Below are 144179 nucleotides of genomic sequence, written 5' to 3'. Positions count from 1 at the left end.
TGACAACAGCAGAGCAAACACGGATGGCAGGAATAAATGACGATGAGGAATGTAACCAAATACTGTCCTTACTGAACCGCTGCAGATGGAGGGGTAGACGACAGGGAAACCACACTGGAGAGAAGAAGTATACGCTGGGGTGGAGAGTTGGTAGACACACACTGGAGAGGGAACACACTGGTACGGGATGGAGTGGAGCACACGCTGGAATGGAAGTTATGGTGAAGAGGTAATCTGTCGACGACGGTAATAGTTTTGTGAGAGTAGTCCTTCTTGGCATGAACGAGACCGGACAACTGACTGGGGTGAGTGGTGAGCTTTTATCCTGGTGTGATTGGGTGCTGATGGGGAGCAGGTGTGTGTAATTAGTACTCTGGTGAGGGACCTCACACTCACACATAGACCTTATTAGTGTATTAAGCTAATTCAACAGTAATTCGTAGGGCAAACCAAACCAAAGAAAATTGCGTACAGATTCGAATGTCCAAACAAATAGGTTTGCGATGAATACACGTACACTTACACTCCTGGTACACCACCATAGAGAGTTTTATTATATCAAGATACCCATGTTTGTATCTAATAGCTCTCCCATTGAGGTCTGCACAGGTATAAAATTTTGTAACGGACCCAAAAAGAATCCATGACTATCTTTCCAGAACCTGAGCTGAAACAATTCAACATTCAAGACCTCAGCTTGAACAAATCCAACATCTACAGTGGTGTGCAAAAGTGTTTGCACCTGTTTGCAAAGTCCTGACCTGAATCCTATTGAGATGCTGTGGCATGACCTTAAAAAGGCAGTTCATGCTCGAAAACCCTCCAATGTGGGTGAATTACAACAATTCTGCAAAGATGAGTTTGCCAAAAGTCCTCCACAGCGCTGTAAAAGATTCATTGCAAGTTATCGCAAATGCTTGATTGCAGTTGTTGCTGCTAAGGGTGGCCCAACCAGTTATTAGGTTTAGGGGGCAATCACTTTTTCACACAGGCCATGTAGGTTTTGGATTTTGTTTTCCCTTAATAATAACAACCTTCATTTAAAAACTGCAAACTTGTGTTATCTTTGACTAATATTTAAATTTGTTTGATGATCTGAAACATTTAAGTGTGACAAACATGCAAAAAAAATAAGAAATCAGGAAAGGGACAAACACTTTTGCACACCACTATATAAGAACTGAACCTGAATGGACCTGAGCATGAAATGGCATTTGTTTCTTTATTTATTCATTAATTTCTTTCTTTGGCAACAATGACACAAGCACAAAAATATATATATAAAGGTCTACAGTCAGATTCAGCGTGGTTAGTTGTCTTGGGGAAAAACTCAAGAACCCAGAATGGATGCCTAAAAGAATCGTCACAATCGTAAACATTTAAGCTGCATTCAAGTCCATATTTTATTGTGAAATGCTCCCGTCAATAGAGCATTCAGACTATACATCAACATGATGGGAATTTGGCTCTCATAGCAAACTTTGGGACAGATTTTATCATGTGCCAAAGACTGATTACCCTGTCCTCGGTCTATTGAGTGTAATTTCCTTTTAAAATGAGAAACAATGTTTTTTTTCTTCCAAGCAATGACTTACTAGTTTACAAATGTAATCCGAGGTCTGGTTTTCCCTCAGTGGATTCTATCTTGGATTCTACAGACCATTTAACATCCATTAACTGTAGTTTCTGACTAAACCAACAACTGACAACCAACAGTGTGTCATGGCACTGACTGCTGCCTTTCCCCATATCACCAGCAAACTGATGCAGATGCTCTTTACTCCACTGTCTGAAACAGCTTTCCCATCTTGATGTGTGTGCATAGACAGTTTTGTAACTGCTGAGCAGAATGCTTCAAATACTGGTGAGAAATTGATCGATGCCACTGTTTCATTTCTAAGACCACAAAATCGGGTGACTTTATTAGACCAGAAACTGCTCTACCACTAACCTTTCTGTAACTCCTCTTCATGTCTCTGACCACTTCTTCATATTCTACTTTCTCCCCCTCTCTCAAACTCTTAAACCTCTCTCTTCTTCACATACTATCCCTATCCACCGCAACCTTCGCTCCCTGTCTCCCTCCTCTCTTGCCTCATCTGTCCTATCAGCTCTCCCCTCACCTGACTCCTTCTCACTCATGCCTCCCGACCCTGCCACGGACACTCTCCTCTCTATTTTGTTCTTGTTCCTGGACTCTCTCTGTCCTCTCACTTTGACATGTTCAGTTTTAGGGGTCATGATTTTAATTTACAGTAATTATGGAGGCTGTAGACTGGTAAAGCTGAAGAGGTGTTCCTAATATTTAATCCAGCCCAATAAACTGAGTACTGAGTGTATGCTACTTTGACAAAAATAAATTTAGACTTGATTACGCAACCCATGCAAGTTTCAAGAGCCTGCTAATTGATTTGCTTGTACAGTATTTAACTCTGAAAAAATAGTGTTGTCAAACTTTTCCTGACCTCCTGGGATCTACTAAAAGATACCTAATGTCCCTGCATCCAAAACTCAGTCTAACTAACTCAAGTTGTACTTGTCTTTGGCACACTAGGTGTCTGTCTAACATCAGATCTGCTTTTTGTCTAATGTCAGATCTGCTCTTTATTCCAATATCAGGGGCAAGGTTTGGGAGCTGGGAATGGGGTGAAATCTCATGCACTGTCCTCTGTTTCAGCCAGCCCCTCAGGGCTTCTCCCATCACCCTTAGACAGCTCAAGATCTGGAATGTAGGCTTCAGGACCCTGCTCACCACAATGAGATTGCTTCACTGGGGAAACATCCAGCAGTTAAATAGAGGTCTTAAGATTCCTCATGTTATGCCCCAGCTAAGAACGGGATTTTTAGGCCTTGAGTAATGATTTTGTATAGTTCATCTAATGGCTGCTCTCAGCAGGAGGTCCTTTGTGCAGTCACAATAACATCCTGACTCTTTTAAGGACAAATCTCTTGCTGTGACCGAGAAACATTTATAATTGCAGCTGAATTATTCAAAGTAAATAGCGGAAAACGTTCCACAGAGTGCCCCATGCATTGTCATTATTCCTTCATATTAAATAGACCAGCCTTCTTTTGATTTAATTGAAAATAATCAAGGCATTCAGCATTGCTAGTGCTGAGTCTACAAACTTGTGTAATCCAGGAATGCAATCAATAAATAACACTAGTTAGGGCAAGACTAAATATCTTAAGCCATGCTAATGTCTCCTGGAGGCTTCGAAGTTCATTACACACCACAACATGAAAGTGTTGGACAGACCACAACAACATAATGATGACATACCAATAGTTAGGCTACAAGTGTAAACCTGTCCAAGGGGATCCACAGGCAGGTCATGTGGTAATTAAAATCAAGGATATATCCCTTTGTGAGTATGTATGTACTCATCAAATTGTGACATTATGAGACATCTTGTGTGCAAGTGTATATTTTGATCTGATATCGGTCTAGGGCTCACCTTGGACATTAGAGTTCATCTCCTGGTAACCATGAATGTCCAAATTTAATGGAAAACTGGCCATTAGGTTTCAAGGGTAAATGGTGACCTGACCACAGAGCTAGAGGAAAGGTCAGGGGGTCAACAAAATAGGTAGGAGTCATTCTCTGGGTACCATGTTATAAACAGTTGTTGAGATATTTTGCTCTGGACTAAAGTGTTACATAGATGGATAGACTTGGCTTGCTGTTGAAACACATCTGGTAGAGAGCAGAAAGCTACACACCATCTGACTCCAAGAAATAGCATATATTGGAATTGTTTACCCATCATCTAAAAAATGTCTTAAGTGATGTCCTTGAATTTCTATTTCCTTGTTCCTTGTAGGACACTTAGGCCTTAGACAAAGTAATTATTTATGTGATTTTAGTGGTGATCTGGATCTTGGATGTCCACCACTAGATAATTTGTATTATACAGTATAACTATGAAAGTAAAAGAAAAACTAATTTCAATTCAATTAAATTTTATTTATATAGTGGCAATTCATAACAGAAGTTATCTCATTGCACTTTTCCTATAGAGCAGGTCTAGACCGTACTCTTTATAATATTGTTTACAAAGACAACAAATCATAGTCAGAAAAGTCATAGACTGTTGATTCCACATTCAGTATCTAAGTTTGTAGGGTCAGGACATCAGTACGATTTGCAAAGCTCAGTCTCTTTCTCATTAGCAAAGAGTAGCAGTGTACCAAACATCAGCTTGCAGCTTCTCATTGTTAGCTGGCGCTGACCATTTCTTTCACCGGTTAAAATGACAAACATCACCAGCGGCAGGTAATTTCAGCTGTCGCTAAATTAACGTTAATTCCATGAGTAACTTGATGAGAGGCCAAAATAGTTTTGAACCCGGACTTTGGATCAAGTAGCATGTGAAAAAAGGGTGTGCCAGTAGTCAGTAAGCTACACCTGTTATTTCAGTGTGCCGAATACTTATTTAATCAACATTGCATATCTTCTGTAAGTTATGTAGCTATGTAAATAAATATTTGATTGGACTAGGTTCCAGCAGATACCCAATATCAAAGGACTCTGATCGGGATTGAGGTAAAAAAAACGGGACATCCCTAGTCTTGACACCTAAATCTTCTAATGTGGATCACCCTCTGGAGTTTATTATGGCAGTGCCATAATCACTGTATCACTTGGGTGATGCAATACACATTCCTGCTGACTGCATATGGGGTTAATGCAAATACATAGTGCATGAAAGCTAGAAGACACAAAGAAGAACACAAATATCCAATGTGATGGTACATGAAACTGGTATTTACCTCAAAGACAGGCATTACCATGCCAAGATGTGTAGCAATGTGCCAGGAAAAGGTGGAAAATAATGAATAATAATGAATGCTAGCTGATGTAAATATGGATGTGAACTATGCAGGTCTCAAAACATAAAAAAAAAATCAGCTTTGCAAATGTTTTCTGAGGAAGTATTATTGTTATATTCTTCTGTGTGTAAATAAACAGTTTTTGGTGGAGAGTGAGAGCTCCTCTTTTTCTCCGAAGATCTGTGTCATCGACAGATGCCGGTTCCAGAGCGGACTGTGTGACCTCTGGTGACGTTACCACTGATGTTTGGCTGATTCCAGGAGCCGGCCTATTTAGCTTCCCGGTTCTGCACCGGGAGGGAGAGAGACTGTTGTTGACAGCGAAACTGCGGTCGCTCGTTCCCTCCAAATTGATGTACTTTGTGAGATTCTGTGAAAATCGTGTGCTTAGTCCTGTGAGTTTAGTCCGTTATTTTGGTGATAACTTTTTGTTAATAGTTCAAGCACTGGAACTTGGCATCACAAAGCCATGAGGGTGAACTGCCATTTTTGTTAACATTGGTTTTATCCTGTTTTGTTTATCTCAGGGAGTTAGGTTTAGCAAATGTCTTTTGTTTATTCTTTTGTTTGGTTAGGGTTTAGTTAGAGTTTAACCGAGCAGATAGGGAGTTTTCTGTTTATTATTTTGGCCTCGGTTCACCCTGATCTCCTTGCCTCACCATTGTAAATAGCATCACTGTGTATATATCTTGTCAAGTATGAAGCAATAAATTACTCATTTAACTATTCGCATTCATCTTGTCTCGTTTTTATGTTGCGCTCTGACATCCCTAGACTGCGGCATAACAGGAAGGAATGCATTCAACATTAGAAACTCCACAGGACACCTTTGAGTATTTTTGAGGGCGTTTGCTTAATTGACAAGTGTTTTAGCCTATCACAGTCAGCTGTGGAGGTTGCCTACCTCAGCTCCTCTGAAGCTCCACCCTCTTCACCCACACTCATGTTTCCTGGCTCTAGTACCTGACAAAATGGCAGCAAGTAGTAATCCCAAAATTCAAGGATCAGAGCATTCCTTCAGAAACCCAGGTGTGACATCATAACACTAAATGTTTTGCTAAAGTCTATGAGCTCAAAATTGAATTACTGTACCAGTGGCAGTTAGAGTTGCAGCAAATGTATGGACTCATGATACTGTAGATAGCTTTGGACAGCACCTGCACAAGCATCTGTTAGGTATGTTATACAGAAATCTGTGGCATACAATGAACATTTCCATGCTATTTAAAACATTAAGATGCCACTTGAGTGTTATGGATAGCAACAATAGTCACCACAAAGGACACAGCTATCATAAAGATTGAATTACACCCAGAGAATTATAAAGTTAATGTAAATGTTGCAATTAGAATGAATGTTTCCATAAGAAAGACTGGGACAGTCCCATGCCATGAAATGCACCCCATATTACCCTAAATGGACCCTATACAGGTGTATTATTGGTGTCTTTTGTCAGTGACAGAATGTGTGCATGCCCACATGAATTCACATTGACTCCAGCTGTCTATGCATTGATGCAGACAGCTAAGTTAACCACTGCTGCCTTAGTCTGGCCACAAATGGGATATGGCAGACATTACAATTACACCAGATGTTTTCAGCTAATATTCCACAATTTATGACATTCTTTTGAACCCTATTGTTTGTCTAATAGGGTTGGGAGTAAATATTATACTTTTAATGTTATATGAGGGGTAATCAATTCTAAATAAAGCTCCCTTGTAGTTAAGTCTTAAATGAGTGTGTTAGACGTAATTTATTTGCTTTAGAGCTTATTGACTCTTCTCGTGCATGATTAATCACTGTGTACTGTAATTTGCTCAGAGACACCCACTAGACAAGGCTGGACTGTTAATTACATATTTTATCAGCATCTTCTCAAATTGGCATGAATGTTTCTCTCCATATCAAATGCATTGTTATGCTATATTTTAATCTAGATGGTGTCTAATAGAATATTTTTATGCTCTAGTTTTTACTCAAATGATTGTTTTATTTTATGTATATTTCCCTGTTGGAATTGTGTTTTTACTGACAGAAACAAGGCAACAGTCTAACCTGACATAGAGGTAATAAATAATAAATGGACTGCACTTAGTACAGTTGTATAGCGCCTTGTTTCTGAATTCCATTCACACACCGAAGGTACAACCCTCAGGAGCAATTTGGGGTTCAGTGTCTTGCCCAAGGACACTTCACCATGTGGGAAGCTGGGATCAAACTGCCGTGTTTACATTCCACCGCAGGCCAATGTGCAGGACGCACAGCGCATGCTCGCCAACCAGATACTGTGCGTGGAGCAGAAAAACCCAGACTCCTTCGTTATTGTCCTCTGTGACTTTAACAAGGGAAATCTCAGTCATGAATTCCCCAAATACAGTTTATTAAATGCCTGACCAGAGAGGAAAATATTCTGAATCACTGTTACACTACAGTAAGCTGTGCCTATCACGCCGTTCCCTGTGCTACAGTGGGACACGTCATGGTCCACCTGATTCCTGCATCCAGGCAGATATTAAAGCTCATCGTCATCATCAAAGCAGTGGACCAGTGAAGCTATGGAGTACCTTCGGCGTGCTTGCACTGTGCTGACTGCTACCAACAGTCTGGATGAGTTCACAGAGGCTGTGACATCATACATCAGCTTCTGTGAGGACTGCTGTGTACCATCACACACCAGGGTGAGTTTCTACAACGACAAACCCTGGTTCACAGCTAAACTCAGACATCTAAGGTTGGAAAAGTTAGAGGCATTCAGGAGTGGAGACAGGGACAGGTTTAGGGAGTCAAAGTACAGGTTTAGCAAGGTGGTGAGAGAAGCTAAACGACTGTACTCAGAGAGACTACAACACCAGTTCTTAGCCAACGACTCTGCGTCTGTCTGGAGGGGGCTCAGACAGATCACCAACTACAAACCTAACCTCATTGCACTTTTCCTATAGAGCAGGTCTAGACTGTACTCTTTATTATATTATTTACAGAGACCCAACAAATCTTACCATGATCAGCTGTCTCCGGTGGTCATGGACATCTTTAACACCTCACTGGAGACATGCCATGCGCCAGCCTGCTTCAAATCCTCCACCATCATCCCCAGACCTGTCACCCTCACCTCTGTAGTAATGAAATCTTTTGAGCGCCTTGTGTTGTCCCACCTCAAAGCCATCACAGACCCACTTCTGGACCCCCTGCAGTTCTGTAGACGATGCAGTAAACATGGCCCTCCACTTCATCCTCCAGCACCTGGACTCCTCAGGAATCTATGTCAGGATCCTGTTCGTGGTTTTCAGCCTTGCCTTCAACACCATCATCTAGGCCCTGCTACAGGACAAGCTCTCCCTGCTAAGTGTGTCTGACTCCACCTGGATCACAGACTTCCTGTCTGACAGGAGGCAACATGTGAGGCTGGGGAAACATGTCTCTGTCTCCCGGATCATCAGCACCAAGGCTGCGTTCTTTCCCCTCTGCTCTTCTCCCTGTACACCAACAGCTGCACCTCCAGTCACCAGTCTGTCAAGCTCCTGAAGTTTGCTGACGACACCACCCTCATTGGGATCATCTCTGATGGGGACTAGTCTGCCTACAAGTGGGAGATTGACCATCTGGTGACCTGGTGCAGCCAGAACAACCTGGAGCTCAATGCTCTTAAGACAGTGGAAATGGTTGAGGATTTCAGGAAGAGCCCAGCCCCACACGCCCCCATCACCCTTCGTTACTCCCCAGTCGACACTGTGGAGTCCTTCCACTTCTTGGACACCACCAAGAAAGCCCAGCAGAGGATGTACTTCTTGCAGCAGCTGAAGAAATTCAACCTGCCAAAGACAATGATGGTGCACTTCTACACCACCATCACTGAGTCGTGCACCATCATTGAGTCCATCCTCACCTCCCCCATTACCATTTGGTATGCTGCTGCCACTGCTAAGGACAAGGGCAGACTGCATCATTTGCTCTGCTAAGAAGGTGATTGCAATCTACCTTCCCTCCAGGACCTGTACGCCTCCAGGACCCCGTGGCCAGCAGGAAAGATTGTGGCTGATCCCTCCCACCCTGGACACAAACAGAAAGAGAGAACCAGACCCATTATTGTGCGTTTTCTGCGTTTGCAACAGAAAGAGCAACTCCTCGCAATTGCAAGGAAAAAAGGACAGCTCATGTATAAGGAACATTTTCATCTTTCCAGATCTGAGCAACGCACTCGCTAAAAAGCGAGCCATATTCAACTTGGTCGAGCCCAAACTACACCAAAAGGTCACTAAGTTCTCTCTCCGCTACCCCGCTGTGCTTTGTGTCACTCATCAACAAATGGAATATAAATTCAACAATGCAGAGGACACAGAGCGATTTTCAATCAACACCTAACCAGCGACATTTAGCTACAGCTGTCAAATTCCTGGATGGAAATAAATGGTAACCTCACAAACCATGAAGCTCGGAAATATTGAAAAGATCACGTGCACGGATAATTGGAAAGAACTGTACAACGTGATTTGACACGTTTTCCTGGACCTGAAAACATATGTAAGGACTTATCATTTGACATTGAAAATTACAAAGATACTGCCTTAAAAAGGACATATTTATATTCAATTCTAATCCTGTTCTGAATTTATTCTTTTTAAAAATATGTTTTTTAAAAAGCAATTATTTAGTAATCAAAAAGTAAAATCATAAAGAACCGAACCGATAAGAGCATCGATAAGAATAGTATTATCAAAAAAATCCTAATGATACCCATCCCTAAACTTTCTTTACGGCGGGTAAAGAAAAAGTTTATTTAGATAATTTATCATGCACTCACAGTTAAGAAGTCCATTTCTAGGGAGAAGGAGGGGGGATTGATACCATTTTCAATATGCAATAATGTTTGTTGTTTTGCATCTGTGACACACTGTGTCCTTGTTCTGATTCTTTCACTTTATTTATAAAGATTAAACATGACAATTAAAACTTTTTTTAGACGCCCATAAAAGTTAAAATATTCCTAACTTTTAAGCAAGGCTTGTCAAACTTGGCCCAGACAGCCAATCAAATCAAGCAAGAGGCAGGCTTTACTACTTTACCACTTTCTTCCTGTTGCTTGAGCAGCCAGGTGAATCTCTCTGGTGAGTATAATGCCGTTTACTATAGGCAGGAGCAGGGGCACATGCAGACCTGCTTCACAGGTGCACCAGCTGTTTTGGCGTTTTTGAAGCAGCTGCGCCTGTAGCAGTGCATCTCTGTGTGATCGCCCCTTAACTTTAGTTTGTTGTTATTTGATAACCACTAATAAATAAAAACAATTTGAATAGGGGCAAGTAAAAATTGACTTTGGGCAAGTAGATTTCTGACCCACTTTGAAAAAAAACTTAACGTTGAACCCTGGATGGTGAATCAAAAAACAAATCAAATCCAAAATGGCAATGGTCAATCTAATATGCTTGGGTTTAATCTATTATTTTTCTCAGTATAAAACTGTGTTGATGTTGTGATGGGGTTGCAGAGTAGTTCGATCAGCTGCAGCATCCAATCATTAACACATTTCTAATAAAGGGGTGTGTCAGTCTGATAAAGGACTTCCGTGAAGGTTGGCCTCGTGTATTGTAGCCCATGTCTCCTCCGGAATCTCTCCTCACTCCTTGATCTTCAGAGCAGAAATCGTCAGAAATAAGGTAATTGGAACGTCCTTCATGAGGGCGGAGCAGAAGAATTTGTACATCAAGCAAGGACTATCCTCTCTATCAAATATAGGATTCGGGATGTACCCTAAAAATTGTTACTAGAACCCCTCAATCCCCCCTCTCAGCCTGGCTTCAAGGGCTAAGTGGTAGACTTCAGGCGGATGGCCCGGGGGCTGGACAGGTGCGGAGCTGATCTCATGAGGTCTGCGACGAAGATCAAAACCATCTGGAGGCCTGGCGGAATGCCGGTGGCACAGGCGGAAGGTCACGGGGGGCTGGCGGCGAAGGCGGAACCCCTCTGGAGGCCGGCAGCAAAGGCGGAACCCTTCAGGAGGCCGGAGAACCAGATCAGGGCCCAGCAACCGGACAACAGGACAGGAAGCCTGCGATAGAGAGACTGGTAGAGGAGCTGGCAGAACCAGTGATGTCCGGGAACCCAGAGCCTGCCACTCCGGCAGAGAAGGAGGGTACTGCTGCGACCCAGCAGAGAATTCAGTGGAGTGCTGCGACCTAGCAGAGATTTCAGCGGTGTGCTGTGACCCGGCAGACGGTCCAGCAGTGTGCTGCGACCCGGCAGACGGTTCTGCGGCGTGCTGCAGTCCATCCGGGGCATGAGGTGGCTGCAATCCAACGGCGACTAGGGATGGCTGCAGCTGCGTCCAACCGGGGCAGGAGGCGGCTGACTGCAGGCTGATGGTTGGCAGGCCGGGGTGCAGTCCGATGGCTGGCAGGCCGGGGGGCAGTCCGATAACTGCAAGGACCACTGAGAGCCAGGCGGGTGCCTAGGTATGGGTTCGGGACTGGGGCCAGTTCGGGACAGGCAGATTTCATGTTCAGATAACCAAGCCTGACTGATAAAGAGCTAGCAGGCAGGGAGTCTGGCTGGTAAACCAGCTGAGTAGCAGGCAGGGTTGCAGGCTGAGGTGTCTGGGTATGAAGGTAGTCCGTGAGCCACACAGGGATGGCCTCCCTCAGCCCAGGCAATGTCGAAGGTTTTGTTTCTACCCGACATCTGATTGCCTCTCTGCGGGACTCGTTGCGTATTTCCCCCCATGTGTCCTTATGGCACATCAGATCATGGACCTCCTGGGTCCATGATTGGTCGGATTATTCATTCTGATCATTCGGATCATTGTGGACCCAAATGCAGATGACCAGGAAGCGGTATGAGGGTGAAGTAGCTGGATGACTACAGTGTTTATTGATTGAAGTGGTTTACAGGCAGACAGACAACAAACAGTTAATAGGCAGATACAGGTCCAAGTCAAAGATAATGGTTTACCAGCTGGCAGTAGTGGAAACTGGGAAATGAGTCCAATGAGGCTATTTGCAATTTGCATACAATGCAAATTACACATATTCAGCTTTAATTGTCAAATGTGACTTACTAGCAGTATGGCATTATTACTAAAAAAGTGGAAAACTACATAGTAGTCATTACTAAATATACCACTTTTAACAGTAAGGATTTAGAATAATGAAACTGTAATTTAGGCATCCCAGTAATGTAGTTATCACTAAATGTGACACCCAAGTTACGGATGAATTTCCAAGTTCTTTGAAGTTGACTTCTAGTAAAATACTGAAAGTATTTGTCAGTGGCAAAGGTAAGTTCTGATGAAAGGGGAGTACACCCTATTTTTTATCCATATGATTCTATAAATTCTTAACAAATCAAATTTCTTTGATTTCTTTGTGTATTCAAAAACTAAATTAAGTATATCTCTAATTTAAATTCTTGTATTATTTTAATATCATTTTGTAGCCCATTTGACCACCTCCCAGACAGTCCTGGCCCAAACACTTATGATCACCCATTTTTTGATTATTTGTTTTTTGTGGTATACCATTTTTAAAAATGCTAGCATCTGAACCTTAATAAATCTTTTTGCGACATTATGATAAATACTGTAAAACAAATAGGCTCTTTTATTGATACTGGCCAGTCTTGCTCTTATGTGTTAAACTTGGATATTGATTAGTGTTCTGTTGTCATAGAGATCTGAAAAACTAAATGAAAGTGATGTGATGGGCACAAATTGCCAGAGTCCCAGCAGTATGACAAGTGAATCAGTAGAAAACACTTTGTACAAATTTAATGTGCATGGTAATCATTTTAGCAATGTCTGTCTTTTCTGAAAGAGTGACTTACTCTTTAAAGCCACAGGGTTCAATATGTCCTCAACAGAACACAAAGCTGCCATTCATTTTCCAACTCTTTGTATTTCTGTTTTCCCAAAAGGGAAATCTTGTTCCTTTATCCCCAGGAACTTCATTTATTTTCCATTATTGTGCAAGATGGCTATTTGTTCGCCAAATATAAGTCAGGTGTCCTTGGAGACAAGTGCACAAAGGATCCCTCTTGGGGGCTGGGAGTTAATTCATTGCTCTATAGCCTCCTTCCACCACATCCCATCAAGGTTTCACATAGCTCACATGCGTCTCAGTGAAATTACACAGTAGAACAGTATTGCACCTTCAGTACCTTGTGAAAAAAACCCAGTAGGACACTTAAAATTGAATGGAAAAGATTGACTCAGCTAAATACACTGCATTGTCCCTTGGCCTCACTGCAGTCAGGTTGGGATGGCAACAACACAAGGTGAAGCACACTCCCAATCCAAGCATTATCTCACAATGACCTTGACCATACTTTAAGTCTAATACTGAGTATGATGCCAATAGGATTTTGATAGAAACTGATAGAGACAGAGCTCCTCGCAGGAGCCAGAAATCATCTCTGAGCTGGAGTAAGGAACCCAAAAAAAGTATTAGCTGAACTTTTTCTTATTTTAGGTTAGATTTATTTTGTAGGTACTAGCAAGGTTCAGGGTTTCATAATATTAACTAGCCTAGCCTAATTAGACTAGACAGCAATGATCTACTGCTACTAGCAAATATCTGTCCCACTAACATAATTTTCAGTTCACAAGCTGTTGTGATGGTTGCTAGGAGCAGTTAAAGGTAGCATTTGGAGTTTTCTGTTAAACAAACGAAAGTTCTATTTACATCCATTGTTTCTTTTCAGTTCAATTTTATTTATATAGCGCCAGTTCATAATAGAAGTTATCTCATTGCACTTTTCCTATAGAACAGGTCTAGACCGTACTCTTTATAATATTATTTACAGAGACCCAACAAATTCTTATGTGTATCCTTGAAGCCTAACGTGTCAATGTATATCCTTCCTCATAAAACATTTGCAACACTGACTTTTTAAAATGTTTTACGTCACGCCATGTTTACATGCATGTTTGCTAGCTTGCAGTCTTCTTCCTTGCTTTTGCGGATGCATTGCTACACAACTGTCGATCAGTGGAATAGTGAGAAATTGGACTGTGTAATGCGTCGACAAACAGGTTACAAATGTTAATTAGTGAGCTTTAGAGAGGAAGGGACACCCCACCAGTTTTCTACATGAAGTTCAGTTGACTCTTCATGAGGAGTACGACTCAGTCTGTGAAATCTGTTGTTTAATGTCTCCTGTGGCTCTGGAAGAGCTTTTCAAAATTTAAAAAAATAACAGGGTTATTATATCTACAATTAATCTAACTGACATTACTTTAATTCCTCTTTCCTCACACCTCTTTCTTGCATCTCGTCATGTGGGAGGGACTAAGATGCAAGGAACAGACCTAGCTGATCCCATGATCTTGCATTCAAAAGCAAACATGATGGTCACTGACGAGCCATGACTGGCAAGACAAAAGACAAAATCCTTTTTTATAGATATTTGTAATGAATTGTTGCACTTAACTGTCATCTACTGACATCAGGTCTTTTATTGACATTTATTTTCTTCATTTTATATCATGAAAATGCCTATCACACTATTTATTACAAGATGATAAATTGTCTCCTCCTGCTCAGTTTAATGGTTACTGAGCTTTACTCATTAGCTCATTACCATAGAACAGTCTTATGACAGCAAATTGAGCATGTGTTTAGGCCAGAGATCTTCTCCTCTCCTCATAGTTTTGAAGGTTATGGAGTGTAAGGTCTGGAGAAGAAATCCTAAACCATGAATTCTGCTGTCTACCAAAAACACCTGAAGGAGAATGTCTGGCCATCTGTTCGTGACCTCAAGCTGAAGCGAACTTGGGTTCTGAAGCAGGACAATGATCCAAAACACACCAGCAAGTCCACCTCTGAATAACTGAAGAAGAACAAAATGAAGACTTTGGAGTGGCCTAGTCAAAGTCCTCACCTGAATCCTATTAAGATGCTGTGGCATGACCTTAAAAAGGCAGTTCATGCTCGAAAACCCTCTAATGTTGCTGAATTACAACAATTCTGCAAAGATGAGTGGGCCAAAATTCCTCCACAGCCCTGTAAAAGACTCATTGCAAGTTATCGCAAACGCTTGATTGCAGTTGTTGCTGCTAAGGGTGGCCCAACCAGTTATTAGGTTTAGGGGGCAATCATTATTTCACACAGGGCCATGTAGGTTTGGATTTTGTTTTCCCTTAATAATAACAACCTTCATTTAAGGTCACTGTGTTGCTGCTGCTGTCTTGTGTTATCTTTGACTAATATTTAAATGTGTTTGATGATCTGAAACATTTAAGTGTGAAAAACAGACACTTTTACACACCACTGTATTTCAATGTATTTCAAGTGAAGCCTTTGACCTGCTGATGATGCTAGAGGATAAGTCATAGGCTCACCAGACTCATCCTCTGGGGACCAAGTACATCATACCTTTGGCGCATGCTTGGAGGTGGTACAGTTAGTTATAGACCTCAGTGCTGTTAATTTCTGTTGTTAAGAATATTCTTTGCTTTTGTCTCTCACTTACAGTGATGCCTTACAGCTGCTCCATCTTTCAGAGATGCAGCAGGCTTGTGGAGGTCCCAGAGCTGTACAAGGCTGAAATCACTGTTATTTTAACCCAGCAGCACGAGGAAATACTACATTATTAACGTGACCGTACAAGACCGAATAAGCTGGAGACAAACAGAGCATGTCACTGATGCCCAGATCCCAGAATTATTCATCGGTCAGTTTCTGAGAAGTGTGGTCTGATCTTAGTAGTCCTGTCTGATTCGGTGTTGATTCATATCAGCTGTGTCTTGATCCCTGGATTCCTATTTGAGGCCCCAGTGCCAGGGTTGCATTACCCTGGGATAGCCTTAAACACACCATAAAATCATGCAGCACTGCAGGGATTTTGAATCTGTCTATGAACCCTGCTTGGAGCTACAGAAGACAGCCTGGTACCCCCTTTTTAATCGAAAAACAAACTTAATTCATGGCATGCCAGTGATTATAAGTCTGATGGAGTTGTAGCTGTACTCTCAACTCAACCAGCAGCGGCAGATGGCCGCCCATCCTAAGTCTGTTTCTGCTCTAGGTTTCTGCCTCTTAAAAGGGACGTTTTTCCTCGCCACTGTTGCCAAGTGCTTGCTCTTGGTGGGAATTGTTGGAGTACGGTCTAGACCTGCTCTATAGGAAAAGTGCAATGAGATAACTTTTGTTATGAATTGTTATATATTATATATATATATATATATATATATATATATATATATATATATATATATAAAAAACTGAACTGAACTCAAAACATTCTATTCTATCAAAGAAACTGTAATGTTCTTATTGTTAATGCATGTGTATTTCTTCCAAGTATTGATTGGTTGTTCAGTGTTGTTGAAAACCAGTGATGTTGCTACATATGCGTCCTCCATATTTGACACATTCAAATCCAAAAGTACACAGTAAACTCGCTATTCCAGTGGACGCACCCTATTTTTTCCCTGATAATGCTACATTGTGAACAACAAATCAGTGTTGAAATCACAGAAATAAACAAAAAAAAACCTCCCTGTCATGAAAATTGGTGTAATTTATTATCACCCTGCAGCTTCTCACCTGCTCTCTGTGTTGGGGCTGAGCACACACACACATACACAAACAATATTTGGACCCCACGAATATAGTAAAACAAGCCCACTCACACATGGAGCGAAGTCAGCGAACAGGAGAGCAGAGAGGCGGTGGAGATTACTCGAGTTGACGACAACTATGCTCATTGTAAGTGCAATAAAATCTTTGCAAGTAAAAAGCCAATACTTTATCAATACACCCGTTGAACACGCAAAAACATGTAAACATGTAGAAAGCTATATTTTAATATACTCTCATTCACCGCTATCTGTTTTACACTAGCACACTACACACTAGCATGGCTAATAGCGAATTGTTACAAACAAGCAAAAACAAAAAAACACACATTTTATTGGGGGCCCACTCAATTTCCTTGGGACCCACTCAAATGGCCACCTGTGGGTCCCTGGTTCATATCTAGAGATAATCCTTGGAATTTGTTCAGTAAATTGGCTGAAATGCAGACTTGTTTCACCCCGTTACTAGGCCACAGAAAACAGGACATGACGGTAAAATGTCGACATGGTGGTTAAGATAGTTAACAAGTTGGGGGACTCGCAAGAGAGATATTTTAAAAAGAATGGTCAAAATCGAAGCAAAGGCTGAGAAATCCTGACTTTTAGTCCCTAGTATTGATCATGCTCAAGAAACACTGGAACATTATAATGCAACTTTAATGCAACTTGTGAACAGTCTTCTGGTGAAACCTGCACTATTAAAAAACAGGAGGCTGAGACTGTCTCAGATCCTTTCACTGCAAGGGAATCGTGCATTTTCACTGAACATACTACACAGTGAACGTGAGCCCTGAGTGATAGAGAGTTGCTGAATCCTCAAGCCCGCACCTCTCCCTCCCTATTATGTCTTGAAGTCTGAAAGTCGGAAGTAGGACCAAATATTTTATTTAATAATTAGGTGTCGCGAAAATATATGTGCTGTACATAATAGTTTGCAAACTGTATCTTTATCCAACTCAATTCTCAGCTCACTGGCTTATCCTTCACGAATGACCGAAAAATAAACAGTTGCTTATTTTTACACATTGGCTAGGCTAAAAACAAGGCTTACCTAGTCTGTTGCAGGCCACATTTTGGCCTTTGTCGTGGCTCAAAAACTGTCATCCATGGAAACGTTTGATCTCATCTTGAACCGGATACCAGATGAATAAATCCCCATTTTTGTTATCTTTGCCGCCATCTTGACTGTAAGGGAGAAATTGAGTGAGATTCAACTCTTCTTTGTTTGGAAGCTGGGAGAGGGAGGTAGGGAGGGGTTTTATTTTGTGTAGTGTGTTACAACAAAGTATTCTAAATAATTAATAATATTTAAATTCAAAAGTTTGGACTTATCATCCCGTTTATTGTTTCCTTATTAAGTTTATAATGTTAGGCGAACCCAGAATGCTCGGTTACAATACCATTACACTATTCTATGCATCTTAAAGAAAACTGAGACTATATTAGAAACACATTAAAAACTTATACTATACAAAAACACTTTATTAAAACGTAGCTTTCATCTATATAAGAGAACTTACACTATACTATACAAAAAAACATGCCCCCAGACACACCTGGTGGAGATCTGCACTCTCCCAGTTTTAGCTCTGTTTTGGTCTCCACCGACTCCTGAGAGAAATATGTGGCTGTTAAATGCTCCTCTATGTTCACCAGCTAGTTGATAACTTTAGCTTGGTGCTGGGCAGGTAGTGTAGCCTACAGTGGGTTTATCAGACCTTTTTTTTCTGAACCAAGGTGGAAGAGAGTGGAGAGAGTGAATCAAAACAGTAAAGTTGTGGGCAATTAAACGAAAACAATGAGCACTGCTGAGTTGATGATAATGAGTTACTTATGACGAGCAACATCTTTCACATTGTCATTTGATCAACTACTATTGTAAAAATATTAATCAGAACAGCATTAAGTCGGACATGTTTCGAGATCTCAAATATTTTCAGCATTGCATTGCATTTTGAGCAAGCACAGCAGTAGTAGGAGCAGCTTGTCTATTCAGCTATCAGCTGACTAGGCCACACATCCTCCCTCTCTTGAAACGATCCTCATTAAAGTTGCATTAGTGAGGATTCAGCTCCGTCGTACCTCCTGAGTGAAGGGATTTATCTTCAGACTTTTTCTACCCCCATGTTCAGCAAATTCACATACAATGGATGTCGAAAGACCAAAATGCTTGGCTGAGATCAGTTTGACATTTGAATGGCCAGGGAAGGTAAAGCAGAATGGGAAGTTGGGAGTCTGTGAAGGGCCACTTCCCCCTTAACTTTCTGATTTAAAACAAATCTGTTACTCACTACACTATTTTGTAAGAAAAGAGAGTCTGGCAGAGAAAAGGTTTTTAGGCCAGACATTTAGAAGTACATAATTTTAAGAATATTTTCAGTTTTGAAATTCCTTGGATGAGGGATTTTTTTCCCCCCACAGTTTTGTTTATTGAAATTGTCAGGACATTCATGGATCAATAGTTCATGGGCAAGTTTCAATGCCCATTTCCGGACAGGTAAATGTACATAGGTAAATACCTTTATTCATGGAGAGATAGAGAGATAGTAATAGTGATAATACAATTTAAGTAAAAAAGACTTAATTCATAATAATAATAATAATAATAATAATAATACAAAAAACAAAAACTAGACTAACTAAACTAGACTAACTAAATACATTTTAAAAAATTAAAAATAGAGAGATAATACTAAAAATCTAAATAAAAGTACAGTTACAGTATAAAAATAACAATAAAGGATAAGAGAGAAGATTAACAATACCATTCTTTTTCTAAAAGGAAAGGTATAATAACAAAAGAAAGAATGACTCACACAGTCTGGTCACCCATCAGAGACAATGTATGAATACATATTTATGTAGAAACCCCACTTACACAAGAGAAAACAAGAGAAATGTTAGTTATGTATTGTAACTTCAGATTATGAGTATAGGCACAGCCCTCTAAGGCTATCACTAGTGGGTTTATCCCTCACGCGCACGCACAGCACTGACAAAACTTTAGTCCACGCCCACCTGTTGTGCGGGCCTCACCTTGGTCTTACCTTAGGGCTGTGCCTATACTCATAGAATCTAGAGTTACAATACATAACTAACATTCTATTTCTTATAGGCTTTGCCCTCTAAGGTTATCGCTAGTGGGTTAAGGGGCGAAGCAGGATATGGTCCGCGCCTCACTGGGTCCGTCCAGTACCACAAGCACAAACACATCCTACTTCACAAGATGAAAACAATAGGCATTTCACGCCCAGCCATTGCGTCATGCGTAATTGCTCATCACAGAACCCCATAGGCGCCCCAATGGCACAGCATCGTAGAATATCCAATATACTCCAAGAGGAGATGGGGAGCTGGGAATAAATAAAGCCTACTGCTGTGAAAAAGCGGAGACGAACAGTAACAGTCCAGCGAGGAGCAGAGTAGGAACAGAAAGGAAGCTCTCCATGCACAGGCAGGCAGGAGGAAGAGTGCATAACCGAAATCCCTTAAAACAATCACTCTGACAAAACACTCAGAGTGAGTCATAGAAAAGTGGGAGACATTCCGCAGATAGAAGCGAATGAAAGAACAGGGGGAAGACCATGAAGCTGCAGTGCAAATCTCTTCCACTGTCATTCCTCCGTGCAAAGCTGTGGAAGATGAAATTCCTCTGGCAGAGTGCGCTCTGATGCTCTCCGGAGGATCCATCTCAGAGGAGCGACACGCCTGCGAAACCACTTCACACAGCCAGTGTGACGGGTGCTGTGCGGACAGAGGCAGCCTCTGAGATTGCTCTCTGTAGTGCACAAACAGACGCAAGGCGACCGTGCACGCAACGTAGCGAGACAGCGCGTGCACCGTACAGAGGAGATGAGACGCAGTATTCTCCGATCTGTGAGGAGGAGGGAAGAAACCATCCAAGGTTATCACTCTCGATCTGAAAGAGCTAGTGATGCTTTTAGGTGTAAAAGCCGGATTAGAGGGCATTACAGCCGAGCTGCCATCTCTTTGGATCCTGAGACATGATGAAGCCACAGAGAGGGCAGATAAATCAAACTTTTTTTGCAGACGTCAGAGCCAAAAGCAAAGGTGTCTTGGCTGACAGAAACTTAAGTGGAACCTGATCCAGAGGTTCATAGGGGGCTTTAATCAACGTGTGTAAAACCAACGCTAAATCCCACTGAGGACCTAGGGAGCATGACACTGGTCTGTGTCTCTGAAAGTCCATCAGGAGGCGTTTCATCAGAGGGTGGCTAAACACTGATCTGTCGCCGAAACCCTCGTGGCAGGATGAAACGGCAGCAGCATAAGTTTAAACCATGTTGAAAGCCAAATTCCTATCCACTAGTAGTTGAAGGAATGAGAGCAAGTGAGACAGGGGACACGCAGTGGGATCCAGGCCCTTTTCCACACACCAACACTGGAAAGCTGTCCATTTGGCTGTGTAAGACGCTCTGGTAGACGCGGCTCTTAGTGCCCTAGATAGTGCGCACAACGTCGCACTACAGCCAAACCTGCAGGTGCTGGCCTATCACTGGTTGATTCCTGATCGCTCCCCCCACCTGAGAGAGAGTGTCCGCATGCCACGAGAGGTCCCACGGCTGGCCTGACAGCAGCCACCGCAGGCACGGAAACCATGACGCACCTATCAGGATCGCTGATAGCCGCTCTTCCTGCACTCAGTCTAGGAACCGAGGGATCAGCGGGGCTGGTGGGAAGGCATACAGGAGCATCCTGGGCCATGGTCGATGCGCAAATGTGTCCACTCCCAGTGGAAGATTGTCTCGCACGCTCAGGCAGCAAAGAGAGCTACCTTGCTCGAAATCTGGGTGACCAGGTCGGGATGGAGGCACCAGTCTCCCTGACGAGGGCCCCCCCTCGACATGATATCCGCTCCTTTGTTCAAAGTTCCAGCAAGTTTATGTGGAGAGACATGTGCAGGCTGAAGTGGGTAACCACTGCTGATCAGCCTGCTCAACCAGCTGTCCATGAAGCATTCGCTCTGCCACTTGCCATTCTGTGGTTGCCATGGAGACGAGCCAAGCCAGAGCCCTCGCTGTCATTGTCGGAACGCTCTCCATTGCAACCCATGGGGGGCTCTGACCGAAAGGGCTGAGAGGAAGCCTTCAGAAACTGCATTACGCACAAGCTTGCAGCTAAACGTGGCTGGGAAGGAGGTGCATAATGCGCTGGGGCAACAGTGTCAGGATGTCACCATTTGGGAGGAGGACCGAGCTGGTCAAAGCTCATGAACTGTTCTGTCCGGCAGTCCGGACACATGCAGATAACACCTTTGGAAGACATTCTTGGCTATAGAAGTAGATTTCCTCAAGTGCTTGCAGTGGTGGCTGAATAAAAATGGGAGCCGATTGTCCAGTCTCAGTCCAATTTATATTCAAGGTGAGACCAAGGGGAGGTCCACACAACAGGTGGGCGTGGACTAAAGTTTTTTCAGTGCTGTGCGTGAGCGCGAGGGATAAACCCACTAGCGATAGCCTTAGAGGGCGAAGCCTGTATGAAATAGAACAGTATAATAGACATATCAAACAGGCCCAACGCATTTCAGAGTACCAAAACTAGCCCGTGCCTTGCACAGATAGAGGAGGCATGAACAAGGTGTAAGATTTTGCTCCACATCTCATCTGGGATTTCCTCTCCTAAATCTGACTGACTTTTAATATTATGCATGGAGATGGAACGTACAGAGTGAATAACACTATAAATATGACGTGACAGAAATCATACCCTTTGTGGATGACAGTGGGGTCAAAAAAGAGTCAATGGGTGCAGCCTCTGGAAGGTTGGGAAATGTAGGATTTACTTTACGGACAAAGCTATGGATTAATGAGTATCTGAAGAAATGCTGATTGGGGAGAGAGTATTTCTCACAGAGCTGAAAGAATGCAAAGGTGTTGTTTATGTATAGATCCTTTAGGGTACTAATACAGAGGAAAGACCATGAGGAGAATGTTCCATGTATCAAAGAAGGATGAAAGATTGGATTAGCAGCTATTGGGGTCAGGAAGGAGAGAGTTTGCAAACCGAAGTGGCATCTGAACTAAGGTTGTCACGATACCAGAATTTTAAACTTCGATACAATACAGCGGTGTTGCCCGGCCATTTTACCAGGGCTTAAGCCCCAAACGTTTTGAAAGTAACCCTGTATGTAATTTTAACCCTACAAAAAACATACGACTCGACAAAAAACATAATGTGTGTGAATGTGCACGGCGATGCAGCGCTGAATTCACACACACACACACACTAGTCAGCAGGCGCTGAGTTAGTGTTTGACGTGAGCGGGTGCTGAGTGGTCAGCAGCATAGAGCGAGCGCTTAATGAAGCAGGAAGAGTTGACAGGAGAAATGGGTTGAGAAGAGTACAGGTCCAGATAGAAAAAACAACTAAATCTTTTAGGATTTTTCCAAAAGAGAAGGAAGGGTAAGAAGTTAGCCTATGTAGTAAATTTTCAATAATTAGGTAATTAAATACCTGTTGAAGTACATTTCTCCTCATCTTGATTGTAGGTGCCAACGCTATTATGAGCTTCATTTAAGTTGATTTCATGGTTTTGCAGAGGGAGAGGGTAGCAGCAGCAGCAAAGATGAGCTACAGACTGAGCCAACAGCAGCAGCTGAGTCAGAAGAATCAGGCGTGGAAATTGGTAACAGCTATTTGGTGTTGTTTGTGTTTGTGCAATTTTGATTAGCTAAAATCCTAATGCTACTCATGCCTGTACACTGGAATGGATCCAAAGTCCCACCCCCCTTAATTACTGTTGCTAGGTTGACAAGCTTGACAAAAAGAAACACAGCGACAAATTAGCAGTCTGTTGCTAAAAAGCTGCTCTGTTTCAACATTGTTAGTCTAATAAAAATGTGTGTGCAGGCTGAAATTCAACTTTACTAACCCTACATGTAATAATACATGTAAATTTGTTAAGCTATGAGTAGAGGGAAAAGTCTGCTATAATTTATGTAATGTAAAATGCCATAGGCTTAAGCTAATAACATTAGCCTATTGGACATGTGGGGAAAAGTGACTAGCAAGAGACAATTGTCTTGTCTGTGAACCTTGTGAGTTATTATTGAGCCGAATTTTGTACTTTTGTTAAATGTTGTTGCTCTTAAGCCATGTTTTATGTGTGTTAGTGGAGTCAGTTTAAAGTAAACTTTACTGCACTTTACGGGTTAGCTATCTCTCAGGTGTTTTGCCTGCCTGCTAACTGGGTTTTCCTCAAAGTAGCAGCAAATCCCAATAGAGACAGATAACATTTTTAGACGTATGTAAAAACACATAGTATGTATGAGTGTATTGCATGATTATTTTGGTACAAACATTTACTCGCCAGTGTGGCGGATAGCCTTTCGAGATTTACTCGCCAAATGGAAAATCTACCCGCATTTGGCGCCTGGTGGGTGTTAATTTCGGACCCTGCTTTTGCACATAGACTAATGTTATTAACAAGCTAACAGGAAAGGAGAAAGTTAACAGAGGTTCTGCCGGGTACCAAGCTTGGTCAACTGTATCACAGGGCTCGACATGAACTTTTTGAGGCACTTGTCCTTCGGATAAGTACATTTACCGTAAAAGTTACTATAATGTACTTTTTTCATTTTGTTTGCGAATGCAGAATTCAGATGAACAAACAGCTGAAAGCATCCAAACAGTGTGAACATATAAATGATTCAATTTATGAACTTTATTATAGCTATATGCTTCGTTTACACCTCAACAAAACATTTTCATATTTATTTAGATTGTATATAACAATAGACAATGCAGATTGATAATGAATGTTCAGATAAGTCCCTAGATGACCTGGTTCCACTATTTTATTTTTCTCATAATGGACTGGTATTCGAAATGCCATTTGGCTATTATAGTTTTTATTTGAGCCATTTTATTGTTCTTAAGAGCTGCCTTATATTTAGAGCTGCTCCACTACATCTCAAGCGGAAATATTTTATTTTTTACCCCACTGCATTTGTCTGACAGCTTTAGCTACTTTTCAGATTACAATTTTTCATCCCCTTCCTGTCCAATGAAAACCATATATCTCCAGATGTGGGGATTTTGAATGATTCTGATAAACTGAAGGATGATATGTTCCTTTATTTGTGAAGTCTCCCACTCTTCAAGCTAAATAAACTATTTAAACCCCCTTGGATTAGCTCGAAAATGCATCATCACAAAGCTGATAACAGACAGTGAGGCTACAAACATATGATGATCTTATAGAATGATGCATTGCTGTAGATTAAACTACCCAACAGTATATAAAGTAGTTCAAATTTGCACAACCATAAACATCTACAGCAGTAAAACACAACATATACATTACTGCAGCAGTAATATATTAATCCAGAAACATCATATTCAAAAGTAAAACACTGACAGGGACCATTTTAATGCACAATGAGTACTTTAAGTACATTTTGTTATAATATACTTAGGTACATACTTTTACCTTGTAAGGTTTAGAATGCAGTACTATTTTCAAAATGGGGTATTAGTACTTTTGCTTAAGTAATGGACCTGAATACTTCTTTTACTGTACCTCTGGTTAGCACACTCATAGCCTAACTGCACTGGTAATTGTGTGTTACCGGCCAAGCCTTTAAGGAAGGTGGCCTTGTGGGTAACCTGTGTGTGTGTCGGAGTCTAGCGGGTTTGTTGAGGGAAGTACTGTCATGTTTGCTGCAGCCACAGAAAAGTGTATGCTATTAGGGGTAGTTACGTTACTTAAGTCAGCCATAAAGTGTGTAGCTAAGCTCAAGTTGCAGTAAAATAGTTACTGAAAGGCTGTGTGTTGTGTTTGCTGCTGTAGAAAAGAAATAAAAAGTCCCCATTTATGTAATGTTACTACCACTTCTTCTTGTACTCCATTTTGCTGTATTTGTGTTTATTATCATTGTACAATTCCCCTACATAATATTAATAACTAACATTCTAATATTTTTAACATCAGAATTCATAATTAATCTGAAAACTAAACAGGTTTTTTAGGTACACATTTAAATTTTTCAATGATTAAGATGTACTTTGAATGTAAACAAGGTGCCAAAGTGCATAAAGAATGCATCAAAATAGAGCTTGTTTATGAAAAGATTTTCTTAATTCCCCCAAACCTCCCTACAGAGGTATGGGCTAAGCCCCGAATGTCCTCAAATCCTGGAAACGCCCTTCATACAATACTAGTATATAAAAAGTCCTGGTCACACAAAATATATATATTTTTAATTATTATTATTAACAACATGCACACAGTGCTTTGTACAGAAAAGGTCACTGGCCTCCACAATCATTCACATAGGATGTGAAGGTGAATTCTCCAACTGCACCCAAAATTGCATTATTCTGAGATTGGCAGCCCAATAGTAAAACATAAAATTAGGCAACCTAAGGGACTTTCTTATTCCAAACAAATTCTGACACTAAACTATCAATTTTATGAAAGAAAGAGTAGAGGAGAAAGATGAGTAGACACTGGAAGAGATAGGAACATTTTGGGAGAGAGTTCATGTTATTGCAGTTGATTTGCGCTGCAAGAGATACAGGCAATTGTGACTAATTGGAATGCCGAGGTATGTGAAACCATGTGGGGCAATCTTGAGTGGGGAGTTATTTAGGGGATAGTTATGTGCTGCTACATTTAAAGGAAACAGTTCTCTTTTATCCAGATTAATTTTATAACCTGATATACTGCCAAATTAAGTGAAAATGTCCAATGCGGCTGGGGTAGATATAGAGAGGTCAGATATGTACAGAAGTAAATCGTCTGCAGAAAGCTTAATCTTCTGTTCTGAGCTGCTCCTAATTACACCTGTTTCGTGAGGGTCTGATCGAAGCATAATGGCCAGCGGCTCAATAGCAATGTCAAACAAGAGCGGACTATTGACTGGATAGCCATCCAATCCTGGGCACTTCCCTGCTTGCATTGATTAAACAGCACATTTGAGCTCATCTATAGTCATTGGTTCCTCAGCTTCTTGGCTGCTTCAGGGTTTATCTTTGGTATTTCTAGTGTTTCAAAGAAATTATCAAGAGAAAAGGAGTCAGGGTTTTGTTCAGATGTATATAAAGAGGTATAGAACTGCTTAAAATGTTTGTTCATTTGTGTGGGATCTGTTGTCAGGCCACAGTGGGTCCGAATTTGAGGAATCTGATGGTTGGTTGATGCTTGTCGTAATTTATGGGCAAGCAATTTACTTGCTTTATCCCTGTATTCATAATAGGCACATTTGGAAATTCTACTTTTAGTGCAGAAAGTTTTATTTTGGTAGGTAAATCTGAGTGCTTGATAACTACCATTCCTGTGATAGTAGCAGTATGTTTTCTAACTTAGCCAGCTAACCATGAAGTTGAAACTTCTTAAGGGAAGTTTTTTCCATGAATTGAGTCAGGTCATATTTACTGCCAGGCCGTGTAGCGCTCCCAACAAGCTCCATAAATCACATGATCACATTTTGGTGTTGGGTAAAAGATCAGTAAGTTAAGTTTAAGTATAAGGATAGATGATTTTGTTGAGGGGTTTTAGTCATGCTAGCAGCATGCTCTATGAATGGCAAGATTTGTCTGTCTGTTGGTTGTTTGGTCCACCACTTTTGTCCAGACTGAAATATCTCCAAAATCCTTATATGGATTGCTATAACATTTTGTATAGATATTCATGATCCCCAGAGGATGAATCCTACTGACTTTGGTGATCCCTAACTTTTCCTCTAGCACCACTATGAGGTTGACATTTATGGTTCAGAGTAAAATATCTTTCACAATGCAAAGTCAATATCTGTAACTCAGTCTTCCACCCAGTATACTCATTGATGGACTCAGGGTAACTGACAATACAGACATTTTAATCTGGTTTCTTGTTTATCTGAAAACTGAACATTTCCCTAGAGTATCTCCAATTAATCACAGGGCCACTGGCAAGGTTCAGGTTTTTAACGTCACCTCCTTTACCACAACAGAGGTCATTAGAGGTCTAAAATAACTTAATCCTAGAAAACCAGCTGGTCCAGATAATTTAGAACTCTCTTTTTAAAATTGGCATCATATATAGCTGAACCACTGTGTCACATTTTTAATCTTACCTTGTCAACAAATAAAATCCCTAAAGACTGGAAAACGGAAAGACTATTCCCCTCTTGAAAGGAGGCAACCCAACTATCTTAAATAATTATAGACCTATTTCTAAACTCTCTGTTTTGGCTAAGGTGCTTGAATCCCTGGTCAGTGAACAAGTAAAAGAACACTTAGCTACCAACTCTATATTGTCTACATTTCAGTCAGGATTCCACAAAAAAACAGTACTATTACTGCTGCCATGAATATCATAAACAATATAACTGAAGCCCTAGATAACAAGCAGTGCTGTCTTTCTCTTTTCATGGATTTTTCTAAAATAAAAGGAAACATATGTTCTTTACTACTCCAACAGTAAGATCAGTATTAGAAACTTGTGATCATCAATTAAAAACCCTAGGGATTTAAGTAGATGCCAGCTCAATTTGTTGGCCATTTCTGTTAACTTATCTTTTAAGACACATATGCCATAAGAACAGCATGTTTCAAAAAAGCTGAAGCTTTTACTAGGATTTTACTATAGAAACAAGTCTCGCTTTTCTTTTTGTGGGAATCAGACACTGGTGGAGTCTACCTTTTCACCTGTTATTGATTATGGTGATGTGCTGTACATGAATGCCTCTGCTCATTGTCTTCACATGCTGGATAGTGTGTATCATGGGACTCTGAGATTGAATACAAAGTGTGGTTCTCTTACTTACCATTGTATGTTATATTCAACAGTGAATTGTGAATTATGTGTACGCCGCCTTAGTGATTGATATGTTTACAAAGCCATTCTTTGCAAAATTCCTACTTAATTATCTTCTCTTTTAAACTTGAATAATGGAAATTACAATCTTTGTTCTCTGGACATTTTGAGATTTGTTGTTCCCAAAGTCCCAACTGATCTGGGAAAGCAAGCTTTTGGGCTTTCAGCACCTATTGGAATAATCTACAGCTTGAACTTGAACTTAAACTCCAAAACATAGTAACCCTGAATGATTTTAAAGCTATGGTGAAATCTACTGAGTCCAAGTTGTCTGTGGGCATTTGTTTTATCTGATCATATTAATGCTATTCAAATCTATGTTTTTCCTGTTAATTTACTGTTGAATTGTAATAACTTTGGAGATCTCCTGACTTTTTATCTAACATTGGATGATGACAAGCAAATGTTAGTATTATAATAGGATAAACTAAGATACCACCACCACACCACCGCTGCGTGTTAAGTTAACCGGTGCCAGTGAGAGCATGGATGTGGGTGAGAGACATACATCCATGGTGAGAGAGCAATGCGCGTCAAGATGGCTAGAGTTAGAGGAAACATCGGAGAGATTCAGCCATACATGTTTGAGTCTCAGTCAGACCCAGACTAGGAGTCTATTGTGCACCAAACTCGGCTACTAGCAGATGTATGAAGGTATTATTGGAGCAAAACAACTGAGAACCTGTGACAGTAGAATCTGTAGTTGTAGAAAATAGTTACACATGTGTATCAGTAAATTTGAAGTTACAGATAAAAATACTTTAGGAGAATTTTTTTTCTCTCCTACAAATAGAACAGTTACACCTTCTCAAATTCTTCATTGCAGGTGCACATACATTATGCTACGAATCACTAATTAAGAAACTTTTACGCTCACATTTTTGCTACAGTTGCTGCAGTGAATATGGTGCACATTCACACACCTGTATCAAAAAATGTCATGGACAAAATTTTCACATCCACAAATCAGTTGTACACCTGTAGAATATTTTCTCACAAACATTTTTTTCTAGCACAAACACAAGTCAATAACTACAACTGCTTGAATCTGCTGCTACGAGTCTCAAATGCTGTTTTTTCGCTCACAAATGACAACTTCTGCGTGCTCTCACTTTTGCATCACATATCTCAGTGAAATGTGGAGCAAAACTGATTTGTGAGCCTGTAAAGCCAGGGACAGGCACTGTTCAGAGATCACAGAACCCTTTTGGCCAACCAAAGGAGCTCATTTGGGCGCCTGTCCATCTTTTGTTTTTCCAACCAAGTTTACATGAAACCACGCCCACTTCCATATAGCTTGGAAAATAGCGACATGGGGCACTGAATTAGATGAATTTACTGGTTATCAGAGTGTTGTGTGATGGGAAACGTATAGAGGCTGTATTATGTGTAGCTCTGGTTGTGTCTGTGAAACAACATATGAAACATTAATGTGCTGCAATTAATTTCTGCATATCTGCCAATATATACATTATGCTGATACAACACTATCTATGATAAACCAATTCCATCAAATAATGAGGGGATTATTTGTATTTCTTCTTGATATCATAACATCTCAGATTCCTGTTTCTGTTATGAAATAACTATACCTAACTGTACTGTGTGTACTGTACAGTACTAACTGTACTGTAAATAGTGATAAGCAAACATTATCTCTGAGCTAAAACTGCAGGCGCTGTTTCTGTTATGAAATAACTATACCTAACTGTACTGTGTGTACTGTACAGTACTAACTGTACTGTAAATAGTGATAAGCAAACATTATCTCTGAGCTAAAACTGTAAGCAGCCATTCTGAGAATTTCACAGATTCTTGGATGAAAGCAAAACAAACCAGATGACATAATCACAGTGTAGAAACAGTGTAGACAACAAAACAATATTCTGAGGTCATAACTCCAACCTGGTTAGCGCGGGAAGAAATTGCAAGTGTAACCACAGTCAAAGAATGTGTGTGTTGATTGCTATCTCACATGTCCCATATACATTATGAGGGGAGAGATGCCAGTGGTTTTTCCAGCTAAATGGTAACAGCTGTTTGTGAGCGATGTGTTTGATGGAGGTTGAGAGAGCGGCCTGCTTTTATTTACTTTGGCCACAACCTTGGAAGGGGAATACTTCAAACGGATGCAGTCTGCCGTCAGACGCCAGGCCCAGCGGTCAAACATTCTTTGGTTTCCTGCAGCAAAACATGGCATGTTACCCTGTACGTTCAGTTTCAATGGGAAAGACCCAGTTTGTGTAGGGCACCACAGGGCCCACAGCTGGGATTTTACAGGTCAGCACATTTCAGTTGGATGCTTTACGTCCGATTATGGGAGGGAAAAGGAAACAAAATAGATTTACCTCATCCTGGGAATGTGTTTACAGGCTGCTGGTTATTCTCACACTTCACAGATAGCTTAGTTGTTTTTAATAGTCACTCAGTGAGTTTACATCATAGATGGTATAAAACATGGACATAATAATAATAATAATAATAATAATAAAACTTTATTATAGAGCACAAAGTACAAAGTGCTTCACAACAAGAGAAATAAAATACCACAGTGAATGACGAAATATAAAGAAATAAAATACATAAAATACACAAAAGCAATAAAATAAACAATAAAATAAACAGCCAGTTCAGGTAAAATCAGGATATGCTTTCATATAAAAATGTGTTTTGAGAAGAGACTTAAATGAAAGACACTGACTCAGACAACCTAATTTCTTCAGGCAAGTTGTACCAGAGCCTCGGGGCCCTGATAGCAAAAGCTCTGTCCCCCTTAGTTTTCATCCTGGACTCAGGAACAGACAGGAGACCCCTGCCTGAAGATCTCAAACTACGTGAAGGTTCATAAGGGATTACAAGGTCTAAAATATAGCCTGGACCCAGGCCATGAAGAGCCTTAAAAGTAATCAACAAGATCTTAAAATCAATCCTAAAACAAACAGGGAGCCAATGTAAAGAGGCTAAAACAGGTGTTATGTGGTCGTACTTCTTGGTCCTGGTCAACAGCCTAGCAGCTGAGTTTTGTACAGTCTACAGTCGTGTCAAAGTTTTTTGATTAAGACAAGTGAACAGGCTGTTACAATAATCAAGGTGTGAGGAGATAAAAGCATGTACAACAGTTTCTGCATCACTAAGATTTAAAATAGCTCAGATTTTTGTAATGTTTCTGAGGTGATAAAAACATGATTGGACAAGCTTAGTGATATGTTGCTCAAAACATAAATTTCTATCAAACAGGACACCAAGATTTCTTGCAACAGGCTTGATATGTTGTGACAGGTTACCATTAGATGGCAGTATTTGTTTAGTGATGTGTTGGGGCCCAATAACAAGTATTTCAGTTTTATTTGAGTTGAGCTGAAGAAAATTTATCCTGCAAGGAACTCAGCATACTAAGGTCAGTGGGCTTGACAGGGAGGTACAACTGCGTGTCATCCGCATAACAATGAAAATAAATACCATGTCTTTGGATTACATCACCCAAAGGAAGCATGTATAAGGAGAACAGTATTGGTCCCAGAATTGAACCTTGAGGCACACCGTTCCTGATATGGGAAAAGGATGACATGAAGTTATTAATGCTAACACAAAATTTCCTATTGGACAGATAAGATGAGAACCAGTCTAGTGCAGTGCCAGATATGTCCACCCAGTGCCTCAGTCTATCTAAAAGAATGGCATGATCAATTGTGTCAAAGGCAGCACTAAAGTCCAACAGCACAAGAACTGAACACATGCCTGTGTCTGCATTCATTAAATGGTCATTGGTGAGTTTGAGAAGGGCTGTCTCAGTGCTGTGGTGTTGATGAAAGCCAGATTTTCAAAAGGTTTTATTGTTTTCCACAGCAGCAAGAAGCTGCTTAGATACAAGTTTTTCGAGAATATTCAAAATAAAAGGCAATTTGGAGATTGGGTGATAGTTATCCAGGAGGGTGGGATCAAGCAAAGGATTTTTTAGAACTGGCTGGACACAAGCTGTTTTAAAGTAATCAGGGACGCAGCCAGTAGACAGCGAGCTGTTAAAAATAATTTGTAAAAGGGGCGCAATACAATCCATAATTTCCAATAAAAACCTAGTTGGGATTTTGTCCAGAGGGCTGGTGGATACTCTCATAAGTGACATGATGCCTGCGAGTTCAGGCAGCGTAACAGCAGAAAAATTGCTCAAAGAATCCCTGAGCGGGTGATCCACATCTAAAAAGGCAGGACTGGGGGTGATATCAGATCTTATTAACTCCACCTTTGTGCAAAAGAAACTTTTCACAATCGGCATCACAATCAGCAGGGGCATAAGGAGAGGCAGGGTTAACTAACTGATCCACAGTCTTAAATAGGAATCTGGGGTTGTGCTGATGGGCAGAAATAAGTGCAGAGAAATGACATGTTCTTGCATCCTTCACCATCCTATTATAAAGGCGTAATAACTCTTTCATGGCCACAAAGTGGACCTGGAGACCAGATTTCTTCCATCTGCGCTCTGCTCTCTGCATTTCTTTTTACAGCTTCAAATACTGTCATTTAAACATGGCTGGTTTCTAGTCTTTGAGTTTGGTCTATTTTTCAGAGGAGCTATGGGATCTAAGGTTGAAGAACACAGGTAGTTAAAATAATTAACCAAATCGTTGGTGTTGAAGGAATCAGGAAACACACTGCCAGGAGAATTGAACAGTGTACAGAATTTTGAGGCACTATGCTCATTAAGGACACGTGTGTACTTAGAGCAAGATAAGACAGTACTAGCAGCCTCTAATTCACAGTTAAAAACAATGCATAGGTGATCAGATACAAACATGTCCCTGATTTCCACAGATGGGGTTTTCAGGCCCAGACTGAAGATTAGGTCTAAGGTGTGGCCACGGGAATGAGTTTGGACAGACACAAGTTGTTGAAAGTTAAAAGAGTTAGTGATATTTAGAAAATCAGCAGCAAGGGCATTAGAGGAGTCATCAACATGAATATTAAAATCACCACAAAGAAGAATCATAATTTAACACAAGACTGGATAAAAACTCAGGGAGTTCCAACAAGAAGGAGCCAGCTGGTTTAGGGGAGTGATAAATAATAGCAAATATGACTGGGAGGGGGCCACCAAGTTTAAACATGAGCACTTCAAAGAAGGAAAAATCATTGCAAGCTATGAGGTTACACTTTAAATGCTTCCTATAGACAGTAACAAGGCCCCCACCTCGACCACAATCCCTAGGGTGGCTAAAGCAGTTGTAATCAGGAGGGCACAATTCAGCCAGCTGACTGTGATCACCAGGACATAACCAGGATTCAGTTAAAAACATAAAGTCTAAATCAGTAGAAGAGATAAAATCATTTAAAATAAACGTTTTGTTAGAGAGGGATCTTACATTGAGAAGAGCCATCTTAAAAAGTCTGTGCTGCTTCAGATTTGAGGTTGAGACTGGAGGTAAGGTTCTGGCCCGGATCTTTGTTATATTATTATTATTGCTGTGTCAGCTGTACCTGTTTCGCATTAAAGACCTAACCGAAATTACCACAGGAATGTTAAAAGTGGCACTAGAGGGATTTGGGCTCCAGATAGCAGCACTATGATCTGTCCACAAGGGGGAGGTAGTGACAGCAGATGGTGCGTGGCTGTTTTTGGTGGGCAGAGAAGAGGAAGAAGAAGAGCGAGGGGAAATAGGTGATGTAAATAGTCAACTACGTGAGGAGGACAGCACAGCATGCTGCAGGTTAGCCGCCAGCATGCGACTACCGGACTTGTTTGGGTGAAGACCATCACGTGCAAACAAGGAAGAACAATCCCAGAATAAGTTAAAGTTGTGAATAAAACCAACGTCATGGGTGCTGCAGACAGACTGAAGCCAGGTGTAAAGGCTGAGGATCCTGCTAAAACGGCCAATTCCCCGACCCAGTGTAGGAATTGGACCCGAAATGAAAGCATGCTTTCCGGTGCTGTTGAGCAGGTCAAAGAGGCAGATGAAGTCTGCTTTCATCAGCTCCAAATGCTGACGGGTGGTGTCATTGGTGCCGACATGGACTATGATTTTTGTGATAGTCGTCGGGAGTGCAGCCAAAAGTCCGGGGAGCTTTTCGAGGATGTCGGGGGTCGTAGCTCCGGGAACGCAGCATGAGATGATGATCTCCTGATCTCCTTAGCAGAGGTGTTATCTGCCATCTCAGGACGAATGAGATCCCCAGAGCTTCTCCTGATCACGGCCTCTTTCTGTAACTTCTCCAGTGGAGGAAAGCCCTGCGTATCCAGGATGTCAAACCTGTTGGCCAGCGGGAGGTCCCGATGTGAAGGTGGAGGAGGCAGGCACTTTGCACCATGTCTGTCCTTATAGGCTACAGTCCAGTGCTCCGGTTGGCGTGGAGTCCAACTCACCGGAGCCTTCTCACCACCCCCGCCGACGAGTGACTGTGCATCCACTGGGGCTCGGCACGGAGTAGAAATGTCCATTGCTTTGGGCTTTGCACCCATGAGGAGCCATGGATCTTTAGGTTTAGCTGAAACAGCTTCATGCTCCAGGGCGCCAGTGATGATGGAGCCAAGCCACGGAAGAGTGGGATCATTGTCCAGTGCTGGAGTGGAGCAGTCAGGGGAGTGAGAAGGGATGGTCGCATTCCGGCTTGCACAGCCAGAGGACTGCAAGGTGTTTTTCCTGGGTCGAGGCGACAGTGGAGAACTCCAGTATGAGCTTGTCTTTTGCTCTGAGCTCGGCTTCCAGACAGGCGATACGTTTCTTCAGCTTTGAGACAGCAAGGTGACAAAATCCACACTCAGCCATCAGGCTGATCATTTAGTCCGTGAGAGTGCTTCAAAGCTTAAAGTCCACAGTAAAGTCCATAAAAGTGCTCCAAGCTTAAAATCCTTGGTAAAAGCAACCGGCTAGCCTAGCCGCCGGGCTAGAAACAAACCTAGCTAAGCTAGCAGCAGTGGAGGTACTCCGGTAAACCCCATCAAGTTGCAGCCAGCTTAAAATCACTTAAGATCCACACGTCCAATGACCGAAAACTTTTACCAAGTTAAAACATATAGGTAAAGCAATGGCCAGGAAAACAGTGTAGCGTAGAAAACTTGGCTTAAAAACTCGATAAAATGTCAATTTATGAAAGTTTTATGAAGGACATAGTGTCCTTGACCTCACCCATTGGCTTGTGAATGGCCATCGCCATCTTGGCAGCACCTGACTCGGGCCAGTTCAAAAATGGGCAAAGAGGTGGAACTGAGGCAGGCCAAATGAAACCTGGTTGATGAACCACCTAGTGGCAAGCTACCTGAGAGGGACCCCAGCTGTCACTCAAAGCGGCTACGTCCTTAATTATGTAAAATTTTAAGTCTTAATATGATTTAAACAGGTGAGTTGTATAAACATTCACCCCCTTACAGTTGTCATGAATGGGGAAATTAGCTATAGAGACCAAAACCATTTTTAATACCAGGCTGTAAACATGTTTATTTCTGCTGTAAAGTTTGGAATTTTAAAGCTAGATTGCGGGACCTTTACATATAAATGAACGTCTGTTACAGTCAAGCCCTTGCCAAACGAGTTCACACAATGCTGATTATGCCTATGACCGCCAAGCTAAATGCTCTCTCAGCCACACAGATCATACAGTGGTGGAACTGATCAGGGATCAAACAGACCTTACAATAGCATGTTACGTCTCCTGTATGACCGAAAGTTTTGAAATTGCTGGAGCTGCCTTCTTCCTGTAACTTGAATGAGAAAGGGATGATGACTCATGGTTTCAAAATAAGGTCAGGGTTAAGGAAGGAAGCTTACCTTCAGCACAAAAACACTGATATTACAGTAACAAGGTTACTACAATGCATTTGAATTCCTGCATATCAGATGTCTCCTAATAAACTGGTTTATTGGGTGTATGTCTCTCAGAGTAGGTGTCCCTATCAACTACATCAATCTCTAATTCAGAATCTTTTTTAATCTCTTCCAACATGTTTTTCTCTAGACACACAGCACACTTCATCTTTGAGGTTGTTAACTAATACACACTACAAGCTCTAGAGCTGCGAGTCATGCACAGGGGACATGTCCTGAAGTAACAACATTAATCATGTTTTCAGTGCATCATTATTAATGTTATATTATAAGAGGCTCTCTGTTTTTTGGGAGCATTGTTGGTGTACAGTAGGACCTCTTGTCAGAAACAGAGTGACCTTCATTTAAAAACTTGTCAGATTTTTAACATAACTGTGGTGCCGATGGTTGTCCACTATGTGTGGTATTCTCAGAGAGATATTTTTGTTAGTGACAGGATATCCACTCAGCACAGGTTGGAATTAATGACTGGATTTCCATGAAATGTGTGGTGGATATTCCGCCGCCATCCACTTTCGGAGTAGCCCAGCCTCCCATTAGTTTCTATTCTCATTTTGAGTAGCTGTTTATCCAGAAATCCACCCTGCATTGTTACAAAAACATGGTAGTTGATATAATTTGCAACACTGGAAAACTTGCCAACTCTCCCTGTTCTTTCACTTGAAATCAAATCAGATAATGTTTATTTGTCACATACACAATCATACAGTGCGTGTAGTGACATTTGTTTGTGCCTAGCTCCAGAAAGCAACTAAAAAATAGTAAAAAAAAAATAGAATAGAATACTATAGAATAAAATAAAATATTTTACAAAAGAAACAATAAAACAGTATATCCATACGTTTCAGAGAAATGAAACATGGAAAGGCAAGGTAAGTTTATTTGTATAGCACATTTCAACAACAAGGCAGTTCAAAGTGCTTTACATAAAACATAAAAGCAACAAGGGGCAAAATAAAAAGACATTTAAATACACTTAAAGAGTTAAATAAAAAATAAAAACAAGATAAAACAGAGTAAAAGTTAACACAGTGCAGTGTAACAAATGAATCATTATTTGATTTAATAAAAGGCAGCTGCAAACAGATAAGTCTTCAGACTTCAGATTTCAAAGAATTGAGAGTTTCAGCAGACCTGCAGTTTTCTGGAAGTTTGTTCCAGATATGTGGTAAAAGCTGAAAGCTGCTTATCCATGTTTAGTTTTGACTTTGGGGACAGAAAGCAGACCTGTCCCAGACGACCTGAGAGGTCTGGATGGTTCATAACATAGCAGAAGATCGGGTATTTTGAAACGAGTTCTTTTACAAACAGGAAGCCAGTGTAAAGACCTCAGAACTGGAGTGATCCACTTTCTTGATCTTAGTGAGGACTTGAGCAGCTGATCGATTTTTTTAGAGAGACCTGTAAAGACATTGTTACAGTAGTTGAATCAACTGAAGATAAATGCATGGACAAGTTTTTCCAAATCCTGCTGAAGCAAAGGATGAAGTCCTTTAATTCTGGATATACTGTATTCTTAAGGTGGTAGTAGGCTGACTTTGCAATTGTCTTAATAGCAGCTATAGTAGCTATTGAACTTCAGGTCTGAGTCTATGACTACACCAAGATTTCTGGCTTGGTTTGTGGTTTTTAACATTACCAACTGAAGCTGAGCGCTGACTTTTAATCGTTTCTCCTTGGCTCCAAAAACAATGACTTCAGTTTTATCTTTGTTTAATTGAAGAAGATTCTGGCACATCCAATCACTGATTTGTTCAGTGCACTTACTCTGCGCTTGTATGGGATTATAGTCCCCTGTTGATATGATTATGTAAATCTGTGTATCATCTGCATAATTATGGTCATTTATTTTGTTTTCCATAATCTGAGCCAGTGGGAGCATATAGATGTTAAACAGAAGAGGCCCCAGAATGGAGCCTTGGGGAACTCTGCATGTAATTTTTGTCCACTCATATGTGTAATTACCTATAGACACAAAGTAGTCCCTGTCCATTAAATAGGGTTTAAACCTGTTTAATACTGTGCCAGAAAGTCCCACCCAGTTTTCCAGTCGGCCTTGTAATGTGTTGTTTTCGAATGCAGCTCTGAGATCCAATAATACCAAGACTGAAATTTTGCCACTGTCTGTTTGTCAAGTGGATGTCATTGAAGACTTTAACAAGAGCAGTCTCAGTGCCGTGGTGGGCTTGAAACCTGACTGGAAGACATCAGAACAGTTGTTTAATGCCAAGAAGTTGTTCAGCTGTTGAAAAAAGCTTTTTCAATGATTTTACTTAAAAACGTGAGGTTTGATATGGGCCTATAATTGTTCATTAGTGAAGTGTCTAGATTGTTCTTTTTCAAGAGTGGCTTGATGACTGCAGTTTTCAGGGCCTGTGGGAAGACACCTGAGAGAAGACACGTGTTGACAATTAGTAGAAGATCTGAGGCCATGCAATTAGAAACATTTTTGAAAAGGCCTGTTGGCAGACTATCAAGGCAGCAGGAGGAGGATTTCAGATGTTCTATAATAAGGTTGATAGGATCAAATTGTGTCATGCTATTGATTTTAAGCAGACACAGGGACAACACATATCCTGTACCTGGTATGGAGGCACTGACTGCCTGTCTAATTTTCTGAATTTTGTCAGCAAAGAAGGAGGCAAATTAATTGCAGGCCCTGGTAGATAGAAGTTCAGAGGCTACTGACACAGCAAGAATATCAGTAAAAGAAAGCAAGCAGATGCAAGAGCAAGCAGAAAAGCGTACTGAAAGAATCAAACAGTATGACCATGGATGGAGTTTCAGAAAATTTAAACAATATAACCGGGACATATATCATATTAATTTCATTGGTGTAAAGCCACCTTGGCTTCCCTGCACAATTTCTATTTCCCCACAGTCCTGACTTCAACCACCTACCAGTCTGCCCCTGGTGCCAAATGTGATGAATCCCATGATCTTGTCATGGCATTTGACAACTTTAAAAATTATCAGAATTTGTTTTTGAAGATTTTCATTGTCAATGTGAGCATATTATCATGCTTATATTAGCTTTTAGCTCAAAGCACCACTGTACCAAAGTACAGCTAGCATGGCTTTAGACTCTTAGTCTTGTTTTACACATTTGAAAAGTTTTGTCTGACTAAAGGACAAGTAGTTTCCGCATCCACGTAGCAGCAAGGGTAGGCATGACGTAAATTTCACTTGGTGCTCATCACTGCTCAGGCATCCGCATGACGCCCCAAATCTGTCCACGCACACAGATACCAAGTTATGCACGTTCACTATCCATGCTGCTGTCTGTGCGTCCTGAGTATATCAGGGTTTTAATGCATAATAACACAATACAGTTAATTGCTTTCAACATCAGTTCATTTTTTTATATCTCTGATTTTGCATACATTTACTATATGGTGATACATATACTGTAGATATTGGATCCTTTGTAATATCATGATAATGATTTAAAACAAATCACCTAACCATACCTAAGGACAAACTTTACACTTTTAATCCCACATTTCTAAGGTTCTAAGAATAGTAAAACCATTAGTATGTTGTATTTGTGTTGTGGGGTGTAATTAACTTCAGAGTTTAATTATTTTTCACTGGTCCACATGTTGTCACACCAATTTCTTAGAGACATTCTCTAAAGTTGCCATTTTATCTCAGGTGTTTTCAGTTTACCAGTTCATTCTCCAAAATTAATTAAAGATACAATGGGACTGCTGTAATCTTTTTATGCATGGGAAGGTGAAGTTGAACTTAGTCAACTCTGGCAGTAATCTTTTCTTCCCAAACTGTCTTCACCTCCCTCCCTGCCCTCCTCCTCCCTCTGAGACACAGAGAAGACAAGTGGGTTCTGAGGAATGCACTTTAGCACTGGCACAATGGAAGCCTTTTGTGGAAGATGAAAAGAATATTAGTCACCACTAATGAGATTTGATGTAGGACTGCCATTGTCAGTTCAGGCCAGATGGGTAGGGTACATGGTGGAGCAGCCAGTCTCCATACATCAAAGACAAGGGGATCGCTGTATTGTGTACTCTTCTGGCATTTAATGCAGTGACAGAAATGAAGAGATTAATTAAAAGCATGGCTTTGTCAGCCGCAATGCTAATGAGGAAGCTGCTCTGTGCGCTGCCTTAAGCAGCAGCTACCCACAATCCATTACTGGGGTCTCTGCTTTGAACTTAACAACAAAACATCCTCTTGGGCTGTATTCTTTTCATCTTTGATACTTCACCCTTTGCGTCCCTCTGATTCTTATCTCACCTTGGGTCACTCTTCCTCCCCCTGCTGTTTGCTCGCTGAGATACTGTATAATGACACCTCAAAGTTTTTCTAAATCATCTTCGTCATCTGCAATAAATTAATTTAAATGTATCTGCATGGATGCAATCTCAGATTAGTCTTAATTTCAATATACTAAAATTGAATTTACACTGCATTATCCCTATGAACATAAAGTATACAACTCTGTCTGTGTTAGAGAGCACAAGTTATCTTCCCTTAAAGTTATAATCAGAGAACCTTTACTAATCAAATTTCCTCAAATTCTGCTTACTAACTTAATTCCTGATACACAGACTTAGACAAGAACATTTCCATAATAAATATAAATCTGGTACATACTTGGTGAATCAAAAAACACCATTATTCTCTGGCAAATCAGCTTCAATATATATACAAGTGGATCCACCCCAATCAATCAGATAACACATGGTTAGGTATAGAACAGTTTGCAAACACATTCACATTTTGGATCTACCATTTCTCAGCTAGTATATCAAACGCCATCCTTGTTTCAAAACATTAACAATAGCAGCAGCTCTGACTGTTACGGACAGATCAACCGGAGGCGAGTGGTAAGGATACTGAGAGTTTATTGCAAACACAGAAGTATTATAGAGAAGAATAGATACTGTCCTTTCTCTTACTGATGGCAGAGGTGTGTGGGCACTGGGGCGCCACACACCGAAGACGGGGAACACACAGGAGCTCCGGACACAGGAGACAGACGGGAGCCAGGATTCGGAGCGGCACACTCAGGAGATACGAGATGGACTGGAGCCGGGAGATAGAGCGGCATTATCTGGAGACTGTAGATCGACAGAAGCTGGGGTTCAGAGTTCTCAGGGAGAAAGATCCAATAATCGTAGTGGTGAGTCCGTGAAGCATATACAGGAAGACTGCTCTGATCTGTCCTTAGTATAAACGAGACCGGACACTGACTGAGGTGAGGAGCTGGGTTTTATAGGGAGTAGAGTGGCTGATTAAGTGCAGGTGTGTGATGGGTGACAGGTGTTGGGAATTAGTATTCCGGTGAGGGAGTGCGGTGTGGCTGTGATGAGGTGGAGCCTGGCGTGTCTGTAACAGTACCCCCTCACGGTCCGCTCCTGAGGACCGGGGACCCCCGACGTCGTGGCGGCCGTCCTCTTCCTCGGGGCTGGACGATCCGGATGGTCAGCGTGGAATTCTGTCAGAAGAGAAGGGTCGAGAATGTCATGTCGGGAACCCATGACCTCTCCTCTGGACCGCACCCCTCCCAATCCACCAGATATTCCAGAAGGCCACCACGGCGTCGGGAGTCCAAGATCTCGCGGACCTGGTAAGCGGTACCATCCTCTAAGAGAAGCGGTAAGGGGGTATCTGTCGTTTCGCCAGGCTCTGTGGAGACAGGAACAGAAGGATAAAACGGTTTAAGTAGTGAGACATGGAAAGTAGGATGGATCTTGAACTGGGCTGGTAACTGGAGTTTATATGTGACAGGGTTGATTTGTTCGATTATGGTAAAGGGGCCAATGAATCTGGGACTTAGCTTTCTGCAGGGCAGGCGCATCCTGATGTCACGGGTGGATAACCAGACCTTCTGGCCGGGCAGGTATCTAGGAGTGGTGGATCTCCTATGATCGGCCGTCAGCCTGCGCCTGCAGAGTGCCCTCCGGAGTTGATGATGAGCTGCGTCCCAGACCCTCTCGCTCTCTCGGAACCAGTGGTCCACGGCAGGAACTTCCGAGGGTTCCCCAGACCATGGGAAGAGAGGGGGCTGGTAACCGAGTGGAAGGGAGTGAGTCCAGTGGATGGTTGACGTAGAGAGTTCTGGGCGTACTCGGCCCAGCCCAGGAACTGGTTCCAAGAGTCCTGGTGGTCATGGCAGAAGGTACGTAGAAAACGCCCAATGTCCTGAATCTTCCTCTCCGTCTGACCGTTGCTTTGGGGATGATAGCCAGAGGAGAGGCTGACAGTCACACCCAGGAGTGAAAAGAAGGCTTTCCAGAACCGGGAGATGAATTGTGGTCCTCGATCTGAAACTATATCCTCCGGTAATCCGTAGTACCGAAAGACATGGTTAAAGATGCACTTAGCTGTTTCCATAGCCGTGGGTAGTCCTCGAAGTGGGATGAGGCGGCAGGACTTCGAGAACTGGTCCACGACCACAAGGACACAGGTGTTGTTGTCTGAAGGAGGGAGATCTGTGATGAAGTCCACTCCTAGGTGTGACCAGGGTCTATTGGGCGTCGCCAGGGGACATAGTTTGCCTGCGGGAAGATGACGTGGAGATTTAGACATGGCACATTCAGTACAACCCTGGACGTACCTTCTCACATCCCTTGCCATGCTTGGCCACCAGAAGCATTCCCGTAGCAGCGAGAGGGTTCCATTGGCCCCTGGGTGACCAGTGCCCAACGAGGTATGAGAAGTATGGATGAGTTGATTACGCTGGGTTCTCGGAACGTACTGTAGACCGGGGGGACAGCCGGCGGAGTACTGGTGGAGACATTGGAGGAGGGAACTGAGTTATCGGACCATTGAATGGGGTTGACGAACACGTGCTGAGGTATAATAGGTTCAGGGTCATCTGTAGTGATTTCGGGAGCGTGTAGCCGGGATAAAGCATCTGCCTTTATGTTCTTAGAACCGGGACGGTAAGAGATATGGAAGTGAAATCTGGTGAAAAACAGAGCCCAGCGTGCCTGCCGTGGGTTAAGACGTTTGGCCTGTTTGATATACTCCAGATTCTTATGGTCAGTTAACACAGTAAAGGGGTGCTGGGCGCCCTCCAACCAATGCCTCCATTCCTCTAAGGCCAACTTCACGGCCAGCAGTTCTCGGTCACCGATGTCGTAGTTCATCTCCGCCGGGCTGAGTTTCCGGGAGAAGAAAGCACATGGGTGGAGTTTAGCAGAGTTTCCATGAGGTTGAGATAGCACCGCTCCTACCCCAGTAGTAGAGGCGTCCACCTCGACTGTAAATGGTTTCTCAGGATCAGGATGGGTAAGGAGCGGTGCGCTGGTGAAGGTCCTCTTGAGGAGGTCAAATGCTTCTTGAGCAGCTGGTGGCCAGGACAGAGACTTGGGCTTATTGTGAAGGAGGTTGGTTAAGGGATGGACTATCCTGCTGTAGCTGCGGATGAAGCGACGGTAAAAGTTCGCGAACCCCAGAAATCATTGCAGTTCTTTTACAGTGGTTGGAGTGGGCCAATTCCGGATGGAATCCACCTTCCCCTCGTCCATCTGGATGCCACTACCACTGATGACATAACCAAGGAACTGCACAGAGGTTTGATGGAATTCGCATTTCTCAGCTTTGAGGAAGAGGTGATGACTTCTCAGGCGTTCTAGGACCTCCGCAACATGTAGGTGATGGTCCTCTAGGTTCCGGGAGTAGATCAGTATGTCGTCAATGTATACGATTACGAATTTATGAAGAAACTCCCGGAGTACCTCATGAATGAAGTCTTGGAAGACGGAGGGGGCGTTGGCCAGACCGTAGGGCATTACCAGGTACTCATAATGGCCCGTAGGTGTTACGAATGCCGTCTTCCATTCGTCCCCCTCACGTATCCGGATCAGGTTGTAGGCGCTGCGGAGGTCCAACTTGGTGTAGATAGTGGCACCGCGAAGTTGTTCCAGCGCAGCAGGGACAAGGGGAAGTGGATACCGAAATTTGACAGTAATCTTGTTGGTAATCCACACAGGGCCGCAAGCCTCCGTCCTTTTTGGCCACGAAGAAGAAGCTTGAGGCTGCTGGAGAAGTGGATGGTCTGATGTAGCCCTGGGCAAGGGCCTCCTCAATGTACTCCCCCATGGCTTTCTGTTCAGGAATGGATAACGGATAGATCTTTCCATGGGGCACTGGTTCACCCGGGATGAGGTCTATTGCACAGTCCCATGGCCGGTGCGGAGGTAACTGAGAGGCTCTCTTAGGGCAGAAGACATCCTTATAGGCGGCGTAGCATGGTGGGATTTCCACTGACTGCTTCTCTCTGGGACTTTCGATGGAGGTGGTGCACAAGTGAAGCCTATGAAGGTGGGATGACGATGGTTTGGGTCGACGAGGGAAACAGCCAGGGAAACAGGACTTACCCCATTTCAGTACTTCACCTGTAGCCCAGGAAATGATGGGGTCATGTTGTTCCAACCATGGGCGCCCTAAGATTACCTCTGCAGTTGAACCCTCCAGAACCATTAAGTGCTGTTGTTCCTCATGCAGCAGGCCTACCCGGACGGTGACAGGATAGGTAGCCCTCTGAATGCCGCGGCGACTGATGGCTTTCCCGGTTATGGCTCAGACCTGGTAACTGGTGGGTGTGACGGATGTCTTGATGCCGAGTTGACGGCAGAGGGAACCGGAGATGAAATTGCCGGCTGACCCGGAATCAATGAGGGCTTGTACTGGAATGGAAAAATTTTTGGTCACCAGAGTTATTTCGGTAGACAGGGGTTTACTGCATGGGAGACTAGGAAGAATTACACTCACCATGGGACGTGGTGGTCTCACTGGACAGGTGGCCCTATTATGTCCAGAAGCTCCACAGTACAAGCACAATCCTCGGGTCAGCCGTCTCTGCCGCTCCGTCGAGGTTAGTCGGTAGGAGTCCAACTGCATGGGTTCGGGTTCTGGTTCTGGAGGGCGGAGTTTCTCTGGCTGACGGAGGTTGCGCGTGAGTGATGGCTGGTCCTGGTGTTCTGAGAAACACGTCTGCATACGAGTAGCCACCCGGATGGCTAACTGGATAAACCGTTCGAGGCCGATGGTGTCCTCGTATGCAGCGAGATGCAATCTTACCCGGGTTCCAATCCCTGACGGAAGGTGGTGATCAGGGACTGCTCGTTCCATCCACTGGCTGCCGCGAGGGTTCGGAATTCCAGGCGTAGTCCTGGATCGACCGCTGACCTTGTTTTAGTTGATATAACTTTTCTCCGGCTGAGGAGTCTCCAGCTGGTCTTCCGAACACCTCGCGGAAGTGCTCCAGGAAACTCGTCAGGGATTGAGTGACAGAACCGTTTTGGGACCAGATAGACTCGGCCCACTGCAACGCTCTCCCCTGTAGCTGAGAGATGACGAAAGCCACTTTGGAGCGCTCAGTGGGGTACAAGGAAGATTGCATCTCCAGGACCAGGGAACATTGTAGAATAAATCCATTGCAGTCCTCCACCAGGCCAGAGAATGGCGCTGGTTTGGCCATGGGACTGGGACATGGCGGAACTGCTGGAGTGACCGGAGCGGAAGCGGAAGCATCGGAGGTGGAGGTAGATGGTGAGGAAGCGATGAGACCCCGGCGTAGAATCTCCAATAACTCCTGTACTGGATCCGAGGTACTCATGCTGTGTATAGTTGTTTTTCTTGGTCCGGTCTTCTGTTATGGACAGAACAACCGGAGGCGAGTGGTAAGGATACTGAGAGTTTATTGCAAACACAGAAGTATTATAGAGAAGAATAGATACTGTCCTTTCTCTTACTGATGGCAGAGGTGTGTGGGCACTGGGGCGCCACACACCGAAGACGAGAGGAACACACAGGAGCTCCGGACACAGGAGACAGACGGGAGCCAGGATTCGGAGCAGCACACTCAGGAGATACGAGATGGACTGGAGCCGGGAGATAGAGCGGCACAATCTGGAGACTGTAGATCGACAGAAGCTGGGTTCAGAGTTCTCAGGGAGAAAGATCAGGAAGACTGCTCTGATCTGTCCTTAGTATAAACGAGACCGGACACTGACTGAGGTAAGCAAGTGGCTGATTTTGGAAAATCTGCAAGTGCGGTGTGGCTGTGATGAAATCCTCCATCCAAAAAGCAATTTTTGGAAAATCTGCAACTTAAATCCTCCATCCAAAAAAAGATTTACATTATGGCCACCAACCTAAATCTCCCTAACTCAACTTCAGAGTTAATTAATATCTCTTCCTGAATGAAAAACTCCTTTCCAAAATATGTAGAATAATTTCAGAATCTGACAAAATGCTATCCATACCATCAATAAAATGGGAACTAGACTTCAAACACTACTGATGCTGAGTTCTAGAACCAAAACATCAAAACATCTTCTTCATGACTAAAAATTGCAACCTACAACTCATGCAGTAAGATACTCCACAGAGTTAATGGAAAACAATGTAATGGAAAAATAAGATTTTCATCAGAAATCTGTTCGCATTGCACACAAACAGCCCAGATAGCTGTGTTCACACCACCTAGCACTGCACACCCATTAAACATTTTTGGAAAAAGACCACTGAGACACTATCCTTCCTGGACTCTTCCCATTATCCCCCTCACTCTGCTTACTAGGTGACATCAACAATCAGCTTGAACAAGAAAAACAGTAGACCTCTCCTTGTGGAGAGACTATCGCCAAGAAATCTCCTCATGAACTGGAAATCAAGGAACACCATACATATTACATACTGGAAAAACTTTATCATAGACTACATCTCTATGGAAAATATATCCACCTCCATGAAAAACACTATAACAGAACCCCACTCCATCTGTTTATCTGTCATTAATTTCCCACAATTCCTGATCCTTTCTTGCCTGACAACCCTTTGGATGATAATGTATTTAAAGGATTATTCCAGTTTATTACAACATGGGTCTTATATTTGTAGTTTTGGGTATCGTTTATTAATAAAACGATTGTGCTTACCAAACTGCTGCAATGACATAAATGCACCTTTTTAGCAGCAGGGAACAGATCAATGAAGAGGAATTTTGATCAGCAACAGCTTCAAAGAATGATTATCCGGTCTGTGACAATAAACAACTTTTATGATTCTATGTAGCAAAATTTTCCATATTAATCATATCATATTGCTAACCACTTTGTGTATTTTAAAGCTACAACTCAGTCTACTTAGCTGTGTAATGAGATTATACTAAGCAGACAGCATCAGCCTGTGGTGCACAGGCGGGTAGGATAAGAGGTAGCCGCCAGTACTGTATTCCCTGTTGTCAAACGACCTCCAGTGGGTCACTTGTCCCAGACAGGGTTAGCTGGAGCTGGCCAGAGAGATGTTTACTTGACCCTGCAGGGAGATAACCCAAGTTCTGTTGTTGTTCACACAATACAGCCACTTCCTGTCTGGGCCCCCCTCACCATGATTAAGAGAAAAGGGTTCAGAGGTTTGGTTTGTAAAACTGTGTTCAATGGCAGTGCATTTATGTCATTGCAGCAGCCTAACTCTGTCTGAAGTATATCTGTGTATTGTGACGATTTACAACCACAAATTAAGTATTGGTGCAAAGAGTGTTAAATTGAGAATAGAGAATTTTATCTATAAAAACTGGCCACATTTATTGATATAACACTTTTTTTTTTTACCAAAAAGTTACTACTTTCATAATGAGACACATAACATTTTGGTTTCAACGGAATTAGTTTTATGGTTTCGTGCCTGTGAGGAGCAGACAGGAATTTCCTGCACTGATTTGTTCACTGGTGACCTGAAGTGAGTTTGGCAGGATGCCCTCTCACCTATTCAATTCAATTCAATTCATAACAGAAGTTATCTTAGGGCACTTTTCATATAGAGCAGGTCTAAACTGTACTCTTCATAATATAACACTCTCACAAATTCAAAATAACAAAATAAAGTGCAACTTTAGGTCTGCAGTCATGCAGTCAGTGTCATGTTCAGAGGGAATTCTAAGCCACTGTTGGTTTTGCATTCATAGTTAAAGGTTTTTTAAAATGGTGTGGTTACTCATCTGTGAATGTAAATTTTGTTTGTCCATGCCCTCTGGAACGACACATTTTCTGATCTGACGCCCCCATCAACAGGACAACATCATTTGTCTGTGCCTTCAAAAACCGTTACAAATCACTGTTGAAAAATGTATTTGTTTTATGATGTGACAACGCTATGGTTTAGGTTTGGTTAGGTATAGGCACAAAAACGAGTTGATAAGGTTTAGGGAAAGATCATGGTTTAGGTTAAAATAAGTATTTTGTTAAGGTTAGGGAAACATTGTGGTCTAGGTTAAAATGACTACTTTGTTATGGTTAGGGGCCTTCATTGTCATGGTTACAATAATAACCACATGGTTAAGGTTCAGGGACGATCATGATCATGACTAAAACAAATGAACGTTGACTCGCGGTTGGAAACAGGAAACGAAAAGCTATCTTGCGTGTTAAAGTTCGATGTTTTGTTGGCCCACTCATCTACCTCAACCTCCTCCCTATGTGGACTAGAAGTGGAAATCATGAATCATTTTGCTGATTCGAATCACTTCTTTAGTTCAGTTCAAAGATTCGTAGTCACTGACTATGTAGTTTGCTAATCTGACTGTCTTCAGTTCAGTGGTACATTCAGTGTGTTGCTAGTCCAGGCTGTTACTTCAGTTCAGTACAAAATAGCCTATAAAAGCACTGCACATAAGGTTGATAGCTCAGCAGCCACATACTGTAACAACAGTTATCAGATTATGATTGTTTCTGTGGCTTTCGCTGTCTTTTCATAGACTTTTAACAAAGAAGTAATGTACTGTGTATCACAGCTCAGCTGAGAACAATGCTCTCAGTCTCTAGTGAGGAGACCTCCACTGGTAAAAGCTGCTGATTCGGTCAGTGACAATTGTGATTCAGTAAAGTGAGTTCAGTTTTAAGATTTGTTGATAGAGATTCGTTGTACTGTACTGAACACCTCTAACACAGACTTTGTCGCTCTATAATAACATCACCTGAACTCCTCTTTTGCTCCCGTCAGAATTCTTACGGCCTCTAGAGAGCGCTGTCAACAGACAACGAAAACATGTCGTTTTGGGGCACTCGCTGAAACGACTGATGCTGTGGTTCTTCTTGGGAGGACAGTCTCAAAAACTCTCATTTTGCACATTACCATTTTAATCTTAGGCTAATGCTCTGACTAGACTTGAGAGTGTTGAGAAATGGTTTCTATTTGACTTCCATTTGAAAACATTTCTTAAGTGAACAAACAGGCATGTTGTGCAAGTCAAAATAAGTTTCGGACTGCCAGTGGCAACTAATGGTGCCAAAGGTCCAGCTGAGGGAGTCAACTTCAGTTTCTCTTTGAGATGTTTGGAATATTTGCCTGCCCACTTCCCCTTAGCACTTCCTCTGCCCATCAAAATAAATCAGTCTCCTCAGCTTCCAGGAACAGAGTCTGTTCAGTCAGTTTCCAATGTAACAGAATGTCATTATGGTGACAGTAAAGTGTTTATGCAAAATTACATCTGACGCAAATCAGAGAATTTTGCGGTGACCCATAGAAACCTAGGGCTATAATTTGACTCCTCTACATGCCTTGAAATGAAAGTTGGTTTGGAATTCACACTGGTAATGAAAGTGCTGGAGTGTATTGTGTCAAACTAGAGAAGAAGCCTCACAGGATATTTTTAGAGACATCCTACTCTCAATTCAGAAAGTTGGATATGATGACTATAATCAGCCACACTACCCAACAAGTTTCCTGGAAGTCCTGAACTTGGGGGATCAGAGCAGACCTTTGCATGACAGTCTGCAGAGAATTGCTTTCCATACTGCTTTGTCAATTCACAACTTAATGTCCATTCTGGCTGTAAATCTGTGGGTGTTTGTCTGAACTGCTGTTTTCAGTTTCATGAAATTCATTATTTGCTTACTGTAAATCATTATTATTTCAAATTGAAGGTACCCAGTAAGTATTGATTTGGTGATTTGCAGGTGAAAAGAAGTTTGGAAGTCTAGTTTAAACCTGGGCTAAATTTAGGTTGAAAAGTTAAAGATTTTTAAACATCTAAAGATACTTTCACACCTGTAGTTCAGTTCATTTGGTCCAGGCCAAGGGAAAAAAATATTTGTTGTTGCCTTTTAGTTCTGGTCCGCTTCATGTTTACACTGGCTTATTATAAATGAACAAAGAGCTTTAAGCACAAACTCATATGGACTGACATTCATTGGAGAGTTTTGGCGACTCATCCTGCATCATCAGCACAACATGGGCCCATGTGGGGAAATCAAATTCCAGAGACTGACAGCGTTAAAGTTATGCAGCAGTTTATTGAACATAATGGGTTTATTTATGTTCTCTGGTGTCACAAAGAGCTCACCAAGAATTAACTGTAAGTATAATTAGTAGAGACTTGAATTAGACCATGTATGTCTATAAATAGTGACGAACATATAGAAATGGGACCCAAAAAATGACCGTAATGGGGATAGTTACTGTGTGGTTACTACATTTTGCTCTTTTTGTAACAAGTAACTGCTAAAACACACAGAGTAGGACACAAGTTCAACACACCACTGTTTTCTCCCTTTTGCTTTCTGATTGATCAGGGAAAATCTTCTGGTTCTGCTGCATCGATTTTGATCCTTTCCATCATGAATTGAACAATGTTATAGGAGTGCAATGGCAAATCAGTGGAGTACTCTTTTAATAGTAGTTTAGATTTTGAATTCATGCTAAAATTACATATCTACTATCACATAGTCCTGTGGTTGGTCTGCTTTGCTTTCACACCACAAAGAAACTGCACCAGAGTCTGCTTAGAAGCGACTGAGAAAGCTCCTTTTCAGGTGGCCTTGGTCCAGTTGTTTGGTCAGCACCAGAGTTTTATTGACAGCTTTCATACCAGGCTAAATGAACCAAACCAAATGCACCAGAGGACCATGCCAAACAGGTTGCATTTTACCATTAACAGCAATGATTACATGTGACATTGAAATATAATCATTGAAATACTGTTGAAACAATGGTGATACAGTGGTGAAGTCAAACAGTCTTCTACAGGGGTATTCATTTTGGGGTGGCACAGAGTCACACACTCTCTCATTCAGTCACACAGGAAACAGAAACTGCTAAATGAGGACCAAGCTCATCATCAAGAATCATATATAATAGGATTTTCATGCATAGCCATGCTAGCAGCATGGCTCTAGGGATAGCAATATCTGTCGGTCCACCACTTTGGTCCTGACTGAAATATCTCAACAATTCTTAGATGGACTACCATGAAATTTTATACAGACATTCATGGTCCCCAAAGGAATCCTAATGACTTTGGTGATCCTCTCACCTTTCCTCTAGCTCCACCAGCAGGTCAAAGTTTATCATATTTATCCAGATAATATCAAGATAACAGATTGCATGCTAATACCAGGAAGATGTAAAAAAACAAAACAAAAACAAATTTAGCATATTTAACCTAGACATCAAGAAATTTTAAGACGTGCAACTCATCAAATCAATGATTTCTGTGTGTATTTGTTCAGCAAAATCAGATTTTTCTAATGAGTTCTATGAGTTTTGTTTCATTTTGTTGGGACCACTGGCACTCCATCATTTAAATTCATTAATTTGTGAGACTTTACCTGAGCTCTATTAGGAGACAGCATGTTCTTTTGTTCTGTAAACAAAGGAGACCCATTGAACTCAGTCTCCCAGAATCCCCGGAGTTGTGAACTCCTACTATAGTATACCTACTATATTCTACTATACTAGCTTTCAGCTCCCATTGGTCTGACCTGTGAGCCAGGATATCACCAGGTCAATAAAGGGGGTCAGCGGTCATTGTTCTCTCTCTTTCCTCCTGGCTTCGTCTACAGCATTGCTGCTCAGCAGCTGCTGTCTCCTTCTCAGTGTATCTGCTTGGAGCAGACACACAGCAGAGCTGAAAACTCTATCTTACAGCAGCAACACAAGAGCCTGCGCAAGATTTATGCAACAAAGCTTAGCACACTACACAAATTCTGCCTGCTAACTTGGCAGAAACCTCAAGCAGAACCAGAGAAGGGGGGTGGGGGAGAGGGAAGCACAATGCAAATTCCACCTAGAATTTTAAAATAGTAATAATGTAATGGTAGTGGTAATATTAATATTAATAAAGTAATAATAATGGGAATGAGTGTCATAGGAATAATAATTACAATAATAATAACAAGGTCAATAACAACAACTGTAGTAGCAGTTGTCGAGCAGGAACACGGGGGCAGCAGGTGGCCCACAACCAAAGATCCAGTCTCTGTAGCTTAAAATACCTGCTGAAAGCGACAGAAGGATAGAGGAGAGAGACGAGAAAGCACAAAACTACGGGAGAGAGAAGACAAAGCTTGGAGCATCAGAAGCTTACGGAGAAAGGAGTGTTTTTGTTTAGGCCCTCAAAGGGGCCCAGAGGCCGTCTGTCCCTCCCTATCTCCCTTCTGTCAAAGGAGGGAGGGGGAAGGGGTGCGCGGCGACTTTTGACACCGGGCAGCTGTTGCTTAATCAAGGAGCTCTTTCTGGTGTCCATGTGCAAACTATTACTGTACCAACATCCGCCCTCCCTCCAATGGCTTCTGACCCATAACACATGGCCCACACTTCTCAGGTTAATGTTGGACAAAACATCAATGCATTCAGTTTCACTTTTATAGGGCAGTGTTTCAATTCAGTCTAAGAAAATCTCACAAGATTTGGAGGTTGTTAATGCACTGAATACTTTTACAGCTTGTTTCATTGCAGGCAACAAGTAAATGGCTCTGTGTTCTCTCCAGAGGATAGAAACAGCAACAATGTGCTAATATGGGCAGTAGATACTTTTGTCAAGGGAAGAATGCATAATCTATCTTCCATTTGAACATTAACAATGTCATGTTTCCAACAGTTTTCCTGAAAATGTCCTGTAATGCTCCAAATGAATAGTACAGTCTGCTTCCATTTGAATAAGGGGAGTCGCTCAGTCATTGTCAATCTCTGCTTTTTTCTTAATTAAATAAGAGGTGTTCCTATTTTTTTCCTTTTCTTGCTCCGCTGAGCAAGTCCCATTCACTAACGGCACTGCTGTGATTAATGGCTCTGCTTCAAGCAGGCAGTGTGCTGCATCTGTTGTCCTCCCGGGGCAGGACTTGAAAATGAGCAAGCAATTCTTTGAGCAGTCACAATAAACATGAGATGAGTCTGCTATTATAGGATTAAATATATTATAAATAAATAGATTATAGGACTGGTTGGGCGCTGGGGAGTGCTGGGATGGAGCCTGTGTGCGGTGAGAGAAAAAAATGCTGCGTTAACAGAGGGCTGACTACACAGCTAACATCAAGCTTACAATGCGTAGGATGATAAAAGCACAACACTCACCAGCAACATTCACGGTTAGGGGGGCGCCAGAGAATTCGGCTAAACTGAACTTTCAAATCCAAGCAGACACATACAAGCTGATTTTTAACAGAAAAAGTGTTTTTTTACACACTATGTGTGTGTACATCAACATTATATGTCAACAAGAATCTACGAGACTATGAATACAGTGCAAAAATATATATTTAGTTTTATTTAATAATTTTAATACAACTGGCTTCTTCTTCCAACAGGGCAAGAAATACAGATGATCAGACAGGTTGTAAACAAGCCAACAGTTTAAAACTTAGCTGAAAGAGAAGTACTAATCCCTCATTGCACAGGAAAGTTGTGCACACGCACCACTATGGTTAATACAGCAGGTCAAGTTGCAGCAGACTGTGATGGATGTTTGCAAAAGACTGTTTGACTAATCTGGAGACTTGTTTCCAACCTGTCTGATTGTCTGACCGCTGGTGTTTCTTTGCCCATGGGACTTCTTTTCAGCCATGTTTCTACATTCCCAGATCTCTCGCAGTTGCCCACTTTGCCCAGTTGGTAATCCAGCGTTGCCCCCACAGACGCGATCTAGAAACACTGGGCTGAAAATGATAAACACTGCACCAATTTTCACCTGGATTGTCTCCTTTTTTTAAAGACGAAAGAACATATGCTATCAGAATAAATTCATAGCTTGACAAAAGAAAAACACCCCCTAGCTTTTTCTGAAGCTTTCAAATGCATCTCACAGTCTTTCTTAGTGGATGGGATTTGCACAGTTGTCATGGAGCTGTCTCTTCAGCCCGTACTTGGACATGACAACTTAGCCAACTCCATTTGCTGAAGAAAACTAAGGTCTGTTGAAAGCTTCAAACTGGTAGCTTGTGGGAACACATACACTGTTAAGGCCTGTCCATCTAAACCTGGATCTATCCAGCTTCTTGTGGCTACACACATAGTCTATTACACGTCCACTACTCTATTTCTCTGTTGAACACTAATTATCAGTAAAGGCCTGCATGGATCAACAGGCCTATCCAGCCTGACAGGGTAACACAGTAAGTCACTCTGAAGGATCCAAAGAGGGTTTCTGCAGGAGCTGGCCTGCTCGCTGAGCCAGAGAAAGCTGTTAAGTGCACCGTTAAGCCAGGCACAACAACTAATAAATCTGCCAGCAGAGATGTGTTACAGATGTCTAACGCCACACACAAGAAAGACAGACGGGATGAGAGTGAAGCAAACATGGAAGGGTTTGAATGGTATGTGTCATGCATAAATCTCAGTGAAAACAGGCCATGCTTCTTCTCTAGGGTTTATGTTAAATTTCCTTTATGTGAACACAGCATTATTGGATCTGACACTGGAATCAAGCTAGTGTCACTTTTTTTAAGCACTAGCCACTTCTTTACAGAGATAAAACATTGAATATTTAATTTTATTGATCGTGTCCCAGAGCGCTGAACGCAGTATTAAGTGCCTGTGAGCAGGAACTTAAACACCTACTACTACAGTCTGGGTGTGTTCCTTAAAGGTCCAGTGTGTAACATTTAGGAGGAGCTATTGGCAGAAATGGAATATAATATTTATAAGTATGTTTTCATTAGGGTATAATCAACTGAAAATAAGAATGGTGTTTTCATTACCTTAGAATAAGCCATTTGTATCTACCTAGGGAGCGGGTCCCCTTTCACGGAGGTTGCCATGTTGCACCACCATGTTTCTACATTAGCCTGGAATGGACAAACCAAACACTGAAACAGGAAATCCAAGCCTTTAGATGTGAATAAAACATTCAATATAAAGGACTTATTTGCAATGGAGTGAGCATTTATTAGCGCCATCCTGAGGGGCACAGACCAACAACTAGCAACAGCAGAGGCCCAAGCCAAGGGACGCAGGTAGTGAGGGTCTGAGCCGCTGCGCACAGCAGAACGTCTCACTGGAGGGAAGGCCCTATCTGTTACAACAGTTTGAATAGGGAAATTAACCGGTGAAGGTGTAAGTGCCAGGGGAGGACAGTTGGGGGGGCTAGCGATGGAAACAGTGGCCTGAGAAGAAAGCGGAGAGGGAGAGGGAGATTCCGGGGTGTGTGTGTGGGGTGTGTCATTCACGTGGAGAGGACCGCATGCTGTATGTTAGCGGCTAGCATTCATAAGTCCAGTTTGTTTGGGTGAAGCCCGTCTCTCTTACAGAGACAGTCGGTCCCAAAACAGATTAAAATGATCAAAAAAAGGTGAGCGGACACAGCATAGAAAGCCCAGTCACCAGTCTTAAAGTCCTGTGCTTTGTACGCCCATCCATCTACCCCAACCTGCTCCCTACAATTTCTGTGCTGCAAGCTGTCAAACCTCCTGGATTCGGAAAAAGTTCAATCTGGACAGCAATTATGTTTTTTACAAAACTTTTTTGGAAGTGCAAATTAGTAGTAGATACCCCTAAATTAGACTTACTCTATTCTCATTTATCATAGAAAGACATTCGGGGGCCGAAATGTCTTGATTCTGAAAACAGTGTCCAGATGACTACGACTGAAACCTTTTCTATGATAGAACACTCCTGGACGAATGAGGGACTACACCGTCTATTCTCATTTGTTAATTTTCTTTTACTTAAATTAATTCCACAATCATATGTCTGAAAATTGTAGTCTTGAAATTATAAATTGCTTTAGAGAGGTAGCTAGCTTCAAAATCACATGTACAGTATTTGGGTGTGATGGGTTAGAAAGGCTCTAAGTATCTATTAGCAACTAAGATGTTTTATAGGTTGGCCGCTTAATTCAACACACATTAACACAACACACACAACCTAATCCTAAACTATGGGAACAGAGGAAAGGACGTTATCAAGTTGGACGTAGAAGTTCTCCTTTACCTCTTCTTCAGCGTCCAGAGTTGGAGCATAGGCGCTAAAAAAGGAAAGGGAAAAAAGGGAAAAAAAGGGAAAATTCTGCACTTTTTATGTGGATGTCCAGTCAGTGTTGATGGTAAATGTAGTCCAGTGAAGCAATAAATTCCTCTGTGCATGTTATATTGACAGAGAAAGCCAAGTTCGCCAAGTATTTCTTCCTGCATTCAGTGCCGTCATTTGACCTGACAGTGACGTAGTTGGAGTCATAGAAGAACTACAGGCAATTTCAGCTTGTATATCTAGCTTCTGCCTCTGGGTAGCCAAGAGGCGTGCTCTAGTCTAGATGCCGTTAAAAGACAGAACTTCCTTGTTGTCATACAAGAGACTAGCAGGGGACGTATGACAGAAGAGCAGAGGATGCACAGTGGGTGTGCAGAGGGGCGTCTCACCAGTCAGGAGGACTGATTCACTCCACATCTCTTCATCACATTGTACAGATAAGCACTGAGACCTCACCACACTCCATTTAAAGGAAAAAACATTGAACATTGGTTTTGTATAATTTGGTTTATTATTTTTTTAAGGGGAAAGAAAAGACACAGAGGAATTCACAAAAGGGTTGTGCAGCTTTTGCGACCGCTAAATGTCCATAAATACGACAAAATGAAACCGTATAATTCTCAAAGCACCCGCAAAGGGTAAACTGCTCCCCTAACTGCGCTGCCAAGCAAAGAGTGTCTCGGTGCTCCGGTGCTATTTGCAGGTATGTAAATAATATGCATACATTTGGCGCAAAATTGGCCCCTTTCTATGCAAATGAGCCTCATTGAAAAACAAGGTCAAATTCACAAACACCAGCACTAATACCCACACGCAGTTACCAGAGTGTCATTATTAGCGTCTTCAGGGAGTTGGTGGTAACTGAAGCGCATTTATAAAGGGGCGGCACACCCGGACTTTCCAGTGATCGTGGCAGCAGTGATTGTAGCTAGGCCTAGCAATAGCGCATCACAGTATATCATATGCGCACAGAGACAGTACAAAACCTGATATTCACGATGAGAGAATGAAACTGTAAAACAACATAAAACCTGCTGCTGTGAGAAACGGAGACGGTGGTTACGCACTGAAACAGTCCAGCAGAGAGCAGAGTAGGAGAGGAAACAGCTCTCCATGCGCCCAGAGGCATGAGGGAGAGCGCACAGTTAAAGCCCCCTAATAACAATCACTCCATACAGAGTGAGTCATAGAAAAATAAGAGACATACTGCAGATAGAAATGAATGAAAGAGCAGGGGGAGTTATTACATAATTAGAATAGTTATAATTAGAATAAGTTCTCTTTCAAATCAAACATCTATTTCCACATGAGTGGTAAGTTTTGTTCTTGCAACTGCATTTGTAACATTTTTTGACTCAAACATTGCTTAACCATGTCATGTGATCTGCTATTTCAGTACACCTTAAGAACAAATATTACTGGGGCCACTACAGGAAATTGCAGATGAACATTTAACAGATGCAAATCAATGACAAACTGCACTCAGCTGCAAAACTTTATGGGCGTGTTTGCGCTGTAATATCATTAGCACAATATCTTTTGTGAGTAGGACCTTGAGACGGCGCAGACAGCGATTGCAAATGATGTGCAATTCATGGTGTTATCAGCGGCCACAATTCATTCTTTGTAAATTCGGCCCAGACTTTCCCAACTTAAAGGACAAGAACCAAACTGAACCTATTTTAAACTTTTTGGACTAAGGGAGATTTTGTGATTTATTTTGAGAACTGGTTAACTGGTTAAAGATTGCACTAAAGGAGAAGCAGAGAACAATACCATGCTCAGCAGGTTTACTGTTGTTTTCATTCCTCTACTCCTCCTTGAAAAGCACCTAGGTTAAGCGCTCGTGCAGGTATCACTCCATAGTGTGCTAAGGAAGTGCTTATATATGCTTGCATGTCTCAGGTGTTTGGTGTCATTAATATCTGTTCAGCATGGCTTGCTAATTTCCTCCGTTTTGCATTAACGAAGAGAACAACAATTGCCTTGTGTACTGACAGGGCAACATGGCATGCAATGGGTGTAGGCTATGTGACAGTGCCCCTGCTGGAGTACAACGTACACTCTGTTGCGCTCACACACTGAATTTTGGGCAGGGAAGTTCATTCTTGACCGTCAGATACATACAGATATTTATATTAAAAGGTACAGCCCTGATAGTTTAGGCAAATTCAAGTGATACAACACTGAGGAAAGATCATTAAAAATATAGAACATTTTTTACAGCTTTTTGATAGCTTTCTGAGCTCTCAGAAAATCCTAATATATGTATCTTCCAGTCCAAGATAAAGCAGAAGAAGTAAGATAAACTGAAAGGATGATATTTGCCAGAAAACAAGTGATTGATGCTCATTCAATTTTGCACCATATACATTTTTTAACTTCCCTCTTCACATAACAGGCCAGGTTCATATCACAACCTGTCCTAAAGTATTATGCTTTGTTCACACAATTATTCCCTTCTCAGGGATTTAAAAAACATTTATCTTTCTTTAGTTCATGTGCAGCACATCCTGGTAGAATATAAAGGTCCCCAACAAAAGGTATGCACAGAACCTCAACTGTGAGCAGATAAGCACCATAATCCAGCGGATAATGTGGGTGTAATAGCTACCTTTTACATGGCTGTCTGTGTGTGTAGCAGGAGGGATCCTAGAGCTTAAAACACAACTTAAGCAGTTCGGAATTTTTTTCATGTCAAGTCAGGTCATGTTTTACTCACACAGTATCCCACTACAAAAATGTCACTATAAACTGTGTTGAAAAGAAAAATGCATGCCTATCAATGTCATGGATGTATACTAAAAGAACATAAAATGAAAAGGGCCATCCATCACAGCCATGACAGGACAGTAATAAGCACCTTTACAACTACACTGTCCTACTCAGTCAGTGTTGGGTTTTCATTTTCATGCCAGTAATACCTTTATAAAAACTTTATGTTTTAATTTTATCTCTTTTGGTAATGTGGCTGAATAAAAAAAAAAATCCTTTAGAGTTCCTTAATCCTTTTTAATTCTTAAGATTTCCCTTGTGTAAAACAAAATGTTGATACTATTTATGGCCAGTATTTGCATTTTGAAATTGCATCTCTGTGCAGTTTCCATTGTTATATTCTGTGTTAGTACTTCTGTGCAATATACTCTTTTCAGTTTAAAATTCCCTATTTATTGATATTTATTCATACTTCTATTACTGCTGTGCAATATCCTCCGTCTCATTATAATCTTAAAAAGCTACACTTAACTTGAAAGTTCATGCACTATTACTTTATACCGTATTATCATCATCAACCGGTAAACCCACTTTGTACTTCACACTTATTTTAATTTTATACATATACCCACCTGGTACTTAATTTCTTTTCTGACCTGTATTATAGTATATTATATTTTTTGCTATACTTCTATTCCTGTGTGCACTGACGTGACAGTGAGCTGCTGTAACAAAAGAGTTTCCCCTCAGGGATCAATAAAGTATTTCTGATTCTGATTCTGATTGTTACTGGCGGAGTCCGCCTTTCCCGCAAGGGATTCGAGTTTTATTTTTAACTCAAGATCCACTAACTAGCTTTTTTCTGGAGCTTTCAGCTGCATCTCACAGCCTTCATAAGAATATTGAATTGAGTTATTTTGAGTTTGGATACGCACATGCACTTAACCCAAGTTCATGAATGACCTTCCATGCTCAAGGAATTCAGATACCCATGCATTAGGGATTCACAGGAAATTATGCATGCACGTACTGGACATGATGACCAAAGCAGTGCACGCAAGCATTTCATGTAATGTAGAATTGCTGGGTACTTTGTAAGAGGAAGTGTAGTAATATGCACATCAATGTCGTAATATGCACATCAGTTGTTGCTGGGCAAAGAAAAAGACACAAAGTTACAATATTTCCATATGGGAAAATAGCTAACATAACGTAAACACCAGTTTCTGACAGAGCAGTTATTCAATGTTTTATATTATATGTTATCATATATGTATATATGTGATACACATGTAATCTGCTATATTATTAAAATACACTTGCTGTTACCACCAGTAATCACATTGTGATCATATCAACCAGGACTGAAATCTCAAGGATTATAACTTGATTATAAGATGATTTTGGCTTCTTAACATCTATCTGGAACAGCTAAGTGAGAATCATAAATCCAGTTCTGCAAGTCCAGTCTTTCAAAGGAAGTCTGACATTGACAAAAGCAAGAGGATGACCTCCTTCACACACTTCCATGGAAGCACATGAGATGCTTTGAACAAACACAAGACCAGAGGGAACGAGGAAGCATTAGAGATTTCCCATCAGAGTCAGTGTGTGTGAAACAGAGTGAAAGGGAGGTCACCTGCTTACTAAATGAAGTAAAATATTAAGTGGTTACTGAAAATAACCAGGATCCCAGAAGCTCTTTAAAATTACATTCTTATGTCTTGTAAATTACATGATAAATAGTTCATCACTAGCTCTCTGTAGCTGCTCTCTGCTGCTCCTCTGTTTTGAAGTTTCTTTTTATTTTACTTGAAATGTTTTGGGTGCGCTTGCTGTGAGAGTGGTACTGATGTTGTGTGTGCATCCCACCAGGAGGTTAGAGAGTTGGATTATAGTTTACAGTTTCTCAGCTTTTCTATGCTGTGATCAGGGAATATATACAAGGCCAGGTGTATGGACGGGACCTTGATACCGCGGCTCCAACCACGATCACTACTGCTCAGACTCTGGTTCCAGATGACATCACTAGCGCAAAATGGCTGCGCCTGTATCCGGAAAATTTTGGTTTCATTTAGTACAGTGGGAGGAAGTGGAGACGCGTCATCCATCTATATATACAGTCTATGCTATAGAGTAGCGAAGTGGGAGGAGTTATTTCAGGCATGCATGGTCCCTGAAATGATAGTCCTAGAGCAAGATGCACCAGCTTATGCTCTGCCATAGCAGAGGCCACTGAAACTAATGAGTACTGTAGTATTCAGAGCCAATCACCATACCAAACTGACATATTCATCAATATTTAAAATTGATTGGCTATGTTGAGGAGCATTGTGGTTATCAGAAGATAGAGAAGAAATCTTTCAAATGCTTATTTACCATGGAGAAAATGCTTCTGTAACTTCTTCACAACTCCATTAATCAACTGTTAGCGGAAGAGTCAGTCCTTCATTACTGTAATATGATCACTGTGGGAAGTTTAATGATTTCCTAATGATTGTATTTGTGATTTCCTACATCTGATTGAGTTAGAGAACACGACAACATGATACAGCTTGTTGCTTTAAGTTATGAATTACAAATACAGTGGAAGAAGCAAAAGTGATAGTGATAGACAGCAAGAGAATGAAGAAGGAAGTAAGTAAAGGAAAAACTGAGTCATGCCCCTGTACTTATAACTTCATTCTGTTCTATTAAGTCTACTGTCAGGACAAAAACTGGCATCTCTTTCCTATAATAGATTTCACCCTATATGATTGCTCTGTGCAAAATAAAATAAACCAGCCAAACAAAGACAGGGTTCTAGAAATGGAAGCTAGATACAGTGGAAAGTGTTTTGGGGTCATTTTCCTCCATTAGTTAGTTATAGCAGGAGTAAAAGCATTAAAGTTACTTAACAGGCATGTTAAACATTAGGCCATTGTAGAAGGGCTGCCCCCTAATAGTCGACTAAACCGTTAGTCGATGAGAAGGGTCTTAGTCGACCAAGTTTTCATTAGTTGGGTAGTTGCTGAAAAAAAACCCTCAAACTGCATTCGGGAGCATTCCTTGTCACCAAGAAGAACATATCAGGGAATTGTTGCAAATAGACATTTTCTCTTGTAATACAGGAAGTCACTTACCGGCGCACTGCTGCTAACTGTACTAGCTGCCATTAGCTAGTTAGCTAACTTAGCAGTTCTATTAGCTGACTCTGCACAGACTTTGTGTTTGTTTACAACGCTACCACAGAAGCTTTGAAGTTTTCAGGCCCGGGGCACGGGATGCTGCCAGGGAGAGTGGCCGGAATGAGCACCAGAACCAGAGCCGGATGAGCAGGTTACTCAACCGGGCTTAGCAGCCTTCCAGTGAACACAGGACCGGGACCGAACACAGCCTCTGAGACCGTCGGAAGTCACACAAAATGTATGGTCACATTCTATGTAATTTTGTGTATGTTTTTATTTTGGGAATGTTATTTCTGTGAGAGGAATATTCTAATATAAGCCATAATAGGCGAACAGACTCTCGTTGCTTCCTCATTCTGCTGAGCGAAGCTGCACTGAACAGAAGCAGCTGTCGCCTGTCTCATTCTTTCAGGTTACAGGTTTGTGAAGTTTTAAAACTTTTATAGCTACATACACATGTTGCTGGACATTTAAATGAAATGTTAGATACATTTTGTAAGGGTAATTTGTACATTCATATGGTTTTGCGAACAAGTAAAGAAAATATGATTTTCCTTTGTGTCATGGCGCCGGCTGTAAACTGTGTTAAGATCAAAGTAAGATCCAAGCGTGTTCTAGTTTTTGGCTCCAGCACATATTATTTTGGGTTAAATACTATTTTTCTTGGTATAACAGCTTGTTCTACATGAATAAATTATTGGTGTTACAGTTTGATGTACATTCTTGAACATTATAAGCACTTTAAAAGTTAGACTTTGCAAGTCTTCATCTCACACATTCTTTCCGAACTGACTTGCATCATTAGTAGTAATGTGCTATTTTTTTTAAATTTGCACTAGGAGTGAGGTTAAATAACGGAACGTATGAGAACCTGTAGACTTTTAGTTTTGTTTAAATCTTTATACCTACAATATCCACACATGCTCCAGGAAAAATAATTGTAGGACTGAGACAGGCATGAACATGAAAGCCGGACACAGTACATGCTACATGCTCCTTCACCACCTGACCTTGCTTTGCTACACAAAGGGCTCACTACTTTCTGCATCTGTACTGAAAATTGGTATTGGATGTCAGTTCGCAGGCTGCAGAATCATCCAAAATGAATGTAATTCCTAGTCATACCAAGACACAAAGACCCATAACCCTGGTACCAACTTACATTTGTATCAGTTATGCCAACATTGTAGTTCCAAAAGTAATTACAGAGATTTGGGAATACAGACACACACTAGCTACAACAACTTCTGATAGCCTCAGCAAGTAACTTGGTGAGTCCAATGTTATCATTACCAATAGCAATGATGACCAAAACTGTGAAAATAAGACAAAAGTTGTATTGAACCAGAATTGTCTTCAATTATATGATTATATGTATTTATGGGTCCGTTTGATCCCATTTGACACTGAATATAGGTCTAAACGTTGGCACTAGGGCACGTTTCCCTTTTTCAATATTTCTGGTAAAAATTTAAATGGAAGGAAACACTTGGTGTGCTGTATTGTCATGAAATATTGCTGTAAAACATTTATTCTGTATGCAACAACACCCTCTAGGTCTCCACAGTTTTTCTGGGCATGAGCTTTGAAGCCCTGTGAGTTGGTGTTCGCTGCCAGCCATCTGTATAGGGAAATGAGCCGGTTATATTTAGATCTGCATTCATGTGTAGACACCCACCAGTGGAATCATAGCTACTATCAATGCACTTCCTATCTGTGTCATTTATAGGCTTAGTTACAGGCTGCTTCCTGTGGGAGCTGATCATATGCAAAGGGACGACTTAGTTAATCTTACCAAGACATGTTGGAGAAATATATGCCAATTAATCTTGCTTTTTTGTATTCTTCTTCAAATGTGTAAGTGTTGAAAGATCACAGTTCAAAATACAAATGCAGTTTATTTATAAGGATCTTTATATTCTTATATTGTATCATGGTGAAAGGATGGTCTGCAATTAATCAAAATCTGGGCTCAACAGGCCGGAAGGTTTTTGAGTTAACATGAACGTCAGTGGCTCCCTGGGAAGCTAATTAAAATCCATCCCAATAACAGGCAAACAAAAGAGCTGAAGAATTGTTGAAGGGAAAGTAAAAAATGTATAATCAAAGCATGGGATGTAAGGTGCAGGCGTCGAAGGAAGGCTATTCAATAAGGCAGAGAGGGCGAGAGTACAAGTTGAAAGAGGACAAAGCTGCTTGTTAAAAACGGAACAAAAGCTTTCTCTGATTTTCATTACTTTTGTTTACTGTCCTACATTTAATGTTGGGGATTTTTTACACAACAGTAGTTTTCCTTTATAACTGCCATAGATTTCACCTACAGTAGACTATATGTTTGTCACAGAAAATTGAATGCTTCTCACTCAAGGACAGCGTAACACAAGTCAAGTCCCGAGTGGCTTTAGTGAAAAGATGTCAAACATCTTGCCCCAAAGGACGTAAAGGCTGTTTTTACATCCATTGGGGCAGGTTAAAGTCAACTCTCAAGTCATAGAAAAGGCCCAGATGCAGAGTATTTAAAGTAGCAAAATTTCAGAACAAAATCAATCCATGTCAATGAAATCACCACAATCAGTATATAGTAAGTTAATCGGTGCAGATCTTAAGTACCAAGGAATGCATCATATTAGCTATGTTGCACCATCTACTTTTATATAACCCTGCTTTGCCGAAGTATAAACAGCTCAAAAAAAGACTTGTGACAGTCTGCAGACAGTCCTGAGACAGGAGTCTGTGATACGGTTGAACTGTGTTAACTTATAGGCTGGTAAGCAATCGCGCTAGCTAGCTTGCTAACTGGCTGGCCATTGTGGCTGGCTAGCACTTTAGCGGTTAGCTAGGAAGCTACGAACTAGCCCTGTATGTCGTCACTACATCGCCAAGCCTCCAGCTGTTCCTATTTTGCAAGGAGAAGCATAATTAATCTTGCGTGGCATTTTCTGGTGTGACCAAGATTTAAGATGAATTTATGCTTCACGAAAGGGGGTTAACGGGAGTCTCATTGTAGATATCTACAGTGTAAGTTTTGATTTATAGTTCAGTGTCAGATTTCATACATTGATATCACATTGATATCACATTGATATCACATGAAACGTAATAATACATGATTGCGCAGTATCGCTTTATATTCGCCAAAGTAACTGTGTTTACATTGTTTCATTCAATTTGTGACACGAGTGATGATGGGAAAGTCCACCTTGTTTGATTACTGAATATGGAACTATTCTGTGCAGTCAGCATACTTAAGTTGTTTCATTCACTGTGATAGAGTGCGGGAGTCACAGTGAGCAGAAGGTTTGAAGTGGACATGGCTTTGTTAGATGTGTGTTACTAAAAAGGAGAAGCTGACTGAGCCTTTTTTCAACTTGCTTCATGTTGTATTCACTGTGAACAATCTCTATCAGCATCAGAAAATTGTAGGAGAAAAGACAAGCAGCCCATGCTGACCAATCACAGTGCGGTCTCCACTTGCACTAACTCTGCAGCCATAGCCCCAACGTGTAGTTACAATCTAAAGTTGTGATTGTGTTTTTTTAAATGAGATTTTAGTGTTCTTACTTTCAAGACTCCAGACAATTCAAGTCTGTAGGAAGGAAGTCTCACAGCAGACAGGTCCAAGTATCAAGTCTCAAGTCTACAACTCTGATCTGAGGCACCATAGAGGTCATTGTTCCACTGAGTGTTTTTGTTGCAAATGTCTTCTTTTATTTAACATCAGACGCAGCCCTGACAGAGAAATGTGAACATGAAAACTGCAAGGGATTTAGATTTTAAAGGCTATAAAGATCATGAAGAGACCTTGAGAGTCCACAGTCACTTCTGCACCAGTTGTTCTCTGGGTTTCATGGTTGGAGCCTTATGTGGGGGTGCCTCATTCCTCACTAATCCCCCCAGCCCTTGTCTGAGCCGTGACCCTCAATGTCTTCCTCTCCCATGTGATGATCGCTGCAAGGACTCGTGGGTACAGCCGCTGTAAATCATCGATCCCAGCTGCACTGTTGGATCAACTGGAGGACAAGCAGGCTTTTGTGAAGTGTCTCTAACTGATTCTCCTGGGTGACAAACATATTGGTATATGTTTGAGCTGCATCTATTTTCTACAACTTGTAACGAGTCGCACACACTGGAGATACCAACACAAAAATGTTGGGATTCTCTTGGACACCTGTTGTGATTCACTTCATGTACATATGTTTATTTCTTTTTTCTTATTTTTTTAAACTCAAGGTTTAGAATGTGAGGCAGGCAGCTGGAGTTCATCATTTCAAAGGCTAAAGATAAAAACAAAGGTGAGATAAAGACGTCTGGTCCTGGTCATCCCCATTTCCTTAGCTGGAAAATGTTAAAACTAAGGAAGTGAAACTTGACGCTTAAGCTGTAGACTTTTAACCAATGTATAGTACATTACCATTAATACCACACACACTGTATTATAAACTGACAACCATTTACATGCAAGGTTTGTAAATTTGCAAGTAACCGGCCTGTTTTGGCCCCTTTTCATCCCTTCAAACCGCTTTATGTACCATAAACCTGAAAATAATAATCAACTAAAGGCTCATTTTCTTAGTGTTATATGTCAGTCTTTATACAGCTGCTCAGCCTTTCTGATGTTGCATATAATCCAGCATTTGTCTTATAAAACCAAACCAGGAAACCACATGTCTAAAAGGATGATCCCCTGCTGCAGCATCTCTCATTCCAGATTTATTTCTATAATTTTTCAACTGGACAAATTGATTCTCAGAGCTGACTGATTTTGTTATGAATTAATGGATTTGCGCAAACCTACTTGGCTGAATATCAGCGAGTTTTCCCAGTTTGTGAACACTCCCTACTACCCACCCCTCCATTGCATCTTCATCAGTGTACCACAAAGGAAGGATATCCAGCATAAAGTAAATTATTCTCCTAGAACTCAGATTCAAAGCTGCACCAGGATGTTTTCTATTTAAAGCTAGCTGAACCATAGCCTTAGACATACAGTATGGTTGGGTACAAGAAGAGTATCTCATCTCTCCAGATCCATAGAATCCTACTATTATACCTAAATGAAATGACAGGTGAGGTATGTCCACTTCATCTACAAGATGTTACCAATCAAAACGTAAAGGCCAAATATAAACTTCCTAAATGGCAGCAAGTGTCATGGTACATCTGTACTATTCCTATTCAATTCAGTTCAATTAAATTTTCTTTATATAGTGCCAATTCATAACAGAAGTTATCTCATTGCACTTTTCCTATAGAGCATGTCTAGACCGTACTCTTTATAATATTAATTACAGAGACCCAACAAATCCCACCATGAGCAAGCATTTGGCGACAGTAGCAAGGAAAAACTTCCTTTAAGAGGCAGAAACCTTGGACAGAAACAGACTCTCAATGGTGATCGGCCATCTGCCGCTGCCGTGTTAGGTTTTGAGAGAGAGCGAGAGAGACAGATAGAGAGAGAGAGAGAGGGAGGTTTTGGGGGAGGGGTGTTGGCGGGAGAGGGAGGTACAATGCAAAGACGATGTAGAATTTTTCTTTTTAAATAATAGAATAGTAATTGTAGTGTTAATATTAATACATTAAATAATGTCAGTATTAGTAACAGAGCCAATAACAACAACTGTAGTAGCAGTTGTCGAGCAGGAACACGCGGGCAGCAGGTGGACCACAACCACAGATCCAGTCTCTGCAGCTCCGGAGGCAGAAATACCTGCTGAAAGCGACAGAAGGGGAGAGGAGAGAGACAAGAAAGCACACAACTACGGGAGAGAGAAGATGTTGAGTTAGTAACATGCAGTAATGGGATAAAAATGCATACAGATGGAAAGGGAGAGAAGGAGAGAGGAAAGAGGTGCATCATGGAAATCTCCCGGCAGTCTAGGCCTATAGCAGCATAACTAAGGGATGGTTCAGGACTCACCCAAGCCAACCCTAACTATAAGCTTTATCAAAGAGGAAAGTCTTAGCCTACTCTTAAATGTTGAGATGGTGTCTGCCTCCCGAATCCACATTGGGGTCTAATTCCACAGGAGAGGAGCTTGATAACTGAAGGCTCTGGCTTCCATTCTACTTTTGGAGACTCTAGGAGCCACAAGTAACCCTGCATTCTGGGAGCGCAGGGTTCTAGTCGGATAATAAGGTATTATGGGATCTTTAAGATCTTTTGTAGGTGAGGAGAAGGATTTTAAATTCTATTCTGGATTTTACAGGGAGCCAGTGCAGAGAAGCTAATATTGGGGAAATATGATCTCTTTTCCTAGTTCTTGTCAGTACATGTGCCGCAGTGTTATGGATCAACTGGAGAGTCTTAAGGGACAGCCGGATAATAAGGAACTGCAGTAGTCCAGCCTATAAGTAACAAATGCATGCACTAATTTTTCTGCATCATTTTGAGACGGGATGTGCCTGATTTTAGCAATGTTACGTAGGTGAAAAAGGGCAGTCTTTGAAGTTTGTTTCATGTGGGAGTTAAAGGATAAATCCTGATCAAAGATAACTCTGAGGTTCCTTACGGTGCTGCTGGAGACCAGGGCAATGCCATCTAGAGTAACTATATCTTTAGATAATGTGTCTTGGAGGTGTTTGGGACCAAGTACAATAACTTCAGTTCTGTCAGAGTTTAACATCAGAAAGTTGCAGGTCATCCAGGTCTTTATGTCCTTAAGGCATGCTTGAAGTTTAGTTAACTGGTTAGTTTCATCTGGTTTAATCGATAGATATAATTGAGTATCATCTGCATAACAATGAAAGTTTATGGAGTGTTTCCGAATAATATTGCCTAGAGAAACCATATATAAGGTGAATAGAATCAGTCCAAGCACAGAACCTTGTGGAACTCCGTGACTAACTTTGGCGTGCACGGAGGACTCACCGTTAACATGTACAAACTGAGATCGATCTGATAGATAGGATTTAAACCAGCTAAGTGCAGTTCCTGTAATGCCAATTACATGTCCCAGTCTCTGTAATAGGATGTGATGGTCAATGGTGTCGAAGGTAGCACTAAGATCTAACAAGACAAGTACAGAGACAAGTCCATTGTCTAATGCAAATAATAGGTCATTTGTAATTTTCACCAGTGCTGTCTCTGTGCTATGATGCACTCTAAATCCTGACTGACTAAATCCTCAAATAAACTATTGTTATTTAGAAAGTCACACAACTGATTGGCGACTGCTTTCTCAAGGATCTTAGAAAGAAAGGAAAGGTTAGATATAGGTCTATAGTTGGCTAAAACCCCTGGATCAAGAGTGGCTCAATAGAGCTGTGACTTTCTGTCAGCCTGGCTAGAGTGCTGAAAAGAAACCTGGGGTAGGCTGAGTAGTAGGCTGCTCTGGTATTACAGAGGGCTTTCCTATATGTTTTAAGACTATCTTCCCAGACTAAACGAGTCCACCGGCTCACGGTGATTACTTCCACACTCCTTGTGTTTTACAAATAAACCAAAACTAACTACTTCAAATCCCTCTGTGCTAGTCATGCTTTTGAGTCCAGCCTCTGTGTACCATAACAGAAAGCTATTGGTCCATTAAGAGAAACCTGGACATGCCATTAGATTTCTTTCACTTGTCCCTTTAGTATGAAGCATTACAGACAGGTGTTCATATATGACTATTATGTATCCACTTTATTTATGTAATGACCAGGGTTTGGATTAATGTCAATGAGAGTCAAATTTTTAACCACTCTACTGGTATGGCTTCTTTGTACCTCGGTACTGCCTGTCATCCTCCACAATCTCTGTCGGCTGTGTTCGGTCCCAGTCCCGTGTTCACTGAGAGGCTGCTAAGCCTGTTTCCGTTGCCTGCTTGCCCAGCTCCGGTTCTGGTGCTCATTCTGGCTCTGCTCCCCGACAGCATCCCCCTGAAAACTTCCTCCTCCCGGCAGCCCAAAGCTCCTCTGCTAACATTGTAAACAAACACAAAGAGCTAATAGGACTGCGAAGTTAGCTAACTTGCTAATGGCAGCTAGTACATTTAGCAGCAGCAGTGCGAAGGTAAGAGAGGTTACAAGAGAAAATGTCCGTGTTGCAACAATCCCCTGATACATTCGCCTCGGTGACAAGGCACAGCTCCCGAATGCCATTTGAGGGGTTTTTTTTCAGCGACTACCCGACTAATGAGACCATGGACGACTAAGACCCTTCTTCCCTGGTTTAGTCGACTATTTTGGGGCAGCCCTAGTGACATGGTAATTCAGGAATGACTAGAGTATTGAATAATGGGTGATATATTTTTGAATAAGATCCCAATATCTTAAGCCTGTTAGAAGTTAAAAACAAGTTATTTTTTAAATCAAAGCCTTGATTACCCTGACCAATGAAGAAACCCTGCTTTTACTTTCTGAGTTTCTGGTGGAAGAATGAAAAGTAAACAGACAGAAAATAACCCCTATAGTTCCCCTATTGATCTGAAAGCCCAAGGGTAATTTTCTGCCTCTTCAGTGGAACTTGTGTTTGGAGTCATTCCAAAACCAGAATAAATTAATCAGAACTTCACCAGCTTGCCGGGTCCCTGAGGAGCAGCCGGTGCTATAATCAAAACAGGACTCTGAGGGGTGCACTGTGTTTCCACAGGATCATCAGGAAGAAATCTCCAGTTGTCACACCACTGCGGAGAAAATGACGGCCTCATTTCAATGTCTTAACCTGTGCATTACCAACCCTGCCTCCTAAAAATTACATTCATGCAGTATACAACTGATTTCCATAAGCTAATACATTTTGTATGTCACATAATGCTGACCAGATTAAATTTTTCATCAACACAAGGTGGACACATTTATAGTGCATTATGGGGCATTCATAGTGAATTACAGGATAATGCATTCATAATGCTTTATGACTACACTCATGAACACACATAATGCTTTCTGATGCACTCTATCAACAGTCATGAAATATTATAGATGTTACTTGTAATGAATAATAAGTTCAAGTGTCTTGTGGATGCTCTTGACTAGTTATAAACTAGAGGTTGACTGATGGGGCTTATAATACATTATGACTACCTATACTCACCTGTACACACCTCAAAGGACTCAAAGTATGCTATAATAGTCCATGCAGTATCAGGTTATTGTATGTGTTAAATAAAATTAAGTACATATTGATGCATCTATAATAATGCATGCTTCATCATAACGTTTCATTGCTGGTGTTAAGTAAAGTGTAATGCGTTTGCATTTAAAATAATCTATGCTGCATCATAAATGATTATTATGTAAGACACCAAAATGCAGAGAATGACTATTATTTAGAAGTTAAATTTGTCTGCTTTAGGAATGGAACCTTAAGGTATAAAACCTATGTGATATATTCAAAGTAAGAAGACTATATCTAACATCCTAACATTAACAAATATCATGAATATCTCATATAGGTACAGGGAGGAGGTCCAGCACCTGGCAGCGTGGTGCCCTGTCAACACCAAGAAGACCAAAGAGCTCATTGTGGACTTCAGGAAGACCAAAGGTGGCACACACACTCCCATCCAAATAAACGGGACGGAGGTTGATTATACCTGAGGTTATACCTGCACTCCTCACTGTAACTGCTGCATATGTTCATACTGTTCATACTGTATATATCTTAGTGTATTCATATCTACACTGTAAACTGATGATTGGCAAACTAACTAACTGGTAACAATTAAGCTATCCTGTAGTTGTTGTATTTCATACCACAGTAAAATTACCATAAAACTAACTACAGTAGTTTTTTAGCATACTGTATAATGAAGTACAGTATTTTACTGTTATGAAAATGTTACTGTAATTTATTTTACAGTGCTACTGTATAATACTGTGTAACCTATAATTCTACTGAATTTATTACAATAAAATTATGTTATTTAGCTGTTGATTTAAATAAGAAAAAGGACAATTGAAGACTTAACTGCACAAAAAGCAGAAAATGTATTGTGCAAATTGAACAATAAAGTAATAATAATACAGAACAATAATACAACAATATAAACAAATCTGTTTTAAAACAAGACTGATAGTCTTAACAACGGCATAGACAGTCGGCAATCAATGTATCAAATGGGTTCCTCTGAAAATGCTTCCCTTTTGAAGGAGCTGTTATTAACTGGCCACAGAGACTGGTAAAAGCCAGGTTGGGTAAGAGGTAAAATACTGAAACGGATGTAGGGGAGGGTTTTCCGGAAGGATGGTACATAGTTCAGCTTCATCCTCTCATCGAAGTTGTAAATATTGACACGAGGAGGAGGCATGGCCCTTGTTTAATTTGCAGGGTCCTACACAACTTGCGTAGTGAGCGTATAGGGCAGCCTGTCTCAGCCTGATGACACAGTAGCCTATGTGCCGGGGCCCATTCTAACCACTGTCTCTACTTACTGGTTAAGTAATTCTGTATATAAAACTATTTAAAAAGATACATTTTCTTGTCCTCACTGAAAAATAGTAGGCTGCTTAGTAGGCCACACCTCTGTAACCTCTCAACCTCTGTGACCCGCGCTCTCAATCAGTTTCGTCAGGTCAGCTAGCTACGGCATCCTCGTTTTTCCTGCAGTCAGAGCGTCACTATTTTATGAATGAAACAACATATCTGAGAAACGTAAAAGTGCTGATGACTCATCAGTATCAAAAAAGAAAGTGAGGCTATATCTACTTAACTTTGGTTTTATTGAAGGACAGGACACGCGAGAAGCTAGATAATGACAGCATGAAGCCAAGCAAAATGAAACGACACCAGGAAACAAAACACCAGGAGACTATTGGTAACGGTCAGGATTTTTTTGAGAGGAAAAAGCAGTTGGCATTATCAGAAAGATCCAGACATCAGAAAAGCATTTGAAAGAGCAGGCAGTGACTTACACAGAGCCACAGAGGCGTCATTTGAGTGTTCGCTACTAATTGCCAAGGCTAAAAAGCCACACAAAATTGGAGAGCAGCTAATCAAACCCACTGTGGCCCACAGGTGGTGGATAAAGTAAAAACCGTCCCACTCTCTGACAAAACTGTCAAAGACAGAGGCGGTGTAGTTCCTCATTCGTCCAGGAGTGTTCCATCGTAGAAAAGGTTTCAGTCATAGTCATCTGGACAATGTTTTCAAATTCAAGACGTTTCGGCTCCCATCCGGAAGTCATTCTCGATTGTAAAAATGGTTAGAGAACTCAGAAATTTAAGCTACTCTGTGTTGCTTAGGCCCTGCCCTCAGGGAGGAATCTTCCTGAGTGTCTGCTGTTTACTCTGCCTAGTTTCGCCTGAAACTGACCTTCTTTGTTTCCATGATGGCCCAGTAATCAGGCCTATTGTTTTCTGGCTGCACCTCCCTCATCACTGTTAAGTACCTGATTAGCATATTATTTGCTTGACCAAGGTGTTAATACACTGTGTTAAACAGCCACTTCACAAAAGACTTTATCAGCACAGACGACACCCTAACTCGGGATTGCAGAGCGCCGTGCATTTGCATCTAAAAGCTACAAACCACATATTTGAAGACAGTGAGGTGAAGATTCTAAGTAGAGAGAAGAGTTGGTTTGAAAGAGGAGTCAAAGAAGCCATTTTTGTGAAAAAAGAAAACCCCTCTTTGAACAGAAATGGTGGTCTGAGATTCAATCTGCCCAACATTTACCACAGTGTATTAACACCTTCAAGCATATGCTAAACAGGTACTTAACAGTGATGAGGGAGGTGCAGCCAGAAAACAATAGGCCTGATTACTGGGCCATCATGGAAACAAAGAAGGTCAGTTTCAGGCGAAACTAGGCAGAGTAAACAGCAGACACTCAGGAAGATTCCTCCCTGAGGGCAGGGCCTAAGCAACACAGAGTAGCTTAAATTTCTGAGTTCTCTAACCATTTTTACAATCGAGAATGACTTCCGGATGGGAGCCGAAACGTCTTGAATTTGAAAACATTGTCCAGATGACTACGACCGAAACCTTTTCTGTCAAAGACAGAATTGATAAAATGGCTAGAGATTGTCAAAACCTACTGCACGAGACGCTTAGTAATGTTCCCTTTGCCATTTAGTTGGATGAAACGACAACAGTGTCAGACATGTCTGTGCTCATCATTTATGTGCAATATATTGACGGTGATGACTTGAAACAAGACATTCTTTTGTCTACCAATCTAGCCACAACAACAGGCTAAGATATTTTTATGGCTGTGGCCTCTCATCCAACAATCTGCCCTACAAGAATCTTGTTGCATGCTGCACTGACGTGGCTGCAGTGATGATGGACAAAAACAAGGGAATTATTAGCCGATTGAAGGAAAAAGCCCCGGGGTGTGCAATTTTCCACTGCATGCTACATTGCCAAGCATTGGCCAATAAAACACTTTTGGAAGACCTTAGTAACACCCTGGCAACTGTTGTTAAAGTTGTAAACTTCATTAAGGCTTGCCCCAATAACAAAAGACTGTTTGCCCAGCTGTGTGAGGACGAAGCGCATCAAACACTGCTGTTATACACAGAGGTTTGCTGGTTGTCGCGTGGACAAGTGCTTGTGCGTTTTATGGAACTGCAGGAGAAAATAAAGGAATTCTTGCAAGATCACAATCGACCACTGTGCAAACAGCTGACTGATGAAAACGGCATACCTAGCAGACACATTCACTCTCTACAATGAGACAAACAAGCAGATGCAGGGCCCTGAATCGAAATTCATGCAATGCAAAGACATTCTCGATGCTTTTGTGCGAGTATAGAGTTGGGAAAATGTCAAAAGGGGAGCTACAACAATTTCCACTGCTGATGAAACAGTCTGGTGGCACTGTGCATGCGTCTTTACGCACTGAGCTTGATGACCATTCCGATTCAGGGTTAAAGAAATATTTCGAGGAGAACAGATACAAAATGTTTTGGATAGTCAAAGGACACGCTGTTGCAGACTGGCCAAACACGCAGTTACAAGGGTTATTCTCCCATTCAGCGCTATGTACCTGTTTGAGACAGCCTTCAGCGCCTTTGTAACAATAAAAACTAAGGCCTGTCACAGGCTCGATGTCCACCAGGACTTTAGGTTGGCTGTCACTAGTATTGCACCAGACATTCCATCCCTGGTCAGAGGTATGCAAGCCCAAGGTGGCCATTAGTTTGAATGAACAGGATGACACAGAGTAAAAAAACCTAAGGTTGTTGCTGTTAAAGTCAAATTAATTTAGGGAGATCTAGGACAGAGCTATATGTATAGGTGCTGATTATGCTGATCACACTGATTATGAATCATTATTATTCTTTTGGTAAGGATGTGTGTTTAGGCCTACTCTGTTGGGTTGTTAAAAGAAAAAGTGTTTATCTTAAGAATAAAGAAGAAAAGAGACATTTACCAAAGATAAAGGTTCTAAGAATGGAAACAATAATAATTTATGTTAATTTTTGACAATAAACATTTGGAATGAATCACTTGTTCTTTTGGTGTGTGTGTGTGCAGGCTAGAGAGCTCAGCTTTTCTTAGAGACAAGGGGGGGGGGCTCCAAGGAAAAAAGGTTGGGAACCACTGAAGTAATTTATGAATGCATAATTAAAATCTTTCTACCATAGTTACATGAATATGAAGGTGTAAAAACACAATTGGAAGTGTTAAAATATAATGTACTCATGTATCAGATTGACAGGATCACCACTGATCTTGGTTGGAGTCTGCTGTGATTAATGATTTGTGCCATTATTCCAGCATGTCTTCAGCTCCTCATCCCATTAGTGGAAACAGATAATGAATCAGAAGTCACTCAGAGCCAAATACTCTTTTCAGTCCAGGAACAAGAAAGCTATTTAATGGCACAGTAAGCTTGGCTGCAATAATGAAGAATGTCCTTGTAATCCTAGCTCTTAGTTACACCACAACATAAAGGAGATACAGCATATCGCTGTGTTTGAACAAGTGGAGCATTCTGATACATAACCACAATCACACACACAGTAATACTGTGTGTGTGGCACTGTTGATCACTGCCGTCCCAAGCACAGAAACGCACTCAGGCTCTCCAGAGGACCGCGCTGACACTGTGGTATAAACCTACTTTAGCACTAGTTCAGAGACACAATGGCAGCTATTTATCATCAAACAGTGTGGTACATGTTCCTGCTTGTGCATCTGTCTATGTTAGAAATAGATAGGGGGCAAAATGCAATTCAAAATGTATAAAATACTAGAAACACTATAAAAGAGGGGTGTAAAATGCCCTCAGTAAAAAGGAGTTCCAAATGTATACTAATTTCATCTTGTTCATTATTGAGCAACCATATGTGGTTTATGGGAAAGGGGGATTGCACGGATTGCTGGCCCAGAAAATTGAGCAGTTTTGAGCCAAAAACTTTAGATTTTGCAGCCTAATGCAGTAGAAAATATTTCTAATAGTCATTCTGTAAGTTGGAAAATGAAAAAAAATCTGGGGGTGTGGCATTAAAAAGAAGTGAGCTTACCAGACCTCTGCTCCTCATCTCTGCTTGAGGCTTCCTGCTCGAGGCTATATTAGCCGCTACTTACATAACACACCCAAATCTCTGACTGAACTGCCTGCGGTGGAGTTGCATTGTGGGTAGTGTGGAAGAAGAATCTGACAATCTTATAGGAGTGCAGTGTTAAAGCTGGGGGCTACTATTTTAAGTTCTTATTTGACTATAGAGGTGCAGTGGGGGCCAGTGATGTAAATTCCTTTTTGAAAAATGTCTTTAAATGATGTACTCAACGTTCATCTACATAGAAACACAGGACTCTCCTGCATAATACTGAACAATACTGTGGGTTTAGGTTAGTGGTGCAATGAATAATCAACGTAGTCAACAAAAATCAATGACCAAATTAGTTGGCAACGAATTTAATTATCGATTAGTTGGTGACATCATCAGGCAATAGTCACTCCGCTTACTGGAGTGAAGTGAACAAAAGTGGGATGACAACACCTTCACGACCAAAAACCTGCAACGTGTGGGAGAATTTCACTCTTAACTCATTGTGAAAGTTTGTGAACTGCAACATTTGCAAAGCTGACCATGCCTGGCATGGGAGCACATCAGTTATGCTGGAGCATCTGAAGAGGAGGCACGTTGGCTCTCTGGATAATGAAGACTCGTCTCAGTAAGCTAGTTAGCTAGCTAGTTAGCTTAATGTTAAAAGCCATGTTACTTCACGTTATGAGCTGTTACGTTTTTTATACATTTTCTCATAAAAAATTATTTGTTAATGGAGTTGAGAGTAGTAAACACAACTAGAGCTGGGTATTGCCACTGATTTCTCTATTCAATTTCCGATTCGATATCGATTTGGTTAGGGATATTTCTGTAACAATACCAATTTTGCTTGGATATGAAAGAGATTCTCAGAGAACTAATGCTGTAAATTTTACAAGGAAACCTCTAACCTGGTGCATTATAAAAAATATTAATGTTTACATTAAGAATTGACCCTTTAAATCACCTATAACAAAGCTGATTTTTCCACTCACACGCCCCAGTGTTTTCCCAACCATTATATTATAAATAAATATATAGATAGTAAGAAAAGCAACTTGACATTTAAGGTTGAAATAATGTCCCTTAATCATCAAGTATTGCATTTCTGCTGTTTCCGCCATTTCCACATTAAAAAAAAAGATATGTTGTTAGAAAAATTAGACATAGACATAGATTGTTTGATGATGATGATGAATTTTAGTGTGTTCAACATATATACGAGCTGTTTGTGAACTTCCGTCTTATGTTCAGCGCATCTATGTGCTGTTTTTAGCTCAGAGAAAGAGTTCATCAAGCTAGCAGCACAACACGTGAAAGTAGCCAAATCTGTAAAGTTTCCCCAAGTATTCCAGTATTGCACCCTTGGTATGCCTTCCGATCCGCAGAGTCCAACTCGCTGCACTTAACAGCCAGCGAAAGCTTCTCCTGGAGAGGAGCAACTACTGGTGGCTGGGATCCTGCTGCAGCTCAGGGGAAACCAGCTACATCCCAGCCTCATACATTGAAAAAATAAGGGTAAACACCACTTTATGACCTGTGTGTTTTTTTTCTCTTTTTAGCTACATAGCTAATGTCAATCTGCTTCTCATAGAAACAAAACTCACGGTCAGTGTTTTTATCTCTCACCGCACAAGCGCTTCATGCCAGCGCTTCTCTGCCAGAAAAAAACACTAGGCTATATGGACACAAGCCCTAACGGGATTAAAACTTCACGCATCCACGGGAAAAGGCATATATTAAAAGATCGATCTCGGATTTTATGAATCGATATCGGATAATTCAAATGAAGGTTGATTTGAATCGGAAAATCGATTTTTTAAACCCAGACCTATACACAACGATCCTGTTCACATTCCAAATGTGCCCTAACTTTACAATCTTAAACATTGCATTGTTCATAGCGACATTTAATGCTGGAGAATGTGTTGCTGCCGAGTGCACAAGTTAAGAGAACACCGGAGAGTTTGATACTTTCTAAATCGCAAAAAATTCTACAACTCCTGTCTATGCGTGAGCGCCCAATGTAGGTTGCATTCAAATTAATTCGAACAATTAATGGGTTTGCTTGATCTCATTTGAACTTAACTTTTGGAAAAAAGTCAGCCCTAATAACTCAATGTTGCTATAGCAACCTGTTTGGGGTTAATAGAGGGTAATAGGGTACCGACCTATATAATATATATAATCATGATAATAATACATTTAATTTATCAACATCATCATTTTTATATTTCATTAAATTATATAAATTTTCAAGAGAGTTTGTCCTGCTTCTGAATAGTCCAATCAACAGCAGCATCAAGTCGTGTTCCGTGGCGTACCGACCCTTTTGGGAGATTTCAGTCTGGTTGAAAATCGCCCAGATTGCTCTAATAGACTTTCATGTTAAGGCAGTTTTTTTTCAAATTGCAGGCACTGCAATGCAATCTCTATGGGTTCTGGATGGGCTTGCACTAATGTGTTTTCGTCATACGTAACCGGGTGCATTTATGTGCTCCTTGGATGGTCCCGTTTCCCAAGATGGGAAGTCGTTCTTCCAACTTAGGCGTGTTCATGAGCTTTTAATTCGCAATGTGGAAACAACATGGACGCTACAAAGAAGATGTGTTGTATTTTAATGCTAAGAGCATTTAAACAACACGTTGATAGTTGTTTCCACTTTACTGTCGGAAACTAATTTTTACGATTATTCTGACACCACATGTGGCAGCACCACTCGTGCCAGTGGTCACAGTCAACATGAGCAACTCACTCGTGTCCCAAGAGAAATACCGTTCAGTCGACGTAGTAATCAGGATACATTGGAAACTAAAGAATTAGGACCACCCAGATCAAATTTAGGCTAAACATCAAGTCAGTATCTACAAAGGGGGGGAAATCATATAACTAGGGATTTTTGCGGAGCAGAAAACGTGGCTAGCAGGATGCGAAGTAGCTAACGCTTTGTTCTGCTTCCCCTGCATTCTGTTCCATCCTGATGGCAGCACGGACACCGCATGGACAACTACAGGTGTCACTAACATGCATCATCTCTCAGAGAAGGTGAAAAATCATGAAACATTAAAGACGCATATGGACAGCCTTGAAATAGTTCTTACAAGCGATCTCCAGGACAAGAATGACTCAAAACATTTTGGATTCAAGGGAGACTCCGCAACCTGAGTGGCACAAGATGTCACCAGGGCGAATCTCAGGGTCAGACTCAGGGTTAACTAGACCAAAGGATGCTTCATGATCAGCCTCAGTTCTAGCTGGCTTCAACAAGAAATCACAAGAAGCCACACACTGCACATCAAGGTGTTTGCAGGGATTGACCTTGAAGCATGGTCAGCTGGGTTTGCGTCTGTGGAAATGTAGTTCCATTGTTCTGGTAGTGATGACTTTCTGATTCTCTGCACACGGTTACTTATGTAGACAGAGAACCATCTGGATTTTTTGCGTATGTAACCGAGGACAACTTTACTGTCAGTGAAGAACCTCACAGAATGGAACTGGACATCCATCACCTCTGCAAGCATGTCCATAATTTCGACTGCTAGAATGGCTGCACAAAGTTCAAGCCTGGGGATCGTCACCTCTGGTTGCAGTGCAAGCTTGGCTTTGCCAAACACAAATCCAAGTTCACTCTTGCCTTCTGCATCTGTAACTTTAATGAAGACTACAGCGGTGATGGCTTGTGTAGAGACGTCGCAAAAATTGCAAATCTCTTTTTTTGTGGAACTGCTGAGGGAGATGGAAGTGTATTTCCTTGGGATCCTGGCATATTCCAGATCCTTGAGGCAGTCTTTCCACTCGCACCATTCATTAAGCTTCCTTTCAGGGAGTGGGTCATCCCACTTCCAGGCCTCTGTGGTAAGCTCTCTTAGCAAAGCCCTGGCTCGAATGCTGACTGGAGCTGCAAAATCGAGTGGGTCATACAGACTGTTTATGGTCGATAATGGCCCTCTGCCGGTGTAAGTCTTCTCCGTGGCAGACAACAGAAAGGTGAACTCATCTGTGGCAACGTCCCAGCTTATTCCCAGACTTTTTTGCATTGGTGAGAAGTCTGCTCTGAGGTCAAGGTCCTTTAGGCCCTTCGTAAGGTCCTCCTTGGGAAATGCTTTCATTACGTTGATGCTATTAGAAGCAATCTTTTGCTACTTTAAATTGGACGCAGCCAGCGTTTCTTGGGCCCTCCTGAGAACAGCAATAGCCTCATCATCAGATGGAAATGAGATGAGACCATCATCGACATAGAAATGTCGTTCCTCAAAGTGCCTTGTCCTGATGTCATCATCCTCTTGATCTTGGGATGCCCTCCTAAGCCCATAGATGGCGTGTGGCAAACTGAGGCGAGGCGTTGGCTGGCTTGCTGTTTGTTGTTGGGGAGGCATAGTCTCGGCGAACGGAAAGGCAGTGGAGCCAGCCAGCTGTTGGTGTCATCCTGGTAGACTTCCTTCTCCATTATCTGTAGGAAAGCTTGTTCCTCTATTGAGTAAGCAGGTTTTTCATCCGCACTTGTGCATTGAAAGACTGTTTCTCCCATGGTTTCGATCTCGGCTAGTCTATTTCCTTACCTTGGCAGCTGAAGCTTTCCTTTTACCTGGATGCTATTTTGGCATGGGAGGAAGTAGCGCAGTCACCCATTGTCCAAGATGTTTGTCTTGAGAACATTTACATGCCCAGGTTTGTGAGCCCTTCCAAGACTAATGTCAACAACAATAACCCACCCCAGAGCTAACCTCTGAGCGAACGGAGCATTTGGAGCCCCTTTCCACTGATCGAGCACCTTGTGGGCCTGAATAACATTTCTCCCAAGTAGCAGTAAAATATCTGCCTGGGGGTCAAATGCTGGAATCCCCGCAGAAATATCCTTGTGGTGAGGATGGTAGTGATCAGCTTCAGGGGTTGGAATTTAATTTTGATTGAGTGTGGGCAAGGGCAGGGCCATCAGCTGATTCCACAACGAAATTGCTTGCTCTTCTCCCAGTCACCTCCAACACTCCTGCACAAGTCTTGAGAGTATATGGAGAAGAGTTTTTGGCAATGCCAAAGATGTCAAAGAAGGAAGATCTGGCCAGAGACTTATTGCTTTGATCATCTAGAGTCGCGTAAGCTCTGACTCTCTTGTCAGGGTGACCTTTTGGATAGACATAGACAAGGCAGATCTTGGCACATGAGTGTCCACCAATCTCATTTCCGCACACCTGCGTGCATGTGGAGGTGGCAATGGGTGAAGCTGACTCTCGCTCCCTGCTGTGATCAATGACGGGCTCTTGTCCATGGTGTAGGACCATTGTGGAGAGCACTGATGTGTGAGTCGCTGCCACATTCTGTACAGTGGATTTCCACATTACAGTTCTTAGCCTGATGTCTGGAAGAAGAGCAGCATCAGAAACATATCTGATTCTGTTTCAGGTAAGCCTTATGTTCTTCCAGAGACTTCTCTCAGAATGCCCTGCATTTTTGAGTGCATGGGTTTTTTAGTGGATGGGACACTCTTTGCTAGGGTCCTTGACTCTTTTCTCTTTTCTTCTCCCTTGTTCAGAGTTAACCACTTCCATTCTGTTGACTGATCAAATTCAGTGCCTAATATCGCTAATTTCACCAAAATCAGTGAATACAGTTAAAAAGTTGTATTTTTGTACAGTAATCCAGTAGTCAGTGGTGCCCGGCCCCCTTCTCGCCTTTCTGCCACAAGCGGACTACGGACATGAGCAAAGCAGCAGATGTACTGTTTTGCTTACTGCATTTTTTATTTTCCACTGTACAGAAGGTTAAGTCTTTGAAAATGAAATGTCAAATGCAGTTTTCATTTTCATTTTCAAATTATTAGAAAATTTCATTTTCAATTTTATTTTGATTTAAATATTGCTTGCATAAATGGAAAATCAGTTTACATTGTTTATATTTCATTTTCAAATTTTAATTAACATTTGAATATTGTCCACTGTACAGCGGGTTACCTCTTTGAAAATTAAATGTCAAACAGCTTTTCCATTTTCATTTTAATATAGTCATAGAACGCCCATACCAATATTCGAAAATGAAAATTGGATTATTGCATTTTAATTTTTACTCAAATAACACATACACATGTGGAAAATGATAATGCTATTGTGGAATTCCATTTTCATTTTCAAGTGTACATTATCATTTGAATATAGTCCTGTATACGCTTCCATAAAAACGATTGAAATCAGATCAAAGGGACAAAACCACACCCTGAATCAAATATATGTACTGTAACACATCTTTCATCTTAACATGTAAATTTAAATGCTAAAAAAATGTATATATTTTATCAAATGTTGCAAGAAATATCCTCTTCAAAGCAAGAACTGTGCATGTATCAACCACTTCAGGATTACTTTCATATAACTGAAACTCCCTGTGGCACATAGCATCATCCACCATCCAGCCCTTAGGTCTCATTTGTCTGAGCAGAGTCATTAGCTCAGTCAGTGACACAACACGACAGCGATTCTCCTGAGAGCCACTCAGACTCAGGACCATATGGCGGATGACACCGGGCCTGTGTCGTTTATCTGGACCTGTGCGTGAGCGTGGATTACACTGGCCTTGTTGTCATCTGAAGCCTTGATAAGAACACTTTAATATCCTCCTCCAATACTGGAGATCAGACAGTGCTAACGGAGAGAGGGCGGCTAGGGAATAGTGGTGGTGGGGAAGTGGGAAGGAGAGGGTTGCCAAGGCAACAGGTTACTCAGCGACAAGCTCACCATAGAAATACACTCATGTTACATCAGTCTTATTACTCCACCGCTCCCCTCACCCACCATATCAGACTGAGAGCTGTTTTAGTGAGCAAAAATCAAGTGGGTCATTAAAGCATTTAATAAACATTATTTCTTTTAACCAACCTCATGTCTTTATACAGAAGCTTACAACCTCATCAACACTCCCCACTATGAATAAACCATGACTGCACCATTAACTTAAAGGATCCTCTTGTTTTTCCGAGCTTTGAATCAGGTAAAATTTTGCATCTGAGATTGACAAATTCTTACGACTTCACTCAACCATTGTTTTGAAGGAGCTTCATTTGTGGCATTATTTGCTTTACAGAACTGAATCCTGCAAGAACTGCTTTGCTTGCAAGGGTTGAATAGTATTTAGGTTACCATGGAAACTTCTGGAGCAAAACTGAAATAAAGGGAGTGAGCGCAGTGGCCTTTTACTGGGTGACAAGGGAGTGATGCTCTCTTTGTAGAGGAGAGGAATGTGAAAGGCAGCCTCATCTGTATTCTGGCGCATGAACCAACCCAAAGATATCCTATGCATAACTGCAGTCGCCCAAGGCTACTTTAGAAGTAACGGGATTCTCTGCTTTCCCTCTGCTCCATTTAAAACTTCACCACTCCATCTCAAGTTATTTTTCCAATAGAGCTCTTCCTAGACAATTAGCAAATAGAGTAACACAGCCCTGCACATAAACCTGAAACTTGTCACGGAATAAAAACAGCTTCTCAAGGCATCCAGGATACAAGCCACTAAGTGGAATAATTAAGTGTCTCAGTCCCTCCCGGGAGTCCCCACCGTTCAGCCGACAAAATGTAGTTACAGCCAAGAACTTTACTCAATGGTGCCTGTGCGGCTAATTGGAACATTATTGTGGACTCACACCAGTAGTCACCTTGGTCTGAGCTCTATAGAAGGAGGGCCCCTTTATGGAGCCAGGACAGTGACTTTAAAAATTGACATTGAAAACAAAACCTGAACTGAAACAGGAAACATTTGCAGTGATAATGTTCAGATTTTTTTTATGTCACTCTTTTTTCAGTCTTTTTTTATGCAGTCAGTCTTGTCAGAGTGTCACTGGTTTTCAATTTCAACTTTCTGTCACCGTTTTGGCGTGGAGAGAAGGGGTCTGAGGGGAGGGGGCAAAGAGAGCATGATTTACATATAATCTGCACAGTGTTGTGCAAGTTCACACTTCACAAGAAGTAGCTCAAAGTTCAGATCACACGGAATAAAATGAACTAATTCCCGTTCATAGTTTGAATTTGAATCAATTTGAATTTTAAACTGAATTCACAGTGCCAAAAAAAATGTATTTCCTTTTTCCTTTACAAAATGCTACGAGTTTGACTTAGGTGGAGGAACTTTGCGGCTGTCGGCTTGTCTTACGCTTTGTTAATAATTTCTTGTGATCATCATTCACTCGCAGATATTTCCCAATAATACTGTAATACTGTGCCAGAAAGTCCCACCCAGTTTTCCAGTTGATCTTGTAATGTGTTGTTGTCAACCTTGACTGAAATTCTGCCACTGTCTGTTTGTCAAGTGGATGTCATTGAAGACTTTAACAAGAGCAGTCTCAGTGCTGTGGTGTGCTCAAAACCTGACTGGAAGACATCAGAACAGTTGTTTAATGCCAAGAAGTTGTTCAGCTGTTGAAAAAAAGCATTTTCAATGATTTTACTTAAAAACGTGAGGTTTGATATGGGCCTGTAATTGTTCATTAGTGAAGTGTCTAGATTGTTCTTTTTCAAGAGTGGCTTGATGACTGCAGTTTTCAGGGCCTGTGGGAAGACACCTGAGAGAAGACACGTGTTGACAATTTGTAGAAGATCTGAGGCCATGCAATTAGAAACATTTTTGAAAAAGCCTGTTGGCAGATTATCAAGGCAGCAGGAGGAGGATTTCAGATGTTCTATAATGTCTTCCAAGTTTACTTGGTTAATAGGATCAAATTGTGTCATGCTATTTGAAATGATTTGAAGTGGACACAGGGACAACACATGTCCTGTACCTGGTATGGAGGCACTGACTGCCTGTCTAATTTTCTGAATTTTGTCAGTGAAGAAGGAGGCAAATTAATTGCAGGCTCTGGTAGATAGAATTTCAGAGGCTACTGACACAGGAGGGTTTGTTAGCCTGTCAACAGCAAACAGGCACCTGCATTGTTATTGTTTGTGCCAACAATGTCATAGAAGAAGGACCGCCTTGCATTTCTCAGTTCTAAATAATAAATGTGAAGTCTGTTTATAGATGTCATAATGAACCTGGAGATTTGTTTTTTGCCACCTAGGTTCAGCTTTACAACACTCTCTTTTTTCCTTTCTTACCAGCGTGCATTTCTCCATGGAGATCTTTTCTTACCAGAGACAGCCTTCACCTTAGTGGGTGCAATGGCATCAATAACATTTGTAATTTTAGAATTGAAGTTATCAACAAGCTCATTGACTGAGACCCAAGAGAGGGCAGGTATGGAAGAGAACACCTGAATAAATATTTCACTGGTGTTTTCTTTAATGTAGTGATTTGTGATTACCTCTGTTTGAACATTTGTGTGCACAGAGATAGCACTCTCAAAGAAAACATGGATGATCAGAGAGAGCGACGTCAGTCACCACAACCTTAGAAATGTGCAGATGTTAAGGATCTGATTAAGTCCAGAGTGTGCCCCTTGTTGTGTGTGGGCTCTGTCACATGCTGAGTCAGTCCATAGTTATCAAGAACACAACACAGTTCTTCAGTCCGTCTGTCCTGGAGGACATGGATGTTAAAATCACCAACAATGACTACACAGTCAAAGTCTTATACAGATTCAGTAAAGTCATCAAAAAAGTTTGCACAGTATTTAGGTGGCCTGTAGATATTCAGAAATATAGTTCGAAAAGAGGAATTCAGCTGAAAAGCCACATCTTCTTGCATTGGAGGGAATCATTAAACAAAATGGCAACTCCACCTCCTTTCTTATGCACTCTAGCTTCGCTCATAAAACTGAAGTTGGGAAGAGTAGACTTGATAAGAGCAGCTGCACTGTTATCTTGGATCAAGCAAGTTTCAGTTAAAAACATGAAATTAAGATTGTGCTCAATAATACAATAATTTATTTAAAAAATGGAGATGAGGGTGACCTGGATAGTGTTTGAGGGGGTGAAGAAGGTGAATCCTCACCGGTGGTTGTTGGTGAGGGGGTTGGAGACTCTTCCTCTCGGCTCTGATGTCGCTGATGATTAAAGTTCTTGTCAGTGTAGCTCTCCTTCTGGTTTCTGCCACTCTGTTATGTTTTCTTCGTGTTTTGATTCCTCTTGTATCTTGTCCTTGGCAGAGGGAACAGATGGGTGACGCAGGAAGTAAAATAGGTTAGAGATTAACAATTTTACTCCTGACTTGAAACACCTCAGCATTCAGAGAGACTGTGTTCAACAGATCAATAAAGTCCCGTTTAAGCATTTCAGACTGTTGTTTCACAACATCATTGGTCCCTATGTGCAGTATGATATTTTCCACTTTGAGTATTTTGGTGTTTTTACTGCACATGCTTCTTGCATCTTTTATAGCGAAATCACGCACAATCAGAGTTTGAGGCCCAGTCATTAACTTTTGCTGTAGCCTTTTACTTTCTGATTTACTCTCAGTCCTTACCCTGTTGTGTGAAGATGAGGGGTTATCCAGGTCATCAGACAGAGATCCAGGGTCCTGCAACAGTGGAGCAAATTTGTTCTGCAGTTGCACACTTGGTTGTTGGGGAGGTTTGTTGCTAACTCTCCCTTTTGCAGCTGTCCACGGCTGTGTCCTTCTAAGAACAGGGGTTGAAGAGGCACTCTGCCTGGATGATAATGCAGGCCAGCCAATCGCATCACTTTAGATCAACAAAGTGTTGACAATAACATGATTATATTGTTGAATTTATCAAATTAAAGTGATGGAAATGTACATTATGTTCAGTTGGCATGCGCATTATATGACAGGCACCAGGAGTTCATTCACCCTTGTTTTATTTCCCCTGACTTGTATTTGGGACCGGCCTTTATTTGTTCGTGGCAACCAGACCCCTGTTCTGGCTCAATACCCCTTGAACTGATTTTCAGGGGCATTTACTAAACTCTGAAATAATGTATAATTATTACGTTATATTGTCAAATAAACACTCAATTTGCAGCACAAAGTTTCATTTGAAAAAATAAAAGTGAGAACAGCAAAGAAAAGGTTTAGGATTCAAGAGCACTTTTGGTCCAAGCCCTGTTGTTGCCTCTGACATGGCCTCTGTCATGCTGCTGCTGCACTTACTACCTTTAGCTTTAAATCAAGAATGGACAGACTATTACATGGTCAATCCTCCCACAGGCAGTTCAAAACCAATATATCTCAAATGTTCCGAAATTGTGGCGACTATTAAAAGCGGCAATGCAAAGCGCCACTACAAGAAGCACAGAGCATCTTTTGAGCAGGTTAATAAGGGGGGCAGATATCGGCCATTTTGCTAACAAGGGGGATGGCATCCCCCCTCGTCCCCCCCTCCACTCGCCTACTGGTGATAACTCTCACTCCCTTTGTGCTCTTTGCTCGTTGCGTTGGCTGGACTAAGTTAGCGTCTATTTTTTGTTTCAGAGCTGGAATTGTCATAGGTAACTTTAGCTACTATAGTAAAGGACAACGTAAGTTGGACTGGTAGTTTGAATTTTTTCCCGACGAGGGAAGATGAGAGTCACGGTTTGCTATTAAACGTAATGGTTGGAAAACGTCAGGCTTTGCTTTTTATTTTCTTCAATACTACCTACCTTGGTGTGAATATAGTAAAATATGGTTATTTATGGTGGAGGGAGGGCCATGCATTTTCCCCCAGTCATTCAGGGAGGCTCAAGGAAAAATATTTGTAGCTCCGGGGAGGATCATAATAAAAAAACGGAGTCACAACCCAGCCACCCGCCCTTCTGATAAATAACGAATTTACCTCTATAGTATCTAGACTTGCAAATTGTTTTAGTTTAATTTGTCCAGTTTTTGAGATATCTACATCTTTCTGCCTCCATCCCAGTACAAGTTAGGTGTATGACATTTTATTTCTGGTGCTCACAGTACTCAAACAGAAACAGTGTCCCAGTTAAGCCCCGGTGCTAGAAGCTTGGTGGCGTAGTGAGTATGCACAGGGCTTGTTGGTAAACTAGTGTAGCTGGTGAGCTAACCACTAACATGCTAGCCATGAAACATGCTAGCACCAGTCAGTCACAATAGCTCTTCAAGCTAGCTAGATTGCTAACTGGCTACTTCAGTCGCTAATGGGACACAAGTTCACATGGTTTACTCGAGACGTGCAGTATTTGTACCATTGACACCTGTCTCATGATTGAACCATGTCTCTGTTGTGGAGCAGTTTAAGCACTGGCAGAGGAAAATCATCAGCAAATGCTGCAACACAACTCTCCAACTTTCTGTTCCCTCAAAGCTCAGCACTGTCAAGACAGTTTGCTATTAGGCAAATGCACAAATTTGTGTGACAAAGTTCACCAAAGTTGAACTCCACATGACAGATTTGCGCAGAATGAATTTTAAATTATGTTGTGACTGGGCCTTTATGCAGCATTCACAGAACAGGAAGCATAGGAATACTCTTATATAGGAATATTCTTCCAACATGGAGCATTCATGCAGTATTCCAAGATGGTAATCCAAATTTTTGTAGTCACAAAAAAATGAAAAAATAGCCACACACTGCCGTCTCATTCCCAGTTCCTCTTTTATTTTACATGGACATGAGAATAATTGCTACCCAGCACCTGCGAAGAATGTATGTGTGGCTCTTGATAATTGCCTAGCCCTGTAGTCAGACAATATAAATATATTGCATTACATATTTGAAGCAGTTTGTTAAGTGAAACTAAACAAAATAAACTGTTTATAGCTCCTTTTTAATTTGTTGAATCGACTGAATCAGAGTTAATATTGGATTTTATTGTGATATTAGCGATGGTGGCTTTGCAGCCATTTTGCTGACATGTTGACACTTCTGTAGTGCTTTTTGGCAAGTGGGAGATATCTCTGACTTGGAATTGCAGCTAGGAGGCTGACATGAACTGTTTTTCCCGTTACGGCCTGAACGATATGACATGAACCCAAAATTATTCTGGAAAATCTACAGACCTCAATGTCAACAGTTATCACAGCTACATTATACTAAAGAAACAGTCCCTATTAACACAGTGAGGACTGTGGATAATGAGTGACAGACCCCCTTTACACCTGGCATTGAAATGCGTCTCGCATCCAGATTGTATCTAGATATGATTTTAACCTGATATGTCCAGTGTCCACATTGAGATCCGATCGAGATCCGATCGCTCTGTCCAGCGCAAACAACCATATGTCACATTCTCCTCTCATATGCAAAAACCCAACAAAATGCTGTGAGTTTGATTTGGGTGAAGGAACTTTGCAGCTGGCTCGTGTTCTTATGGGTAAACTGCAAGCTGAACACTACTTTCTTATCTTTATTTCTCTCTGCTGAGATGCAGGGTGTCCACACAGGTGTTCCGACTTAACTTAATGCGCCGGCCAAAGATTCTCTATAACTATAGACTGTATAATAACTTTGTAAACCATCTCTGAGCCGGCTTCCCTCATTCTTCAGCGCTGCACCGATGTAATTGCTCCGCAGAGAAAAGTAAAAGTAACACTTAAGTTTGCCACATGGCATCGTTTCCTTGTGCTACCTTTCTTCATAATGTGCACACCTTTCTGTTATTTTAGTAGTTTATATTGACTTTAACTCAGTTCATGTTCGCAAATGGATATGTTCAGTTCACCGTTCACCACAAACATGAGCACGTTCAATGAACGGCACTCTTTAAGCACGTTCATGCACAACGCTGCCTGTATGCACCTTCAAACTTTCATTTGCAGAGACTGCGACCAGTACGTATTTCTCCCATGCAGTTGTTGTACGTGGATTGACAATGCATTTGCATTTACACTTGTGTTCAATGTGGTCACAAAGCGTCCCTGACCATGTCCTGGGGGTGGTTGGGCCAATCGGATCACAATCCGTCCTCAGTGCGTCTTGGGTGCATTTACACCTGTACTTTCATGTGGTCAAGCACTATCCGATTTCAATCCGATCACCCAAAACGTATTTTAATGTCAGGTGTAAAGGGGGTCTTAGTGACACTATTACAGGAAATAGATTTTGTTTTTAATGTTATTTTTCAGTGTGGTTTTCTAAAGCTGTGAGCACCACAAATGAAATTCCATTCACCTCCTCGCCCCAAGCATTTTAACATATCCGCTCTCAACACAGAAAGCATGTCAGCTTTCTCTTTTCACAGCTGCTCACAAGTAGAAAAACACATCTGTGTTAATCCTGGACTGTGTATCAGTGGATCTTACACCTGGCAGGGCAGCGTAGTATTACCTCATCCCTAATCGCATTATTCAAATCTCCTCCTTTCTCTAAATATCAAACAGTGCAGAACCCAGTGGTCTCTTATTTGCTGTACACCGCCAAGCGTTACTGATGCTACTGCAGAAAGAGTATTCATTTTATGCTTCTTCCCGGGCATCAGTGTGCTCCAGCCAAACAAAAGTGAAACTGGATCAGAGGTGTTCTGCAGATATGGTTACATTGTAAAAAGCCAAAATAAACAAGCTGATTTTGGAGCCCTTTGAAGCCAGCAATTGGCCAGGTCTGGAGGCGGGTCATGTGACATCTCTGTTGCAAACCACTGAAAATTCACCAATGCGCAAGGGTTTTAATTTTCCTTGATTATTTTGTTTCTTAGACTACACATGAGAATTACAGTGAGGAAAAGAAAAGAACAACAACTGCAGGTATTGAGTTGTGAAGAAAAGAATCTACTTCCTTGGGTTGACTCCAGCCATGGTAAACACATCCTTGGGGAGGGAGCCAACTGTGGAGAGAAAGCCGGGGCCCAAACAGGAACATCCATTCCAGTGATAACAGCACACAGATGCCTCGGATTCCAAATATTTTCTGTGTGCCATATTAAATGGCTGCATTGACGTCAGAGCCACACACACATACTTATCTCCTCCTGCACCGACAACTGGAAGTGCTCTGTCCTGATGTTGCACTTCAGGACCTCCTCACCCTTGCCGCTCTCCTTCCTCTGCTATTTCACTTTGCCCTCTGTCCCAGCTCGTGGTTGACCCACAGGGGGTAAATGGGTGACCCCTCTACTTTCTCTGGACACAATAGCCTTTGATACCCAATGGTGGGAAAGAGAGCAAAAGGGGGCTCAATGCGCATTCAGCTGCATTTGGGCAGCCAGGGCCAGAGCACTAGCAGCCCTTAAATGGATGCTGCCATTGATGGTTAAATCAATTTGGGATGGTGACAGCATAGCACGGCTCCAGACTGTAACAATTGCAGATTACAACAGTACTACGCCCCTCCCCCAACATACACCCCCCATCTCCTCCTCCTCCAAACTCCCCCTCCTTGCACTGCCTTTTTAGATGTGTGGGGACTTCAGAAGGGTTTAAAGGGGTGGGGTTGGAGGCGAAGGGGGACTTTACAGGCGGGAAGGGTTTAGGGTGACAAAAGAGAAAGATCTCCAGTGAAAGAGAGGAGGGCGAGAAGAGAATAGAAACATTTGGCGCAGCTGAACGCACAATGCTGTTTCACTCTTTTCTGAAAAAGAAAAAAAAAAAGCTAGCGCAAAACATTACTCAGTGATGAGAGAGAGCTGCTCCACTCAGCTGCTCTCTGCCCTCCTCCGCCTCCTCCCTCGCTTTCCTTCCCCTTCTCGCTACTACGCACACGCATTCATGCATGCATACCAGCACACACACACACAGAATACATTTTTTTTCTGTAGGTGATTTGACGGATGGGGGCGGGGGTCAGTAAGGTTTAAATCCCAGCCAGGGACTTTTAGTGCTGGATGGGTGGTCCTACATTCATAGTGTGGGTTGTGACACAGCAGGTTTGTGTGTATTTTTTGTGGCGAGGAAGTGTCAACAGGGCTGCACAAGAAAAGGCTCAAGGCTGCCCTCTTCAGATAAAAACTGGAAAAAAAAAATAGGAGTTCTGCATTGCCATCTCAGCGTTCTTCTAGCCTCCACTCGAATGTGGTGTTGGAGAAGAGACGAAATGGTGGAGTAAAAATCTACAAGAATGATTCAAAGATTTTCTCAGTCTGTATGAGTATGTATTATATTTGACAAAACTACCTTAAATATTCTACATTTTTTTTAAAAGCACATGTTGAAAAGAATTTCCTTGCCGATGCAGAAACACACAGTCATGCTACAAAGAAGCAAGATGGCAGTGTGTTTGTGTGTGTATGAGGGGGTATTGGCAGACAGATGCACTAAAAGCCAGAGGTGGTCCATGGTTGCCATGGCGACTGTGTGGGCTGAAGGAGCTGTGAGCATATTGAGTATGCAGAAAACTGGTCCCCTGAGATCTCTGAGTGGATTTAAGATGGTTATCAGAGAGAGATCTGACTTGGCTTTCATTTTCTATGATGACAGCATGATGAGACATACTACAGAAGGATTAAAACTTCATTTTATTTGGCTGTTGGAGCAGCAGATTCTTGTACAGTGACAAGAGATGAAGCCCAGTTGCCTTTTTAGTTGGTCTGTTGATGAATCAGGTTTTGACACGGCTTCCTTTCATCTACAGTCGGCTTTTATTTCACTGCCTCTCAGCAGAAACGTAGCTGAACTCCTGTTGAACGCTGCCTTTGCCCGGACCCCTGTTGCCATGGTCACAGTAACTACGTGACAAAGCAAAGGAAGTGGATGATATCTTCCCCAGATGTTGTCATTTTCCTAACAGACAGGAAATGAAAAGCAAATATTTCAAATGAGCTGATTTTCAAAATAATAATAAAAAGAAGTGTGTTAACATATCAAGGAAAAGTCAGGGATACATATTTTCCTTTGATTCAGAATGAGCAAGACAACTTGAGAATTATTCTGAGGATTCATTTGCTTTCAAGTTTAATTCTTTTTTAGCAGTATGTATTTTATTTGACCATTTTTTTATTTTGAGAAAACGTGTATTGACTCACAAAATGCATGTGACTCAGAGGCAGATGTAAGCATTCTAAAAACCAGCACATTCCTAACAATAACAAATAGGGATGTAAAGATATGTAATGGAAATCAAATTCAAGAGTCAGAGATACAGCTACATTGATACACAACCATATATTCTTTTTTAAATTATTACTTTATTGCAAGTTAATTTAATAAATAACAGAACAGAAAATATCTAAGAGACACAAACGCAACCAAACCAAACCAAACAAACAAACAAAAAACAAAAAAGGGGGGTGGGGGTGGGAGGGTGTCCCAGTAACTCCCACATAGTATGTCGCACATTTGAAAACCTTACATGCTCACATTCTGTGAATTGAGTTGCATTTTGTGATATAGGCCACGCCTATTTCCGCCCATAATTTTTTTGCAAAATTGGCATAACCTACTTTTTCAAACTCCTACTAGGCCGTGAGTTCGATCTGTAAGAAATTTTGCACATGGAATCTATGGACCCTCATGATTATAAGTTATTGTACAAAATTCAGTTTTGCTTGATCTAGGGTCATGACTCAGTCGATGCCTAAAATTTGGTAATGATTGATAAAAGTGGGCGTGGCTTATTACAACAAATGTAAATTTCTACACATTTCACATTCCAAACTTCAAAAAATCCACCCATACGTCCTACAGAGCTGAAATTTTTTAAGCGCATCCACTGATGTTTGCCTCACTGCAACCTATGCTCAATTAAGAAATCTGTCACTGTATTTTTCAAAATATGAAAATATTAATTAATATCTATATCTCCACATAGGTCTGTCCAATTAACACGAAACTTGGCTCATTCGTTTCTTATGCCCCACTGAGGCTCTGTCTAAGATTTGGTACCAATTGGCCACCAGGTGGCGCTTTTATTGCAAAATCATGAAATATACAAACACACTTTTCCGAACTCCTTCTAAGCGATGAGTCCAATCTGCACTACACTCTGCTCATAGAATCTATGGGCCCTCATGATCAAAAGTTATTAAAATTATTTTGATACTCCAAAAAATGTGCAAGTTATAAAGGAACAACTTCCTATAGGTTGCAGTAAAACAGGAAGTGATGTCATATCTCCACATAGGATTGTCCAAATAGCATGAAACTTGGGCCAGTACTTTCCCATGCTCCACCGTGGGTAAGTGCAAAGGTTGGCGCCAATTGGCCACTAGGTGGCACTTTTGTTGCAAAATCATGACATATGTGAAACCTACTTCTTTGAACTACTCTTAGATTGCAAGTCCAATCTGCATAAATTGTAGCAAAAATAAATATAAATAGAATGAGTAATGTAAGGCATGGAACAAGCAGCAGGATCAAGTGAATGTTATGAAAACAGACCTTCAGAGAAAAGTCTGTTCAAGTTAATGGAGCCTCAATATATTTTTCCATGTTCTGTAGACAATTGTCAATATCATTTTGAATATATGGCAGTGCCTTTAAAATCTTGAATGACAAGATTTAGGCTACATATGCTTGGCTAACTAAGAATTTCTTTTTAAATGACACCACTGCTTTGTCAAAGCTAAGCCTTGCACTTTGTGTATTGTGCAAGCCCAGGTGAGATATAATGGAAATTGACGTCTGACTCCACCACTGCTTGTCACTCGTCAGCACCTATTGGGGTTGCATTTTCAAGTTCTGGTCGTGAACATGGAAATTAAACCTTAAGTTTTCTGCTGATCTTTTTATCATCAGAATTGACATAAATTGTTTTGGGGAATTTGTCATTTCCATCAAATTTCACAGTACAAACAGCGCCAAACACTCCATTAACAAGACTATCTGTAACATCTATATTTTTGATAAGCGTAACACGAGCCATCTGACCGACACTTAGGAATCTATCCAAATATATTTTTATATCATAGATATGTAAGCTTTTCTTAAAATAATTTTGATACTCCAAAAAAAGTTATAAAGGAACAACTTCCTACAGGTTGCAGTAAAACAGGAAGTGATGTCAAATCTCTACATAGGACTTTCCAAATAATGCGAAACTTGGGCCAGTACTTTCCCATGCCACATCGAGGCTCACTGCAAAATTGTGAAAATGGTCTGAGAACTCCGAAATTTAAGCTGCTCTGTGTTGCTTCCGGATGGAAAGTCATTCTCATTTGTGAAAATGGTCTTGATTCTGTGTCCAGATGACTACGACTGAAACCTTTTCTACGATGGAACACTCCTGGACGAATGAGGGACTACACCGTCTCATTTCTCTTTTACTTTATGGTGAGCTTTTGCAATATTTTATAGATATTTGAATTGTATTAAATCATTTTTTGATTCGTCCTCTTCTAAATGTTTTATGAGCTAACTTCTCACCTGTAAATACTTAAATAAATGTTTTTGGTCTAACTCATTTTTGGAGGCTATCATTTCAAAATATTTTATTGTATGTTTTGTAAGTAATTGAGAGTATGTTACTAACCCCTTAACACCCCAGCAATCAAAGATTTGATCATCTCTGTTTGGAACCCTTTTGGGAGCCTTCAGGAACCCTTTTAAACACATCAGTTCTCTGAGGAACTTGGGGCAGTCTATCAAGTTCCTTGAGGAACCTTTTTCTCCAGCATGGTCTGGAACCACTTTGGTTCACATTTCCTAACTGTCTGAGGTTCTTCAAGGAACTTCAGCTTATTTGGGGGTTTAAGGCCTATTATTTCTACTGCTGCAACTACTAAACGATTACAAAATTAAGAGTTGTAGTCATTGCGCCACCAACTGGCAAATTACAAAAGATTACAACACTAAATCAAATTTAACTCGAGGATAATTTATTCAATGTTTTTTTCTGTAATACCTTAAGAATTTAAATAAGAATACAATAATGAGGTGTCAAATTAATAATAAACATTATAAAAAATATTACATACAAAATTATTAACAAATTACACAAAATAAATAATCAATAAATAAACAAATAAATAAACAAGACAAGAATTTGCAAACGTAGTCCTGAAATTACTTTCAAATTTCAAAAGCATTTGATGACTTTTACTGGCACACTCGTCGCCACCAGGTGAGTCATTTCACAGCCAACACAGATATCCACACGTCTAATTTTGATAGAGGAGTATTCATTTAAGTTATTTATCAAGTAAAAATACATTTGATTGTTACAGATTCCAGAGGGGTTGGGGGGTTGGGATGGGAGAAACAGGACTAGTCTTCTTCTGCAGAGTGTGAACCAGAAAGAAGAAAAACAATCATTCATTTCATTAAAATCATTCCTCGTGGTAATTGCATGAATTATTATTTAAATGTATGTTCAGATATGAGGATTAAAGTTAGCTGGCATCTAGCTGATAATGTTAGCTGCTGGTTTGCTTTTTACATTTTCCAGCTTTACAATGATGTTGAAGTTCGCATTAGCAACTATACAGCCGTTGGCATCATTGGTAACTCTAGCTAACACTACAGGAATAGTAATGCTACATACAGGCTGTATTTCCTGTAATTTGTAAACTCCATATCAGTTATCACTCCAATTTAATGTCAATTTCAACCACTTAACCTGTGTGGTTTACTGTTAAAAGAGTTAGCAGCAGTAGGGAGAGACATATAGCTAATGTTACCTACCTCAAAGGAATTGCTGTTGGTAGACTTTGAGCAGTTGAATTTGACCGAGGCACATTCCAGTGTTAAATACGGAGAACTTCAAAAATGAGACTAATGTGATTTTTTTGTATATTGTATTATACATATTATATATCCTCATGATTAGCATCATTTGTATAACCTCCAGTTTAGTTTATGGCAAACAGTTTGATGGCTACGGTTGTAGCTTAGAATGCTGTGTGTATGAATAGGCCTATTATGCATAAAGCCATAGTTTGTATGTGTGTGTGTGTGTGTGTGTGTGTGTGTGTGTGTACGTGCCTGCTGGGACACACATGTATCGATACAGGCGTATAGGCTATCCTAAAAGTTCGTTGCAATGTTGTATGAAAGATGTGGAACATTGTTTTAAATGTAAGCGTCAAAGAAAGTTGAATATTTTAAAACGTTTTAATGGGATTAAACGGTTGAATAATACCCAAGATGTATGAAAGATGTGGAACATTTTAAAGGTCCAGTATGTAACATTTAGGAGGAGCTATTGGTAGAAATGGAATATAATATTCATGAGTATGTTTTCATTAGTGTATAATTACCTAAAAAGCCGTAAATACTGAAAATAAGCCGTTTTTATCAACTGAGGGAGCGGGTCCCCTTCTACAGAGTTTCGCGGCCACCTTTTTTTTTTCCTACATGCTTGGAACAGGATGATGATCCGAATGGTATTCAAATGGTTGCAAACTGCAATTCCACATCTAGATGACTCTAAATCCTACACACTGGACCTTTAAGATTTGAATGGAGTTTCTAGCTAAAAGAATGAATGAGTAGATAAGACTTGAAAAAGTGTGAAAATGTCTAAGCCCTGTATGTGTGCATGTGTGTGTTTGTGTGTGTGTCTGCTTGGACACATATGAATACATGACATAGAGCGAGAAGCTTCCCCCATACTGAGATTTTTTTTTAAATCACTAACTATTCATTTAGTTTATTATTTTATTTTTGTTACAATTTCCTTTCCAATCCAAGTCCAGGGTTCTTAAAAGAACCCTTTTAGGCACTTGGTTCTTCTAGGAACCCTCCAAGGTGCTCGAGGACTCATTGAAATTAAAAAGGGTTCCTCCAGAAGCTGTGAGCTGAAGAAAAGTGCTTGCTGGAACCCACTGTGGTGGTCCGAGTTTCCTGCAGGAGCTTATAGGTTGTCGAGGGTTCTTCCAGGAACCTCATCCTATGGAAAGGTTTTCTTGAATCACCTTCAACGTAATTTGAAGTTCTTTGAGTACCTAATTGGATATTTGAGTAACCTCGTCATATGTTAAGGGTTTCTTGAATCACCTCAAATATATGTATAAGTTCCTTGAGTACCCTACTGAATATTCAAGGAACTTATAGTTTTTACAGTGAAGTGTCCACACCCATTGGACAGTACCCCCTGCCCTCAACAGTGTAACTCCTTGTGGCTGTAACAGGTCCACACATCCCTGAGGAACTGATTTAACAATGTGCTGCCTTCTCTTACTTTTAACTCTTACTGGCATGTATTGAACTATTAACCCATTGTTACAACTATTTACATTTAGAGATGGATTTGGAGAAAAAGAAAGAGGGAAAAGGGTGGGGCCAAGATCCACTCAATGGCCCCATTGAAGTCATTATGACTGCTATTGTAACTGCCATTCTTAATTTCAACTGAGGGTGTGGTATGGAATGGAGCCCGGGCTTCAAATTAAATAGAACCGACCCTGTATGTGTATTATACTTATTGTCCATATTATCCAAATCAAGTTTGTTTATGTTTCCTTTACATCCTCTCTACACTTATTATAACTTGATTCCGCACACTTGCCCAAATATGTGCTTCTGCAAAATGAATATGATTTGGTTCATTTAGTCATCCTATACTTGGAGATGGTATCAGTGACATAGTGTTTAGAAATCACAATTTTCCAGATTACAAGCTGCTTGCAAAAAATAGATAAGCCATACCTAACAAAAGTAGCCAAAATAAGTTCCATCCATCCTGCTTATCAAAAGAATACAATATAACAATATAACCAGTGCCGTTGTTGTGAAGGATAACACGCTTACTGTAATATAATTATAGACTTACAGTTGGCTGCTGTCTCTACATGAGCATGGCTTGAAGCGAATGTCCTACTTAGGATTTTAAACGCAGTTTGTCCACACTCCGATACAGGAATGAAAAAACACTGGGCCATAGCGTCCATAATATGACATTCATAGCTTAATTGTGCTCTTGCAGTTTATTTAACATCACCTACTTTTCCTGGCCTTCGGTGAGGATACTTCGTAGGTTTTTAAGCACAGTTTATCCAACACAGTCCGATGGTAGGAAAGAAGAAAAAATTAAAGAAAAAAGAAAGGCGGAAAAATGGCCATACCAAATCTTAAACTTAGGTTCCAGTCTGACTGATGTTATCTGGCCTGAAGTGGGTATCCCACATAGGATTTCAAGTGCAGTTAATACATCACAGTCCAATCATAGAAAACAGAAGTGCCAGTAAACTATAGATATATTTCGAGTGGAAGCTGCTCATGTCTTGTTCTGATGAAGATGTTCATCCTTGGTTACAGCGTGATGATGAAACTCATGGCCTCGGCCGGTGTATCAAAGATGTGAAATCTCTCCCCTTTCTTAACAAGTAATCTAGCCGGGAATAGGATCCTATGCCTAGTCATGCCTTTATCTCGCAGCTTCTGGTGTGCCCTGTCAAAGCTCCTTTGCTTTTTGTGGACTTTGGCTGACAAATTCGGGTAGAATCTAATGTGCTTTTCCTTGTAAATCACCTTTCCTTTGGCTTTAGCTGCCTTTAAGACAAGCTCTTTCTGTCTGAAATCCACAAATCTCATAATAATCGTTATAGAAAAGTCTTTTCAGGGTGGGTGGAGGGGGTCCAGAGGAGGAATTCAAAGACCAAGCGGAAGATCTCAGGTGGGCGGTCTTGGGGGCAGGACAAAAATGGGTCCGGGAACATCAGGCAGATGGCCTGAGGGCTAGGCTGGACAGGTGCGGGGCAGAAAACCTCTGGCGGACGGCCCGATGGTTGGACAGAAGAGCAGAGCCGTTCAGGAGGGCTGAGCAGGTCTGGGGAATGACCAGACATGCGGAGCAACTCAGGAATCCGGCGACGAAGGTGGAACCCTTCCGGAGGCTGGCGGCAAAGGCGAAACCCCTCCGGATTTAAAGATTTCAAGATTTAAATCTCCCCCTAATAACCCCCTCTATCAGTTGTGACATAAGCTCTGGTTCTGTGGCGGATAATAAATGTTTAAGAAAGAAATATCTGCACACTCTATTTTACCAACAAATGTATCTACCTTCTTTGCCTATACTACAATTTTTTTTTCAAAGCCTACATGGGATTTAATTATTACACCCACTCCTCTCCGAGCTGAGCTATATGAGCACAGTATACCTGGCTGTTGGTGGGTGTAATCCTGGCTATCCTGGTGGTTGGGATCCTTAATGATCCTCCTAGCCTTATTCTTGCAGCTCCTGGTGTAAATATCTTTTAGACAGAGTAGAGCACTGCCTATTGTATGTTCAGCCAAACGAACCACTCTTTGCAGGGCCTTGTGGTCCTGTTCGGTGCAGTTTCCATACCTCCTGGTACGGACCAGTAACTCCTGGTTGGAGGAAATTACTGAAACCCTGAGCTGTTTTACTGTTTAATTTACAAGCATATAGTGCTATAGTCATATAGTGTTGATAAAAATATGTAATTTTATTACACGGCTTTGTTGAATACTCGATTCTGATTTGTCAATTACAGAATTCTGCAATCATTGCAGTCATGTTATTTCTGAAGAGCAGACCGCTGCTATGAATAATTGACCATTGCTATGGACGCAGTTCTGATCATAGACACTCGAGTCCAATCATATCAATCTGTAGAAAGAAGTCCTGTGGCAAAAAAACATTTTAAAATCATTTTAAAATCAATTTAATCAATATTTGGTGTCAAATTACTGATATCTTTACTAAGTATCCGTGTAATATGCGGAGTAATGTACAGCGAGCCAGTCAATATTGCGGAACTAACCCAGACAGGGTGATGCAGGACCCCGACGCGAAGCTCTACCTCTTCCTTTATGGGTTGAGAAAATTCTCCTACTTCTTAAGCTAAATAAACTATTTAAACCCCTCTTGGATCAGCTAGAAAACGCATTGTCACAAAGCTGAAAACAGGCTGTTTTTCTGAGCTCATGAAAAGTTGACGTTTTAGAGATATGTGGTTCTCACAGGACAGCGACGCTACAAACATATGATGATCTTATCGAATACGATACATTGCTGTAGATTAAACTACCCAACAGTATAAAAAGTAGTAGTAGCTCAACCTTAAACATCTGCAGCAGTAAAATGCAACATACACATGAATGCAGCAGTAATATTAATCCAGAAACATCAGATATAATAGTAAAACACTGACAGGGACCATTTTACTCCATGAGTACTTTTACTTTTGATACTTTAAGTACATTTAGCTGATACTATTTACATACTTTAGCTTAAGTAAAGTTTTGAATGCAGAACTTTTACTTGTAGGGGAGTATTTTCAGTGTGGTATTAGTACTTTTACTTAAGTAAAGGATCTGCATACTTCTTCCACAACTGCCACTTTAGTTAATAAGAAGGTAGTAATGTTAGCAAATGCGCACTGAACATTTCAGTTATTTAAATTCAGTAAAACACAATAATGGTGTATACTACAGTCTAGTTTGTCGATTTCTTTTGCAGCAGCAATGGTATTATTTTTTCCTTTTAGCAGTATTAAAAAGGTCTTAAAAGTCATAAAATTTGTACTTAAAAAATGTGCAGATACCCTGCCACCTTCACACAACGTCACATGTGGGTGTTTGTGTGCATATGTGTTCTTTCTCAGCAGGACTGTGAACAGATGTGGCTGAGATTGAAATTTGTGCCAAGTAATATACAGTAGTTGGAGCATTTAGGCTTTGCTGGAGTCTGAAAATGCAGGAAGAGTAATTTTTTTGGCCCTTTGAAAAACTGGATGGGGTGTTTTTTGGTTGTAATCAGGCCCTGATAGGCTTTAGAATGTCATAAATAAGGTCCCTTGTGGCAAGAACAAGATAAGTCTGGGAGCACTCCACTTTGAACTCGAGAGAGCTTTAGTCTAGCAGAGCTGCAGTGTGACAACAGAATGCCGCCTTCTCTGGCATAGTTGAGTCTTTTAATTTGCTTCAAACACTTGAAACCACATGTGGGAAAATATTCTTCACTGGGAAGTGCTTTTGTAATGATGCAGGCATTCCTCAGAACTTGTTTTTACTGAGGCCAAACTTCTAAGCTTTTAAGTTTTTGCAATTATAATTTTCTATTTTGGCATTTCAAAAGTTTCCAAGATAAACACAACACCAAAACAACCGGTTTTCCCCGACATTATGTGCCAACAAAGGCCACCTGGATCTACCTCCCTTGAGTTCCAGTCTGCTGCGAGTGGCCATTTTTATTGCACCCAAGGATCATGAAAGGAGCCTTTTATCTGCAGGGCCTGTCTTGAACATGAAAAAGTTGCATTCACACTTCTGTGCATTGCTAAAACAGCTGTTAAGTTATGCTTTTGAGAATAGCCTCCTTTTATAATTTCAAAGCTCTTGGACACAAACCCACACTTCCCTTTTATAGAAGACTTGCAGTAGAAAGAAACATATTGAGCTAAGTACCCCAAATCCTTTTCTTTTTTATGTTTGTTCGCCCTGTTTGCCAGTTAAGAAGAGCAAAGTACAAACTTTTAAAATGTAGATTAAAAGCTTCATGCAACCCCTTTACTGCTTATTATCACTCTAGTGTAGATTTATAGAATTACTGCACATCAAACCCACTGCCCTACCAGACAGACTTAATTTTGAATATATGTAAGATGAACCTCCACTACATACTTCTACATACAACTACTGCTGCCATGTAATTTCATTTCATTACTTTTTTTAAAATTTCTTTATTTTTTAAATATATATAGATACATATACTGTGTGGGTGCATGCGGGTATATATGTGATATGTGTATATATACATGTACATATCTATGTATGATTATGGAGAAGAGGATAATCACCAAGACAGCCAAGACAAAGTAGGAAGGACAAGAAAAAACAAAGGAAAAAAATCAAAATGGGGCGGGATCTGACCTGCAACAGGCCTGCAACCTCCTACCGGTCTGGGGGCGGCCTAAAGCAGGAGAACTCTGGCCTACCCCATCTGCCCCCACCCGACCAGAGGACAGCTAACCCTTGTCCAACATTTCTCTCACACACTATTTTCTAATTGGCGCTGACTGTTGGCATTGGCCGTAAATCGTGAGGTGCACATTTGTCCACTACTGATGTAATTCCTACTTTGGGAGTTTTCATTGCTTATGACCGGTGAAACAATATCTGCATATCCAAGTTGTGAAATAGTTCAATTCAGTTCCATTTTATTTATATAGCGCCAATTCAAAACAGAAGTTATCTCATTGCACTTTTTCCTATAGAGTAGGTCTAGACCGTACTCTTTATAATATTTTTTAGAGAGACCCAACAAATCCCAACTCCAGGAAAAACTTCCTTTAAGAGGCAGAAACCTCGGGCAGAACCAGACTCAGGGTGGAAGTTGGCTAAAACCCCTGGATCAAGAGTGGGTTTTTTAAGAAGAGGTTTAATTACAGCTTTTTTAAAAGACTGTGGGGCATAGCATGTTAATAAAGACAGATTGATCATATCAAGTAACGAAGTGCTAAGGGTAAAACTTCTTTAAGCAGCCTAGTTGTGATGGGGTCTAAGAGACAGGTTGATGGCTTAGATGAAGAGATCGTTGAAGTTAGTTGAAGAAGGAGAAAAGCAGTCTAAATATATATCAGTTTTTACAGTTTCTAAGGTTCCTGTATTTGAAGATAAATTGGTACTGGTTGAAGGCAGGACTTGATGAATTTTTTTCTCTAATAGTTAAAATTTGATCATTAAAGAAACTCATGAAGTCGTTACTACTGAGGGCTATAGGAATACACAGCTCAATAGAACTGTGACACTCTGTCAGCCTGGCTACAGTGCTGAAAAGAAACCTGGGGTTGTTTTTATTTTCCTCTATTAATGATGAGTAGTAAGCTGCTCTGGCATTATAAAGGGCTTTCCTATATGTTTTAAGATTTGCCAGGCTTAAAAAGATTCTTCCAGATTGTTGGAACGCCATTTCCTTTCAAGTTTTTGCGATGTTTGCTTTAATTTGCGGGTTTGGGGGTTAAACCGTGGAGCTTACCTTCTTTGTGTTTTTTAGACAAGAGAGGTATTCTGAGAAATTAATATAATGTAGCCTAAACATTGACATGTGGTCTAATCTAACCTCAAACCCTCAAGACCTTTTTGCCAATTCTGAGCTTATTCTTTCAGTCAGTATCAAGTGTTATACATCATATGATTCAGGGGAACCTACCCTTTCTTTCTGGTGCAGTGTAAAGTCACCATCATGCATTACCTTTGTGTGAGCATACCATATTTGACTTTGATTTACAGTAGTTCGGAAATTTAATTTACCTTTGACACGCCACATTGGTAATATAATGGGATCCCGCGTCCACTCCCTTCATAAGTGGACCAGTCCGCCACCGGCCCGGACGGACTGGTGACTGGTCAATCAACTTGCCCTGCATAAACTTGTACTGGCCCTGGGCGATCGGTAATGTCAGACCCTGGCCCATTTCTAAATCCCCTCTGATACGCATCTTTGTTATAACGTTACATTGTTTGAGGGAACTATAACGTCAGGTAACTGGACACAACCGTCACTAATGCTAACGTAGCTCCTCAGAGACTGAAGCTGTTATTTTTCTAATCTAATCTTTCTGACAATCTAACCGGTGACAACACATTAGTTAAGGTTTTAAGGACTATGGCTGCCGGTAGTTGTTGTTTATTTTATTTAAATATGCAGAACTGTAATTTTATGGGTTATTGTTGTTCGGACGATTAAGCTACGATAGCTAATATGTGCTAACGTCAGTGTCTGTTTTCTCCACACTAACTGGCAACTATACCACGTGATACCAACGTCAGACATCTCACACAAAGATAAACAAAACATTCATGGACCTGTCAAATTTTTTTAAATGATTAATTCACAGTCCTAATTTTTTTAGGAAAAGTTTTATTCCGTGCCTTTCTAAAAGCTCTGTGGATGTTTTTTATTTTTTATTTTGTCTACATAAAAATGTTAGCAATATAACCTTAAAATATTTCATATCAAATCCCATATTTGATTTTATCATCGACAGCCATTAGTATTCTGTAATTTCCTCTCTATAGGCTATAGTAGTTTTCATTGTAGTATATAGAGTAATTTCATTCTGCGACACCACAAGTGTTATCAACCAGGGCTGAATTTTAAGGATTATACGCTTGTAACAAGAAATCAGTTTGTTTAGTGGAATATTGTAAATAAACATTCAGTGTTGTCTCTGTGAAAAGACCATCCAGCATTTTGTAAAGGTCACAGTGGTGTTTGTGGGAACTGTTGTCTGGAAAAGAATCATGGAACACTGCGGTTTACTGTAGGTTTTGACAAGTTTACTGCAGAGACTTGCAAATTATATTCCCATGATGCAGTAGTATCATTGTGTGAAAAATAAGCCCTTTTTTAATGTCTCATCTCTTTTTCAACCTTTTAGTTAACTCCATGAATTGAATGACAATTCTTCAACAATCCAAATGCCATGGTTTCTATTTTTTAAATCAGTGTTTCAAAGTGATGATCAAGAGTTTTTGCTTCCAGAAAATAAGATAAACTTTGAACTTAAAAGGTTAATTTTTGAACCTGGAAACAGCAGCTTGACTAAGAATTTGTCAACACAAGGTCCATTTACTTTGTACCATCCGCTGAAGCATGCCTTGAGATGTGGTGGAAAGCTTTGTAAACACCAAGTGAGTGCACTTTGTGTTGAGAATTTCTTAGTCACGATAAACTTTAATTTGTGTGCATTTTGACATTTTTAAAGATCCATATTTACAAGGTTTGGACATCATCAATGACATTTTAAACAATTTAGGCTGTAGAATATAACACAAAATTATTATCATAGAAATCAAATTTACAACACTACACATAACTACAAATATTATTTTTATTAACTGTAATAGAAGTGGACCTAAAATGGCTCCATGTGGAACATTTAAAAAAAAGATGGGGAATCTAGATTTAGTTATCTTTTACAATTCAATGACTTCTTGTCAGGCCAATTCAAGGTGTTATTATCAAGCTTAAAGGAATCTAGTGTGTTAAGTGAGATCATAAAGATAATAAACAGTGTCAGAAACCTCATTAAGGGAACAACTGATATAATTTTTTAAAGCAGAAGCTGAAGAGATAATACTGTGTTTGGACTGATGCCTGTTGAGATTGGACTCTGAAAGGGCTTTTCAGTTAGAAAGGAACAGAGTGTTTACAAGGTGTTCAAGAAGTTTCCCAAACATGGTGGAGAGACAGAGATAGTAAGAGGAAGACCACAGGTCATTGCCTTCCTCCTCCCCCACAGCTGTAGTTGTGGTTCTGCAGGCTAGTCTGTCCCGGGGCCTCCCTGCTTCCTGACCCTGGGAGTCAGGGAACTCCAGGCTGCCTGGGCAGAAAGAAAGCACTCACCCACTGTGAAATATCTGCAAAGTATTAGTATTGCCCAGCCACAATGGCAGAGGCCTGCACACAATGCTGAGAAGTTCTGCACAGCAGCGCAAGATGACACATCCGGCGTGGGTCAAAAGAACACATCGTCCCATTGTACGGTATCATTGTGCGGCTGGGGGTGCTCTCAGGGGAAGAGAGGCAATGTGTCCGCTTTGTCTTTATCTCTGTCTTAATCCTTGCTTTTTTCACAGGGAGGCTGTGGTCCAGGCTGAGCTTGTGGAGCAGTGACAGTTAGCAGGCAAGAAACTCACTCCCAGACTCTAGTCAGCCACTGTCATGGCTTTTCCTTTCACCTATTTTTCTTTTGAACCTGAGCCAACCTGAACTACCATTTCATTTCATATCCTCCTCCTGAGCTATATTGTACTACAGATTCTTCACATCACTAGAGAGAGATTATATACTGTAATAAAAGAGCTATTTTCCTGGCACTGTGACAGTTTGGACTCAGGCCAGGTGGAGATCTTGTTATAACAAGATCTGCCACTTAGATAGGACACTGCTTGAATTCATACTGCATCACTAACAGTTATCATTGTACAGTTAAACTGACATAGCACACATTGTTCTACAAGTCAGAGCCAAAAGACGAGAGGAATCCCTTTAGCCACATGCTGTTCTTTGTCATCACAAGACAGTACTCAGGATGTGTGAGCAGTTCAGGATCCGGTTCTACAGGTACATTAATGTGTCAAATGAAAAACATGGAATTTTCTATAAAATTGTGCTACAACTCTATGTAGCATGGTTTCACACACTATAGCGTGAGTGTGTATGCATGTGCGTTTGTGTGGAATGTTTTTTAAGCCTCTTGCAATGTGTGGTAAAGTCCTTGGTGAAACTGGAACATTAACAGGAAGTAAATTATAAACTTCTCTTCCCAACAACACAGTACTCGCCACCTGCAAACTCGACAAACTTGAGCAAACAACTAAGATGTTAAACAAGCGCAGGCAGGGCTGTGGGGTGCCCCAAGTTTGCTTTAGGCAATATCCTGGCAAGAAGGAAAATACACAGGGTCGCTCAGTGTTGCCTGACAAGTATGTAACATATAGACAACCAAACAAACAGAAACTGCTGCCTAATTCATTTGACATGCACAATATCTCACTGCTGATGAATACGCAGTCATTATGTTTAACAGCAGTGTGTTACATACTTTTTTAAAATTATTGAATTATGGAATTTCACCATTATTCACTTTTCATGTTTTCTATTCGTCCTGACCAACCAAGATTTGCTACCATTGTTTTAGTTTGATCATCATGTGTTTGACTTCATCAAAATACACTTTAAAGAGTTAAGTTAGCACAAACATCTCAGATATTATGTGTCATGTCGAAGTTTCCTTGAGCAAGACACTGGACCCCAAATTGCTCCCGAGGGCTGTGCCTTCAGTGTGAGTGAGTGTGTGTGTGTGTGTGTGTGTGAATGATTAGTTTCTTTCAACTGATGAGCAGTTGGCACCTGCCATCAGTGTATGAATGTGTGTGAATGGGGTGAATGTGATATGTAGTTGAAGTGCTTTGAGTAGTCAGAAAGACTAGAAAGGTGCTATAAGTACAGTCCATTTACCACCATGCTCCATATCTTAAACAAGGTGAGACCATGCATATAAAAAACATGAAGTTGTTCAATAAAATTGTGGGGGAGGGGGCGGTATTCACCTTTCACAAATTGCACATATTTTCAACACATTGTTATACACTTCTACTACATGTCTTATGTATTTGTGTTTATTTGAGTCCATTAGTCACTGAAGACACTACCAAGCACTAAAAACAGGTCAGAGCCCTCTGCTGCTCCAATAGTCTGTCTGCCCAGCCCGAGCGGGAGCCGAGCCAGAGCAGCCCGGCCCGCCGGGACTCGAGCCAGACAATGTGGCCAGCTGGATGTAGCAGGAAGCTCTTTTCTCGCCTATTTTGAATCAAACCCAAAATGGACAAAGTTCTCCTGATCTCAGCCGAGAATTCAGTTCAAAGTCATTATAGTGACACAGCAATGACGTAACCAGAGAGTGGAAAGAGAACTCTAGCAAAAGAGAGAATACACTCATCAGCACGTTTTCACAATGAGTAAGCTATCAGGTGAATCAGTGCTGTGATCTGTCTCAGTTATTGCCTTCATCACTTTCATCCTTGTTTGTCTCAGGAGATTATTCTCTTTAATGCACTGGAGATACAATATTAATGCTGGACTGCTTTCAGAAGTGATTGTGATTGAGGAGTAGGACAAATGAAGCCAACATGGCAGTCTTGCATGATAACTATACTGTATATCATAATTATGTTGCGCAATGTTGAATGTGAAGGGTCATTCTTGACCTTGGAAATGGTAGTATGACAAATAAAAACATAACTCAAGGTCCACTTTCCTGAGCTTTCAACCATACAATAGGTCAAGGTCTAACTCAGCAATATTAGTTTTCTCAGTTGTAATCTCCATTTTTTTGTAGTAGTTTCAGAACTCCTCATCTTTAAAAGTGGAGCGTGAAGGTTCATTTTTGACCTTTGAAACAATAGTTTGACAAAAAGTCTTACTAGCTTTTTTCTGAACTTTCAACAACATCTCAAGGTCTACCTCAATGGATCGAGTTTGCTCAGTTGTAATCTTTTCCACTTTTCTGAGTAACTTTAGGATTTCACAACTCTGCTGGCTTAAAATGAACATGAAGGTTAATTTTGACCACAGAAGCAGTACTTTGTCAAAAAAAAAATCTTAAGTCAGGGTCCACTTAGTAGCTTTTCCAGGCGTTGTCAACCACATCTTAAGGTCTACCTCCGGGGATAGAGTTTGCTCAGTTGTAATCTCCATTTTTCAAAATAGTTTGATGACTTCTCGTCTGTGTTGGCTTAAAAGCTGAGCATAAAGGCACATTCTTCCTCATTTGACAAGAAATCTCAACTCAAAGTCCCCTTACTACCTTTTTATGGAGCTTTCTACCGCATCGCAAGGTCTTCATCAGCAGATACAGTTTGCTCATTTGTAATCTTCACAGTTTTCAGAGTAGTTGTAGGACTTTTCGTCTTTGTTGGCTTAAAAGTGGAGCGTGAAAGTTAATTCTTGAATATTGTTTAAGTATAACATTTGACAAATTTGCCTTCAAAAGGACTAAAAAATGTTAAAAAATTATTAATTAATTAATTTTCTCTCACAAAGATATTTGGGATCTATACAGCTACTGCCCTTGTTGGCTACTGGAAGTGTGTTATACTGTAAGTAAGTGGGGTTAGGTGCCTTGCTTAAGGTGTTTTAGTATAGGTTTAACTGTCTGGTGGAAGAATCTGGTGTAAACTGTTTCCCATGTATCAGTACCCATAACAACTTTCTGCTCATTGCCTATGTACTGTAAATTAAGTATTTATCTCAACAAACCCCTGTGTCCATCCATCAACCTCCCACTTTCAGAAGCAGAGGTCTCCTCAGGTGGTCTGTGACTGACAGCTACCTGCTGGCTCTGGCTACACTCCACAACCATCCGGGCCACACCAGCAATAATAACAGGAGGGATATTGACCCTCTCCAGGCCATGTTTTCCTTCCACTGAGAGGATCTTCAAACACAGGCCCCACAGCTGTCACAACACAGAGGATTCAGGAGAGAGTTCAGATTGAGGTAAATTGACAGTATGATGTCAAGGTGTCCTTGGGCAAGGTGTCCTCACCAGAAAAAAAAGAGCATCTGATGTTTGTTCAAATGCTTTAAACAACCTATGTTAACATTTTCCAGAAAAGCAAACTCTTGTGGTCATGCGAATAATGTCTTCTCTCAGAAGCAAAGGATGTAGTAGCATGCAGTTGTTACAGCTCATATTTTTGCATTTCAAAATGTTCACAGTGTCAGATTCGGTGGTCATAGAGTCATAAATTCTTGCTATGACTTGGCTGAGAGACATGGCAGACTACATGTTGGATCCAATCAATCATAGCTTACCGTCTCGGGAAGGAGGTGCCTGGACCAACTTCACTGTTCCATCTGACAGCAACATCAGTCCTCCTCTGCTTTGCCATGTTCGCTGTTGTACATAGAAGAGCGCTCTGTGCTCTTATGGGTCAGTGTCACAGAACACATCGCAGAAGTTCAGGCTGTTATCTGCCCGATGTCAGACGGTCTAATCACAGAAGTCGCGGTGAAGTTGGGTGGGTGGGTGTATAAAGTTTCCAACTTTAACACTAGAGACTGGCCTAATGACTGGCCAGTAGGAGTAAACATCAAAACTCAAACTCAAATGAATGCAAAGCAGTTTTTTTTGCTGAAAAGAGAATACTGTATGTCCTTTTCAAACTTGTCAAGAATAACTAAAGGTTAAGAATATGTCAAAACAATGAAATGATACATGTGATAGTTTATAGAGTGGATAATATAGGACTCAGCTACATACAGTGAACTGTCTGTCAATTGTCTGTCTGTCTGTTGAACTGTTTGTGGGTTAGCATTGGTGGGGAGGATTGCAGAGAAGTGATAACTGTCATCTCAACAGTTTCAGTTGTGTCCAAACAGCTCAGGACGAGCCCGGGAGGCAGAGAGTAATTGCTCTCTGGTGATTCTAGTTTCAGAGCTCAGACAGCGGGAAGTGTCTCTCCTGGGAGACAGTGGCTCAGTCAGTTGGTGGAGAACACTTCTCACTTTCTAACATCTGACTTGGCCAGAAAAGAGAGATGTGAAACTGCTCTGCTTCTTGTCAACATTTTTGCCACAGTGCTACAATACAGTACGGAGAGTTTTCTTTCTTGTTTGGATTTGTGGTCGGAGTTGTGCTTTGAATTGTGTTATCGGCGTAGAGATGGATACATCTCCTCCTAATTACTCTTTTTACTGCTTAACTCAGCAATCACACGCATTTCCAGAAAATGCACTTTTGTAGTTCCTGTAGCTTTATCATCATGAACATCATCATCATCACCACTCACTTCACATTATAGCAGTGTGTTAGTGATAGAGACCAGGTGCTATTTTCTTACATTAAGCAATTACATTTGATGGGCAAGCCCACATTCCTTTGAAAGTGAATGAATAATGGATAAATGTCCTATTATCAACACAAGGACATGAACCCAGGGAGTTATGGAAAATTTTGAGGAGACAGGGATCCAATGGGATTTCCAAGGACCAGCCTTCAGGACAACGCGCTCAAGGCTAGTCGCTCATGTACAATAAGATATGCATGTGGAGTTTTTTTGTCCTCACTTTTTGCCACCTCCAGTGTGATGTATCTTAAAACATGTATTTTCCCTCCCTTCCCTCTCCAGCTGTGAAAATATTTTCTCTGTCAAACATCTGTTGTAGGAATGTGGGGACAGAGCCGGCCCACTTCCTGTCAGTAAAGCTGCTGAGTGGTTCACCCTCCCAGCCACACTCCCCTCTATTGGCTGCTTCCCGTAGTGGGTTCCCAAACCTACCCCATACATCACCCAGCATCCTTATACTCACTTATACCCACATATAGTTTTGTATGTATATAATGTACTGTACACTAGTTTGAACAAGTAAGACCACAGTGCCTGACTCGACTCAGGAATATGCCGTATTTTTTCAACCAATGGGCGAAGCAGAAAACTTTCCTATCAAACGTGGTCACTGTAGGGACAACCAGTCAATCTCATTACCATGTTGACTTTGCTCCTCTACTACCAAGAATAGAGTGACAGTGGCTTTAATTGGGCAGTCCATTTTTACATAATGACCATGTGAAAAGGTTGGGCAAATGTTAAAGCTGCATTAATCAATCGTAGAAAAGGTTTCAGTCGTAGTCATCTGGACACTGTTTTCAGAATCAAGACGTTTCGGCTCCCATCCGGAAGTCATTCTCAATTGTGAAAAAAATTGGTCACTGTAGGGACAAACATGAACTACAGCTAAGGATGATGGGAATGTCATTAGTTTTAAAACAGTGTCCAGATGACTACGACTGAAACCTTTTCTACGATAGAACACTCCTGGACGAATGAGGGACTACACCGTCCTGCATTAATCAATATTTTATATATTAACAATGGATCAAATGACTATGTGTAATGTGAAAGGTGTTGCTCATAGTGACAAACCCACAGAGAATTATCACCTGACTCTGCATTACCCTTTACAGAGTTTCTTTTTGCCTCTTTTAGTTAATTTTCTTCTTAAAACTGCACTCTCATCAGTCTCGTTTCAAGCAAATGCAGGCATAAACACTGATAAACCCACTGTATGCTAGCTTTCTAGCACCGAGGAGAACACAAAGTTAGTATTTAGCTGGTGAACATAATGGAGCATTTAGCAGCTAAATAGCAACATGTTTTTGTCCAGAGTTGAAAGACTAAAACTGTAATAAAGAGAGTGAACACTAAACTTACATTTGTCACATGACCAGAAACACAACTCCAAATGTGTCTGCTGGATGTGTAAATAGGCAACCGTTTGCTAATGAATTCACCATAACAAGTTTGTAAGGTGATATGTCAATGTTGTGTTTTTAGCTTGTGCCGCTTCCCCCAACTGCAAAAAGTAAAAAGAACAGTGGTGCAGCTTTAAGGTTAATGGTTAGGTTTACACGACTAAAACTTTGGTTAGAGTTAACAATAAAATGCTGCTGCTGTACTAATATTACATATTTGTGGTTTAAACAGTGTTGGGTAAAAGTGTCAGTGGAAGGGTAAAAGTACATTATAGGCATTTACTGTATAATGGCTATGTGTTTTCATATGAAAAATTAGCTGACATGTTGAAAAGGTAATTGCTCATGCCATTGAGGCTTTAAGGTAAGGCAAATAAAACAATTTTGTCACAATTAAGGTAATATTTCTATCCTAGGGAAGCACAAACAACTTTAACTGAAAATGAATTCTTCAGGCGAAAATGGGTCGCAATGCCCACCAACATGTTCAGGAAGTATTTTCTCCAACAATTAGTACATCACAGAAATAAAGGGATATATACTATGTTACCAAGCATTGCTATTATACATATAACCAATGCACACCCCAACCATCCACCCTTTGCATTATGAGGTAGATTAAATATACTGTCATATACAAATAACACTATTAAACCTTTGTGCTGTCTGTTACCGAGCATATGTTTAAGCTGCAGGTAGACGTCTAACGTACAATATACAAACATTTTTCAGTCATCGCATTGTCAGACTAAGAGTCTCCAGCCATTAAAGCAGCTCTCTTAGGCTTTACTTAGGCACAGCGGTCCTGGGAACTAAATGCTAACACATCTTAGTTTAGCATGTTAGCATGCAATCATTTGCTAATTAGCAGTAAACATGAACTACAGCTAAGGATGATGGGAATGTCATTAGTTTTGCAGGTATTTGTTTGTAAACCAAAGCTTTGGACAAATGAAAATTGACCTGATGACGGCACTGGATGAAAAGTTAAGGGATCACTAAAGTTATTACAATTCATCCTGAAGGGGAACATGAATGTGTGTACTTAATTTCATGGCAATCCATCCAATAGTAATAGATATTTTAAGCTTTCCATCATGTGCCCCGGCCCATAGCATGATGGACAATATTTTGTCATTTTCTCTCAACATGGACTTGAATTGAAGCGTGACGGCTTGTTGATGTGCAGTCTATGCTCACTGATGCGGTAATCCTGGAGTCATGAAGCGAAGACAGTTTCCGTCAGTCTGTGCCGTTCACACACTGACAGCTCTTGCCACTTTTATCACAGTAGGTCAATGGCTGTCATTTGACTGTCAACACACATGATCAGTCTGCTTATACTGTCTTTGACTTTGCTTCTATAAATATCTCTGTAGGTATATATACAGTATTTTATATAGTGTATATATGTTTTTATTAGCATGATGTCAACATTAGATTATTCTGAGCGACATCCAAGAGGAAGGAAGGAAGGAAGTATAACAGTGGCTGTAAGAACACTTGAATGGGAACAAAGGGTCTGAAAAGCCACATATCACAATGAAGTTTTGCAAAATATGCATGAATAATTATGTAGATCTTAATATTGTGACTTGGGTTATTATCAGACCAAAATATATTAAAGAAATATATTAATTAATTAATTAAATAATTATTAATTTCAATTCTATTCAATTTATTTATATAGCGCCAATTCATAACGGAAGTTATCTCATTGCACTTTTCCTATAGAGCAGGTCTAGACCTTACTCTTTATAATATTATTTACAGAGACCCAAGAAATCCCACCATGGGCAAGCATTTGGCGACAGTGGCAAGGAAAAACTTGGACAAAACCAGACTCAATGGTGGGCAGCCATCCGCTGTGTTAGGTTTTGAGCGCGAGAGAGAGAGAAAGGGGGTGGGGGAGAGGCACAATGCAAATTCCACCTAGAATTTTTAAAAAGCAATAATGTAATGGTAGTAGTAATATTAATATTAATAAAGTAAAAATAATAGGAATGATAGTCATAGAAATAATAATGACAGTATTAGTAACAGAACCAATAACAACAACAGTAGTAGCTAAGTTGTCAAGCAGGAACACGAGGGCAGCAGGTGGACCACAACCACAGATCCAGTCTCTGCAGCTCCGGAGGCAGAAATACCTGCTGAAAGAGACAGAAGGGGAGAGGAGAGAAACCAATAAAGCACCAAACTACGGGAGAGAGAAGATGTTGAGTTAGTAACATGCAGTAATTAAATTTATAGTGTTGAAGGAATGCGATTTGGCTCCTCCTCGCATAACAGACACTGAGCAATCATTGCAAATAGCAACTCTGCTATCCTTTTGGGACACTTCAAAAAACCTCCACACCACAGATATACTCGTGTTGCGTGAACATAATTAAAGCGTCATCTCTTCGGCCTGTCATATTGGCAGAAATGTTCATTTCGGGCCGATACCAATATTTCATTTTATAGCATTTATCAGCCAATACTGATGACGTGCCAATATTATCGTGCATCCCTAGTTTTGGATCAAATTACTGTGTTATGTGAAAGGGGTCACTTGTTGTGGCAAACTAACAGAGAATTACACCCAACTCTGCATTTCTCCTCAGCTCTAGAACTTTTCTGCGTCTTTCAGCTCAGTGTTTTCATTTTATGGTCAATAACATTACTGTTTGGCCCAGTCTCATCACTTTCATCAGCCAATTAGTGGCAACAGCAGGCAGCTGTTTTCAGTGACCAAATTACAGTTGAGACAAAGTTAGCGACCAGATATTTTCTTCAGAGGTTGTTGGAGACCAAAACAGAGCTAAAAGGAGAGTGAATATTGGACTTACATTCATCAGGTGGACAGAAACTTCACTCCAAATGAAGGCTAAGACATTAGCCATAACAACTTTATACAGTGATAATATGTCAATGTTGTGTTTACAGCTTGTTCTGCTGCCCCCAACTGAACAAAAAACATATATTAATGCATATTTGAAGTTTGGTTAAAGGAAAGGGTTAGGAAAGGTTAGCAGTGAAGTTGTCTAGTGGCAGTAAATGTACAGTGTAGGTTACAGTTTGCCCATGAATAAACGCTGCAGCGTTTTTTTTTTTAAATCACGATGTTATGATGGTAGAGGGCTCAAAAGCCATGACCAGCAATGGCTGACAGTTCCGTTGTAAACCTTCTTCACAGTGTACAATCTGACTTTCAGATTCAACTTTGAGCTACTGTTCTTACCGTAGTTGTGTTCACACACACATACACACACACACAGAGATAATCTGGTTTAGATAATCTGCCTAAATTGTCGGCTTGTTTACAACCTGTGTGATCATGGTGTTTCTTGCCCCGTCTGACTTCTTTTTTAGCAATATTGCTGTGTTCCCAAATCAAAGCACTGACTTTGGCAAGTACAATGTTATCATAACTGATAGAAACCATACCCACAGCTATGATAATCATATCCAGGTTCTAATAAACTGGAATTATTATTATTATCATTGTATTAAGGTTAGGCAATCAAACACTTTCTGTTGATGGTTTTGTCTACTTCACATAATGTTTTTGATACAAAAATGTATTGCATTTGTATGTATTTCATTTTTTTCATGTGTATAAACCTTATAATTGAGTTTTGCTACAAAGTCCATGCAAGTCTTACATTTGTTTTACTTTCTTCTGAATTCGTGTCAGACAAAGCTAAGCAGAGGTCCTTCATTCACTCAGAGGCCATCCACTCAAAGCCACTGGCCTCGTCCTTGGCCTTACATCCGTTGTCTGAGTGACCTCCAAGGTCAGACTGGCCAGGAAGCAGATGGGTAGAGGTCTGAGATATCACCACATGCTGTGATCAGTTGTGATTGGCCATGTTCCTGTGCGGCTGGACGATGACAGAGTGTGTTATCAGAGCAGAGTGTGAGGCGCCTGCTGTTTGACTTTGGCTGTGCCGGACCCTGACAAGAGCAGCTGGGCCGCTGCACAGGGTTCCCAATTTTCAAAACAAACTATAAACACATCACTGACATATTATTACCTTATAAAGTTGATATTGCAAATGTATTAGCAAACACATCCTGCCTATACATATCCAGCAGAAACAGAGCAACATTCGCATTCATTTGGAGTCCAATATTCATTCTCCTTTTAGCTCTTGTTTGGTGTCTATCAACTCCTGAGAAAAATATCTGGCTCTTCAGTGGCTTTTATCCCCCACTATGTTCACCACGTAGTTGCTAACTTTGTCTGTCTGACGTTTGGTGCTGGGCAGGTAAACAGAAGTACAGTGGGTTCATCAGAACTTTCCTGCCGAAAACTGCTGCCTGCTGCTGCTGGAAATAGGGTTTGGTGAGAGCGGTGAGGCTGAACTCAACAGTAAAGTTGTGGGATGTATAACCAATTGCTCTTTAACCCATAAGTTAAAGAGCAATAGTTGTTATGGTTTGAGGCTTGGAGTGTAGTTATTTCCTGTTTTATTTTGTAAGTGTTCTGTCTCATGTGTTTTGTTGTAGTTTTACTGTCTTTGTTTGCTTTTCCCGCCAGTTTTGATTGTTTGCCCTTCCCTGATTAGATTCACCTGTGTCTCGTTATCTCCCCTCACCTGAGTGTATTTAAGTCTGTCTGCTTCCTTTGTTCTGTGGCAGTTAATCTTTGTCAGCCCGTGTCAAATGCCACAACCCCTTTCTTTTTGTTTTCTTGTGTTTTTGACTTCCTTCTTTCTTGCAGAGAGTTAGATGAGACACTTTCATGTCTGTACAGAAAATATAAGGCACAGCTAGCAGCCGGTTAGTTTAGCTTAGCACAAAGAATGGAAATGGGTGAAACAGCTAGCCTGGCTCTGTCCAATAGTAACAAAATCCGCTTACCAGTACCTCTAAAGTTTAATTGATATAAATAATAAACCAAAGAGTAACAACACTAAGACTTTACAGGCATGCTAGCAGCTCTGTGAGGCTGAGCTAAATGCTAGCATGCTAACATGCTGAGGGCATAAATGTCTGTACCAAATTTTATGGCAAAAACTTGAGATATTTCACTCAAAACCATAAATGTGAACCTCGGGGTGGTGCTACAGGAATAGTTGGGAGATTACTAGAGTGGGTAGGATACATTACCTGAGAACCATAAATGTCTGTATCAAATTTTGTGCCAATCCTTTGTAGATGTTGAGATATTTCACAGGATAAGTGAAAACCTGTGGTGGTGCTAGAGGAAAAGTCAGGTACGGTGGCAAGGGCAAACGCACTGAAACTTAAGAAAACACATGCAAATAGACAAAACACAAGCAGATTAAGAAAACATCTTCTCCAGAATCAAAAATCAGAATCAGAAATACTTTATTGATCCCCGAAGGGAAACTCTTTGTTACAGCAGCTCGCCTTTACGTCAGTGCACACAGGAAAAAGTACTAGCAAAAAATATAATACATTGATTTGACAACATATGCGCAGTATGTCAAAAACACATTGCAAATACACACAACACAACCAAATACAGGAACATTCTGCAAAACCACAAAACGACAACGAAAGTGTTTCCAGAGGACACTAAAAAGGTTTGTGATTCACAAAGTTGGGTCCATATCATCCGTTCCTTGTTTTTCTGTTATTTTGTTTTGTATTGTTTTCCCACTTTGCGCATGTGCCGTCTGTTCTGCAGCGTGCACTTACCGAGCGGGAGCACACAGATTAAAAGAAAAAGTATTTTTGAAACTGAAACTTAAGGTAAATTTGAAGGAAACTGAAATAAAATGTTGGAAAACTACTGTTAATCAGAGATAATAACCAGGTTTATCAGTAATGACAGACGGACTGTCTATTGTGTGTATTTCTGGTCTGATAATGCCTATATGATTATCATGCAGGCTACATGCCATCTGTCACCACTGGTGGTAGACACTAAAGGTCAATATCTGTCATAAACACTAAATCTCCTCACAAATCATTAAAGTTACTGATAGAATTCCACTTTTTCGCTCTGCAAGGTCTTGCAAGATGCATGCAGCGGTCACTTTCAGAGCATGGGCAGAGTAGAGCAGTAGCAGAAATCAGAAACCAACAACATAAACATAAACGAATGATACACGGACCCAACTTCAAAAACTTCATGAGTCTCAAACCATGGCAACAAGCGTGTCCGAGCCATGTTCAGAACTTTTTAGTGTCCTCTGGAAACACTTACGTTGTCGTTTTGTGTATTTGCAGCACGTTTCTGTATTTGGTTGTGTTGTGTGTATTTGCAGCATGTTTTCTAAATGCTGCGCATGTGTTGTCAAATTGACCAACAAACTGACATTGCCATCCCTAAAGCCATGTCGCTAGCATGCCTAAAAACTACACGTTGTGCTTTTAATTACTGAACTTTAGGCAGGTTTTGTTATCTTTGGACAGAACCACGCTAGCTCTTTTCCCTGTTTCCAATCTTTATGCTCAGCTAAGATAACTGGCAGTAGGTTCATATTTAATGAACAGATAAGAGAGTGGTATCGATCTTCTCATCTAACTCTCTGCAAGAAAGTAAATAGTCCAAAATGTCTAACTAGTGTTTTTCATAAATAATTCTAAAATAAACTTGTGTGTCACTGATAAAATGTTGCCACCCAAGGATTTAGGTCAACTGCTACCACAGTGAGCCATGACGTGTTACTGTTGAACTGCAGGTGGTACTATTTTCAAATGAAGGATACCTTATTTTGGAACGAAACACTCCAGTTCCTTATTATGAGTCATGCCATAAAACAGGGTTAATGTTAGCTCAGAGACAGAGGGGTTATAACCAGAAACAGCTGTGCATGTGTTGATTATGCCCCAGTGAATAGAAAACTGCAATGGCCTCCGGTCAGTCTACACAACAGCTGGCTATACTGTACTATGTACTGAGAGTCAACGATTGGGAAGATCGACAAGAACGTTCAGAGTATTTTGGAGGAATTGTATCATTTATAATTACTAACTAGCTGTTTTGTGTGGGAGTCTTAAATCTTTGCTGTTCAAGGTTACATGATCAAAGCACTTCAGCTGGAGTTTGGCTCAATATTGGACAGTTTGTCAAAACACTCAAATGCAATAAGTGTGTTCACTTCAGTGTGTGATGTACTGAATACATTTAATCATTCACATGTCAACCCAGACTTCACTACACATTACCTTGTCTGACAAACAGATTTTTACATGACTATGAGTTAAAGGTATATGTATTTTCCATTTGGACTAGGAGTGAATGAAAAAAATATCTCCCTCTCTGGTGAATTACAGTGTAGTATAATTTATGCTGCTCTTGTACAAAACCAGGGTTACACAAACTGGAGAGCTAAGAAGCAAGAGGCAAGTCGACCAATTGCAGCTGTTGAAGGGAACTGGCCTTGTTTCAAAACATATTTAATTGAACAATGATTCCATAAATCGTGATATTGCCTAAATGGCACAAAGGAATAAACATTATAAAAGTGACTGATAAGTTAAGCATTCATGTTGACTTTTCATTGCTTATAAAACCATGAAATATACTTCTTTTTATATATGCCTGCATGATGCTGTATTTGGAAAATGGAAAGAAGCACTTCAGACCCCAACCCTGATATACAAAATGACATGGACAGAAGATGTGCACGTGGGTCTGTTTACGCTACATTGGGTCCTTACATAGTGCATATTCATACGTGTAGATTCAAGTTATGGTTGTGTCAACTCCACATAATGCTTTTGATAGAGAAGTGTATGTCTCGCTTAACCCAGTATTAGTAAAATTTTCCACTGATGGAAAAAATGTTCTTAAAATTCCATGAAATATCACATATAGGGCTGGATCAACCCATTAGCTGTGGGCCCCTATTGACACCGTGTCCCTGCAGTAATTTGGTTACACGAAGTAACCAAGTAAATTTTGACAAGATATGTAATCATGCAGGACCTGCCTCAAGCCCCTATATTGTGCTTTAGTGTTGCATATTCTCAATCAAATTTGTAATTAATCCAATTGCCACAAACCAATTGACACAAAAGGAACATGGGGCCTCAGGGCAGTTGTCCACTTTTCCCAATTGATAATCTTGCCATGCACAAGTGTCCATAGCTTTCGCAAGGAAGAGTGTGTGTATGAAGAGCAAGCTTTACCCTTCCTGCAAAGCTGCTAACTAGGATGCTATGTGGACAACATTAGAATCAGAATGTGGAATATGTAAAACACTATTAAGTTACTAAGCCAGTATCCCCACCCCCTCTATATTTTCTACTTTAGATTTGTTTACTCAAGATAGCTTTAACTTTGAGAACTCTGAGATGTACAAAATTCAATTGATCTTTTTGTACAGTAAAACTGACTACATCATGAATTCTGCCTCCTGACGTTGCCTTTGGAAGCCTGTCGTGGAGGTTGAACTCCAGCTGAAAAATCTGGTGGAAAATCAGGCCAGTGCACACCACTATGGCTCCCGCAACTGCTCAGGCGGCCTAGCATCAGGAGGTATTATGTCCATATTGGACGATTCAGCACCCTACTGTTTACATCCAATGCCAATGTTCAGTGCCAATGAAAGAAGTAGTGTGTCCTATATGTAGTGAGGTGCAAATTAACTGTGACCACGTTCTTTCGCTAACCTTAACCAAGTGTTTTGTTGCCTAACCGCAACTATACATTAACCACCTTAACCATAGGTTGTTTGACATAACCACAATCTTTCCCTGACTTTAACCATACAGTAATTGTCATACCCAGATAGAAAGCAAGCAAGAATTTTAAAAACATTGGGACTAAACTTAAAAAATGCTGTTACAGGATCGTCCAAAGTCAATGAATACTGTTGGCTCAGGGGAGCATAGCTGCAATCTTCCCAACAATGGCTTTGCAACTCGGTGTGACATTTGCACAAAGTTGCACATTTGGTGTGAAAGCAGGGTGAGACCCCACTATTATGGAGGCATGAACAACACATCCCACGAAGCAGGGCCTCAGCACCAACTAATGACGGATTCTAGATTTGGAGTCAACATGTACATAGATACATATTTGTATGGTTATATTGTAACAACTCTTAATGAGTTTTGTATAACCATGAAGGAATTAAACGGTAGATATTCTCACATTAACAAGAGCCAGCTCTGATGTGTAACACTGTAATGAATATACCATGGCAGAAAGTCACAACTGCAGAAGAGGGAACGCCTCAGTCCCTGAGAGAAAAACAAATAATTTCTCACTGGAAAATAAGCTTTGCAGATAGAATAACCTGGAAATGCTTCAGACGGGTTTAAACAAAAACAGAGAGCGTGGTTCAGTGCGTGGCAAAGAAGGCTGCTTATCCGAGGACCTTTGACTGACTGTTAATACTTTGCCTTGCGAGGGTAACACAGTGCTACTCAGGCAATTATTACAGCAAATACTGCATTATGGTCCTGCTCCAGGGGCGACTTCTGATCGCAAGTCTGCAGTGTTTACATATCTTTGTATTTTGTTTCTCTCAAACTCTGTGAGGACAGCAGTTTGTGCTTTTTAACAGGTTTGAAAAATGTAGTGGATGTTGGAGAGTGAGAGCAGAATAGCTAATACTATTCATTCGGTGTGTATGTGTGTGTGTGTGTGTGTGGTCACAGAGGGATATGGGGTATGATTGCAGCAGTTGTGCGTCTATAATCAGCATGGCTGATTTGCACCCATGACCTCTGCAGTCACAGGGGAGGGGTTGCTCCAGGAAAAAGATTAAATCTCCTCTCACATGTCCGACGCAGGAAGCACAAATGTACATAGCAGTCAATTTGTTGTGGGTGTGAGCTGCGAGCGATTATACAACAAACATCAGCAAACAATGCTGTTTGCTGATGTTTGTTGTTTTTTGCACCCATGATCTTCAGCACATCTGGCTGAATGTGACTGATGCTTCAAATTTTAATATTTTATTATCACAGTCGATATTTCATAGCGCTCGCTTTCAAGTCAACCTTGACCTCTTCCCATTCACCTTTCAAAGTATTAGAATATAGATTAGACAGGAGTGATGTTGAGGGATGTATTTGTCTTTAAATGTCAGAGCTGGGCGTCAGAGGGAGTTCAACACTGCAGACAATGCCCACCCTTTGAGTGGTTTTCCAATAAATCTGAGTTTCAGACTCACCACTGGATAAAAATACTTGCTTGGATGTTTGAGACATTTTCTTCAGTGTGGGGTATGTGACCTAGAGGAGCTTGATTTACAACTCAGGGAATCTAGAGAGTGACAGGCATGATGGGTCACGTACAAGATTGACTGTAAATTAGAGTCCCATCACATGAGGATAGCCCTGCCTATCAAAACCCTCTTACACATCCAGCAACATCTATCTGTATTCAATGAATAAACCCTTCGAATGCAGATATACAGTACAGTACATGCACAGGTGTCTAGAATTCACAATGCATTTCAATACTCTTTCAGGTTGTACTTACACACTGATAACACACAGAAACTAAATTCTGCAACCTTTACAGAGTTCTCATGGATCCAGAATACACATGTAAAGAGTTCCAAAATCTACAAAAATATATCTGAATAGTTCTCCAGGGCATCAAATTTGCATCTACAGTCCTTTAGAATCCTGATAATTTCCCATAGACCACTTCAGAATCCAAATTAATGTATTTGTTCCCCTAGAATCTGATCTGATACTTTTACAGTTCTCATTGAACCAGAATATATGTGTAGAGGTCCCCCCAAAAAATACACCTTTACAGTCCTCCAGAATCCTGATAATTACACATAGGCAGCACTTCAGGATCCATAACCTCTGCATTATTCAAGAATCTGACATATGTCTTTACAGTTTTCATGGATCCAGAATATACACCTAAAGGGCTCAAAAAATCTAGAATACACCATTATTGCTTTCCATGATCCTGATAATTACACACTGACAACACTGTGGTCACGGTGTCCCCACTTTGCTGCGGCCCAGCCAAAAATTTTTTACAAATTTTCAAGGATCCAGAAAAATGTAGTACACCTCAACTGTCTTCTAGGATCCATAATTAACTGGCACATTTATTCAGGATCTTTACCATCCTCATGAATCCAGAATACACCTTTATGGGCCTCAAAAATCTAGAATACACCCTTACACCCTCTCTAAAAACTTTACAATCCTCTAAGAAGTATTTGTTTCTCACTGCCTTCCAATATACAAAATCTATCTTTGTTCTTGTTGATTAACACAACTTTTTAGAACCCCAAAATCTATAGACCATTACATACAACAACCATAATCACCTCAAATGACTTCCAGGAAACAAAATCCACTTTTTGTATTTGTTATTTGTTACTTTTTGTATTATGTATTTGTTGTCTCCAAAAATCTAGAATACATCTTTACAAATTGTCCAAATATCCAAATAAATGCAACCAAGCTCTCATTCTGGATCTAAGACACACTTTTATGGTCACTATGGCTAAACATTTGCAGGACCCCAGAGTCTAGAATAAATGTACAAATTGTCAAGGATCCAGATAACTACACCTCATAAAGGTTGGCTGTGGCTTAGTTGTAGAGCGTAGAGCGTCGTCCAGCAATCGGAAGGTCGGCAGTTTGATCCCGGCATCCCACAGCCTACATGTCAAAGTGTCCTTGGGCAAGACACTGAACTGCAATTAACCTCATGCAGCATATATATAGTCCTCTAACTCTGCAGTCCTCCAAGATCCAGATTTCTTTTGTTTTTCTCAGAATGTGAATACACCTCTACCTCTACCTCTGAGGTCCATATGGAAGTGTATAGTGCTTTCTCATTTCTCTCCTCTCTCCTTCTGTCGCTTTCAGCAGGTATTTCTGCCTCCGGAGCTGCAGAGTCTGGATCTGTGGTTGTGGGCCACCTGCTGCCCCCGTGTTCCTGCTCGACAACTGCTACTACAGTTGTTGTTATTGGCTCTGTTACTAATACTGTCATTATTATTCCTATAGTCATTCCTATTATAATTAATTTATTAATATTACCACTACAATTACATTACTACTATTTTAAAAACTCTAGGTGGTATTTGCATTGTGCCTCCCTCGCCCCCACCCCCCTCCCCAAAACCTCTCTCTCTCTAAACCTCTCCCTCTCTCTCCATCTCTGCCTCTCTCTCTCAAAACCTTACACGGCAGCGGCGGATGGCCGCCCGCCCTGAGTCTGTTTCTGCCCGAGGTTTCTGCCTCTTAAAAATAAGTTTTTCCTTGCCACTGTCGCCAAATGCTTGTTCATGGTGCGATTTGTTGGGTCTCTGTAAATAATAACAAGAGTACGGTCTAGACCTGCTCTATAGGAAAAGTGCAATGAGAAAACTTCTGTTATGAACTGGCGCTTTATTTAAATAAATTGAATTGAATTATAGGAATACATTTGTTGTGCTTGGTTACCATTTTGCAGTCTGTACAGACAACACACTCTGCTACAGATAAGGTTATCCACTGATGAAAAACAGGCACCACAGGGAAAAAAGACATCTCAAATAATACACAATACATAATTCATAGTTTGAATACACTCGGCTGACTCAGCCTCCCTCTGACTGAACGCAGCAGGTTTTCTTCTTCATCTCTCATTTCTATGTAAAGCGGTAACATAACAGTTAGAACAAGTGTGCCTTTACCCCAACAACACCCTGAGAGGAAATAAAATGCTTCTTTATTGACTGGCCCGGGCCATAATTGCTGTATAGCTGCAGCCATAACACTCAATAAGTGAGCCATGCCAGATCTGCAGATTTGTGATCTGTCTGCTCTGCCACAGTGTTTTTTTCACTCAGTATTTCAGAGGGAGGCTGCCAGGGTCTTGCAGCAACTGGGAAACAAAAGAGGAAGAGAGCCTCCTTCCTCCATGCCAGGAGGCCCTGGGGAGGCACTGCAGCTGTTTCATTCTCTTCAATCTGAGAGCAACACTGCCCTCTAGAGTGTCTGCTGCTGTAGCTGCAGCTTCAAAAAGGGGGTGGGGAGGGTGGCAGATTGGCCTGGTGTGTGTTGCCATGCCAGTAGTGAGGACTGCTGATGATGAAAAAAACGGATTGTTTATCGCCAATGGGTCTGATTTAGTGCTTTGTTTTCCCATGCAGATGTTGACAAAGCAGCAGCAACAGCGTCTTTGTGTCTGTGTCTGCATGTTGGGGGCATGTACAGTATGTGTGTGTGGGGGTGGGTGGGGGGTTATGTGTGAGTGTCAATGCTGCAAATACTCTGTGTGATTTGGATTTAAAGTGTAGCTGAAATGCTCATTAGATCTGAGGTAAATTGTTAATTAAGGATATGATGGCACACCGTGAAATAATTTCAAACCATGTTCAGGGTTTCATTCTCAGCTCTCGAGCTGATTTTCTCTGATTGGGAGACACTTGTAGACTCATTAAGCTGATTCAGTCCTCTTGTTGACAACTTCTACCTTTTTCCTCACATGGCAAAAGACTTCTGTCTTAACAACACTGATTCAGCCTTCAAGATACATTTTTCTTAAAGAGAGAAAAAGTTCTGCCAGTATAGGTGATTCTGAAAGAGGAACTGTAGACTGAAGAGGTTTGCTCTAGATTTTGGAGCCCTCTAAATGTGTATTCTGGATCCATGAAAACTGCAGGAGGATGGAAGAGGTTAAGTTAGGATCCCAGTAATTCCACTTGTTTAAACTGCAGTTTCCTCTCTTTCAGAAATTGAGCAAACATTGAACATGTTATGATGTGGTTTTGAACAAACAGTTCCAACTTTATGGCAGGGACAGACAAAAAGGAGAGAGGTGGTTAATTGTATAATAACATGAAGATTTATTTAGAGGGAAATATAATATTGTTTTTTGTAGTTTAGTTGCACTTGAATTTGTTTGTGTATCTGCACTATAGTTTGGTTGGTGGCTAATCCATAATGTCTTTGACCTCCTCCTTGACTTGTACTCATGATCTCAGTATTTCTAAAATCTGTATACTAGTTCTGTTGGTGTTTAGAAATACACTGTGACTTGTTTCAGTCATAAAAGTTGAACTCTTAGGACGTGATGAGAAATTACAGGGTTAAGACTTGTTACTGTAAATTTAGATTTTGCTCCCCATCTGGATCATCACAACAGTCACAAGAATATTTAGTTCTATTTACCATCAGGCACCGATCAAACCTCCAACGGTGAAAGAACAATGTAGAAAATACAAAATATGACATTTCTGTTAGTTTCATGTATTAATGTGAGGAAGGTTACAGTCTCCACATCGCTCTACACAGATCTGACAGATCACAGGTCTGCTGTCATTATTAAAATCTAAAATGCGCATAAAAACAGGTGGATGGAAACCCGGACAGCTCAGCTAGCGTGATACCTTAGACGAGAAAGTGACTAACGTTAACAAAGCTGGCAACAGGCTGATAAAATAACACAGCACATCACAAAGATAAAATTAACTAAAGTTAGTCCTGTTAGCTACTAGCTACAAGCAAAACGGCATGCAGGCGAATATGCAGCCAGGGCACGTAACGGTAGTGACTAGCTTATTGAGCTAACGTTAAGCTAGCAGCTACAGGTAGACAAAATAATACGTATTGTTTCACCCATTACAATATCACATATCGGTAAACAAAAGTAATCTACATGCATCGGTTCAAACACAACACTCTTGCTACTACTAAGACGGAAGTTATATGTAAACATACCTGTGCAGTGATTTTCTGTCTTCTCTGCTCCCGCTCCGTCTTCTCCATGGAGTTCAATACTCCCTCTGTTTGGATGTTGCCAATCTGTCACTCTGATCGAGACTGGCCAATAGAGACGTGTCTTACATCTTTCAGCGTAGGTCCCGCCCACAAGAGACAGCTCAACAGCAAGTCAAACTTTTGGTTTTAAAAGCAAAACTTTTGGATTTGCATTAATACATTTGTAATCACAAACTGGAATACATTTTTGCTCTCAAATGTATTTTTTGATTGCATAATAAAGATTCATGATGCTAGTTGAATCCATCTGCCTAATTCCAACTCTTTTTTCTAAATATTCACACTCATTTCATGAAATTCTGTAAGCACAGGAAGCTGTTCTGTGAACAAGTGGAACCATCTCGCTCTGTTGGCTCGCTGCTTATGGGACTAAATGATCAGTTAAGATGGATCTCTTGCAGTAATAGCTGCTTTATTTATTGCATGGTGAGCATGGTAAAATGGACACAGCAGATAGCATTCTGGCGTGCAGATGCCATTGCCATGCTCATTTATGGCAATTAAGGTCTTTGAGCGAAGAAACACATTTCCACAGAAGGTGACTCAGAAAGAAATGATGATCACAGTATAGAAACCATTTAAGGGTCCATTTTTGCAAGACTGACTCAGTTTTCTGTTTTTGTGCAGTTTCAGCTCAGCCTAAGTCAGCTGAAGTCTGTGTTGAATGCAGATGAATCAAGCTAATGAGTTTGTCTCATGTCTGGAAGAAACCATGTAATCCTCCAAACACTGTAACCGTGGTGAGTAAACTGTGATACTCTCGAGCAAATATTTGGCCATTTTAATTGATGTCTGTCTTTGTTTTGAGCCACGTCTCATTTCCAGCCGTTCCAATGTTTTTTTTTATCTCTTCTCCCACTGCCTCCGTGTCCTCTGTCTCTCTAATCTCTTACTTCCTGATTTCTCCCTCTCCTTGTATTTGTGATCCTTTCTCACGACTAATGACCTAAGGTTGAATAAAACACTCCAGACAATAATCCTATAAAAATAATAAGACTATAATAATCTCTGATCTTGAACTTCAGTTCAGTCTACAGGGGATAGGACAAAATAATAGAATGCAGTAGCCATGCAGATACCGTCTTGATTAATGAAAGCTCATAAGGTTCAGTGTTGATTCAGTGTCTCTGGCTGGTGCATCAGTTACAAGCACTGCAAATTTATAACAAGATGCAAAGGGAAGTCTCAAAAATCATCTCGACATATGCCAAACACATTTGGGCAAACAACACCAAGACCCTCAGCAAAAATGTTTGACTGACACTTAATTGACACTTAATTTTATATAAAACTGCAGACTACAGCCCTTTAAAAGTCAAATTTAAAGCTCCCCTCCACTCAAAAATGTGTTTTTCTTATATTTAAGTCCCCTAAAATGCCAGACCTTGACTTTATCTGTGCAAAGTTTGTCACTACAAAGGTGTTTTCACATTCCTCTACTGAAGGGGGAGATGTCTATACACTTTCCTCAAATCTGAGATTCAAACGTACTCCAGGCAAGCTAGATTTGGGACGTCACAAATTCGAAAGCCAATCACAAAGAAACCTGAAACCTCCAGCGCAGTGCGGACTTGTCAGTACAGAGAGCGAGTGTTAGCATAGCGAAAGTTTTGACAGCAAACATAGACAACGCTGAAGTTAGCTTCTGATTCGCAACTTTCAATTTGGCAGTTAAGGGTAAAGTTAAGGGGAACTTAACTTACATTGCTGAATGACTGATCCTCCATTTTTTGCACCTCTTACTGTTCTGAAAGTGTGTTAGACATTTTAGGTAAAGCCTTAACATTGTCTGAAACCCACTTTCACATTTATAAAACCGTTATTGTATTTGTGAAAATGCAAAAAACTGACTCCACTGTTTTTTTCCCATCTAGACCACATTGGACCAGGTCCAGATCAAAAACCACGACACCTAGACTTGTCAAATCTGGACTAGATTATCCCAGAGAGGCTAAAAATTAAATTTAAACCCAGTTTCAGATTTGGGAAACCATTTTATTTAATGTAATTATATAGATGCTAGTATGCAGTAGGCTACACTTAACTTGACAGTTCATGCACTATTACTTACTAGTTGTATTATTACATTGTATTATTATACTCTATTATTATCATCAACTGGTAAACCCACTTTGTACTTTACACTAATTTTAATTTTATACTTTGTACTTAATTTATCTGACCTGTATTATAGTGTATTATATTTTTTGCTTAGTATTTCTATTCCTGTGTGCACTGACGTGACAGTGAGCTGCTGTAACAAAAGAGTTTCCCCTCGGGGATCAATAAAGTATTTCTGATTCTGATTCTGATGCATGCTTATACACTGACTAAGGGAATAGTTAAACATTTTTGGCCTAGCATAAAGACAAGAACTAGTTCTAGCTTTGTGTTTAGATTTCTATTTGTGAACAGCCTAAATAAACAAGGTACAACATGCTAATAATTGAGCTTTAGAGATGCTAGTATGCATTTTTTCACTTTTGACAAAGTCGAGCTAGCTGTTTCCATAGACTGTATAAAAGAAGTGGACGTAATCACCATGACGTCACCCATTGGTTTGTGGACAACTGTTTTGAAGCTTCAAGATTGGCATTTTGGCCATCGCCATCTTGATTTTTGCAACCAGTGACTGGAAGTGACCATAAGCTATCTGCTATGGACGTTTTTTGTTGCCACTGTCGCCAAGTGCTTGCTCATGGTGGGATTTGTTGGGTCTCTGTAAATAATATTATAAAGAGTACGGTCTAGACCTGCTCTATAGGAAAAGTGCAATGAGATAACTTCTGTCGTGAATTGGCGCTACATAAATAAAATTCAATTGAATTGAATTGCTAATGCTAGCGGTAGCTAGGTTAGCAAGGTGCATCCGTAATTCACGGTAACTGTGATATTAACTGGGATGCTCATTTTGGCTAGTGAAAAACAGGCTTAAAACAAAATGTACTTACTGGAAAGAATTAACAGCTGACTCCTAGAGTGTCTTTTACTACAACCGAACGCTGAACAAGACATTTTTAGGCGACCAAAATGTTACAATTAACTGTCATGAAAACACTGTGAAAGGATCAAAGTTCTTAGACAGCACCCAAAAACAAGTTCACGGCTAGTTAAATGTACACAGTGCAGTGGATACTCATCGCCTCTATCCTGATTGTAATTTACTAAACTGGCTTAGGTTATTCATGCTTCGTGAGTGTTTGCAGGCCCACCGTAAATTGAGAAATTGTCATTCAACCTTCCATTAGTGACCTGAGTCCGGCGAAGGTCATGGGACAGAGGAGGTTACTGGGGAAGGCTTATCAGTTCTCTGGAGAGGCCTGGTTTATGACTTAGAAGCCAGCTTCCAGAAAAGTCTAATTCTTTTCATTAATTAAGATCCAGAATGTTCATCAGGATCGGGGTTGATCATGCTACACAGGTTTAAGGCAATTCCGCATTGGCTTCACTTTTCAGACCCAGAGGTTGCCGCTTGGCTGTTTTGAATCTTTATGCTACGCTAGGCTAAAAATGCCCCGTCTCCAGCTCTGCACTAAACACACTGACATGGAAGTGGTATCAATCTTCCCATCTTACTGTTGGAAAGAAAGCAAATTAGCGCATTTTCCAAAATATTGAACTAGTGTGTTCACTTAAATGGGTCACCTGGGCATCCACAATTTGGAAAAAGTTGAAAAAGGATGCCTAAATTGTAGATGTATTTATATTGTGCTTCTGTTATTTTGTTCTCTCCTTGTCTATGTAATGCCTTCCAGTCTGCATGTTCAGCCAGTGAATCCCATTCTAAAATGAACCCAGCCTGTGTCAGACAGTAATGACGATGTAAGAGGGACTCAGCTTGGAGCGCAGGTGTTTTCATTTGGCAGACAGAGTGGCCCAGCGAATTCACTGTCCTTCCTGCCTGACCGCATCTGGACTGAGTGTACATGAAGTGCATTTGTTGCCCAAAATCCCTGCAGGCCATGAGACCGTCTCGTAACATAATAAGAGAGATGAATGAAGCTTGTGGCAAAGATACAGAGCTAGAAAAGTAAATGAAAGTAATTTATTCCTCCCAGTGACGTGCATGTGTGGGTGGACTGGTGGACGGGGTGATGGAGAGTTTAGGCTGTCTCACAGGGAGATTTGTCTGATGCTGCCTGGATTACTCTGTCCTCTAAGAGACTGTCTCACAGCAGCAGAGTACTGAAGGTGGACAGCAGGTAGACAGACTGTCCTCTGGAGACTACAGCTCTCTGATGTGTGAGGTGTTAATGAGTCAGACTGCTGTGACCAAATCCTATTGATTTATGACAAATAGGCACCAACTCCTCGCTCTGATTCCCTGTTTCTCGCTGTTTCTTTCATAAACAGAGGGGCGAATTCACAAAAGGATTGCGCGGCTTTTGCGGCCGCTGAACCTGCATAAATACGACAAAAAGAAACCGTGTAACTGTGAACTGCTCCCCTAACTGCGCTGCCAAGCAAAGAGTGTCTCGGTGCTCCGGTGCTGTTTGCAGGTATGTAAATAATATGCATACATTTGGTGCAAAATTGGCCCCTTTCTATGCAAATGAGCCTCATTGAAAAACAAGGTCAAATTCACAAACACCAGCACTAATACCCACACGCAGTTACCAGAGTGTCATTATTAGCGTCTTCAGGGAGTTGGTGGTAACTGAAGCGCATTTATAAAGGGGCGGCACACCCGGACTTTCCAGTGATCGTGGCAGCAGTGATTGTAGCTAGGCCTAGCAATAGCGCATCACAGTATATCATATGCGCACAGAGACAGTACAAAACCTGATATTCACGATGAGAGAATGAAACTGTAAAACAACATAAAACCTGCTGCTGTGAGAAACGGAGACGGTGGTTACGCACTGAAACAGTCCAGCAGAGAGCAGAGTAGGAGAGGAAACAGCTCTCCATGCGCTCAGAGGCATGAGGGAGAGCGCACAGTTAAAGCCCCCCTAATAACAATCACTCCATACAGAGTGAGTCATAGAAAAATAAGAGACATACTGCAGATAGAAATGAATGAAAGAGCAGGGGGAGTTATTACATAATTAGAATAGTTGTAATTTGAATAAGTTCTCTTTCAAATCAAACATCTATTTCCACATGAGTGGTAAGTTTTGTTCTTGCAACTGCATTTGTAACATTTTGTGACTCAAACATTGCTTAACCATGTCATGTGATCTGCTACTTCAGTACACCTTAAGAACAAATGTTACTGGGGCCACTACAGGAAATTGCAGATGAACATTTAACAGATGCAAATCAATGACAAACTGCACTCAGCTGCAAAACTTTATGGGCGTGTTTGCGCTGTAATATCATTAGCACAATATCTTTTGTGAGTAGGACCTTGAGACGGCGCAGATAGCGGTTGCAAATGATGTGCAATTCATGGTGCCAATTTACACAGCATCTGGCTGCGTCATGTTCCGGCTCCGCCAGAAATACTAAATTCATTTAGATTAAGGCATTATAATTCTTACTGTAAGTTGGTAAGAATTACTGAAGAAGTGTTTTTCCTTTGTGGAGAAAGGCAGACTATCAGTACAGAACTCATGTGACAGGCCTGGACCGTGTGCCTGAGAGGGGAAAAACCCACAACAATTTCTTTTAAATCGCTTGTATGTGCCACTTAAGAATGATTCTGTTTCTATGAGTGGTTCTTGCATGAGGCCCATTGTTGCAAAAGCAGACATAATGCAATTCAACATAAAACACATGTACAGTTGAGTGTAATAATGCAGGTAGAGATGCACTGATGGAAAATCAGGGCCAATAACAATAACCGATCATTATCTGTTTGTTGTGGCCGATACATACGATAACTGCTAATATTTCAATCAGGAGACACTTAATTGCAGAGATGCTAAAAGAATAATACAATTAATTTATTGACATAGTGCACAATAAGAAGGTTGAAGAAAGTGAAGAGTGTTTGGTGATTAGACCCTGTCATGACGTCATATTTTGAGGGGGTAGTGATGCCGTGAGCTGTGCAGGAATATCCCCCCAATGGAGTGCAGACACTGGTGGTGGTGAAGGGGTGAAGAGCAATGGCTGAAGATCTTGATGGACGAGGTGTGGGGCGGGACTTCTGATGAGCTCACTGGAAGGACCTACTGGGAATACTGGTTGTGACGAAGACCAGAGGTGAATGGGGCGGGGGAGGGTTGCATCGATCTGACACGGAAATGACAGCTCACAGCAGCAGAGACACGACCAGTTTTTAAACTTTGACAGCAACAAGATGATTGGCTCACAGAGGTCATGGCAAAATCTGATTGGTTTAACTGAAAGAGTTGAACGCCCTCAGTCAGCTGATGTGTTGGAAGCAGGAACAGACACAGACAGATAATAAACAGAGTAAGCATTAAGATAGTCAGTCTTCCTGCTTCATTACAAATCAGTGTGCATCCTGCTTGCAAATGCAAAAATGTGAAGATGAAAATAAAGGCTGTATTTTTAGTTTAGACAAGTTTATTATTTTAATACAACACCGATATTTAGAGAGCATCGCCATTCCTAGAATAAAGTATACATCTATTTATTGTAAAGTTGTTTGCAATAATCTTAGTTTACTTTTTTAATATGTAGACTAATTAATACCAGACCATATCTCCTTTTGACAAGCACATATAGGCTCCAAAAACCATTAGAATAACATACTCTTGGACTGATGGATTAATAGTTACCTAAAGCCCTTGGACTCAACTGTTTAGAAAGGCTGCAAGCATTTTACAATAAACTGGCTAACAGCCCTGTGTCCTCTGTCCTCTGTCCTCTGTCCTCCTCCATATCAGCAGCAGATGATACGAAGAGACTCACGGCTGGTTGGTCTCAGCCTCAAAGTCTATAAGAATTCAACCAAGTTTAAGACACTCAGGCTCGACCATTACATTACAAGTGGAGTTCGTATTTAGCTCGTTCATTACAATTCACTATTAGCAAAGAGGCAGAGGCAAAAATCACCACTCAGAACTGCGTTTTGAGTTGCGTCTGCAGCCATGCTCCGCATTAGCAAACGCAATTATTGGCTGAAATTCCATTATCGGTTTCTTATAATATATCGGCCAACGATATATTGTGCTCCCCTAAATGCAAGTAAAGAACATACATTACATGAAGGTTTGCGGACAGTCCTGTCATACTTTTGTGTACTTTAGTCTGGGGGTGTTTGGGCTAAGTCGGCTTAGTTGGGGTTATGGTTCACAAATGACACGTTCAATATCACACAACGGGTGTGATGTTCACGTGTCCACATGCCTTTGGCCTTGTAGTGTACTTTTACCATAGACTATGTACAGTCTATGACTTGTACATATACTGTACGAGTGCTTCTGTATATGAGCCTGATTCACTAAATTCAAACTTATTTGTAGAAGTTCAAGTTCAAAAACGTTAGGGTTAGGGTTAGACTAGGGTTGGACTATGTATTTGGACTAGACCAGGAGGGTGATACTATTATTTTAACAATACATTTGTTGTTATGTGACAAAAATTCAATAAACAAATGTTGTATTGTAAAAAAAAAAAAAAAAAAAAAAAAAAGAATTAAATCTAATTACAGCAGGTGAGAATCTGCATATTGGCCCAGTCAATTTGGGGAAATACTGTTTCTCACTTAACTGTTTCTGACAGTCTTTTTGTTAAGATTTTCCTCTTTTGGTGAATTGTAATTAGTTGTTTTCAAATAAAACTGTTCAAATAAAATTTCTAAATTGTTTTAAATAAATTTTGACAGTATTCTTCATATTCATGCTTACTAAAGATATCAAGTTGTTTTAGCCTTGTGGCATGAAAAGTGAAGTAAAGGTGTTTTTTTTATTGCTGGTGTGGATTGTGACCCCCAGATTCCACTGCATTCCACTGCATTTCACTTTCAAAAGTTTCATTTGCATTCTAATTGGTGGGTTTCATTTGTTTAATTTGTCTGTTTCACACTCATACTCACACACTCACCTCTTGGACCTCAACATCATTTTTTATTTTCACATTCACACATTACCTACCCTGCAATGTCAAACCTTATTCAAATGCAGCCAATTAGCTGCTTTAAAATGGAGGTGCCTTTCACTTTTTGAGCAGTAAGGTGCACTTATATTTAAGGTGTACTTTTGTTGGAAAATAGCACATAAGGCTTCACAATTCTTAATTTCCAGATATAATTTAACAAGAATACATTTTCACCCAAGCGTAGTGTGTATCAGAGGATATGTGTGAGTGTGTGAACCTCTAGTGTTTGATTCTCCATGTTGTAAAGTGTGTCTGCATGTGTTTCCAGACTGTATGAGTGTGTGGCTGTCAGTATGCTTTGTGTGTCTGATAACAGGACACAGTAGTGTTCTTACAGTGTGTAGGGCGGGGTTTTCCTGTTCCCCTCAGAACTGCACGTCTCTGTTCAGTATCCACACTGCTATCTGTCATGTAACTCTTTACACTGAGGCTGCAGCAGAACACTCAGCCAGCCCAACACTTCCGCTCTTACCTTTATATGTTGTGAGTGTTGTGCTGATGGACCGCATCCTGTTCGGAGTCATTTTAGAAAGCACAACAGGCTGAGCACAGAAGGATACTGAGCATGACTGTAATTATTAATATTAATGTGCTTTTTCTGCTATGACATGTCAAAAGTGCTCGGATATACAGTTGTACAGTTTACATTCACTTGTGAAGAGCATGTATATCATGTCAGTCTTGAGTTCCAATGATTTCTACAACTCTTATTTTTTGTGTGATGGAATGATTGGTACTCATACTGTACTTTGTCACAAAAAACATTCATGCTTTTTTTGTTCTTTTATAAATGTATTATAGGTCTTCCGGAAATATGACAAAATCTGCTGTGTCTGACTTGGACTAGCAACAAAATACGTAGCCTTCTTGAAATTTGGGTTGACAGGACCTTCTTCCTGTGTGTACCATCTTGCAGACACATCTAACGAATGAGCAGTTTTGGTTTGCTTGTATTTTTGTTGTGTTGACCAGCTCCTCCACTGGTTTGGCCCACAGCAAACAAAGTATAGGTTTGAAAACGCCCTAAAATATACTCCACTAGGACTGTATTCAAACAAACAAAACTAAATATACAACCTTGGTCGACTGATATTCTACAAAAAAATCTGTACGTTATCTCTAGATTACGTAAATCGGCCACATAGCACTAAGTTTCTCACACACAGTTTCTCTTGAGTGTCCCTCAATATTACAACATTAATCCAACATTAAACTAAACACAGCATAAAACATGGCAAAACTTACAGCTTTCAAGTTTGAAGTTGGGTCATGGACAGCCGGTATCGATCCACTACTGAGCTCGAACCGTTACCGGCCATCGTTAAGAAAGCAGCCCGTAGTTAAATGCACATGTTGCCATCAAAAATAAACTTTATCCACTCAGCTCTTCTGTCCTCTGAGGCTGGGGGCCGATGTAGCAATTTGTGCTGGTTCTTTGACATGTTGCCGAATAACTGTTCAGTAAGTTATTAGCAGTCTCCATTAGGCTGGGCGAGTTCAAAGTTGTCTTAAGTCTTATAGTCTATTAAACCATACAATTATTAAAACAGAAACACATTTGTTAAGTATAATATATTTGAATTATTTGTAATCAATTTTATTTCTAACACAATATAGCCTATGACTCAAAAGTAAAATACATCAGGTCTGCATATCCCTCCCTCCCCTGAAAATAATAGATTAAGAAGCGCCTTTCTCCTTATGAAAGGAACACCAGCGATTGTCTGACCAATGAGAATTTGGTCGGACAAGAGCATATCGACCAATCAATCGACCAACGGACCAGAAGTTGTCAGCCCTATACCCCACTGCAACTATAGTCCACTGCAACTTGGTGTGGCTGTATAGCTGTAGAGGACACTCCAAAACCAACCTTAAAAGCACCAAAGCATGTCTTTGTGTCGTAGTGCATGATCTAAGGACCCAAATGCAGAACACAAGGAAGTGGTAACTTGGATTGTAGTAGCAACAGCCTAATATAAAACTGCAAACAATCACAGGTGGATAAGCGCTCTTCCAGAGCGGGCGAGTCCGCTGTAGTCCACTGTAGCCAGTGATGACGTGGTAGGCACTGGTCCGTGAGGAACCGGCTAGGGCTCAGAGGACGGAGACGGTGAGTGTATGTTCTGGGCTTGGCTCGTGTAGCGTGGCAGGCAGGACAGGAAAGCAACTTTGCAGAGATCAGGGAGGATACGGTGGCTGTGATCACCGGCAGGGATTAGCTCTGTGGCAGAGACAGACAAGGTTACAAGAGAGACAACAATAGCGAGTAACAACAACTTAAGTTGGTCGCCGTGACGAAGGTATCGTACGGAGACGATCTGGCGCTGGTAGTATGATGGTAGAGCCAGGTAGATATACTGTGGAGACTGATTGGATGATGAACGTCAGGTGTGCCGGTGATCAGCAGCAGGAGGTTGAACCAGGGAGCCCTTCCCAGGCCAGTACACGCACATACACACACAAACACACACCCACACCCAGCGATGAACAGTGGACTGACAAGAAACACAGGGAGAGGAGAGCACACTACAGCACACAAGGATAGGGAGAGAGATGTGGCTAACTATGACACTTCTTCTCTGAAAAGACATGGCAAAATGATGTAACTGACAATAAACTACAGTCATGCCAATCCTGGCTAGTGCTGCATATTTGCACAAACTACTGTGTAAAGCTGTGCAAAATACAGTAAATATTGAAACTTGTCAGGTTATGGTTAAACTAGAAATTAAATATAAATTGCTATCTAATTTAAGAGAGCGCAATCAGTTGGGGTCGAGCCCCTTGGCCCTGCAGCACTGTACAGTACAGGATAGCAGCACACTAGTTTTGATAGAGAAAACTGGGTCCAGGTCCAAAACAGATGGAGTTATGACTTAAGCTGTGTGCTGTGGTGCACTTAATTTAAGTCAATGAATGCATAAGATAGAACTGGAAAACATGTTAGTGAGTCCTCTGAGAGCAGCTGTATGCAGATGTCTGGCTGTAATGTATGTCACAGCTATAGCAGATTCTGTAGAGAGCCACGGCAGCTGTAGTCGGCCTGCTCTGTGATGCTGTAACTCAGCCTGTGTGGGCAGAAGATACTGTATGAATGCTCCAATTCACCACTGCATCAACAGCTGTGCTATGACATACAGCCATAGCAAAGCGTAACCTCAACAGATTTATTCCCCCAAACTTCTTGAACACCAGTTTCCTGCCTACATTTTCTCTTTTGTATCATTAAAATCCTGTTTTCACCTTTTGTCTCCCCTTGAGGTTGGAAAAATGATCGCACTCCACTCGTCTGACAGTATGACATACTGTATATTCTGTATCGAGTATGAGCTTGTTCCAGCTCTTAATTGAAGATTATATGATGTTTATTTATATATTTACCCGAAAGGGATTAATAAAGTAATTCTTCTAATTCTAACGTGCAAAGAAATGGAGCAACGCGCCAACAAAGGCAAGGGAGATGAGGACTGCAAGCAAGTGAACATGTGTGTAAGCGATGCATGATTTTAAACATTTGAAAAATTGGCTTTGCAAATGTTTTATGAGGAAGGAAAAGCATTCAACACATTTGTTAGACCTCAAGCATACACATAATTCCTTTTTGGTGAGACAGTGAATGTAAACGCATAAAGGAAACTCTACAGGGCACCTGTAAGAAAATCTTTTTCTGGATATCCCAAGTTTTTCTGCATTTAATTCACAACAAAACTGAAGTTCTTTTCCCTACCCTAATTTTTTTTTTACATTTCTCAGGGTTTGATCAATGCTTGGCTGCACAGTATTAGTTGTCATGGGGTTATATGAAAGAAAAATACACAATGTATGACAATATCACATTTGCTTGTTTCATCACTTCATTGAAGTTAAGCCGCGTTTCCACCAAACACTTTAAATCCACCTTTTAGTATCGCTTCAGCTCGCTTGGAACCTCAACAGAGGGGTAATGAAAAAACTGAACGGAATGGAGTGGTTCTTTTGGTACCATCCACAACTTTTGCCAATGGAAACACGAAAACAACCGTTCTAATGTGTAACAAACTGAACTGAACTGGACTGGACTGGACTGCTTGGTGGAAACGTTGCTTTATATGATGCTCTCACTTTAGTCTGTAACTTTAAGTTTAGTCTGACATATTAAGTATCTTTAAAAAACCTTGGGATATTGACTTAAATTTAAAAAAGTTCTGTGGGCTTGAATAATGCTTCCCATAAGGTCAGGCACTCAAGCTGATGACATTACATCTTCAATTAAAATTCCATTTAAATGTTAGACTTTCATTTCCTTTCATTTTAACTGATCTGTTTCTTGATATGTGCAGAATATAGCCAGCAGTTCACCTATTACATTACTTGGCCTCTGGTTCCTGTTTTTCTGTTGTCTTGGGAAGAGCCTGGACTGAAATGGGCTAAACTTACCCTTGGGGAAATGCACATGAAATTACACAAGCACTGCCAGCATTTACACATGTGGTTTATAGCAATCTGTCGGGTAGTTTCAGTTTTCAGTGAGGACAGTTTATGTGAGTGGAGACTGAATCATTCCATTTTCCCAGCAAGTCCAACTTCTGCTCTACATTTTTTAAATGGCTCTCTCACTCCCCCCTTCCATTTGTTTCTAATCAACGCTCACTGCCAAGACTGAGATACACTTCTCTCACACACTGAGAGAAATTGTGAGGCAGTCTGTAAACTGGACAGTAAGAGTAACAGGATCCAACAGGAGAGCTGCACCTAGAAAACATGTTGTTAAGATGACTTTGATGAAATTACGGAAGAAGCAACACAAGACATTTATCTAAATGTTTATTCATTTGGATGCTTATATGAATTTGGTTGTAAATCTAAAGTATTTAGTACCACAGGAAAGGGATACTTAAATCTCTAAACACCACTGATACAGTCAAGTCCTTAAGGCCTAGGTGTATAGTAACAAACTTGGATGGACCTTTTTCACTGCAGACATTTTGACTCATCATAGCAGGAAAAGCACAGGTGGAGCCAATAACAATAAAGATGGGTTCAATCTATTTGGGTGTTCTAGTAAGTCATGTCTGTGAGCCAGCAAATCGAAATGCTTGTCAGATTATCTAAAATCATCTGACATTCCCTTTTCCGCTTTCCGACAACAGACAACCACGTCCACTTTCCAGAGCAATTGGTCAGGTTTGCGGGGGGGTGCAAGTAGGCAGGATTTGAACTTCTGACTCTTCTGACAAGTCTTTTTATTTTCATTCTTCGCACGGCTACTTCCATGACTCTTTGTGTGTACAGCAGAGTGCAACACAAAAAAGTGTGCGCTCTAATCACCATTTGTATGATGCATCATGTTGAAACAAAAAATACATGTAAAACACCTTATCATTGGAGCAAGATAAGGGAGACAGTGGTATGCAGCCAGGAGGAGGCTATGATGGCAGGCTTTCGCACCGCCTTCGAGGGTGGCTATTCGGAACAGCTATTAACACGTTCACCTTTAGATGTTGACACCTTGTACAATCTAGTTTGTTTAACGCATACTGAGGTCTTAACAAGACCAATGTTTGTCCGTCCATACAGTGTGTTGTCCGTTTGTCCAACACTTTGGTCCACAGCCAAATCCAAATATACAACTACTGGCCAGATTGCTTTGAAATTCCATATGGTCCCCAAATGGATGATTCCTGATGATTTTGGTCACCTCCTAACTTTTTTTTGTAGTACCATCATCCAGCCAATTGTTCATAAGAAGTAAAATCTTGGCAGATGGCATTGAAATTTACAGAGCACATCTTTACTCCCCACAGGATGGACGTTTGCATTTTGGACACTTGATTAACTTTCTACTTGTACCACCCACACCACAAACTATCAAATTTGCATACAAGATACAGTTGGCCATAACTCTGGTTTATTACAACTGAGATCTGGGTAAATCTTTTATCCAAAGCGCTTTACAGGTTTTTGCCGCTCATTCACACACACACTCACACACCGATGGCAGCGAGCTACCAAGCTGGCCAACCATCGGGAGCAATTTGGGGCTCCGTGTTTTGCCTAAGGACACTTGGACATGTGGACAGGAGGAGGTGGGGATCGCCAACACTGTGATCAATGGACGACCAGCTCTAGCTCCTGAGTCACAGCCAACAGTTTGAGTTCGCTCACTTTCAGTTTTACCACCGAATAAAGTGGTTTAGATCTGGCTAAACTGTTGGCCTGTTTACAGCTTGTCAGATTGTCTGTCCGTGTGTCTTGCTCCATTGGACATTGTTTGTGTTCCCAGATCTCAACAGTGGCCAAAACTATTAAACACCTGAGTTGTACTAAACCAGCATTTACCTTGAATGTTGCAAGACATTACACTCTTACACACTTCTTACTACTAGTTTCTTAATGATTCTGGTGATATAGGTATTGTAGAACTACTAGTAAGTGTGTAGCATTACAGTGAGGAGGTGTTTGTTGTGGTGAAGGTTACAGTTTTCTCTGGTATGTGGGTAGAGTGTAAGAAGACACCGTGGGCCGGGGGGGAGAGAGCCGTCCTGCTGGACCCTCTGACCTCCCAACCCTCTCAGGGGAGGCCGCCATGCCTCTCTCCTTCTGCCCTGATCTGGAGGTGAACCTAAACTACAGCATGCATGAGATAAGAGCAATCTGCTTTCAAAATAAGGTTGAATATGTGATTCATTCCTTGCTTTACCTGTTGGGGAAAAGAGTAATTCAAAGGTTAGTTCCCAGGAAGTTGCTCTGTAAGCCGGGATGGCTGTTTACAATGGACAGTTTTACTGTTCACTTTTGTTTTCTCTCCACATAAGTTTGGCTAACCTACGGGGTTTGTATAAATCCTGATTATCTGACTACTTTCATGCCCTGTCTGACTTCTTTTTAGCAATGTCAGTGTATTCTCCAGTCTCAGCAATTACTTTGATAAGTGCCATGATATTATTTCCAATAGAAATAATGGCCAAAACTACAAAAATTAGACCCAAGTTGAAATATGCTGGAATTATCCTTTAATATGACCCTTTGAACCCTTTTAATTGCTAAATATTGTCAGGCAAACAGCACAAAAATAAAGTGTCACTGACACACTGTGGTTGTGGCAAAGCCTTGTACTGTATAAAGTAGGATCTTGTGATACTCACACTGCAGCACTGCGGATGAATTTCTCCCTGTTGCTTTTGGCTCAAAGGGCAGTGTTGCACTGTGCCATGCCTGCTGTATCACTCAGCTGCCAGACCCAGCAGTGGCCTTTGATCATATGAATGGCCTTAGCTAAATAGGTTGGCAAAGAAGACCACCCGGGACAAATTCATCCCTTTGTAGGGAAGTTAAGAATACAGTGCTGCTGCCGTGAAACCGCCTCCATCACTGAATACGACCCTGGTCTGTGGTGTTTACTACTGTATGCCTGTGCTGAGAATACCAATGTGCAGTTGGCCAAACATGGAGAAGGAAAAGTCCTCTCTGTCTTGGTGAGCTGGCGAAGTAAACAGACTGTGGTTCTGTGCCATTTACATTGCATGAAAGTGTTTTATAAAGGCTGAAATTGGACTCAAACGTGCATAACTGGAATCTACAGTTACTTCCAAGACAGCAGTTAACTTTGTTATGCTACCACAGTCTTTTCAAAGGCAGGTAATATATGGGTACAGAGACAAAATAAAAGAGTAGTGCTTTCATTGGCTAAAAGTAGGGTGAATCTGTTAGCTTTCAACAGTAATTCTTTGGGTCGCAAGAAAAAAATAACAATGTTGTGTTCTGTAGCTAATTTTGACAATTTTAGCGTTTAAAATCAAAATGGAAGTAAAATCATTTTAGCCAAGAAAGAAGACAGAATTAATCTGGGGGGCATGAATATTTGGTATCGACTGACCGGCAGTTGACCAGCTGGGGATTTTAGCACTCCCTATGTTAGTCTGTGATGTGATTCAAATCCTGGGGTAAGGTACGGAGTGCTGAGGTTACATGACTACCCGTTACTGTGAGTTTTGACAGTCTGGTCAGATGCCACTGCCACAACTGGACCCACAACTGAAAGACAGCTTATGCTAACTAGCCCCCTTCCATTTTACTGTATAAGGTGGGACAAACACAATACTGAGTGTGCATGAGGCTGCCAATAAGTGTGTTTTCATCCGCCTGTTTTTATGCATATTTTCAATTTGCATCAAATGCATCAAATCTGTGTGGACCGATGAGGAGACCGCAACGTTCCTCACATTAATACATAAAAGAAACATAAATGCTATATTACCATAATGTTTCACACTTGGTTTTCCATTGTTTGAGGTTTGACTGGCGTCATCTTGTTGCACCCCAACTCCTAATATTCACATAGCAGTAGTGGGTGTAAACGTGGCCTAATTCTCATTTTATTTTGCCGATTTTCTGTTAGCCTAGCTTGATAGCTTCAACTTTCCAAGTGGAATACAAACTTAACAGCACAATGGGTCTTCCCAAATGTAAAATGTTATAAAGGGACAGACATCTTTAATAACTAAGGGTATGTAACCAAGGCTGTGTGGGCTTGCTGAAAAGGGGGAT

General features: G+C 40.9%; 1 long non-coding RNA gene across 1 annotated transcript; it reads right to left on the bottom strand.

Annotated features, from left to right (window-relative positions):
• Nucleotides 1-45813: 45813 nt before the first annotated feature.
• LOC122862916 lies at nt 45814-91639 on the bottom strand. The gene is made up of 3 exons (XR_006374870.1): nt 86941-91639; nt 86470-86615; nt 45814-45929 (listed from the first exon to the last, which is right to left on the bottom strand). It is a non-coding gene; the product is annotated as an uncharacterized LOC122862916 (long non-coding RNA).
• Between the last annotated feature and the right edge of the window lie 52540 nt (nt 91640-144179).

The sequence above is a fragment of the Siniperca chuatsi genome, linkage group LG16 (assembly GCF_020085105.1).
Source record: "Siniperca chuatsi isolate FFG_IHB_CAS linkage group LG16, ASM2008510v1, whole genome shotgun sequence".
Taxonomy (NCBI): domain Eukaryota; kingdom Metazoa; phylum Chordata; class Actinopteri; order Centrarchiformes; family Sinipercidae; genus Siniperca; species Siniperca chuatsi.
This window is presented reverse-complemented; position numbering and strand designations above follow the sequence as displayed.